Genomic DNA, 139688 nt, shown 5'->3' on the forward strand with positions numbered 1-139688 from the left:
TTTCCTCAGCAAAGGATGAAGCCAGGACCTGAAGAACTGTTTGTGGAGTGAGGAGTAATTGGCTGGGTTTTTTCTTGTTGTTGTTGTTGTTTGTTTGTTTTCGCTGGTGGCTGAGCTTCTTCCCCTGAGAGCTCATTCCCGCCACCTCCTCCACAAATATGCACATTTTGAGTTTATTGTGTTTGACAGGGAATGAGGTTTGGCTTCCTCAGACGCATTTCCTGAAACAGAAGCCCATTTTAAAATTTCCCAATTTAGAGAAAAATGAATTTACAGGCCCTAATAACAAAAGTGTTTGATAACTTACAACTATTTCAAAAGAAATATGACATATTAGATCATAAATTCTATCAGAAACAGAAATATTAAAACAGATGGACCAAGAATTTAAAATTAAGCTAAAAAACAATGCTAGACGAGATTAGGGACACATCACTGATAAGAAAGAAGGACAAAGAAACATAAAAAAGGATCAAACACAAATATTAGGTATAAAATCACAATATCTGAAGTAAAAGACATCTTGAACAGGCTATACAACAAAATGGATATAGTTAAGAAACAAATTAATCAATTGAAAGATCAGACTTGGGGGATTTCCTTGAAGGAGGGAACTAAAGAAAGAAAAATATGTATTTTTTAAAATTTAGCAGTACTTATATCTGGGTAGTAGAAATCCCAGAAAGAGGGAGAAATAAAAATGGGGAGGGGGTAATATCTGAAGGCATAATGATGATTTCCTGGAATTAAAAAAAAAAAAGATGAAGACCCTCAGATCGAAGAGATCATTTAGCGACAAAGATGATAAAGGAAAAGCCACACTTAGACAAATTACAGTACAATTTAGGACCTCAAAGACAAAGAAAAAATCCTAAAAGTTGAGAGAGAAAAGGCAGATTGTATACAAAAGAAAGGAGAAGCAAATTTCTATCAGAATTCAAGAAAACAAAACAACTGGAAGCAAGAAGACAATGGTGTCTTTTCAAATAATTACAGGAAAAGAAATCTGAACTTAGAACAATATGTCCAAACTGTCATCCAAAGATCAGAGCACAATAAAAAAATATTCTCAGAAATACAAAGCATCAGCAGCTGAGATTTTAATGAAAACAGTTTTTGATGAAGTACTAAAATAAGAGATTATTAAAATCCAGGAGAATGAGAAGACAAAATAATACCTAATGTATTTTACCTGATAAAGTTTGTTATCTATAAAATAAATATCTAAGACCAAGAAAAATAAGCAATGTATTTGTAATAACAGAATTAAAAGACTAGAAAATGCCAACATGATGAGTATTAGGGTAGAAGGGGAAACAAAGAGATGTCCAATTGAACCATTGTTCTTCACTTATTACGGTGTCAGTATAAATATCAGCATTTCTTTTTAAATGTAAGAAAGAATTCAAAAGAAACAGAAAATGAGAGTCCATAGAAAAATGTCCATCTATATCCGATTATTCTTCCTTACAGGGACAGAGTAAGGATTCTGTCCCTCTCATTCTTTAAAGTTAGTCCTGTAACTTGCTAGGACAATGTAATGAGCACAAAAGCCACATGTATCACTTCTAGACAAAACCTTTTTATTTTCATTGAGACACTGTCATTTCCTTTTCACTGCTTCAGAAATTGATAAGGCCCATGTTGCAGCTTGGTCAGCCTGGGAACGAGTGGCTATGATGAGCAAAGCCCCACTGTCAAATCTTCTTGGCAGTAAATAAACCCAATGTGCAAATGAGGCCTTGGGAGTTGGTTGTTACTGCCTTATGTAACTGAGCCCCGACTAACAGAGATGTCTGGGTCTGTTTTGAGGTACCCATTTATTTCTATTCTTAAGGGCTGATCTCAGAAAAAAAATGGGATGTGTTACGAGGTCCTCTCCCTGTATGAATCAGGTACCTGAATCAGGTAATCAATTACCTGATTCAGAGACTGCCTGGTGGAATGTTGGACTATATCTAGCAATTATTCAGATGCCTTTTCTAGATGTGAGTAATTCCTGAGCCAAAGGGCACCAATGGATATCTGCCCTTCATAACTAAAGCACAAAGAAATTGAAACAACTAGAAATACAACACTATGTGCTTTGTTTATGAGATGCAACAAGTCTTTGAACGAGTTCCTCTTTGAACAAGTGCCCTCTAGCAGGGGTGCTAAGAGCTAAAGGAGGTAGTGAGCTATCCTTTCCAAAGTGAGAAGGTGCCAAAGGCAAGACAGGATGTATTCTTACGGTCTGCTCGCCAGGTAAGTGCTGAAAGAAATCACCAGGAGATTTTGCTGCTTGTGAGATTACTTGCTGCTAAAAGCAATTGCTTGAAAGTATTACCGGAGATGTCTAGCTGGTGTCTGCATCTCAGACTTTAATGTTCATGTGAATCGCCTGGGAATCCTGTTAAAATTCAGACTAATTCAGTCCATTTGGGACGAAGGTGGAACAAAACTGAATAGTTCTAACAAGCTTCCAAGTAATGCCAAAGCTGCTGTTTCTCCGATTGCACTTTGAGTAGCAAGGAGCTAACATAATTGTTCTCAACCATGGCTGCATATTAGGATCATTTGGAGAACTTTGAAAATGCTGATGTCTGCATACCATCCTTACATGTTTTGATTTAATTGGCTGAGGAGTGGCCCAGGGCCAGGGTCTTTAGGCAATACTAATATGTTGCCAAGGGTCAGAATGACTGAGCTAAAATCTGCGGCTCCTTCTAATGAGCACAGCATCAAGCACACAGCTGGACATCAGTCCCCATTGTTATCCATAGGAGAAGGTAGCGATTCCTAGTACTTTAAAAACAAAAATAATCATTATAATTAGAGGTTAACATTTCCTGAACACTTATTCTATGTCAACAACTCTACAAATTACATTAATTCTCTAATATAATTGTTACAAATGTTATCGGGTAGGTACCATTACTAACCCTATATGTATAGCTGAGGAAATTGGGCTTCAGAGAGGCTATGTAAATTGCCCAAGTTCAAATAGTAACTAAATTAATAATGTGGAGGTAACACCAGGCAATCTAATGCTAGGACCCTTACACTTAGTCACTACACTGCTCGGTGTTTTGTAGTGAAGAAAATAGATAATCATTTTCTCTAGGAAACACCACGGAAACCAGCCCATAAGCTCTGGGTGGGAACTCAAATAAAGACTCTACAGTGAAGCTCTAACTACCAATCAGGTCATTGTGGGAAAGTGAGAAATCTCACACATTGAGCATTTTTTTGATCTACATGTCTATCCTTGTATGGAATATGTGTATTTAGCCTCCCTCCAGATATTTCTACCCCGGCTATTCATCTCTTTCCAGGTGATGTTTCCAGAGGATCTGTTCCTAGTTATTTGGGGAAGACGGTTTGGTTCTGATATACACTTGAGTGAGAGCAGGCTGCAGGGTGCATCTCTGAGGTCACCTTGCCCCTGCCAGTCTTAGGCATCTGGTCACCCTATAGCTTCTCTTAGGCTAGAGCTTCCCAATGAGCTGTGCTGCTGCTGTGGGTGGCAGATGGGCCCTGGTGGGGACAGTGTGGGACAGGAAGGGTGTAACACCCTTCCCTTAAGCAGCACAATGCCCACTGACTGTCCATTGACTTCCAAAGCACCACTGCCCAATACAAGGCTGGCACAGGAAACAGATTTTACCAGGTAACTATTGAAGAATAAATAGAAGAAATTACAACAGTGGGGTGAATAACCTAACATTTGATGCTAAATAGGATTGTTTCTCAGAAGCCAAGGGAAAGGAAAAGGTAAGCACTTCCAGAATGTCTTCTCATAGGCATATCCATTTCTAGTCTTAGGGTCCCCCTCCTTTGCCTCTCTTCAAAAAGATAATCTCCTCTTCAGTTTCACAGAATAAATCCTCTCTCACCACAGGAAAACGTTATTTCCCACCCTAGAATTCTTTTCCTAGGCTGCACTCCCTCTTCTCTTCCTGCTAACCAGGACAATGGGACTCAATATCTATGGCTGCCCCCTTCTCAGAGGCTGGGTTCCTCTTTTGAAAACACATGGGGGCAGGTGGGGCTGCACCTTTGGTGGTCAGATCCAGCCTCTGTCCTCTGCTGGTGGGACTCCAACATATGTTGTTGCCTGCTTCCATGGCCTTGCAGATTCGCTCCTGGTCTCCTGTGGCAGGTAAGGTCCCTGCACTGATATCCCCCTCTCCTTTCCCCTCTCTCTCAGGCACTGAGACACCCCAACATCTCAAAGACAAACAATGCCTTGGAGAGACAGTGTAAACAACAGCGAGACAAAGGAAACCACCTTCCTGGTGGGCTCTTCTACCTGCTAATTACTTACAGGGAGTCATATATAAACATTTCCAAACATGTCATATATAAACATTTCACTGCCCAAATAATGAGATCCTTGTCCACAAAATGATGCCTGGTGGTTTCAGTTCTTTTTTTCCCCACCCTTTCCAGCTTCTCAGCATAATAAGCAATGCCTACAACAGAACTTAACCAAGAGTCTCCTTTTCTGAGACACTGCTGCCCTTCATTAGAAGACAAAGCAATTCTATATCATATGATAACATTGCTTTTTCTGCTAGTACCTTGGTTTTGAGGATGCAGCTCAGAGAAGGAAGGCACATTCAAACTGTCTCTGTACTAGCCTTTTTGGACTAGGGTATACTTCAATTTTACTGTAGCCCTGAGAAGCTGCCTGATTTAAAAAAAGAAAAAAAAAATCAAAGTCTTTAGTATCAGAGAAACAAGGGTTGAAGCTCCCATTTTTTATTTACTAGCTCTGGGACCTTGGACAACATACTTAATCTTTCAATTTTCTTACCCAAAATGAGTTAATAATTTTGCCTTATTAGATATGAGGACTAAATAAAATATGCATACAATTTACCTGGTATATAGTTGATAAACATAAATAATAGTATCCTTCCTTATCCCTTCTAATTTCTGGGATTTTTAAAATATTTATTTTGGGGGTATGCATATGTGGAATTCTGTTTTCTTATGGCAGCATTCTGATACAAAATCAAATCAGACTAAATAATTTGCTGGAATCATCCTATTTAACCCTTACAAGAACCCTATGGAATTGGTGCTAATATAATCCCTATTTCACAGATAAGGGAATTGAGGTTAAGGTGACATGACCCAAGTTATTTCGATGGGATGAGATTTTACCCTTAGAACCTGGTTAAAAGAAAGTGAGGCACAAAGCAAATAACAGCAAAATGGAAAATTACAGGCTGCGTATGGTGGCTCATGCCTGTAATCCCAGCACTTTGGGAGGCCGAGGCAGGAGGACTCCTTGAGCTCAGGAGTTCCAGAACATCCTGGGCACACTCTATTATTAAAAAAAAAAAAAAAAAAAAAAAAAAGGAATGTGGAAGAAAAACAACAATCCTTTTAATCCTGGGCTTCTTAGGACTTGAAACTATATAATTATGATAAAGCTCCCTTAATTAGGCCAAAGCAATAGTTCTGTGTGTGCTCTTTGAATTTTCACAACTGGGATTTAGCCTTTTCCTGTCTGAGAAAAAAACAGGAAAGTGACCTTATAAGAAAACTTGAATTTAACTGAAGTCAGCAGGACACAGGTGGGCTTTGAGATAGTCTACGAACTATTTTGCATGGATATGCTAAATATTTTCTCTTAGTGAGATATATTTGACTTTTTATTAATATCTAAAGTTTTAATATTGGCTTTTTATTTCTAGAAAAACAGAATCTAACTCATTTTAAGTTCTCTTCAGAAAATCTGTTTCATGGCAATTACCTAAGTCCAAGGCAGCTGTTTCCCAGACTCCAGGCAGAGCACTCACCTGATAATAGTGTTCCCACAGAGGATTCCAGTCATCTGCAAAGGCATTGTCAGAAAAACCTCCTCAAATCATGTCAAGATGAAATAATATTAGAAGTGTTGCCTCTGCTGGGTTATCCAAGACAGGCATTTCAGAGGTGATTCCTCACAAATGCTGTTAAAGATCAGTGACATGCTTCCTGAACATACATCTTTTCTGCATCATCCTATTTCTTTATGTGCTTACTAGAGATGACATCTCTTTTATTAAAAAAAGAAGGCTTAGCTGCTTAGCTCACATTTTGCTTTAATAATAGCCCTTGTTTGTTTTCAGTGGGACTCCTTTAAATTTCTCTCTCTCTCTCTCCAACATTAATCTAGAAAAGGACATTTCTCAGCAGAACACACATTAAGGGTCATCCCCATGTGGAGCTGTCAGCAGCTCCACACAGTTTAGCTGATCTATGAGGCTTTAATGCAAAAACACTTACTTTCATTTGTTCCTAACATTAAGCTTTGGAAAAATTCATTAATTAAACTGTATAGAAGAGAGATAGACCTCATTGATTCTTCTGTTTTTTTAATCTGTGAAATGAAGAGAGTAGATGAGATATTTGTATAATTTCTATGGATATTAGAAATTTCTGATAACCCATTATTAGGGAATGTATAAGTTTCCTCTTGCTGCTCTCACAATTTGCCACACACTTAGTGGCTTAAAACAACGCAAGTTTGTTATCCACACTCCTGAAAGTCAGAAGCCCAAAGTGGGTCTTATGAAACTAAAATCAAGGTGTCGGCAAAACTGCATTCATTATTTCTGGAGGCTCTGGGGGAAAATCCACGTTCTCACCTTTTCCAGTTAGTAGAGGCCGTCTGTACTCTGTGACCTGTGGCCCCTTCGTCCATTTATAAGGCCAGCAGTGCAGCATCTTCAAATCTGTATTTCTGATCTCTGCTTTCTGTTTTCACACCTCCTTCTCTGACTGTGCCACTCCTGCTTTCTTCCATCTTAAAAGGACCCTTGTGATTACACTGGGCATACTCAAATAACAGAGATTAACCCTCCCATATCAAGATTCTTAACATTATCACATCTGCAAAGTCGCTTTTGCTATGTAAGGTAACATATTCACAGGCTTCAGAAATTGAGAGGCGGATGTTTTCAGATGCAGATATTTTGGTAGGTTGTTATCCTGCCTACCACAGAAAGGTACTGATTAAATGCCTACAACATTAACTTTCACTTACACAGTCACATAAATATAAGTGTGTGCAAAATATTACATTTAGTGAATGGTTTGGTGTGGCAGGGGATACTCACAGCACAGCCATTTTAGATGACACACGGTTCCAGTAAGGATAGATTCTAAAGAGACCACTTTGTGGAATGGGTTTTCTTAAAGGGTCAGCAAAAGTTAAGCATGAGAGTTGCCCCTTCCCATGGCTGAGAAAAACATCACACGGCATGTGGTGGATCACCAAGTGTGTCTAGAAAACAAAGTGAGTAAATTCATGGATGGCACACCGCTATGCTTATTACAATTCAGAAGTTCCCTCAAGCTTGAAGGTTTTTTCCCTGCTGTTTCACTTGCCAGCAGAGTTGTTCTGTAGATTACACAGTATGTCAACTCACTGAATGCTTTCCACTCACTAGAGCATCTGTGCCTTTAAACATTAAGATATGGAAGAATTTTAGGGATCTTCTAATCCACCTGTGGTGTGTGATAGATGAATAAACAGACACACAAAGCATAATTAACTTGCCCAAAGTCACTCTGGTAGAACCTGAGCTATAACCAGACACTGGAATGATTCCTATTCCAGTGCCCTTGCTGCTATGCCATGTTACCTCTGGCTTTGTTTGCAAATGCTATTGGGACAAGCAAATGAAATAGCAGGTGGTTAAATGTGGATATTAGAGCTTTACATTCATAGCAAATAGATGGGAATTAATGCTAATTTCTGAAATGCATGAGTACCTCTCTTTTATCTAGGAACGATGAAGTCACATTTTGAAATGAAAGGAACACTATATTTTCACACTTAAATTGATATTCCACAAGTCTGATAAGAATCAGAATGAAAGGAAAATTATTTTACCCACCATAGTTGGTAAAATTGTCATTGTTCTCCATTGCTTCTTTTATCCATATTATTTACTTTTTTTCTTTTGATAAAGATTTATCTACTTTGAGTTGGAATAAAATCCAAACTTTCCTTACTTAGAAAGAAAACTATCAGCAGTCTATTGTTTGCCAGAGGAAAATTATAAAGTCTTCAATATTCCTCTCAGAGAAAAATATCAATTTCCTGGGATCTGAGATTATTTTAAGTGTTTTATCTTTACACAACTAAAATGTCCCCAGGCTTCTTCCAACATTAACATTCCAGACCTAAATTTCCTTGGTTTCTTAGCCTCCATCTGCTGCCTAGGACTCCATCGGATCCCCGAGGCCTCCTCTGTCTCCTTGGGTCTTTCTTTAGGGTAGGTCTCAGTTGTGCTGGCTGCCAAATTTGAGCTAGCTCCTCTGCCACAGCCTCCTCGCTGAGGCCTGAGACCTGTTCTTCCCAAAGCAGAAGTGGGGAGATCCCCTCAAACTCCCTTACTCAATTATATCTTGTATTTGGTTATGTAGTCCCCAAAGCAGCACTTGGTTACCCTAAATGTGATAAAAGCCCCCCTGGAAGTGTGTTAGCTTCTTCTAACCCTCTAGCAGGTTCTCTCTTGTCCTGTCAGGTTGAGGAACAGAAATAATTACCCTCTGTCTTGCCAACATGCATATAATCAATGAATATGGATCGATATGCTAGGGAAGAGTGGGGAGTGGGAATAGGCGACTCAGTCTGTCAGGCTCAGCCCTTGACAGCCTCTCTACTTATCTTATTAGCAGAGATAAGTAACTGCCTGCTAATTTATGATCATGATGAGTGATTTTTAAGTGGCAGGAATGAAATGCCCCCCAACAGCTTCCCATTCTATTAACTTCATTATTAACTTATTATTTAGTCAACCTTAGTTTGACTAATGACTGTCAGAAGTAGAAAAACACTGTTAAGAAAAGTGGGGCTGGGCGCCGTGGCTCACGTCTGTAATCCCAGCACTTTGGGAGGCTGAGGCAGGCAGATCACTTGAGTTCAGGAGTTTGAGACCAGTCTAGGAAACATGGCAAAACCCTGTATCTACAAAGAATATAAAAAATTCAGCCAGGCTGGTGGTGCATGCCTATAGTCCCAGCTATTCGGGAGGTTGAGCTGGGAGGATGGCTTGGGCCCAGGAGGCAGAGGTTGCAGTGAGCCAAGATTGTGCCACCACATCCCAGCCTGGGTGACAGAGTGAGACCCTGTCTCAAAAAAAGAAAAAAAAAGTGAGAAACATTAAAGTTATCTAATACTCTTTTTTAAAAAACAAAAAAGATAATTACCTGATTGAAAATACTTTTAAAATAATGAAAATCTAAGCCAAAAATTACCCATTAAATCCTGAATTCAAGACAATGTTTTCATTCTCCCAGGTTGCCATCCAGTTCTTTTTTTAATGCCTCTGTAACATGTTATTAAACATGTAGGGGGTGTAAAAGGAAGACCCTCTGTAGGGTCAAGACATGTTTTGTTAAAATTCTAATTCACGGGTATTTTTTTCCAAAAAGGATTATGAATTTCTTTGGAAACTTTCTTTCTCTCAAATTCTGCCTCCCAAACATAAGAATCATCTAGACTCCTTTCTTTTAATTTTTAAAAATTTTTAAAATATTTTATTTTATTATACTTTAAGTTCTAGGGTACATGTGTACAACATGCAGTTTGAGATTTTTCTCTCTTTTCTTTACCACCCATGTGTAAATAGTTTTCCTCCCAGCCAGGCTCGTGAAGGAGCAGTTTGCAGCCAGGCTGCAGCAGGCTTGCCTATTCTCAGACCCAATGCAGCTTCCCGGAGCCCCTGGCTCCCGTTGGCCATTCAAAGGCTGGCCTTGGTGTAATTTTATGACTGTAAAAGGTGATGTTTCTCCCTGCAGTTTCCTTCACCCTGTCTTCTCAAATTACATGCTGTTTTGAGATTCAGAACATTTCTTCAGCTGCTTCTCTCAGATTTTTTTTCTCTGTGTTCCTCTTATCAAAGCTTTTATCTCTTGCTTCACCAAAGCCTTCATCTCTACGCTGATGTATCTCAGAGGGAGAAGTAAGTGGCTACTTTGGTAATTGATTTATTCGTCTTATATTTTGGAGTTTTTTTGAGATGTAATTTGAGTGTCTCAAACACATTACTTTCTTTCCTTTTTTTTTTTTCTAAGGACAGAGGAGTTTGGAGTTGGGTGGAAAAAGAACAAGAAAGGAAAGATATTCATTTGTCATTATAACTAACACTAAAATAGTTATGAGCATCTACTATATGGCAAGCACTGGTCACAACAATGCATAAGGAAAATACAACTCTTATTCTCCCAGAAGGGACGACCCAAGGTAGGAGACAAGCTGTGGGTGGCAAGGTGGATGTGTGAATACAGTTTAGTCACTGGGAAGGAAGGGATATGTAAGTTGCTTTGAAAATACATGTAGCTCTGGTCTGGGAGCTCTATGTCAGGAACTGTCTGCTCAGTGAGAGTGACTTCCAAGTGGAGACCTGACAGTTGAGTAGGAGTTAGCCTGGCAAAGCCAAGAGGCTTGTTCCAGGGGGAAGAAATAGATCTGAGGTAGGAGACAGCATGAGGAACTCAGGCTCCTGCAAGGAGTACAGTATGGCTGGAGCCCAGACTGTGAGGGAGCAGTGGCAAACAAGGAAGGGTCTCTCAAACAATGTTTGGTAGGTGGGACTTTTTCCTGAGGGAAACTGTCTCTGGTAGGGAGACAGGAAATGTTATAAGCTGGGAAGTGACAAGGTCACTGTGTTATTGTGTGGAGAAAAGATATGGGGTGTGGGAGGCAAAGAAGTAGGAAGCTGTCTTAAATTATCTAGAAATAACAGTGGTGTGACCTGAAGAGGCGGCTGTGGTGTTGGGCAACAGTGAGTATACTGGAGAGGTATTTCAGCAGTAAGACTGACAGGACTGGGTGACTGACTCTGTGTGTAGATAAGAGAGAAAGAGAGGGATTTTCTTGGATGACATGTAGGTTTCTGGCTTCAGATAATAGGTAGACATTAGTGGCTCTCGTTGAGTCAGGGAACACTTGAGGAAGACTGGGTTTTGCTTTCAGTTTGAAGAATGTTGAGGTTTATGTGGAGGCAGGGGATGAGAATGAAAGTGGAGATAAGCCTACAAGGATATGGAGCTCAGGGTTGAAAATACAGATTTGGGAATTGTCAATAACAGTTGGTATAGATCTGTAATTCCTTATCCACAACTCCAAATCTCAAAAGCCCTAAAATCCAAGTGATTTTAAGTTTCATGCAAATGCATTTGAAGCAAAGCTTGATATGAACTAAGTTAAGGTATTTTTAGTCTTTATCCCAATAATATGATTATTTATACCTTTTGTTGTAGGAAGGTTAATGCAATCAGTTATGGGGTGCTGCCCAGATCCTAATGTTAATGTTAGTAATATACAGTAAATGCAATGTTTTAGATTTCTAAAATCCAAAAAGATAATCTAAATTTGAAGCCATTTGTCCTCAAGGGTTTGTGGACTTATATTTGAAATCTGGAGAGCGGGTAAGACCCTGAAGGACAGTCTGTGAAATAATGAGAGTTCTATGATGGATATGATAAATTGTCACTCAGCAGCTGTCTCAAATATCTGTCCTGTTTTACAGAAACTAGAAAGTTAGAAACAACGTTTTTCTCACCAGAAGCTGGTGTTTCAGATGAATTTCCCAAAGCAGATGAATTTCTGCCAGACTTGGAAGATGAAAGTGATACAAAGGTTGTGTTCCTGCAGTTGCTGCTGGTGAGCCCAGCCATGAAGGATGAGGAAGTCTAGATTTGGTAGTAGCATCCTGAACAGGCTGCTTCCTGATCCTGGGAGCTTCCTGATTACCTAGTGGAGGAGGTTATAAATGTCAGCTACAACTTTGTGAACAGTTGCAGAAATAAGGTCCGTGGTAGCTACTTATATACTTTATGATGTATTATGTTAATATACATGAAAGTATTTAAAGGAAGTATATATTTTGTATATGCTTTCCCCTTCTTCCCTTTCTTTTTCCTTTTCTCTTTGATACACAGTATATTATTGATTGACAAATTTATCATTTTGGCCACAGGCACAGGTTGTCCCAATAGTATGTTGACTGAACTAGAAAAGAATTGAGTGTCACCCAATGGTGACTGGATGGGTGCAGTTACTGATGGAACTTTGGGTCTTCTCTTCACAGCGGAAGACGAGATTGCTTTCATAGGTGTGAAACATAGTTTTATCACATTAGGTAGGAGCACATTGCTGTTGCTAGTGGTGTTAAGTGTCAGTAGAAGGATGTGCTGAGTGTTAAGTAGCTGACGGATTATAGCTCCATCTCATGTTAGTCTAGCGTGCTATTCCTTCTTCAGAGGCTGGAACATAAAATGACCTTTCCCATACTCTTGCAACTAGGATTCTGGATATGATTTGGGTTTTACCAATCAGATGCTTTTATGTGAGACTTGGAAAGTAGAAGTAAAGTGGGGAGATTCTAATGTTTCATATGTCATTTCTGTTTTAAGACCAATCTGGAGGTAGTATCTTCGCCACTGGGGCAGCTTCCTGATCTTTTGCAATTTTTATTGTTAGCTTCCTGACTGTGGCAATGAGGGCTTAGTTCTGGAGTCAATAGATGGCACCGTTACAGTTTGACAAATGGCTTCATGAGTGTAAGGGACAGTGTCTCCTTTTATATTTTTGAAGATATTCCTAAAACCTCAACCGTAAGTTTGCTTCTTGAGCTTTCACAGTAGCTCTGTAGGTAATTTAATACCCTGTAGTAAATCCCTCTCTGCTTAAGCTGGCTGGAGAAAATTCTGTTTGCTTCAGTGAATTCTGACTGAAAAAGAAAAATATGCCTAAGGCAAACCCTCAGGAAAAGCTACTTATGATACATGATAAGAACAGAGAACTTGACCAAAATTAATTAGAGTAAGCAGAGATATAGAGAGAAAAAAAATAGTGTAATGTCATGCAAGGCTATGGATAATAAATTAGAAATAACTTCAAACTAGACCACATCATTGAAGATAAGAAAAACTATCACCATTTTCAGAATGAGCAAACAGGGCACAAAATAATTTTTTTGATGTTGTAAATACTTCTAGTGATTATATGGCAAGATGAGGCTATAGATCAACGTGTATATATATACACACACACATACATACACATGTTATATATATATGCTTTAATAGAGATGCACACACAGCAATTCACAAACAGTGAGACATGGATATCATAGAACACATTGTGAGTAAAGAATTCACACTACTTCTACCCTTTACCCAGTAAGAGAAGGTTCTAGCCATCTCCTCCTGAAACTCTTGTTTTCCTTGGTCATGGCATTCTGGTACTGTTGGTACTTGGGCACCAGGTCATTCCTGTTGCTCTCAGCCTCAGTGCACTCATCCATCTCATCCATGCCCTCGCCCATGTACCATTGCAGGGAGGCCTTGCACCTGAACATGACAGTGAGCTGCTCCAAGATTTGTTCAAACAGCTCCTGGATGGCTGTGTTGTTGCTGATGAAGGTGGCAGACATTTGTAGCCCTGGAAGTGGCTACATTTCACATTGTAGGGGGATCCAATGAGCCAAGTAGCTCCTGTACTTATTTTGGATGTTAAGCATTTGCTCGTCCACCTCCCTCATGGACATGCAGTCCCTGAAAATGGCAGCTGCTGCCAGGTAGCAGCCATGGCAGGGGTCACAGGTCACCATCATGTTCTTGGCTTCTTGGTCTGCTGATGACTGTCTAGGGTCAGGGCAGTCTGTGGCTTGGGAATTGGTTTTGCTTAATGGTTTTATCCACACACAAACAAAATTCAAATGTCTTTTGTACTGGGCAAGTAGGCAAAGCCGCTTGTATTTATTTTAGATAACTAAAAGATAATCCCTAAAACACACCTCACTTTCAACATGTTAGAAACACCTCATAGTTACATAGGGGTAGCTAATCTTGAGCATTTCCTTTACATGTTTCAATTATTTCCTCTCTCTTAGAGACACACATCTATTTTTCTTCTCCAATTTTTAATACGAATCTTCAGTGATTTCATTTACCTGCTGGTTTTGTACCATCGAAGTGGCCATTTCATCTTTAGTACCTTCTTCCGGACAGGTTTATAGCTACCACAGCATCCACTTGTATACTCCCAAAATGTCTATGTGTAACTCACAATTTCAAATGTATACTATTATAGTTACCACTTAAGATAAAAGTTATAGCTAGGATTGTGACAGTCACTGTGGAATTTACAGATACTAAGAAGCATATCTTCTACTGTTCCATATTTTAAGCATTTAGAATGCTACCTACCAAGAAGGTACTTGTTACTGATCTGACATCCAGAAACCTCCTATCAGGAGATTCAGCTAGCTTCATGGTCTATCAATGTTTGCTAGTTTATTCTTTACTTTCCCAGGACTTAGCATCATCTTCCAACCTACAAATATGATTATATTGTTTCTCCCCCTTCTCGATTATTTATACAAATGCTTGATGAAAATGACCCTAGATGGAACTGGCAGATTCTGTTGTTTACATGACTACATTTAGAAAAGTACTCATTTGTTCCTTTTATTGCCTGATTAGAATTAGACAACAAGAGTTCATGAATAAAATATCCCAATGCTGATTTTTAAAGAATGCCTTGATTAGGAAAACTATCAAGTTTTTAAAAATGTAAGTATATTACATAGTGTGGATTTCACTTGGTCACATGTTTATTCTTCAAATTTCTGGTATACTAAAATAGGCATCTAGGGAAAATTCCATTGTCAGTCACTTTTTACTTTAGATAAATGAACTAAGATAACATGAAACTCATAGAAACAACTCAAGAACAGAGTGACAGCATAAAAGGTGCTGCTTTGTGGTGGGTACCAACAAATACAATGCCAATGCTATTGACAAATCTTCAGAAAGAAGAATGAATCCAAAATTATACAATTTTACCAAAACAGTAAAAAAGGATTACTCAGAGGCATAGCATATAAAAAAGATATTATTACACAAAAATCTCAATGATAAAATATAATCACTATGCCATTTTGAAACAACCATCTGTTTTGATTTTTGAAACTTTTATAAAAATGAGCCTATAAATATAACACCTTAATGCTCCTGCCTTTCTTGCATATCCTGTTCTGGTTGGCTGGTAGGTTCTGTTGGTATATACTTTGTATTCAGGGGAAGACAAGACAACTTGCAAGGGTAAGAGGAATTTCTTTTTCTGTCATGAATAATTAACTAGGCTATAGGTTTGCATCAGTAGCCCTCTGTTGCTTCCCTCCTGTCTCTCTCATGCATGTGCACACACACACCGACACACATACATTTACACCAACCCTTCACATACACACTCTGCCTGTCATTTGATTCTACAACCCATCTTGCCAATCCTCTTTGAAACTCAATGCAAGTCCTATAATTTGATTTTTCTCTTTTCTTTTAGAAACTGTAATGTCATTTCATTTCTAGAACTTTCCTTCTAATTTGCTCCACTGACTTTTGGAATTTCCTGAGTTCAAGACACTAAGACCATGATTTCTTTACTGTTATTGTTCTACCAGTCAGATGCAGGGTTTTATCCCTATGAGCTAATCATTCTGAAATGTGACACCAATCTGTCCTTGTTAGACATTGTAGGAATTGCTTGGGGAACCTAGGTTCTTTGCATAGGCTGAAATTTTCAGTTAGGGGCACTCTAGTCCCTGCTTTTATGAAAACCTCCTACCAGTTCTCATTTGCCAATGCTAAGAAGAGAGCAAGTCCAAAGTAGTGGGAAAAGAACTTGTATTTTTCAACGGATGCTTGTATTTTTCAATGGATGCTCCTGAGTTGCTACTCAGCCACTCAGGCTGAACTGAATTCCTTTCTCCCCCTGTTTGCCTTTAAACAGTGTGATGCTGACAATGACTCCTTGCCTGAAAATAGAAACTTTCCTCCTGTGTGTGTCCTCCTGGCTGTGTGGCTGTCTAGGACTTTGCAAAATACCTTTGGGTGTGTTTTCTCATGTTATTCTGGGAGCACAGTGAAAGGAACAGGGCAGAGCTTTCAGTCCTCATTTTAAACATAAGAAAACCTCAGTTTTGAAGACATGAATGACCCCTGTAGTGGGTCACATAGCTAGGTAAGTCCTTAAAGTTGGATGAAATCCTGCTGTTTTCTGATTCCTGGCCTGGCCCTGTTTCTTCTTCACCAGTGTTTCCCAAACTTCAATCATCCTAGGCTACCATCTTATTTTACCATGCCTGGCTACCACTTGTTAATAGTTTTAGGTATTTTTAGTATATTCACTTTCTTACCCAAATTAAAAATAATTAAGAACTTTCTATCATTATCATAAGTGGAAAACTAGCACTTCTTTCCCAGTAGAAATAAACTGACTATAAGTACATCAAAACAAAGCAATATTATGAAATTCTAGCTAAATAAGTTGCTTTCATGTTGCCAAGCCAAAGACTCTGAAGCCTAGGCCTACTTTATTATTATTATTATGAAAAAAAGTTATCAAGTGATAGAGATATGTTAAATATATGCTAGCATGAACTGGAGACTCTCCATGAGAATGTTAAATGGATTGAGAGACAGTTGAAAAGAATAAAAGAGCTGAATCACCATATGAATCAATATTTTTAGGCTATGCATGTGTATAGACCCCAAGGTCATCTTACCTATTTCAAGAGGTAGTGTTCTCCAACAACTCTTTGGGAAACATCATTGTATTCTGATTACTCATATACCCCTTCCATTTTTTTTTTCCTTCCGGTGAACTTAAATGCAGACTTCCAAGTGTAGACTTTGAACCTGTCTTCCCTCTTTTCCCCCAGACTGAGTCACCAGTGTGGACTTTGAAGCCAATATCACCGCCTGGGTCCATACGTACCCTACCTGAGTCTCTTCACATTTCTATGCAACTGCAGAGATGGCTCTAATAACAAAAATTTTGATACAATAGTTTCTAAATAGGCATTAAACAAGTAGTCTTTGTGTCTACTTTTAAATTATTTAGCACATTTTTCAACTGCTGGAGGAAATCAAGCAAGACAACAATGTGGTTAGGCATAAATAGGATTCTTTTCAGAAGAATTTCTCCTCTATTTAAAAACTGATGTTTGAGAAAATCGATTTTGTAGCAATTACCAGGTATCTTGCAAGGAAAAATGTAAGACTTTGGAACAAACTAAAAAGACTACTTGGATATCCTTTTAGTGGAATGCTACAGCCTCTGAGAAATTATCTGATTCTGTAAGGGACCCTGCACTTTTCTTTGCCTTTGAGCTATTTTATAATCCTGTAATTTATAGACATCTCATAGCAATGCACATAATTCATGTCTATAAACATTCAAGCAAATTTTGTCTGGTGGAGAAAGCCACTTTTGGGTCCATTTGTAAATTCATTTCAACATTCCCTTACTATATATATACAAATGATTCTTTGATTTCTCCTTTGAACAAGGCTACAACAATGGCCTGATTTCCTCATTAACTAATGAATTAAAATCTTTGATATGTGTTTATTTTATATCTGTAAGAAAATCATGATTGTATTACTCTCTTTAAAAGTTTCTCTTTTAGCTCTCCACTAGAGACATTTAAAATAGAAGTTTAATTTTTTTTAAAGACTTTTTACTGGTGTGGGTATTTTTCCATTTTATACCACAATAATTTGAAAATACAAGTGCTAGTATCAACTTAATACCACTATAATTATTACTGTGATTAAACACACCCACACACGCATACACATACAAACTCTAATCTGCTGAGGAACAAAAAGATAAGATAAAAATTTCCTTAATTATAATAGTTTATCTGATTGTGTTTTTTGAGGAACATAGTGGCTGAAGTGATTCCCTATATATATATATCTGGCTTTGATATTTTGTATAAACCTACCCAGAGTCAACTATGTTCCAATGGTATCACATGTGATGATATTTAGTAGTGAGGACCACTTAAGGCCAATTGTGAGATGGTGAAGTTTAACCTTCACACATCTTGTCTTTATGCAGCATCTGCTGTTACCTCCTCTGTTCTATCTCTAAGCAGACTCCTTTTCCTTTTTTATTTTGGAGTGACTTCTTTCAGGCCATTATCTATCTACCTAGGAAATGTGGAAATCAGGAAGAGTTTGGACTTTTAAATATTTGGACTTGGTTCAAATTTCTGCTATGTCACTGATGATATGACCTGGGTAAGTTAATACACATTCTGACTTCTAATTTCCTCAACTTTGAGAAAGAGATAGCACCATCAGAAGACTGTGGGTTTTTTAAAATTTTATTTTAAGTTCTGGGATACATGTGCAGAACATGCGGGTTTGTTACATAGGTATACATGTGCCATGGTGGTTTGCTGCACCTATCAACCTGACATCTAGGTTTTAAGCCCTGCATGCATTAGGTATTTGCCCTAATGCTCTCCCTTCCCTTGACCCCTACCCCATGAAGGACCCCAGTATGTGATGTTCCCCTCCCCGTGTCCATGTGTTTTCATTGTTCAACTCTCACTTATGAGTGAGAACATGCGGTGTTTGGTTTTCTGTTCCTTTGTTAGTTTGCTGAGAATGATGGTTTCCAGCTTCATCCGTGTCCCTGCAAAGGACATGAACTCATCCCTTTTTTATGGCTGCATAGTATTCTGTGGTGTATATGTGCCACATTTTCTGTATCCAGTCTATCATCGATGGGCATTTGGATTGGTTATAAATAGTGTTGCAATAAGCACACGTGTGCATGTGTCTTTAAAGTAGAATGATTTATACATCTTTGGGTATATAACCAGTAATGGGATTGCTGGGTCAAATGACATTTCTGGTTCTAGATCCTTGAAGAATCGCTACACTGTTTTCCACAATGGTTGAACTAATTTAGACTCCCACCAATGGTGTAAAAGCGTTCCTATTTCTCCACATCCTCGCCAGCATCTGTTGTTTCCTGACGTTTTAATAATCACCATTCTAACTAGCATGAGATGATATTGCATTATGGTTTTGATTTGCATTTCTCTAATGACCAGTGATGCTGAACTTTTTTTCATATATTTGTTGGCTGCATAAATGTCTTCCTTTGAGAAGTGTCTGTTCATATCATTTGCTCACTTTTTGATGGGCAGTTGTTTGTTTCTGGTAAATTTGTTTAAGTTCTTTGTAGATTCTGGATATTAGACCTTTGTAAGATGGGTAGATTGCAAAATTTTTCTCTCGTTCTGTAGGTTGCCTGTTGACTCTGATGATAGTTTCTTTTGCTGTGCAGAAGCTCTTTAGTTTAATTAGATCCCATTTGTCAATTTTGGCTTTTGTTGCCATTGCTTTTGGTGTTTTAGACATGAAGTCTTTGCCCATGCCTATGTCCTGAATGGTATTGCCCAGGTTTTCTTCTAAGATTTTGACGGGCCTAGGCCTTATGTTTAAGTCTTTGATACATCTTGAGTTGATTTTTTTATATGGTGTAAGGAAGGAGTCCAGTTTCAGTTTTCTGCATATGGCTAGCCAGTTTTCTCAACACCATTTATTAAATAGGGAATCCTTTCCCCATTGCTTGTTTGTGTCAGGTTTGTCAAAGATCAGATGGTTGTAGATGTGTGGTGTTACTTCTGAGGTCTCTGTTCTGTTCCATTTGTCTATATATCTGTTTTGGTACCAGTACCATGGTGTTTTGGTTACTGTAGCCTTGTAGTATAGTTTGAAGTCCGGCAACGTGATGCCTCTAGTTTTGTTCTTCTTGTCCAGAAATGTCTTGGCTATATGGGCTCTTTTTTGGTTCCATATGAAGTTTAAAGTAGTTTTTTCTAATTCTGTGAAGAAAGTCATTGGTAGCTTGATGGAGATAGCACTGAATCTATAAATTACCTTGGGCAGTATGGCCATTTTCACAATATTGATTCTTCCTATCCATGAGCATGGAACGTTTTTCCATTTGTTTGTGTCCTCTCTTACTTCTTTGAGCAGTGGTTTGTGTTGTCCTTGAAGAGGTCCTTCACATCCCTTGTAAGTTGTATTCCTAGGTATTTTATTCTTAGTAGCAGTTGTGAATGGGAGTTCACTCATGATTTGGCTCTCTGTCTATTATTGGTGTAAAGGAATGCTTGTGATTTTTGCACATTGATTTTGGATCCTGAGGCTTTGCTGAAGTTGCTTGCCAGCTTCAGGAGTTTTGGGGCTGAGATGATGGGGTTTTCGAAGTATACAATCATGTCATCTGCAAACAGAGACAATTTGACTTCCTCTCTTCTTATCTGAATACCCTTTATTTCTTTCTCTCTTGCCTGATTGCCCTGGCTAGAACTTCCAATACTATGTCAAATAGCAGTGGTGACAGAGGGCATCCTTGTCTTGTGCCAGTTTTCAAAGGGAATGCTTCTGGTTTTTGCCCATTCAGTGTGATATTGACTGGGTTTGTCATAAATAGCTCTTACTATTTTGAGATACATTCCATTGATACCTAGTTTATTGAGAGTTTTTTAGCACGAAGGGGTGTTGAATTTTATTGAAGGCTTTTTCTGCATCCGTTGAGATAATCATGTGGCTTTTTCTTTGGTTGTGTTTATGTGATGGATTACATTTATTGATTTGCATATGTTTAACCAGCCTTGCATCTCAGGGATGAAGCCGACTTGATCATGACGGATAAGCTTTTTGAAGTGCTGTTAGACTCGGTTTGCCAGTAATTTATTGAGGATTTTCACATTGATGTTCACCAGGGATATTGGCCTGAAATTTTCTTTTTTGTTGTGTCTCTGCCAAGTTTTGGTATCAGGATGATGCTGGCCTCATAAAATGAGTTAGGGAGGATTCCCTCTTTTCCTATTGTTTGGAATAGTTTCAGAAGGAATGGTACCAGCTCTTCTTTGTACATCTGTTAGAATTCGGCTGTGAATCTGTCTTGTTCTGGACTTTTTTTGGTTAGTAGGCTATTAATTACTGCCTCAGTTTCACAGCTTATTATTGGTTTATTCAGGCACTTCTTCCTGGTTTAGACTTGGGAGGGTGTATGTGTCCAGGAATTTATCCATTTCTTCTAGATTTTCTAGTTTATTTGCATAGAGGTATTTATAGTATTCTCTGATGGTAGTTTGTATTTCTGTGGGATCAGTGGTGATATCCCCTATATCATTTTTTATTGTACCCATTTGATTCTTCTCTCTTTTTTCTTTATTAGTCTGGCTAGTGGTCTACCTATTGTGTTGATCTTTTCAAAAAGCCAGCTTCTGGAGTCATTAATTTTTTGAAGGGCTTTTCATGTCTCTTTCTCCTTCAGTTCTGCTCTGACATTAGTTATTTCTTGTCTTCTGCTAGATTTTGAATGTGTTTGCTGTTGCTTCTCTAGTTTTTTTAATTTTGACTTTAGAGTGTCAATTTTAGATTTTTCCTGCTCTCTCTTGTGGGCATTTAGCGCTATAAATTTCCCTCTGAACACTGTTTTAGTTGTGTCTCAGAGATTCTGGTACATTGTGTCTTTGTTCTCATTGGTTTCAAAGAACATCTTTATTTCTGCCTTCATTTCGTTATTTACCCAGTAGTCATTCAGGAGCAGGTTTTTCAGTTTCCATGTAGTTGTGTGGTTTTGAGTGAGTTTCTTAAGCCTGAGTTCTAATTTGATTGCACTGTGGTCTGAGAGACTGTTATGATTTCATACAAAGAACTCAAACAAATTTACAAGAAACAAACAAACAACCCCATCAAAAAGTGAGCAAAGGATATGAACACACACTTCTCAAAAGAAGACATTTATACAGCCAACTGACCCATGAAAAAATGCTCATCATCACTCACCATCAGAGAAACGCAAATCAAAACCACAATGAGATACCATCTCACACCAGTTAGAATGGCAATCGTTAAAAACTCAGGAAACAACAGGTGCTGGAGAAGATGTGGAGAAATAGGAACACTTTTACACTGTTGGTGGGACGGTAAACTAGTTCAACCATTGTGGAAAACAGTGTGGCGATTCCTCAAAGATCTAGAACTAGAAATACTATTTGACCCAGCCATCCCATTGCTGGGTATATACCCAAAGGATTATAAATTATGCTGCTATAAAGACACATGCACACGTATGTTTATTGTGGCACTATTCACAATAGCAAAGACTTGGAATCAACCCAAATGTCCATCAGTGACAGACTGGATTAAGAAAATGTGGCACATATACACCATGGAATACTATGCAGCCACAAAAAAGGACGAGTTCGTTTCCTTTGTAGGGACATGGATACAGCTGGAAACCATCATTCTCAGCAAACTATCGCAAGAAGAGAAAACCAAACACTGCATGTTCTCACTCGTAGGTGGGAATTGAACAATGAGATCACTTGGACACAGGAAGGGGAACATCACACACCAGGGCCTATTGTGGGGAGGGGGAAGGGATAGCATTAGGAGATATACCTAATGTAAATGATGAATTAATGGGTGCAGCACACCAACATGGCACATGTATATATATGTAACAAAACTGCACATTGTGCACATGTACTCTAGAACTTAAAGTATAATAATAATAATAATAATAATAATAATAATAATAATAATACAAAAAGACAGATGGAATTATATCAAGCTAAAATGCTTCTGCACAGCAAAGGAAACAATTAAAAGAGGGAAGAGGCAACCTGAAGAATGGGGGAAAATATTTGCAAGCTATTTATTGACAAGAAATTAATAGCCAGAATATACAAGGAAGTAAAATAACAGAAAAAAAAATCCAATTTAAAAACTGGGCAAATGAGCTAAGTAGACATTTTCCAAAAGACATACAAATGTCTAACAGGTATATGAAAATTTTCAACATCAATAATCACTAGGGAAATACAAATGAAAGCCACAATGAGATCATCTCACCCCAGTTAGAATAGCTATTATCAAAAAGACAAAAACAAACAAACAAAAAATGCTAGTGAAGATGCAGAGAAAAGAGGACATTTATACACTGTTGGTAGGAAAGTAACTTAGTACAGCCACCATGGAAAGCAGCATAAAGATTCCTCAAAAAACTAAAAATAGAACTACCATATGATCCATTAATTCCAGTACTGGATACACGTTTAAAGGACAGGAGATCAGTGTATTGAAGCAATATCTTCACTCTCATTTAGTGCAGCATTATTCACAGTAGCAAAAATATGAAATCAACCTAAGTATTCATTAACAGACAAATTTATATATAAAAAATACAGTATAGAGAGCATGGCAGATGGGAGTCAGGACTAGATTGCAGCTCCCACTCAGATGGACAGAGCAGCATGTGGAGGCTTGCATCATGAACTTTTGCTCCAGAATGACTGTAAGAATAAATCAGGAAAACAGAGATAACCCACAGACCCTCTGAAGAAGGCAGATTGCTCCTACAGGACCCGAGACACTCCAAATATGGTGAGTGTCCAAACTGTGGAAGTGAGAAAGGGGGATCATCTGCCTCCAAACACACATTCTCACTGGGGAACCTGAAGGTCTAGATCATGGGAGAAGCTTCTGACCTTACTTGGAGCTGAGTCATTTTAGAGAACCAAGTAAAACACAGAGGTAGAAGACGCAGTGGGAAAAGCCCTGTAGTCTTGCCAGCAAGCCATTTCCCCCTTGCTTCACAGAGGTCCTTGGGGTGGGCTGCCTGAGGTACTGGGCAAAGGTGACAGGAAGAAGGAAACTGCCAGCTGAACTGTTACAACTTGAACTGATCAAGAAGTATCCTGGCCAGAACTCATGGGGAGGACGTGAATCTGGTATATAGACTTCACAAGTGAGGGAAGCATGAAAGCCCTATTTGCTTTTGCAGCTGAGAGGCAGGTAGCCTGGGGCAAGTTCTCAGTCCTGCTCCCCCACTGCCTAAAGACTCAGTACTGTTGGAGGTGATATGGTAAGAGTGAGACCAGCCCTCTAGGTTGTGTGGGAGCTGGGTGACACCTGTGACTGGTGACTTTCCCCCACTTCCCTCACAACCTGCATGACACAGCAAAGGCAGCCATAATTCTCCAAGGAACATAACTCCATTGACCTGGGAATCTCACCCCCAACCCCAATAGCAGTCACAGCAAGACCCACCAAAGGAGAGTCTAAGCTCAGGCATGCCTAGCCCTGCCCCTACCTAGTGGTCCACCTGGTAGCTGAAGACAAAGGTCTTATACTCTTGGGAGTAACAGCACCCCACCCATCACCTGCTCCTCCCCACACTACCACAGCAGATGCTCTCTGGAAAGCACCAACTCTGGGCAGGAGGCCAACCAGCACAAAAATAGTACATTAAACAACCAAAGCAGAGAACCCTCACAGAGTCCATTTCACCCAAATGCCACTTTCTGCGGAAGAGATGCTGGTGAGAGACTCAGACAGTTCACATCATAGGACTCTGTGCAGACCACCACCAGTACCAGCCCGGAGCCAAGTAGACTTCCTGGGTGGCTAGACCCAGCAGAGAGACAACAATCACTGCTGCAGCTCAGCTCACAGGAAGCCACATCCCTAGGAAAAGCAAGGGAGTACTACATCAAGGGAATACCCTGTGAGGCAAAAGAATCTGAACATCAGCCTTCAGCCCTAGACTTTCCCTGTGACAGAGCCTACCCAAATGAGAAAGAACCAGAAAACCAACTCTGGTAATATGACAAAACAAGGCTCTTTAATACACCCAAAAAATCACACTAGCTCACCAGCCATGGATTCAAACAAAGAAGAAATCCCTGATTTACCTAAAAAAAAAAAAAAAATTCAAGAGGTTAGTTATTAAGCTAATCAGGGAGGAACCAGAGAAAGGTGAAGCCCAATGCAAGACAATCCAAAAAACAATACAAGAAGTTAAGAGAGAAATATTCACGGAAATAGTATAAACATAAAAAAGTCAAAACTTCAGGAAAAAATGGATGCACTTATAGAAATGAAAAGCTTCTGGAAAGTCTCAGCAGTACAATAAATCAAGTAGAAGAAAGAATTTCAGAGCTCAAATATAAGATTTTCTAATTAACCCAATCCAACAAAGACAAAGAAAAAAGAATAAGAAAATATGAACAAAGACCCCAAGAAGTCTGGGATTATGCTAAACAACCAAATCTAAGAATAATTGGTGTTCCTGAGGAAGAAGAGAAATCTAAAAGCTCCTTGGAAAACATATTTGGGGAAATAATTGAGGAAAACTTCCCTGGCCTTGCTAGAGACCTAGACATCCAAATACAAGAAGCTCAAAGAACACCTGGGAAATTCATCACAAAAAGATCTTCACCTAGGCATACTGTCATCAGGTTAACTGAATTTAAGGTGAAGGAAAGACTCTTAAGAGATGTGAGGCAAAAGGACCAGGTAACTCATAAAGGAAAACCTAACAGATTAACAGCAGATTTCTAAGCAGAAACCATATAAGCTGGAAGGGATCGGGGTGCTATCTTCAGCCTCCTCAAACAAAATAATGATCAACCAAGAATTTTGTATCCAGCAAAATTAAGCTTCATAAAGGAAGGAAAGATAGAGTCTTTTTCAGACAAATGAATGCTGAGAGAATTCACCACTGCCAAGCCAGCACTACAAGAACTGCTAAAAGGAGCTCTGAATCTTGAAACAAATCCTAGAAACACATCAAAACAGAACCTCTTTAAAGCATTAATCTCACAGGACCTATACAACAAAAATGTATTTTAAAAAGGCCAGAAAACCACATTACACAGGTAACAAATAGCACAATGAATGGAATGATACCTCACATCTCAATACTAACATTGAAGATAAATGGCCTAAATGTTCCACTTAAAAGATACAGAATTGTAGAACAGATAAGAATTTACCAATTCTTACCTCACAAGTCCTAACATATGAGGATTCACATGAACTTAAGGTGAAGGGGTGGAAAAAGACATCCCATGCAAATAGACACCAAAAGCAAGCAGGAGTAGCCATTCTTACATCAGACAAAAAAAAAAAAAAACAAACAAACAAACAAACTTTAAAGCCACAGCAATTAAAAGGATGAAAAGAGACATTATATAACGATAAAAGGCCTTGTTCAACAGGAAACTATCACAATCCTAAATATATATCCATCTAACACTGGAACTCCCGAATTCATAAAACAATTACCAGTAAACCTAAGAAATGAGATAGAGAGCAACACAGTATTAGTGGAGGACTTCAATACTCCACTGACAGCATTAGACAAGGCGTCAAGACAGAAAGTAAACAAGGAAACATTGGATTTAAAATACACCCTGGAACAAATGGACTTAACAGATATTTACAGAATATTCTACCCAACAAGTGAAGAACATACATTCTATTAATCAGCACATGGAACTTCCTCCCAGATAGACCATATGATAGACCATAAAACGAGCCTCAGTAAATTTAAGAAAATTGAAATTGTTACCAAGTACTGTCCCAGACCACAGTGGACTAAAACTGAAAATCAACTCCAAAAGCAATCTTCAAAACCATGCAAATACACGAAAATTAAATAACCTATTCTTGAATGAGCAATGGGTAAAAATGAAATCGAGATTGAAATTTAAACATTCTTCAAACTGAATGACAGTAGTGATATAACCTATGAAAGCCTCTAGGATACAGCAAAGGCAGTGCTAAGAGGAAAGTTCATAGCCTTAAATGCCTACACCAAAAAGTCTAAAACTAACAAACAGATAATCTAAGGTCACACCTCAAGGAACTATTAAAACAAAAACAAAACCCAAACCCAACAGAAGAAAGGAAATAACCAAGATTAGAGCATAACTAAAAGAAATTGAAACCAGAAAAAAGCAATACAAAAGATAAAAATGAAACAAAAATCTGGTTCTTTGAAAAGATAAATAAAATTGATAGATCATTAGCAAGATTAACCAAGAGAAGATGAGAGAAAATCCAAATAAGTTCATTAGGAAACAAAACTAAAGATATAACAACTGACACCACAGAAATACAAAAGATCATTCAAGGCTACTATGAACAGTTTAGATGTATAAACTACAAAACCAAGAGGATATGGAAAAATTCTTGGAAAGATACAACTTCCCTAGCTTTAATCAAGAATTAGATACCCTGAACATACCAATAACAAGCAGTGAGATTGAAACCATAATAAAAAAATTACCAATAAAAATGGTCCAGGACCAGAGGGATTCACAGCAGAATTCTACCAGACATTAAAAGAAGAATTGGTACCAATCGTATTGACACTATTCCACAAGTTAGAAAAAGAAGAAATCCTCACCAATCCATTTTATGAAGCCAGTATCACCCTAATACCCAAACCAGGAAAGGACATTTTCAAAGAAGAAAACTACAGAGCAATATCCCTGATGAACATAGATGCAAAAATTCATAACAAAATACCAGCTAACCGAATCCAGCAACATATCAAAAATTGATCCACCAGCAAAAATCATACAAGGGACACACCTGAATGTAATAAAAGCCATCTATGACAAACCCACAAGCAACATAATACTAAATGGGGAAAAGTTAAAAAGCATTCCCTCTCACAACTAGAACAGGACAAGGATGCCAACTCTCACCAGTTCTCAACATAGTACTGGAAGTCCTAGCCAGAGCAATTAGACAAGAGAAAGAAATAAAGGTCATCCAGATTTGTAGAGGAAGTGAAACTGTTGCTGTTTGCTGATGATGTGATTATTTGCCTCAAAAACCCTAAAGACTCCTCCAGAAAGCTCCTAGAACTGATCAAAGAATTCAGCAAAGTTTCTGGATACAAAATTAAAGTACACTAATTAGTAGCTCTTCTATACACCAACAGCAACCAAGCTGAGAATCAAATCATGCACTAAACCCCTTTTACAATAGTGGCAAATAAAATAAAATACTTAGGAACATACCTAACCACAGAGGCAAAAGTCCTCTACGAGGAAAACTATAAAATGCTGCTGAAAGAAATGATAAATGACCGAAACAAATGGAAATACATTCCATGCTCATGGATGGGTAGAATCCAATATTGTGAAAATGACTGTATTGAAATAAACAATCTACAAATTCAATGTAATTCCCATCCAAATACCAACATCATTCTTCACAGAACTAGAAAAAAAAATCCTAAAATTCATATGGAACCAGAAAAGAGTCCATATAGCCAAAGCAAGGCTAATCACAAAGAATAAATCTGGAGGCACCACACTACCTGATTTCAAACTATACTATAAGGCCAGCATAACCAAAACAGCATGGTACTGGTATAAAAGTAGGCACATAGACCATCGGAACAGAATTAAGAACCCAGAAATAAAATCAAATACTTACAGCCAACTGATCTTTGACAAAGCAAACAAAAACATAAAGTGAGAAAAGGACACCCTCTTCAACAAATAGTGCTGGAATAATTGGCAAGCCACACGTAGATGAATAAAACTGGGTCCCCATCTCTCATCTTATACAAAAATCAACTGAAGATGGATCAAGGACTTAAGTCTAAGACCTGAAACTATAAAACTTCTAGAAGGTAACATTGGAAAAACTCTTCTAGATATCAACGTAGGCAAGTATTTCATGAACAAGAATGCGAAAGCAAATAAAAACAGAGAAATAGCTGGGACATAATTAAACTAAAGAGCTTTTGCTTGGCTAAAGGAACTGTCAACAAAGTAAACAGACAACTCACAGAGTGAGAGAAAATCTTCACAATCAAAACATTTAACAAAAAACTAATATCCAGAATCTACCACAAACAAATTAGCAAGAAAAAAAAAAAAAAAAACAATTCCATGAAAAAGTGGGCTAAGGACATGAACAGAAAATACTCAAAAGAAGATATACAAATGGCCAACAAGTATACAAAAAAATGCTCAACATCACTAATTATAAGGAAAATGCAAATCAAAACCACAGTGCAATACCATCTTACTACTGCAAGAATGACCATAACCAGAAAATGAAAAAATAATAGAAGTTGGCATGGATGCGGTGAACAGAGAACACTTTTACACTGCTGGAGGGAATGTAAACTAGCACAACCACTATGGAAAACAATGTGGAAATTCCTTAAAGAACTAAAAGTAGAAATACCATTTGATCTAGCAATCCCACTACTGGGTATCTACCCAGAGGAAAAGAAAAGACACTTGCACACACGTGTTTATAGCAGCACAATTTGCAACTGCAAATGTGGAACCAACCCACAAGGTCCATTTCACCTCATTGCCACCTGACTGGAACAGGTGCTGGTATCTACAGCTTAGAGACCCATAGACTGTTTATATCACAAGTGTCTGTGCGGACAACACCCAGTACCAGCCTGGAGCTGGATAGACCTGCTGGGTAGCTTGACATAGAAAAGAGATAACAATCACTGCAGCTCAGCTCTCAGAAAGCCACATCTCTAGGAAAAGAAGGAGAGTACAACATCAAGGGAACACCCCGTGGGACAAAAGAATCTGAACCGCAGCCTTCATCCCTAGACCTTCCCTGTGATAGAGCCTACCCAAACGAGAGGAAATCAGAAAAACCAACTCTGGTAATATGCCAAAACAGGGCTCTTTGACACCCCCAAACATTCACACTAGCTCACCAGCAATGGATCCAAACCAAGAAGAAATCCTGATTTACCTAAAAAGAATTCAGGAGGTTAGTTATTAAGCTAATCAGGGAGACACCAGAGAAAGGCAAAGCCCAATGCAAGAAAATCCAAAAAACAATACCAGAAGAGAAGGGAGAAACATTCAAGGAAATAGACAACATAAAAAAAAAAAAAAACAGTAAAAAATTCAGGAAACATTGGACACACATATAGAAATGCAAAATGCTCTGGAAAATCTCAGCAATAGAATTGAACAAGTAGAAGAAACAACATCACAGCACAAAGACAAGGTCTTTGAAAAAACTCAATCCAACAGAGACAAAGAAAAGAAAACATAGAAAATATGAACAAAGCTTCCAAAAAGTCTGGGATTATAAATGACCAAACCTAACAATAATCAGTGTTTCTGAGGAAGAAGAGAAATCTAAAAGCTTGGAAAACATATTTGGGGGAATAATTGAGAGACGCTCCCCTGGATTTGCTAAAGACCTAGACATCCAAATACAAGAAGCACAAAGAACACCTGGGAAATTCATTACAAAAAGATCATCACCTAGGCACATTGTCATCAGGTTAACTAAAGTTAAGATGAAGAAAAGAATCTTAAGAGATGTGAGGCAAAAGCACCAGGTAACCTATAGAGGAAAACCTATCAGATTACCAGCAGGTTTCTTAGCAGAAACCTTACAAGCTAGAAGGGACTGGGGCACTATCTTCCGCCTCTTCAAACACAACAATTATCAGCTAAGAATTTTGTATCCAGTAAAACTAAGCATCATATATGAAGGAAAGATACAGTCTTTTTTCAGAAAACCAAATGCTGAGAGAATTCGCCACTACCAAGCCACCACTATAAGAACTGCTAAAAGGAGCTCTAAATCTTGAAAAGAATCTCAGAAACACATGAAAACAGCCTCCTCAAATTATCAAACAGGATCTATAAAACAAAAATACAATTTAAAAAGCAAAAACAAAAAACAAAAATCCAAGATACACAGGCAACAAATAGCATGATGAATACAATGGTACCACACATCTCAACACTAACTGAATATAAACGGCCTAAAGACTCCACTTAAAAGATACATAATTGCAGAATGGATAAGAATTTACCAATCAACTATCTTCTGCCTTCAAGAGACTTACCTAACACATAAGAACACACATAAACTTAAAATAAAGGGATGGAAAAAGGTATTTTATGCAAATGGACACCAAAAGCAAGCAGAGTGGCTATTCTTACATCAGACAAAACAAACTTTAAAGCAACAACAGTAAAGAAAAAGAGGAACCTTATATAATGGTAAAAGCCTTGTCCAACAGAAAAATACCACAATCCTAAATACATATGCACCTAACACTGGGGCTCTCAAATTTATAAAACAATTACTATTAGACCTGAGAAATGGGATAGACAACAACACAATAATGGTGGGGAACTTCAATACTCCACTGACAGCACTAGACAGGCCACCAAGACAGAAAACAAAGAAACAATAGATTCTAATTATACCTTGGAAGAAACGGACTTAACAGATATATGCAGAACATTTCATCCAACAACCACAGAATACACATTCTATTCAACAGTGCATGGAACATTCTCTAAGATAGGTCATAAAATGAGCCTCAATAAATTTAAGAAAATTAAAATTATATCAAGTACTCTGTAAGACCACAGTGGAATAAAACTGGAAATCAACTCCAAAAGAAACCTTCAAATTCATGCAAATACATGGAAATTAAATAACCTGCTCCTGAATAAGCACTGGGTCAAAAACAAAATCAAGATAGAAATTAAAAAATTCTTTGAAATGCATGACAATAATGAAACAACCTATTAAAAACCTCTGAGATACAGCAAAGGCTGTACAAAGAGGAAAGTTCATAGCCCTAAATGCCTACATCAAACAGACTGAAAGAGCACTAACTGACATTCTAAGGTCACACTTCAAGAACTAAAGAAACAAAAACAAACAAAACCCAAACTCAGTAGAATAAAGGAAATAACTAAGATCAGAGCAGAACTAAATGAAACTGAAACAGCAACAACAAAAAATATAAAAGATAAATGAAACCAAAAGCTGGTTCTTTGAAGAGACAAATAAAATTGATAGACCATTAGCAAGATTAACCAGGACAAAAAAGAGAAAATCCAAATAATCTCATTAAGAAACTAAATGGGAGATATTACAACGGACACCACTGAAATACAAACGACATTCAAGGCTACTATGAACAGCTTTGTGCCCATAAACTAGAAAGCCTAGAAGAGATAGGTAAATTCCTGGAAAAATACAACCCTTCCAGCTTAAATCAGGAAGAATTAGACACCCTGAACAGATCAATAATAAGCCTCGAGAATGAAATGTAATAAAAAAAATTACCCACAAACAAAAGTCCAGGACCAGATGAATTTACAGCAGAATTCTAACAGACGTTCAAAGAAGAATTGGTACCAATCCTTTTAACACTATTCCACAAGAAAAAGAAAGAGGAAACTGTCCCTCATTCATTCTATGAAGTCAGCATCACCCTAATACCAAAACCGAGAAAGGACATAACCAAAAAAGAAAACTACAGACCAATATCCCTGATAAACATAGATGCAAACATCCATAACAAAATACTAGTTAACTGAATCCAACAACATATCAAAAAGATAACACACCATGATCACGTGGGTTGCATACCAGGGATGCAGGGATAGTTTAACATATAAAAGTCAACAAACGTGATACACCATATAAACAGAATTAAAAACAAAAATCACATGATCATCTCAATAGATGCAGAAAAAGCATTTGACAAAAATCCAGCATTCTTTATGATTAAAACTCTCAGCAAATTCAGCATACAAGGGACACACCTGAATGTAATAAAAGCCATCTATGAGAAACCCACAGCCAACATAACACTAAATGGGGAAAAGTTGAAAGCATTCTCTCTGACAACTGGGACAAGACAAGGATGCCCACTCTCACCACTCCTCTTCAACATAGTACTGGAAGTCCTAGCCAGAGTAATTAGACACGAGAAAGAAAGAAAGGTCATCCAAATTTGTAAAGAGGAAGTCAAACTTGCTGTTTGCTGAGGATGTGATTGTTTACCTCAAAGACTCCTACAGAAACCTCCTAGAACTGATGAAATTTAGCAAAGTTTCTGGATACAAGATTAATGTACACAAATCAGTACCTTTTCAATCCACCAACAGTAACCAATCAGAGAATCAAATAAAAAACCACTTTTACAAGAGCTGCAAAAAATAAAAATAAAATACTTAGGAACATATCTAACCAAGGAAGCAAAAGACCTCTACAAGGAAAACTACAAAACACTGCAGAAAGAAATCATAGATGACACAAACAAATAGAAACGCATCCCATGCTCATGGATAGGTAGAATCAATATTGTGAAAATGACCATACTGCCAAAAGCAAGCTACAAATTCAATATAATAACCATCAAAATACTACCATCATTCTTTGCAATATGAGAAAAAACAATCCTAAAAGGTATATGGAACCAAAAAAGGGCCTGCATAGCCAAAGCAATATGAGGCAAAAAGAATAAATCTGGAGGCATCACACTACCTGATTTGAAACTATACTATAAGACCATAGTCACCAAAACAGCATGGTACTGGTATAAAAATAGGCACATAAAGGCCAGGTGTGGTGGCTTGTGCCTGTAATCCCAGCACTTTGGGAGTCCGAGGCAGGTGGATCACCTGAGGTCAGGAGTTCAAGACTAGCCTGACCAATATGGTGAAACCCCGTCTCTACTAAAATTACAAAAAATAGCTGGGTGGCGTGGTGTGCAGCTGTAGTCCCAGCTACTCAGGAGGCTGAGGCAGGAGAATCGCTTGAAGCCAAGAGGTGGAGTTGGCAGTGAGCGGAGATCTCACTACTGCACTCGAGCCTGGGCAACAAGTGAGACTCCATCTCAAAAAAAAAAAGGAAAGACATATAGACCCCTGGAACAGAATAGACAATAGAGAACCCAGAAATAAACACAAATACTTACAGTCAACTGATCTTCGACAAAGCAGACAAAAACATAAATTGGGGAAAGGACACCCTTTTCAACAAATGGTGCTGGGATAACTGGCTAGTCACATGTAGGAGAATGAAACTGGATCCTCATCTCTCACCTGATACAAAAATCAACTCAAGACCCATCAAGAACTTAAATCCAAGACCTGAAACTATAAAAATTCTAGAAGATAATACTGGAAAGCCCCTTCTAGACATTGGCTTAGGCAAGGATTTCATGACCAAGAACCCAAAGCACATGCAATAAAAACAAAGATAAATAGCTAGGACTTAATTAAACTACAGAGCTTTTGCAAGGCAATAGGAATAGTCAGCAGAGTAAGCAGACCCACAGAGTGAGAGAAAATCTTCACAATCTATACATTTGACAAAAAACTAATATCCAGAATCTACAACAAAGTCAAACAAATCAGTAAGAAAAAAAATTCCATGAAAAAGTGGGCTAAGGACATGAATAGGCAATTCTCAAAAGAAGATATACAAATGGCCAACAAACATATGAAAAAATGCTCAATATCACTAATGATCAGGGATAGGCAAATGAAAACTACAATGCAATACCATCCTACTTCTGCAAGAATGGCCATAATAAAAAAACAGTAGATGTTGGCGTGGATGCGGTGATCAGGGAACTCTTCTATACTGCTGGTGGGAAAATATAAACTAGCACAGCCTCTATGGAAAACAATGTGGAGATTCCTTAAAGAACCAAAAGTAGAACTACCATTTGATCCAGCAATCCCACTACTGGGTATCTACCCAGAGGAAAATAAATCATTATACAAAAAGGATACTTGCACACACATGTTTGTAGCAGCACAATTCGCAATTGCAAAATTGTGGAACCAACCCAAATGCCCATCAATCAACGAGTGGATAAAGAAACTGAATACATACATACATATATATCCATCCACACACACATAATGGAATACTACTCAGCCATTTAAAAAATGAATTAATGGCATTTGCAGTGACCTGGATGAAATTGGAGACTATTATTCTAAGTGAAGTAACTCAGGAATGAAAAAAACCAAACATTGTATATTCTCACTGGTATGTGGGAGCTAAGCTATGAGGACACAAAGGCATAGGAATGATACAATGGACTTTGGGGACTTTGGTGCACTGTATACTGCTCGGGTGATGGATGCACCAAAATCTCACAAATCACCACTAAAGAACTTACTCATGTAACCACATACCACCTGTACCCCAATAACCTATGGAAAAACAAAATTTTTTAAAGACAAAAAAAGAAAAGTAATAAAATAAAGAAAGTAAGACATATAGCATACAGGGAAAGAAGATTCTGTTTATATTATACATAATTTGAGTTCCTAAAAAGAGAAAAAATAAAATTAGAAAGAATACTGTATTTAAAAGTATACTTGAAATCTTTTCTAACACACACACATATACTCACAGACACACACCATTACAGTTACATGTTGAAAGTACCCTTGTGTCCACTAAATACCTGATAATGATCCAGAAGTTCATTGCTGATTCATATTGTAGTAAAACAATGGGGTCTCAAAGACAAAAATAATTCTCTGGCTTCCAAGCAAATAGATGAAGTCTCTTAGAAAAGAAAGAAAAGTAGGTTGCTGTAAGAATGCTTTTCAACAGCAACATACTAAAGGAGGCAAAAGGTTTGTATTAAAGCTGTTATTTGTCCCCTGCAAACCTCATGTTGAAATTTGATCCCTGATGTTGAAGGTGGGACCTTAAGGCAGGTGTTTGGGTCATGGGAATGAATTTCTCATAAATAGATTAATGCCCCTCCTCAGGAATAATTTTTCACTCTATTAGCTTCTGAGAGAGCTGAATATTAAAAAGAGGGTGATACCTCCCTCCTTCTTGTCTTGCTTCCTCTCACCATGTGATCTCTGCATGTGCTTGCACCTTCCCCCATGACTGGAAGCACCCTGAGGCCCTCCCTAGAAGCAAATGTACAATCTTGCACTTTTTCAGACGTCAGAATTGTGAGCCCTATGAACCTTTTTATCTTTATAAATTACCTAGTCTCCAGTATTCCTTTATAGCAACAGTGAGCAGACTAAGACAAAGGCCATAGAAAAGCATGCAAAAATTCAAGGATATATTTCATCTACATCCTTGTAGATGTGGGAATTTCTACATCTTCCTGAGGAATCAACTAGAAGATGAACTTCATCATAGCTGATCAGGGGACCTTCTAATGAACAGAAAACTACTAATGAGAATTTAGATTAAAACAAATGTGGAATAAAAGCTTATCAATGTATGCTTTAAAAACTAAAAAATGAAAGGAGAAGGGAAAGAAAAGGAGAAGACAAAATTAGCTCATGGATTGGTGCACAAATAATAGACAGTAGTTAAAAGATTTTTTTAATGCTAATAAATGTAATAATAAAAGCCTAAGTAAAGAAAAAGGAAGGCTAGGGAATTATTTAAAAGTATTAGGCTAAAATTCATTAGTACAAAAATATGCACATTTAAACCAAAATATTCAAAATAGAATAAACAAAACAGACTGTTCAATGAAAGACACATGGGAAATACAACATAAGATAATTGAAAAAATAGAGATTAAAAATATTGGTCATATTTATAAAAGCAAATGGATTCAATTTACTTATTAAAATAAATAAAGTCAGCTTAAAAGCAAAACAACTCTATGCCACATACAGGCAATACACTGAAAATGAAGTTATTCAGAAACTCTAAAAGTAAATGGGTAGAAAGTGTACCGGTCAAATGCAAATGAGAGTAGAGTTTAAGTTTATAGTCTTGAAATCTAGGCAGAAGTCAGCCAAATCATTAATAAAGAAAAAGGAGGATCTTTACAATGGAGATATAAAGTTATAAATATCTATGAACTATTTAATGCAGACACAATCTACATAAAGCAGAAACTTTCAAAAGGAATAGACAGAAAAAATCTAAAAGGTAGAGATTGTACCATACTACTCTTGGTCCAAAGAGAGGTCAAATGGACAATACTAGGTAAGGATATAGAAGATCTAACAAATAATGAACAAAGGAGGTCCTATGAGTGTATATATATAAAATTTTGAATAATAAGAGAATAAAGCCTTCTTTTTCTAGTGCACATGGGCTACTTAAAAACTTTACCGGCTGGGCGCGGGGGCTCAAGCCTGTAATCCCAGCACTTTGGGAGGCCAAGACGGGCGGATCACGAGGTCAGGAGATCGCGACCATCCTGGCTAACACGGTGAAACCCCGTCTCTACTAAAAACACACAAAAAACTAGCCGGGCGTGGTGCCAGGCGCCTGTAGTCCCAGCTACACGGGAGGCTGAGGCAGGAGAATGGGGGGAACCCAGGAGGCGGAGCTAGCAGTGAGCTAAGATCCCACCACTGCGCTCCAGCCTGGGGACAGAGCGAGACTCCGTCTCAAGGAAAAAAAAAAAAAAAAGAAAGAAAGAAAAAAACCTTACCATGTGTTAGGTCCAAAAGAAAACCTTGATAAGTTCCTGTGGTAGGCAGAATGACTCCCAAAAGCTGTCTATGCCATGATTCCCCAGATCCTGTGAATATATTACGTGACAAAAGGCACTTTGCAGATATAAATAAGGTTATAAACCTTAAAATAGGGAGATTATTTGGAATTATCTGGGTGTGCCCAATCTAATCACATGAACTCTTAAAAACAGAGAACTTTCTACAGGTAAAGTTAAGGAGATGAGGCAGAAGTTGAATTCAGAGAGATTCAAATCCTAAGAGAGACTTGCCTTGTTATTGCTGGAAGGAGTCACATGGAAAGAAAATATGAGGAGGAATGGCTTTTAGTCTCTAGCCACCAATGACATGGGGACCTCAGTCGTATAACCACATGGAACTGAATTCTGTCCCCAACCTAAATGAGCTTGGAACCAGATTCTCCCCCAGAACATCCATCTAAAAGCCCAGGCCAGCTGATGTCTTAATTTCAGGCTGGTGAGACCTCAAGCAGAGAACTCGCCAAGCTCATCTTAACTTATGACCTACAGAACTGTAATAAAATTAATTTGTCTTATTTTAAGATGTTAATTTTGTGTTAATTTGTTATGGCAGTAACAGGAAAACAATAAAATTCCAAAAAGCAGAAGTTATAAACAACAGTGTATGATCACAAAGTACAATATGATTAGGTTGATGCAAAAATAATTGTGGTTTTTGTCATTGAAAGTAATGGCAAATCCTCAATTACTTTTGCACCAACCTATTATTAATAAAACAAAAAAAATTGTGGGGTCAAAAGGCAAACACATCCCAAACTACAGAATTTCTAAAAGTTAAAATAAGAATTTGACATATCTGAATCCTTAAAGGACTAAAAAGAAAATCTAAAGCCTCCAATAGTTATGCCAGTAAAACCAAGAATAAAACATTTAACTCATAAAAGTAAAAAAGAATATCAGAATAAACCAAACACATAAAACAATATATAATAAATCTTATTCTCTGAAAAAATTACAATGGAAATTAATCTTTAGTTTTTTTAATCAAGTAAAAATGAAAAAAACAAATAAATACACAAAGAAATTAAAGGAGGAAATAACCATTGAAAAAAATCACTAATTTCCTAACAAACAATTTGCACAACTCTTAGTGAATACATTTGACAACCTAAGAAAGCGGGAAATTTCCTAGAAAAATATAATGTATCCAAAATTGACCCCTCTAGAGATAGAAAGTCTAAAAGGCCAATTTTCATAGAAAATTAGAAAGTGATAAAATTATGAAAGAGTTATCATATTAGTCTGTTCTCACAGTGCTAATAAAGACATACCCAAAATATGCACATTTAAACCAAAATATTTAACATAGAATAAACAAAACAGAGTATTCAATGAAAGACACACAGGAAATACAACATAAGATAATTGAAAAAAAGACATTAAAAATATTGGTCATATTTATAAATGCAATTGGATTCAATTTACCTATTAAAATAAATAAGGTTAGCTTAAAAGCAAAACAACTCTATTCCACGTACAGATAATACACTGAAAATGAAATTACCCAAGACTGGCTAATTTATAAAGGAAAGAGGTTTAACAGACTTACAGTTCCACATGGCTGGGAAGGCCTCACAATCATGGCAGAAGGCAAATGAGAAGCAAAGGCACATCTTACATGGCAATAGGCAAGAGAGCATGTGCAGGTGAACTCCCATTTAAAAACCTATCAGATCTTGTGAGACTTATTCACTACCACTAGAATAGTATGGGAAAAACTGCCATCATGATTCAATTATCTCCACCCGGCCCTGCCCTTGACATGTGGAGATTATTACCATTCAAGGTGAAATTTGGGTGCGGACACAGCCAAACCATATCAGCTATTCTCCACCCCTACCAAAAGCAACAGGCCCATGTGGTTTTATCAAAGAATTACACTATATCTTTAAGGACCACATAGATCAAATGCAAATCACACTTTTCAAATAAAATAAAAGCAAATGTCCAAATTATTTTTATAAGAAAAGTTTAACTTTGACACTTAACCCTGATAAAGCCTTTTCCTCAAATATTAGTGAAAACTCCTAAAATAGAAGGTTGGCAAACAGAATCCACTAGAACATTAAACAATCATGAACGAAGTAGGTTGTCTTTCATTCTGCAATAATTTTTCAATATTATGAAAAGTATTAATAAAATCAATTATATAATTACATCAAAGGAAAAAGTTTTAAGATATGAAAATGACATTAAACCAAATTTAATATTTATTCCTGATACATTAGTGAACTAAGAGTCAATGGATAATGCCAGATTCTCACTTAATGTGGGAAAATCAGAAGCATTCCTACTAAAGCCAGGAACAAGACACCATCTCACTACCTTAATTTTTTTTTTTTATGATTGGTTGTGAACATGCTTAGAATATATTTGTTTAAATTTTCTAGTTAAAAGTGTTTTGTAGGCAGGAACCCTAGCCTCCAGCCTGAGGAAAAAGTCATAAACACATTTTAGAATATCTGTTTATTTGTACATAAAATGTACATTGTTCCCAAGATATACTACATGTTATGTTACCTATTAGGAATAAAATGGTAAATTAGATACAACCCAATCCTAGATGGCAGAGCCCTTCTGCCTTCATATAAATATTAGAGGCCTACATTTTCCTAAGTCAGAAGTTCTCAGGCTTGGAGACACATTAGAATCACCTGGGGAGCTCTTAACAACACTGCTCAGGCCCCACCTGCAGACATTCTGAGTTAATTAAAAGTGATTCAGGTGGCGCTAATATGTAGCCACAGCCTGAATGCTTGTGTCGAGAAAAAGGAATGGCTGAGCTGGGATGGAAGCTGGTCAATGATCTTAAAAGCGGATGGCTTGCCCTAGCAGGTACCAAGTCATAAAGCCTCTGTGATTAAAACGGTGGATATAGACACATGAAAAGATAAAGAGACATCAGAGTAAAGGGCAAGGCCAAGAAGTAGACCCAAGTACATATGAAATAGACCCAGGTACAAAGCAATTTAAACACTGCAAAGTATTGCATAAGAAACTATGGTAGACATACACAGAAGCATACAATGTCATTGAATGCTGAAGATGGAGATGATGTTTGGTGATTGGGTACTTGATAAAGGTGAGCTTTTTAATTAGTGAGTTTGGGACAAGTGGTAGCTTTTGAGAAAAAGAAAAAGTTACACTATTGATTAAATCTCAAATTAATCAGATATCTAAACATTAAAAATGAAATCATACAAGTATCAGAATAATGCATGGGTAAATCTATTTCTTGGATATGAAGAGTCTTTCTAATATGACTCAAAATTGTAAACATACAAAGAAAAGGTAATAAATTATTTTAATCAAGTTCCGTATACTTGGCTTCAAAACAGTTTAGCAACTTGCCTTAAAATACAGTCATTTTCAATGTGAGCCATGGTTTTTCCTTTTCTCCTACTCTTTTTTTTTTTCTACAAATTGCAAATACTTGGGCTTTGTTAAAATATCTCTATATTTAGAAATGAGTTAAAAATCAACCGATTAGGACATTTGTAGATAAGCAATAACAGTCATTCTATATTGAAATGTTTTCTTTTTGCAAAGAATCATTGTGTTTTATAGTTACCATGATGTTTCAATTCAAATGAATACAATCCTTAAGGAAAGCATGATTACAAAAAGACTTTTATTCTTTTACTTCAATCTTCAACTTAACATTTAACATATATTTTAGAATTAAAGTTTAACACAAATATCACACCTCTCATTGAGAAGCGATACCTTTAATGAGTAGGCATGAAAATGCAGAAAATGCCTGACTCCCTCTTTACAGGGTAGATATGAAGATGAAAATAATAGTGCATATGAAAGAAACTGAAACATTATATAAAATATTGGATAAGATACTGTGATAGACATACACAGAATCTAGAAATGTTAATAAATGCTGATGACTGTGTTCCAAAATACCTTCAGAGAATCCAGACATGTTTTATAACTTAAAGTGATAGATATATATTTTAATAAAAATATATTTATGTCTATAAAGCCAAGAAGTTAATAGTGTCATTTTCTCAGTGTAATTATAAATACTTACATTTTATAATATCAGCTACTTTGTAAAACTAAGCAAAATATTAAGCTAATAATGCCATATTGTCAGGGCAATTATAAATACATTTGATAATATTAGCTACTTGTAAAATTAAGCAAAAAATATAAAATTATGATAAAAACATGCTATTGTGCAAATATTTTCCACTGTATTATTTCAGTCCACACAAATTAGCATTCTCTAAGGAAGAATGGGAACTTGCTAACTTAAAATGATGATGGTTTGTTTAGGATTTAGAAGCAGGGCAATGAGCATTATACAAAAAGTGATGTGTTATGTGTTCCCATTGTCCTTCCAGTGGTGTAGGAGCTCAATAATTAACCACAGACAGTGGATAATGATCTAAAAGGGAAATTTGGTATCTAGAATATAAAGCTTATTGGGGTGGGTTAGGCATTATAAATAGCACAATCTCCAATAGGCCTGATTTCATAAGCTTTGGATCCCATTGTGGCTAAACAGTAGACTGGAACTGGCATCTTCAAAGCCAACAAAGCATTCATTCACAGCTCAAACAGGAGAATTTACTCCCTGATTTTTTTAATGAAACAAGGTAAATTTTGAGCTGCTTTCTTAATATAAGCTCCATTTTCTAAGTTATTGTTTTATTTAACACAAACCTACCCTGTTAAGTATAGCCAGAAAGAGAAGAGTGAAGGGAGAGAAAGCAGATCCACTAGGGAATGGTGGGGCTCCAGGTCACATGCTCTTTTGGAAAGGTCCCCAGAAATTCTGGCATCTGCGTTGACTCAGACTCTTGTTAACACTTGTATTGTACACATTAAAAAGGAGGAAACCTTTAAAACACTAACAGGAGGGGTCAGTTGCTTATGTCGCCCAGAATACATGGTGCTGTCATGCCTGCCCTTCTTCCTTCTCCGGGCAGATATAGCTGGAGGAGCTGCTTAGAGTCATCCTCCTGCTGTGAAGATCTGTCATTTTCTCAGATGTGCTATCAACAGTGTCTTGCCACTAAATCTGCTGAGATAGTCACTGGTCCATGAGAGACAAAGCTTGTCACCAGTTAACTAGAGCACTTTGGTTGCAAGATGTCACCAAGTGGTTCCATGAACACTTAGGTCCTAACCCCCAGATCCAGGAAAATTTGGACTTCTTTTGAGTGATGCAGAAATGCAGGCCCACTAAGATTGTGGGGCTTTAGCCAGTATTTCTTTCCCTTGGGGGACACTGGCCAATATTCATCATCAAAAGAGCCATCTCTGCCCTGAGCTTGCCAACCACAGAAAACTCTAAGAAGAATAGGCTTCTGCAATTTCATGGCTCATCTGTAGGTCTCTTCCCAGACTGTAAAAGACCTAACCATTAAACACAAATTCAAAAAAGCAAACTAACAAACCAATCATGTAGCCAAACAAATGCAAACACTGGATATAGTTTTCACGATGAATGGATGAATCCCATGTGCTATTTGGTATTCAAGGAACCTAAAGGAATGTATTTATAGTCTATTTCCTGATACAGGAGAGTGATAGCATATGACACCCGCAGATTATTAAATTGCATCACTGTCATCCTGGATGTCCCCTGAGTTGAGTGGCTGTTATAACACAACTCTCACTCAGAAATAATTCTGGCAATATGTTTTCCTGCAAGAAGCAAGACTTATTTCTTCTACTTCTGAATGCAAGATTTGGGACTTTAATTATCAAATGAGTATCCCTGGTTCAAATGTCTATACATAATAAAGTCAGAAGGGAGTTTTTAAGCTGAGACTTTGTGAAAATTTATTTAGGAAGCATTTCTATAGCTTCCTAAATAAATTTAAGGAATTTAAATACATAAGGGATTTTTCTAGATTATATTTACAAGTATGAGTTCATTTAATCCTCATAACACCTTTTTGAGAGAAAGTTTTTTTTTTAATTTAATGTTTTATTAGTACGTGGTAGCATTTTTTGATGTGCATACATATTCATAGTTCTAAAGCTATCCTTACGGCTTTTTTTATTATTATACTTTAAGTTCTAGGGTACATGTGCACATGTACAGGTTTGTTACATATGTATACACGTGCCATGTTGGTTTGCTGCTCCCATTAACTTATCATTTACATTAGGCATATCTCCTAATACTATCCCTCCCCCAGTCCCCCACCTCATGACAGGCCCCGGTGTGTGATGTTCCCCGCCCTGTGTCCAAGTGTTCTCATTGTTCAATTCCCTCCCACGAGTGAGAACATGCGGTGTTTGGTTTTCTGTCCTTGCGATAGTTGGCTTAGAATGATGGTTTCCAGCTTCACCTATGTCCCTGCAAAGGACATGAACACATCATTTTTTATGGCTGCATAGTATTCCATGGTGTGCATGTGCTACATTTTCTTAATCCAGTCTATCATTGATGGACATTTGGGTTGGTTCCAAGTCTTTGCTATTGCAAATATTGTGGCACTATTCATGAGAGAAAGTATTTTTATGGTCTCACTTTACAGAGGAAGAAACTGCATCCAAGTTTCCCCAGTGAGAGGATGGCAGAGACAGGATGCAAACCCTGGGCATCTGAGTCAGTTGTAGAAAGACACCTCTGGCATGAATTTATTGCATCTCACTCTAAATATAATCTTTGATGAGAATTACATACATTTAATCATGCACATGATTTTCTAAGATGTGCTATCAACAGTGTCTTGTCACTAAACCTGCTACGACAGTCACTGGACCATGAGAGACAAAGCTTGTCACCAGTTAACCAGAGCACTTTGGTTGCAAGATGTCACCGGGTGGTTCCATGAACCCTTAGGTCCTAACCCCAAGATCCAAGTGAATTTGGGCTTCTTCTGAGTGATGTAGAAATACAGGCCCATACAGAAGATAATTCAGTGGGTGTAAATCACATCTACCTCCTTCATATTAAAGAATGGGTGATAGCCTTTAGCCAGCGTGGCTAAAATCTCTTCTCTGTACAATGCATTGGTTGCTTCTCACCTTAGAGTTTCTAATACAGATTGTAGAAAATGTCTGTGCCTTTCCTTATTGTTTCAGATTTGGTCTTCAAGCATCATGCAATAAACTTCTTCAGAAAAGATTGCTTTCTTCCAAAACACTGCATGAAATTCTGGCTGCCTGCCTTGCTCACTAATGTCAGGAACTCTGTACACTCAAATCTGAATACCTTGTGTCTGCCTGCTATTTCGTGGCTGTGGTCTTTCTGCAATCATCAGATTGTTCTGTGCTAATAGGCAAAACACTCCCTTTGGTGGAAGAACTATGTGCTTTTCAGACTGAATTGGAAACTGATTTTCCATTCTATGGCACTGGCATTTTCTGGAAAATGGAGCACTAGTAACTGCGTTTGTAGCAGTACCTCAGAAGTGGCCCTGAGGGAGAATGTCTGTTTAAACTAGTGATGTATAGGCTACACTATCATGGAAATAAAAGTAATTATGTGTTACCATCATCCTAAACCAACTCAGGGGAGTAATACAGGCTTAATATGTTTAAAATCTGCATGAATACATGCACCATTCTAAGGAGAATGTGCTTCCCCCTGTGGCTGTCTTGACAAAACATCTGCTCAATCTCTTGCTCCATGTATTCTGCAATTATTTATTGGTTTGCACCATTTTTATAGTTCTTCTCATAGTATGAGAATCCATAGAACAAGCATTATGGATTTAACACTATCACCTCCCAAATTCAGGTCACAAAGCTGATTCTCTGCATTGGTTATACATCTGTAGTCTGATTAGCTGTCATTAGCAGATAGATTAGACTGACTGATTATTTTGTTATAAAAATTATCATTTAATTCAACAAAACTATTACTTAAAGCAAAGGAGTCATTATTTATTATACATTAGGGGCTCTCCAACTTAATTACCCTTTAGAGTCATCTGGGGAGCTTTCACCATCTCTGATGCCCATGCTACATTCAAATTAGTTACATCGCTGTCTCACAGGTTGAGATTCAGATATCACACTTGTTATAGTTCCCCCCGACAATTCCAACATGGAGCTGAATTTGGGAACTACTGATTTACAGGGAGATTTTTAAAATGATCCCATTATTATAAGAGGACATAATAGGGAGTATTTGTTTTGTTGTTCTACACTGGCTCTATTACTATGCCTTCTTTTATCTGCAATATCTGCATTTTATCGGCATTTTATGAATATAACCTCATTTAATCCTCACTATGACCCTATTGTTTTGTCTACGTTATAGTTGATGAAAATAAGGGGCAAAAATTAACTTGTCTAAAATTGCCTATATTGTAAGTAACAGAGTCATGATTTTTGCTGACAGTATGGCTCTTAACTCCTATGCTATTCTGACTTCTATTAAATTTTCATATTGTTAAATAGAGTAGCTGTAGTAGCAGCAGCAGCAGCAGGGATTCACAGAGCACTTACTACACTTACTATGAATGAGCCACACTTCTAAGTGCCTTACAGGGAGGACAATATGAAACTTCCTGAATAAATACCAACTCTTATTAATAACTGCTTAATTTGCTTCTACATTCTATTGTGCTCTCAGAATAAAGCTCTTTTCCTCTCTCCTGTGGCTGCACTGCCATGGAATTAGAGATTGGTCCCCCATGTTTCTTCCCTGTGTTGCTCCATTCCTTCCTCACGTTCACTGCCTTCCCGACATTCCTCATTTACCCCCCCTCAGCTTTCTTGACACTCAATTTCCACAAAGATACAAACTGCTCATGGACCCACAAGACCCGGGGAAGAGAGCTTGCCTTCTTCTGGTGTGCCGTAGGAGGAAGAGAGGGTTCTCCTAGCCACATGCCCTGAGAAGGGCGACCTCTGATTGCTCCCTACTTGGAATCTATTGCCACTCTGCCTTGTCATGACCACCTGGGTTCCCTCACAGGAAACCCTTCTGAGGTTCTGCAGCTGGACCCACTTAACTGCTGCTGGTGCCAGTGGAGTCCAGTGTGGGACCAGGGACCACTCCTGAACTACAAGAGACACTAAAGAGTCACTCAGTACAAAGTGGGTGTATACACACTCATTGATCACAGTAGGACCTTTAGCCCACTCTCAAATAGATTGTTGATTTATTTCTGTGGCCACACTCTATATCTTAGTTTTAATAATTGTGTCTCTGTTTTTTTCTTCATTCTCACCTTCACATACATGCCTCTGAACAGGCCCTGACCTAATGACCTTGTCCTAGTCCCTTAAGCCCTGCTAGGGTCTGTTGTCCAAGCCCCTAGCCTGGACTGGCCACCTGCCACAGATCTCCTTGACACCCAGTGCCTAGTCTTGTCCTATGCCTATGACCAGGTGCTCTGATTCCATTTGCCAGTCTCTCAGGGTGTTTTTCACATCACTACTTACTGTTGAGACTTGTCCTGTGACCCTCTCTATTCTGGGGTTCTGGTATATTTCTGGTTATGGGTCTTTTCTAACATGACCCATCCCAAGTGCCATTTGAGCCTGAGGTTTGGCAGCCTTCTCTCCACTGGTGCTGGTGTTTGTGATAAATTATTTATATCCACATGGAAGTTTGTTTATTGCTGAGCTATGTCATAGGCTTCTAGCAGTTTTCCCCACCAGTCTCAGGATGGCTGGCACAGACTGCTCCTTCATTAAAGGGGCCAGGTTGCTTTTAGTGAAAACATTTAAAAATTATATTCAAACATGACAAATCTGTAAGCAGGTATACAATATTCCTTAGATCATCAATGGGCATCACCCCTTCCTACACACCCCACTTCCCTCATCAATCTCCATGATGGGTGACAGCCTCCAGCCTAGGCCCATCCTTCCCTGTAATCCTGTGCACCCCTCCTCATAGTGCTCACCTGTCAAGTTCAATACCCATTCAGCAAACATTCTGCATGCTGTGGCTGCATATTAGTGCCACCTGGAACCTTTTTAATTAAATTAGAATATCTGCAGATGGGGCCTCAGCATTGGTGGTGTTAAGAGCTCCCCGGGTGATTCCAATGTGTCTCCAAGCCTGAGAACTTCTGACTTAGGAAAATTAGGCCTCAGTCTTTTATACGAAGTTGAAAAGGCTCTGCTACCCAGGATTAAGTTGCATCTAATTTATCATTTTATTCTTAATATACAACATAGCATGTGGCATTTCTTGGGAACAATGTGTATTTGATGAATAAGTAAATAGATATCCTAAAATGTGTTTATGACTTTTCCCTGAGGCTGGAAGCTAGGATTTCTGTCCACTAAACCTAATTGGCTGAAAGTTAAAAACAAATACATTCCAAGCATGTTCACATCCAATTATAAAAATTTTAAAGTTTGACATTCTTGACACCTCTACTTTTGAAAACTTGCAAAATTTTCTCCATTTATATATATCTTTATTACAGGAAAAATAGAAAACACATAACCAAAACAAAGAAACTAAAAAATATTTGTACTTATACCATCCAGAAGTAAACTGATGTTAATCCTTTACTGTCGCTTCATTTACTATGCATATGTATTCTTGAATAAATTACATTGAATCATCATCTTATTCACTCAGCAATATATCATATGAAATCTTATTAACCTTATTAATACATAACTTGTAGACAAGTCAGCTAACCATTAGGGAGGTGAAAATTTAAATTCAAAATCCCATAAAAGGACTCTGATATGGTTTGACTGTATCCCCACCCAAATCTCATCTTGAATTCCCGTGTTGTGAGAGGAGCCCAGTGGGAGGTAATTGAACTGCGGGAGCAGGCCTTTCCTGTGCTGTTCTCGTGATAGTGAGTAAGTCTCACGAGGCCTGATGGTTATAAAAAGGGGAGTTTCCCTGCACAAGCTCTCTTCTCTTGTCTGCTGCCATGTGAGATGTGCCTTTCACCTTCTACCATAATTGTGAGGCCTCCCCAGCCATGTGGAACTATAAGTCTAATTAACCTCTTTCTTTTGTAAATTGCCCAGTCTCAGGTATGTCTTTATCAGCAGCATGAAAAGGAACTAATACAGATTCTAAGAAGACCTTTCTAAAATTCAGCTACAGTATCTCTTTTGTGCTTCATTAGTGATTGAATCCTTAAATAATATTTGTGTTTGAAAGAACAAACCTTAAGGCCTGTGAAATAAAGTTATTCCCCAGTAGAGAATAGGGAGGGTGCAAAAGCAAGAATTTTAATGAAAATGAAAACATTGCTTAGGAGTTTTGGGTGTTAAAATCATAACATTCTTTTAAACTTATGATTGCCTTTTGCTTCTGGCAAAAGAAATCATAATAGCTAATTTTCATCAACAACAGGTATCCCATTGTTCCATTAGTCCAGCTATACTTAAAAATATGTAGCTACTTTGGCAAAATTCCTTACTAAAAACTTGTCTTGATAATCTCCCTCCCTTTACTAAGTCATTTTAGAAGTCTACTAGAGCCGGCCTCAAATTCACTGTTTAAAATCCCCACTTTCCTTCTTGAGGAAATTGAGAGTTTATCCATGTCTAGTCTTCACTGTTTTTCTTGGACATCTGATTTCCAAAAGATTTTTGGCGATGATTATTCAGACACGTTGGTTAAATTCTCTTCATGCTTTACTTACACAGTCTGTTGCTGATCTCCATGCAGAGTTGAAGGGATTCACTTGAACATTGAAACAACACAACTGAGCCCCTTAGCTTTCATGATGAATTCACTCACTGGCAGACACATCATGTCCAGAGCACATGGATCTCTGTTTAATCAACAATAGCGATGATCCCATTTATCTCAACTTAGAGCCGTCTGCCATATGGCTCCTGTCCAAAGCCTGACAGAGATAATTGATATTCAGAGCTGGTAGTTTATGAAATATGAAGGGTTATCATTTGCTAAGTTTCCTCCGATCAGGTCAGATCACTAGAAAGCAAGATACTATACCTGCATTATCTTATTCTGGCTCTCTGTAGAAATCACTTTATAAACTATGACTTGAATTATGCCTTCAGCTTGCATCAAGTTTGCTATTAGGAATGGCTATTAGCAACTATACTTTGCTTGTCATGAAGTTTACAGAAAGCCCATGGTTATTAAAGACACCATCCATTATGTATTTCAGTATTTCTTATATGAAGACTAATGTGGTAAATTTTTCTCAGAGGTCAAAGTCCGAAGAAAGTTGTTCTCTTTTGACAGTATACTTCCTTTCTTTTTTAGGTTATGAGGATTTCAATTCTCCCTTATATTTTTCTTTTGGCCCTGACTCCATAGGTATCAGAAGCTGATAGCTAAGTCTTCTAATCCATTAGTTTAGTGTCCCATAATCTAGGTTTGCTGATATAATTATCTGCCTAGCTTTTGTCATTACCAACCTCCTGTCTCCTTCTTCTCCCTGTCCTTCTTTTTGTTCCATCCTCATGGTTTATATTTTCCTCATTGGTAGTAAAGACAGTATGGGGTTGAGAGTATGATTGCCTGGAATTTTGAGAAACAAACTACCAGTTTTTAGCTGTGTGACCTTGAGCAAGTTTCATTATATTATCTGTGCCTCACTTTTTCATTTTTCAAAGAGGCTAATAAAAGCACCTACCTCATATGATCGTTATGAAAATTAAATGAAACAATGCAGACAAAGTATTGTTTAAAAGATTATTTTTGCATTTTTTCTTTTTAAAAATTGTGGTAAAATGCACATAACATAAACAGGGTATACTGTACATTTACCATATTAACCATTTAAGAACTGTACATTGTTGTGTAGCCAATCTCCAAAACCCTTTTCATCTTGCAAAGTGAAAACTTTATATCCCTTAAACAACCACTCTCTATTCTACTCTCTTCCCAGGCTTTGAGAACCACCATTCCCTATGCTTGACTACACTAGATACCTCGTATAAGTGAAACTTAGAGTATTTGTCCTTTTGTGACTGGCTTATTTCACTTAGCATAATGCCCTCAAGGTTCATCCATATTATAGCATATGTTAAACTCTCCTTCCTTTGAAAGGCTGAATATTATTTCATGGTATGTGTATACCACATTTTGTTTATCCGTTAATCTGTCGATGGACACTTGGGTTGCTTTCACCTTTTGCCTGTTGTGAATAATGTAGCCATAAACATGGGTGTAAAAATGTCTCTTCTAGACCTGTCTCTTCTAGACCATGTTCTCAATTACTCTGGGTACCCAGAAGTAGAATTGCTGAATCATATAATAATTCTATTTCTATTTTTTTGAGGAACCACCATGCTATTTTCTATAATGGTGCTATCAGTTTACATTCCAACCAACAGTGTACAGTGGTTCTCTTTTCTTCACATCCTTGCCAACACTTGCTATCTTTTGTCTTTTTGATAATACCCATCTTAACAGGTATGAGGTGACATCTCATTCTGGTTTTGATTTGCATGTCCTTAATAATGAAAAATGGCCTCTTTTTGCATGCTTGTTGCCCACTTATTTGGAGAAATATCTGTTCAAGTCATTTGCCTATCTTTTAAGGGGATTGTTGTTGCTCTTGTTAAATGGTAAGTTATTTTTATATTCTGGATATTAATGCCTTATTAGATATGTGATTTGCAAAATTTTTTCCATTCCATGGATTTCCTTTTCACTCTGTTGTTTGTGTTCTTTGAGGCATAGAAGTTTTAAATTTTGGTGCGATCCAGATTATCTATTTTCACTTTTGTTGCCTGTACTTTTAGTGTAATATCCAAGAAAGTATTGTCATATCCAATGTCATGAAGGTTTTCCACTATGTTTTCTTCCAAGAGTCTTATAGTTTTAGCTCTTATGTTTAGGTCTTTGATTAACTTTGAAGTAATTTTTGTATGGGTAAGGTAAAGGTTCAAATTCATTATTTTACATACTAATATCTGGTTTTCCCAGCACCATTTGTTGAAAGACTGTCCTTTCCCCATCAAGTGGTCTTGGTACCCTTGCCAGAAACCATTTGGCCATGTATGTGAGAGTTTATTTCTGGGCTCTCCATTTGATTCCATTGGTCTACATGTCTATCTTTATGCCAGCACCATGCTGTTTGATTACTATAGAAATGTTATAAGTTTTAAAACTAGGAAATGTGAGATCTCCAATGTTATTCTTCTTCAAGATTGTTTTGGATATCTTTTCACCCAAGCAAATAAAAAAAACTGTTTTGGTCATTCAGGGTCCCTTGAGATTCCATATAAATTTAGCATAGGTTATTCTATTTCTGCAAAACATATAGTTGGGATTTCGATAGGTATTATATTAAATGTGTAGATTACTTTGGGTGGTATTGACATCTTAGCAACATTATGTTTTCCAATCTATGAATACTGAATGTCTTTCCATTTATTTGTGTATTTTTAAATTTCTTTCAGCAACATTTTGTAGTTTCCAGTGTACAAGTTTTTCTCCTCTTTGGTAAAGTATATTCCTAAGTATTTTATTGTTTCTGATACTATTGCAAATGAAATTGTTTTCTTAATTTCCTTTTCAGGTTTCTCTTGTCAGTGTATAGAAATGCAACTTATTTGTGTGTGTTGATTTTGTATCCTGTAACTTTGCTGGATTTGCTTACGAGTTCTAGCAGTTTTCTATGCAATCTTTAGGTGAAATTATTTTTTAAACATAAGTTACCTCCAGTCTTTTCCTAAGGTAATTAACATGGATAAAAATACCCAATATATACAATTACATAATCTCTCTCATTCTCTCTCTTTTGCTGAAAGCACTTTTCACAAAAAAATCAATTTATTCTGGGCTTCCTGAAATTACTCTTTTTAGATATTTTTGTATCTGTTCATATACATAAATAAACATATATATACACACACACATATATATGTATGTATACACACACACATCCATCATATAATTAAAAAAATTCCTGCTTTGTAGCAGAGTTCAGAATATTGATTCTATGCAAACTTGTAGCATACCATGGCTACTACTCTTGCTTTTTAAAATTTCTCATTGAGATACTCTGCTACTATGGTGTCAGCAATTTTAAAACTCTTCAGTCCTCTTTATTCAGCTTCCATTTTAGAAACAATAACCAAGAGATCTTACAATCTTTTCTAAATATCATTAACTTGGTTTCTTGCAGCTTAGAATCCCTATCTGACAATATGTAGTATGTTCTACATCATCTCCCTCAGAGTTGGCAGTTTCTCAAGCTTCTGTCACTTCTACCTTACTATCAACCCTTTGCTCACTGGGCAGAATTAAGAACAGAAAACCAAGTCTCCCAGAAGCTTTTTCCTTCTGAAAGACAAAATTCTCAGGAAGGTGAGGAAGATACCACATGCTCTGCTTTTAGACTACTTGTACCTTTAGCAAACATCTAGCGAACTCCCCATCTCTGACAATTTGGTAATCTTTTCTAAGGAAAGTTTGATTATCACAACATCTCACTGACAAGATAAAGTACAGGCAGTCTTTTAAAATTACTAGTTGCTCAGTTCCCACCTATGAGTGAGAACATGTGGTGTTTGGTTTTCTGTTCTTGCGATAGTTTGCTGAGAATGATGGTTTCCAGCTGCATCCATGTCCCTACAAAGGACATAAACTCATCCTTTTTTTGGCTGCATAGTATTCCATGGTGTATATGTGCCACATTTTCTTAATCCAGTCTGTCACTGATGGACACAATGAGATCACTTGGACTCGGGAAGGGGAACATCACACACCAGGGCCTATTATGGGGAGGGGGGAGGGGTTGCATTGGGAGTTATACCTGATGTAAATGACGAGTTGATGGGTGCTGATGAGTTAATGGGTGCAGCACACCAACATGGCACAAGTATACATATGTAACAAACTTGCACATTATGCACATGTACCCTAGAACTTAAAGTATACTAACAATAATAAAAAATAAAAATAAATAAACAAATAAATAATAAAATAAAGAGAATTGGAAGAGAGAAATCAGATAACTCATTCAAGAAATTTTGCCATAAAGGAGAACAGAAATTGGGAGAGGAGTGGCTGGAGGGAGAAGTGGGACCAAGAGAAGTTTTTGTTGGTGGTGGTGGTTGCTTTTTTTTTTTTTTGAGATGGGTGAAATTACAGCATGTCTCTATGCCAATGGAAGTGATTCAGAAGAGGGAAAAATGATGATACAGAAGAAAGGAAGGATAATTAATTCCTATTGCTTAAATAGGATTTGGGAACTGGCCTAGAACTTTGCCACTGGGTGAAATGGTTTCTGTGGAGAAATTTTTTATTTTGACGTAGACAAATTACAAATGCCTAATAATGCAATTCATCTATTGTTTTATAGTTGTAGATTATCTTTATTGATGTGCACTGTAGTCTTTTATATATTTTAAAGCTTATGTCTAATATTACTAAGTTTAAATCAGTTATTTTTTGTGACTAGGCCATAGCAAATAAACATTTTATAGTATGTGATTATTGTCTTTAGTTGGAATAGTTAATGCTATTTGATTAAATGGATTTTTGAAAGCTTTACTGAAATACAATTGACATGTAATAAACTGTACAATTGGATGAAAAAAAAAATTACTAGTTGCCTCTCCTTTTGTATTTATCCAGATACTTTCTTCCATGTTCCTGTCTTTGAGGGTAGAGAGTTCTTTGGCGATTCTTCTTCACCCTGTGATTTTATTTATTTTGGAAAATAGACCCTCTATCACTATTGTTTTCTAGTCATGAGAATTGCCAGTAAGCATCAGAAGCCAATCCTGCCTTTATGGCTTGCTTTATCCCTATCTCTAACATAATCGTTTCTACTTCCATGCCTTTGGAGAGGCTACTCACTCTGTGAGATAAGTGACCTTTCTCTTTTTCAATTTATCTTTCCTTTTAGGCTTGATTCACACTCCACATTCCCCACACAGCATGTATGGATTTGCCTTTGCTTGAATTTCCAGAACATGTTCTTTCTGTGTCTGGATGTGGCACTTGTCACCTTATTTTGAGCTACGAATATTTCTGTCCATCCAGCCCCTCCAACAAGATGGGGTTGGCAAACTGCTGCTGCAAAGGGTCACAGAGTAAATATTTGCTGCTTTGAAAACCATACAATCTCTCTCACAAATATGCAACTCTGCCATAGTAGTGTGAAAGCAGCCAAGGATGATATGTAAATGAATGAGCATGTTGTGTTCCAGTAAAATATTTTTATTTTTATAGGCACTGAAAGTTGAATTTCATACAATTTTATGTGCCATGAAATACATTCTCTTTATGATTTTTAAAAATGATTTGAAAATGTGAAAACTATTCCTTGCCCATGAGCTATACAAAAACAGATAGTGAACCATGTTTGGCCCAGGCTGTAGTTTTTTGACCCTAAACTAGATAATAAGCTCCCCAAAGGCTGAGCTGAGCTGTGTTGTGTGCCCTTGTAGGAGTTACCCCTTAAGACTGGGTCTGTTTCTTCACCATACTACTCTTAATGATGAACATAGTGCTTGGCATACAGCAGACATCCAAAAATGTTATTGAACAGAGGCATAAATACTCATTTACTTATCTGGTTTTTAAACAATAAGCAGGTAGTTCAGGAAATGGTCATGAGGAGTTTCTAGGGGGAGCAGGAAAGGTCAGGAGTACTGGCAGTGTCTTGTGAGATTAGCCTTGGGCTACCTTAGTAGGGATATTTTCACTTGGTAGAGAATTGGGTGAGTGAGATGTGGGTGGTTGAGATAAAGTGGGTTGGGAGGTTGAAGAGATGAGGGTTGAAGAGGTGTAGAGAAGTCTTGAAAATGAAGTCTAGTGCTATATTATTAGAGGGAGGAAGACCCAAAAGAGTTTAAAACTTTAAAGGCAAATGTCATTTTTTTGTACACTTAGCTCCAATCAAACTAGCTTCAATCATGCATTATTTCAAAAAACAATTCTCAAAATCTGGATTCAAAAGCTTTTCAAATATCCTAGGGAGCCACTATGAGAGTTTGTCTTTGCTTTTCACACTTCCCTGCTTCCCCTATACTCCTTTTTTTTGTTTGTTTGTTTGTTTTTGTTTTTTTTTTTTTTTTGAGACGGAGTCTCACTCTGTCCCCCGGGCTGGAGTGCAGTGGCCGGATCTCAGCTCACTGCAAGCTCTGCCTCCCGGGTTTACGCCATTCTCCTGCCTCAGCCTCCCGAGTAGCTGGGACTACAGGCGCCCGTCACCTCGCCCGGCTAGTTTTTTGTATTTTTTAGTAGAGACGGGGTTTCACCATGTTAGCCAGGATGGTCTCGATCTCCTGACCTCGTGATCCACCCGTCTCGGCCTCCCAAAGTGCTGGGATTACAGGCTTGAGCCACCGCGCCCGGCCGTCCCCCTATACTCCTTTACTTGTTTTGAAGAGTGCTGAGTAGAACTGGGAAAGATGAACACTATTGCTGTCTGCAGTAATGTATGTCTACATAAAGCACAAGGAATTAAATATAGTCATATCAGACCTGCTCTGGCCCTAAGAAAGCCCTGAGATTTCTTCTCTGGGTCACCTGAGGCTGGAATCAGCCTGAAGCTATGCTGCTGACCTTCTTTGATCCCAACACTATGGACCAGGGAGAGGCAGGGCATGTCTTCTATCTATGTGGTTCCTATGTCATTCGAGAGCCATTCTCTATGACCCAAACTTTCAGTCCCTAGTCCAGAGAATTGGAGTCATAGATGTGAACCATTGCTCCTACAATGGGTTATGATTGGACATCTTCCCTTAGGTTTCCTTCAACAGTTACAATATGAACACATCCTTTTCAAATGCCCTTGGAGCATATACCGAAATAGATAATACCCTTGGCCATAAAACAAACCTCAACAAATTTAAAAGAATGCAATTATACAGAAAATGCTCTCTGACCAAAAGGGAGTCAAACTAGAAAACAGAAAAATAGCAGAAAAATGTTCAAGCACTTGGAAACTAAATAAGACATTTCTAAATAATCCATTGGTCAAAAAAGACATTTAAAAGGAAATTAAAGAGTACATTGAGCTGAATGAAAATGTAAATATAACACATAAAACATGTGGGACACAGTTAAACCAGTGCTGAGAGGGAAATTTATGGCACTGAATGCTTACATTAGGAAAGAGAAGGAGGGCGGAGCAAGATGGCCGAATAGGAACAGCTTCAGTTTCCATCTCCCAGCGCGAGCGACACAGAAGACCGGCGATTTCTGCATTTTCAACTGAGGTACTGGGGTCATCTCACTCGGGAGTGCCGGACAATCGGTGCTGGTCAGCTGCTGCAGCCCGACCAGCGAGAGCTGAAGCAGGGCGAGGCATCGCCTCACCTGGGAAGCGCGAGGGGGAAGGGAGTCCCTTTTCCTAGCCAGGGGAACTGAGACACACAACACCTGGAAAATCGGGTAACTCCCACCCCAATACTGCGCTGTAACACCGGCACACCGGAGATTGTATCCCACACCTGGCCGGGAGGGTCCCACGCCCACGGAGCCTCTCTCCTTGCTAACACAGCAGTCTGCGGCAATCTAACCGCAAGGCAGCAGCGAGGCTGGGGGAGGGGCGCCCGCCATCGCTGAGGCTTAAGTAGGTAACTAAAGCCGCTGGGAAGCTGGAACTGGGTGGAGCTCACAGCAGCTCAAGGAAACCTGCCTGTCTCTGTAGACTGCGCCTCTGGGGACAGGGCTCAGCTAAAGGAGTAGAAGCCTGTGAAACGCGAACGACTCTGTCTGACAGCTTTGAAGAGAGCAGTGGATCTCCCAACACGGAGGTTGAGATCTGAGAAGGGGCAGTCTGCCTGCTCAAGTGGGTCACTGGCCCCTGAGTAGCCTAACTGGGAGACATCCCCCACTAGGGGCAGTCTGACACCCCACACCTCACAGGGTGGAGTACACCCCTGAGAGGAAGCTTCCAAAGCAAGAATCGGACAGGTGCACTCGCTGTTCAGCAATATTCTATCTTCTGCAACCTCTGCTGCTGATACCCAGGCAAACAGGGTCTGGAGTGGACCTCAAGCAATCTCCAACATACCTATAGCTGAGGGTCCTGACAGTCAGAAGGAAACCTATCAAACAGGAAGGACACCTACATCAAAACCCCATCAGTACGTCACCATCATCAAAGACCAGTGACAGATAAAACCACAAAGATGGGGAAAAAGCAGGGCAGAAAAGCTGGAAATTCAAAAAATAAGAGCGCATCTCCTCCTGCAAAGGAGCACAGCCCATCGCCAGCAACGGATCAAAGCTGGTCAGAGAATGATTTTGATGAGATGAGAGAAGAAGGCTTCAGTCCATCAAACCTCTCAGAGCTAAAGGAGGAATTACGTACCCAGCGCAAAGAAACTAAAAATCTTGAAAAAAAAGTGGAAGAATTGACAGCTAGACTAATTAATGCAGAGAAGGTCATAAACGAAATGACAGAGGTGAAAACCATGACACGAGAAATACGTGACAAATGCACAAGCTTCAGTAACCGACTCGATCAACTGGAAGAAAGAGTATCAGCGATTGAGGATCAAATGAACGAAAGGAAGCGAGAAGAGAAACCAAAAGAAAAAAGAAGAAAAAGAAATGAACAAAGCCTGCAAGAAGTATGGGATTATGTCAAAAGACCAAATCTACATCTGATTGGGGTGCCTGAAAGTGAGGGGGAAAATGGAACCAAATTGGAAAACACTCTACAGGATATCATCCAGGAGAACTTCCCCAACCTAGCAGGCCAGGCCAACATTCAAATTCAGGAAATACAGAGAACGCCACAAAGATACTCCTCCAGAAGAGCAACTCCAAGACACATAATTGCCAGATTCACCAAAGTTGAAATGAAGGAAAAAATCTTAAGGGCAGCCAGAGAGAAAGGTCGGGTTACCCACAAAGGGAAGCCCATCAGACTGACAGCAGATCTCTCGGCAGAAACTCTACAAGCCAGAAGAGAGTGGGGGCCAATATTCAACGTTCTTAAAGAAAAGAATTTTAAACCCAGAATTTCATATCCAGCCAAACTAAGTTTCATAAGTGAAGGAGAAATAAAATTCTTTACAGATAAGCAAATGCTTAGAGATTTTGTCACCACCAGGCCTGCCTTACAAGAGACCCTGAAGGAAGCCCTAAACATGGAAAGGAATAACCGGTACCAGCCACTGCAAAAACATGCCAAAATGTAAAGACCATCGAGCCTAGGAAGAAACTGCATCAACTAATGAGCAAAATAACCAGTTAATATCATAATGGCAGGATCAAGATCACACATAACAATATTAACCTTAAATGTAAATGGACTAAATGCTCCAATTAAAAGACACAGACTGGCAAACTGGATAAAGAGTCAAGACCCATCAGTCTGCTGTCTTCAGGAGACCCATCTCACATGCAGAGACATACATAGGCTCAAAATAAAAGGATGGAGGAAGATCTACCAAGCAAATGGAGAACAAAAAAAAGCAGGGGTTGCAATCCTAGTCTCTGATAAAACAGACTTTAAACCATCAAAGATCAAAAGAGACAAAGAAGGCCATTACATAATGGTAAAGGGATCAATCCAACAGGAAGAGCTAACTATCCTAAATATATATGCACCTAATACAGGAGCACCCAGATTCATAAAGCAAGTCCTTAGAGACTTAAAAAGAGACTTAGACTCCCATACAATAATAATGGGAGACTTCAACACTCCACTGTCAACATTAGACAGATCAACGAGACAGAAAGTTAACAAGGATATCCAGGAATTGAACTCATCTCTGCACCAAGCGGACCTAATAGACATCTATAGAACTCTCCACCCCAAGTCAACAGAATATACATTCTTCTCAGCACCACATCACACTTATTCCAAAATTGACCACATAATTGGAAGTAAAGCACTCCTCAGCAAATGTAAAAGAACAGAAATTATAACAAACTGTCTCTCTGACCACAGTGCAATCAAACTAGAACTCAGGACTAAGAAATTCAATCAAAACCGCTCAACTACATGGAAACTGAACAACCTGCTCCTGAATGACTACTGGGTACATAACGAAATGAAAGCAGAAATAAAGATGTTCTTTGAATCCAATGAGAACAAAGATACAACATACCAGAATCTCTGGGACACATTTAAAGCAGTATGTAGAGGGAAATTTATAGCACTAAGTGCCCACAAGAGAAAGCAGGAAAGATCTAAAATTGACACTCTAACATCACAATTAAAAGAACTAGAGAGGCAAGAGCAAACACATTCAAAAGCTAGCAGAAAGCAAGAAATAACTAAGATCAGAGCAGAACTGAAGGAGATAGAGACACAAAAAACCCTCCAAAAAATCAATGAATCCAGGAGTTGGTTTTTTGAAAAGATCAACAAAATTGACAGACCGCTAGCAAGATTAATAAAGAAGAAAAGAGAGAGGAATCAAATAGACGCAATAAAAAATGATAAAGGGGATATCACCACCGACCCCACAGAAATACAAACTACCATCAGAGAATACTATAAACACCTCTACGCAAATCAACTAGAAAATCTAGAAGAAATGGATAATTTCCTGGACACGTACACTCTTCCAAGACTAAACCAGGAAGAAGTTGAATCCCTGAATAGACCAATAGCAGCCTCTGAAATTGAGGCAACAATTAATAGCCTGCCCACCAAAAAAAGCCCAGGACCAGATGGATTCACAGCTGAATTCTACCAGAGGTACAAGGAGGAGCTGGTACCATTCCTTCTGAAACTATTCCAATCAATAGAAAAAGAGGGAATCCTCCCTAACTCATTTTATGAGGCCAGCATCATCCTGATACCAAAGCCTGGCAGAGACACAACAAAAAAAGAGAATTTTAGACCAATCTCCCTGATGAACATCGATGCAAAAATCCTCAATAAAATACTGGCAAACCGGATTCAGCAGCACATCAAAAAGCTTATCCACCATGATCAAGTGGGCTTCATCCCTGGGATGCAAGGCTGGTTCAACATTCGCAAGTCAATCAACGTAATCCAGCATATCAACAGAACCAAAGACAAGAACCACATGATTATCTCAATAGATGCAGAAAAGGCTTTTGACAAAATTCAACAGCCCTTCATGCTAAAAACGCTCAACAAATTCGGTATTGATGGAACGTACCTCAAAATAATAAGAGCTATTTATGACAAACCCACAGCTAATATCATACTGAATGGGCAAAAACTGGAAAAGTTCCCTTTGAAAACTGGCACAAGACAGGGATGCCCTCTCTCACCACTCCTATTCAACATAGTGTTGGAAGTTCTGGCTAGGGCAATCAGGCAAGAGAAAGAAATCAAGGGTATTCAGTTAGGAAAAGAGGAAGTCAAATTGTCCCTGTTTGCAGATGACATGATTGTGTATTTAGAAAACCCCATCGTCTCAGCCCAAAATCTTCTTAAGCTGATAAGCAACTTCAGCAAAGTCTCAGGATACAAAATTAATGTGCAAAAATCACAAGCATTCTTATACACCAGTAACAGACAAGCAGAGAGCCAAATCAGGAATGAACTTCCATTCACAATTGCTTCAAAGAGAATCAAATACCTAGGAATCCAACTTACAAGGGATGTAAAGGACCTCTTCAAGGAGAACTACAAACCACTGCTCAGTGAAATCAAAGAGGACACAAACAAATGGAAGAACATACCATGCTCATGGATAGGCAGAATCAATATTGTGAAAATGGCCATACTGCCCAAGGTAATTTATAGATTCAATGCCATCCCCATCAAGCTACCAATGAGTTTCTTCACCGAATTGGAAAAAACTGCTTTAAAGTTCATATGGAACCAAAAAAGAGCCCGTATTGCCAAGACAATCCTAAGTCAAAAGGACAAAGCCGGAGGCGTCACGCTACCTGACTTCAAACTATACTACAAGGCTACAGTAACCAAAACAGCATGGTACTGGTACCAAAACAGAGATATAGACCAATGGAACAGAACGGAGCCTTCAGAAATAATGCCACACATCTACAACCATCTGATATTTGACAAACCTGAGAAAAACAAGAAATGGGGAGAGGATTCCCTATTTAATAAATGGTGCTGGGAAAATTGGCTAGCCATAAGTAGAAAGCTGAAACTGGATCCTTTCCTTACTCCTTATACGAAGATTAATTCAAGATGGATTAGAGACTTAAATGTTAGACCTAATACCATCAAAACCCTAGAAGAAAATCTAGGTAGTACCATTCAGGACATAGGCATGGGCAAGGACTTCATGTCTAAAACACCAAAAGCAACGGCAGCAAAAGCCAAAATTGACAAATGGGATCTCATTAAACTAAAGAGCTTCTGCACAGCAAAAGAAACTACCATCAGAGTGAACAGGCAACCTACAGAATGGGAGAAAATTTTTGCAATCTACTCATCTGACAAAGGGCTAATTTCCAGACTCTACAAAGAACTCAAACAAATATACAAGAAAAAAACAAACAACCCCATCCAAAAGTGGGGAAAGGATATGAACAGACATTTCTCAAAAGAAGACATTCATACAGCCAACAGACACATGAAAAAATGCTCATCATCACTGGCCATCAGAGAAATGCAAATCAAAACCACAATGAGATACCATCTCACACCAGTTAGAATGGCAATCATTAAAAAATCAGGAAACAACAGGTGTTGGAGAGGATGTGGAGAAATAGGAACACTTTTACACTGTTGGTGGGATTGTAAACTAGTTCAACCATTATGGAAAACAGTATGGCGATTCCTCAAGGATCTAGAACTAGATGTACCATATGACCCAGCCATCCCACTACTGGGTATATACCCAAAGGATTATAAATTATGCTACTACAAAGACACATGCACACGTATGTTTATTGCGGCACTATTCACAATAGCAAAGACTTGGAATCAACCCAAATGTCCATCAGTGACAGACTGGATTAAGAAAATGTGGCACATATACACCATGGAATACTATGCAGCCATAAAAAAGGATGAGTTTGCGTCCTTTGTAGGGACATGGATGCAGCTGGAAACCATCATTCTTAGCAAACTATCACAAGAAGAGAAAACCAAACACCGCATGTTCTCACTCATAGGTGGGAACTGAACAATGAGATCACTTGGACTCGGGAAGGGGAACATCACACACTGGGGCCTATCATGGGGAGGGGGGAGGGGGGAGGGATTGCATTGGGGAGTTATACCTGATATAAATGATGAATTGATGGGTGCTGACGAGTTGATGGGTGCAGCACACCAACATGGCACATGTATACATATGTAACCTGCACGTTATGCACATGTACCCTAGAACTTAAAGTATAATAAAAAAAAAAAAAAAAAAAGGAAAGAGAAAAGATTCCAAGTAAATAATTAAAGTTTCTACCTCAAGAAACTAGAAAACGAGTAGCAAAATAAAATGAAAGCAAGTAGAAGGAAGAAAATAATAAGGATAAGAGCATGAAAATCAAGAGATGAAATTCAGAGAAAATAATAGAGAAAATCTGTGAAGCTAAGAATTGTTTCTTTGTAAATAGCAATAAAATAGCCAAACCTCTAACTAGATTGACAAAAGAGAGAGAGAAGGCAGAAATTCTAAAATCAGGAATGAGACGGGATATCCTTCAGCCATACAAAGGATATTAAGAGAATACTATTAACAACTCTACACACATAAATTCAGAAGGAATTTATCAATTCTTAAAAAAACTCACCCGATATGGAATAGATAATTTGAATATTACTAAACTATTAACAAAATTAAATCCATCATTTAGGAACACCTTTAAAGGAATTCTTAGAATACTACCAAACTTTTAAAGAAGAATTAATACCATTTCTAAACAGTCTTTTCCAGAAAATAGAAAAGGAGAGAATGCTCCCAATTCATTCTATGATGCTATTATTACCTGAATGCCAAAACCAGGATAAAAAATACAAAAAGAAAAAAAATTACAGACCAATAGCCCTCATGAAGATAGACATAAAATTCTTTAAAATCCTAACTAATAGAATTTAACAATGAACAATGTATATAAAGAATTACACACCATGACTAAAATGGGGTTTACTTAAAATATTCAAGACTGATTCAATATTCAAAAGCCAATCAATGTAATCCACCATTTTAACAGGCTGAAGAAAAAAATCACATGATAGTATTAATTGATGCAGAAAATCATTTGGCAAAATTTAACACCATTGATAGAATCTCTCCACAAGTTGAGAGTAGAGAGTAACCTTCTCAAGTTGATAAAGAACATCTGCAACCAGCATTATACTTAATGGTGAAAGAAGGCTGAATACATCCTTATAAGATTGAGCACAAGACAAGGATCTCTATTCTCCATCACCATTTAACATAGTAAACTGTATTCTCCAACCATTGAGCTAAGGCAAAAAAATAAAAAAAATTAAAAAACCTAAACAAACAACTAAAGCAGGAAATAAAGAGCATACAGATCAGAAAGGAAGAAATAAAACTGTCTTTCTTCTCAGATAATGTGATTGTCTATATAGAAAAGTCCAAGAAATCTACCAAAAAAAAAACCCTCTGTATTAGTCCATTTTCACACTGTTGATAAAGACATACCCAAGACTGGGCAATTTACAAAAGAAAGAGGTTTATTGCACTTACAGTCCCACATGGCTGGGGACACCTCACAATCATGGTGGAAGGCAAGGAGGAGCAAGTCACATCTTACATGGATGGCAGCAGGCAAAGAGAGAGCTTGTGCAGAGAAACTGCTGTTTTTAAAACCATCGGATCTCACAAGACCCATTCACTATCGTAAGAACGGCACAGGAAAGACCCACCCCATGATTCAATCATCTCCCACTGGGTCCCTCCTACAACACATGGGAATTATGGGAGCTACAAGATGAGATTTGGGTGGGGACACAGAGCCAAACCATATCAACCTCCTAATAAAATTAAGTAAATTCATCAACATTGGAGGAATCAAGATCAACATACAAAATCAATTGGATTTCTGCATACTAGTAATGAACACATGGAACCAAAAATGAAAAATTCAATACAGTAAGTACCATGTACAAACGTCCCCCCAAAATGAAATACTTACGTGCAAATCTAAAAATATGCACAGGACCTACATGCTGAAACTGTAAAATGCCTTTGAAATAAATCGCAGATCTAAATATATGGAAAGACATTCTAGTCATGGATTGAAAAACTCAACCTAGTAAATTTGTCAATTCCTATCAAAATCCCAGCAAGGTTTTTTGTAGACATAGACAAGTTGATTGTAAAATGTATATGAATAAGCACAGGTCTGAGAATAGTTACAATAATTTTGAAAAATAAGAATGAAGTAAGAGAAATTGCTCTACTTGATTTCAAAACTTATTATACAGCTACAGTAGTCAAGAATGTGGAGGATAGATAGACATATAGATCAATTCAACAGAATAGAGAGCCCAAAACATAAAATATAAAACTGTAACAGTTTTAGAAACATACCTAAGAGAAAGTTTTTGAGAAATAGGCTTTGGTGAAGTTGTTAGACTGAACACTAAAAGCTATCTATAAAAGAAAACATTGGTAAATACGACTTCACTAAAACTAAAAGCTGTTCTGTAAGAAGATAAATAACAAGCTACAGACTGGAAGAAAATATTTGCAAACCATTTACTGACAAAGGAATTGTACGTACAATATAAAAAGAACTTTCAACAGCAAATAAACTAAACAATACAATTAGAAATTGACAAAACACATGGAAAGACGTTTCACCAAAGAAGATACAAGGATGGCAAATAAGCACATGAGAGGTTCAATATTACTTGCCATTAGGGAAATGTAAATTAAGGTCCTAAAGAGTTATCACTACACATCTATTAGAACAGCTTAAAAAAAATAGTGACAAAACCAAATGCTGGCAAGGATGTGGAGAAACGTAACTCGTCATGCATTGATGGTAGAAATGGAGAATTGTACAGGCACTCTGAAAAGTAGTCAATCTCTTTAAAAATTCAATATACACATTACAGATTCAATGATCAAAACCTTTTGGCATTTCCTATAGAAAGGAAAATTGTTCACACAAAAACCAGTACATGATTCTTTATAGCAGCTTTATTTGTAACAGCTCAAAATGGTAATCAAACAAAATGTCCTACAAGAGGTGGATGGTTAAATAAACGGTGATATGTAGCCTCAGCAATAAAAAGAAACAGCCATTAATACATACAACTTGGATGGATTTAAAGGGTATTAGGCTAAGCGAAGGAAATTCAATATCAAAAGGAAGCATATTGTATGGTTTCCCTTATATAATGTTCTGACAAAAGTTGAGAGAGAACAGATTAGTAGTTGTGAGGGGTTAGAGATGGTGGAGGGAGGGGCTTGGTGTGAGTATAAAAAGCATCAAGGAGATTTTTGTGGTGATAGAAGAGTTTGTATCCTGATGGCTACAGGAATCTACACTTGAGATAAAAATATGCAAACACTGTACCTGTGTCAAATTCCTGGTTTTGTATTGTTCCGTAGTTAACTAAGATGTAACGAATGGAGGAAACTGGGTGAAGGGCGGGTACACAGGATCTTTCTGTATTATCTTTGCAATTTCCCACGTTCTATATTTTAACTATCTTAATTATTTTTCAATACAGAAAATAATTTAAAATAAACCTTATTTGCCTTGGGTAGTTGTGGCTCCCATTATTTTTCAAGAGGAGAAACTTGAAACTGTGGAATCCCGCAATACTCAGTTTCACATATAAGCATGACCTGACTGGGGCCATGCCCTGAGAAAGGCGCTGGGCGGCAGTAAGGTGGGGAGCCAGGGAAGTCTTCCCTCGCCCTAAGGGTGCGGGGAAGCGGCGTTGGCGCCACTGAAGCTGGGTGGGAGGGGGGCGTCACCGAGTTCAGCCCCACCCTCCGCCGCTTCCCTACCGGGTCCGGCGTCCGCATCGCATGGCCAGAAGGCGGGGAGCGAGAGGCGCTGGGACCCTCACATGGCGTTCCAGCACCCCGTACCGTCGCGGCGCCTCGCCTTAGGGAAGAGCAAGGGAAGAACTTTATTTGAACCGCGAATATTTTTTGGCCACTGAGATTGAGTTTCCCAGTGCTTTGGCTTCCTGCCTCTTTATCGTGGATTTGATCCCTGAGCTGCTCGCCTTTCTCTAACCTCCCGCGGTGCAGCCGAGAGCCCTCCCGCGCGCCTGAGTCCAGAGCAGAGGAAGGGAGGCGGCCTCCTCCTGGTTCCCCCGAAGCCCTCCCTGCGCCGCGGGTGGCCAGGAAGTAGCGGGCGGTGGCCCCGCGTCCCGGGAGCGTACAGCAATGCAGGCGCTCAACATCACCCCGGAGCAGTTCTCCCGGCTGCTGCGGGACCACAACCTGACGCGGGAGCAGTTCATCGCTCTGTACCGGCTGCGACCGCTCGTCTACACCCCAGAGCTACCTGGGCGCGCCAAGCTGGCCCTCGTGCTCACCGGCGTGCTCATCTTCGCCCTGGCGCTCTTTGGCAATGCTCTGGTGTTCTACGTGGTGACCCGCAGCAAGGCCATGCGCACCGTCACCAATATCTTTATCTGCTCCTTGGCGCTCAGTGACCTGCTCATCACCTTCTTCTGCATCCCCGTCACCATGCTCCAGAACATTTCCGACAACTGGCTTGGGGGTAAGAGTCGCGCCCCGCTCCTTCTCCGTTAACCCTCTGCCTTTCAGGCAGATTTTTAACTTTGGTTTGTTTAATTATTTGAAATATTTTTTATCTTACTTTTAGTAAGAAAACCAGGGGAGACAAATCTGGTAATTACAGAAAAGGGAGCTGAAATAAGTGGCGAGGGGTGCGACTCCCTACCTCACCGCTCGGGACCTTTCCCAAGCCTTTCCCCAATGTATGTCTCTATGCCACAAGGAGGAAGCGCTGGACAGAAATCACAGGCGGCAAAAAAAACTTACATCCAAGTGAACACAGGTGGCGAAGTTCTAAGAAAGAGCAAACCAAAGTTAAAAATCTCATTTCCTCATTCCCCCAGCCTCCACCCTCACTTCCCAGTGGCTTGCAGACAGCTTCTTGTACCTATGAACATAAAACAAATATAATTAATGTGCAGTAAAAATATACTGAACTTATCCTTTAAAAAACTGTATTAAGTGTCATGCAGGAAGAAGGAACACAGAAAACTGATGCCCTCCTGTCTATTAAAAAATGAGAGATGACATTCTCCTCCTTCCGTATAATGTTTATAGGAACAAAAATGACAGAAGAGAGATGGAGTCACTGAGTTGGGAACAGTGTGTGGAGGTTGGCAAAAAAGATATACTGTTTCTGCAGATGATCCAACCGTTCCAAAAACACAGCTGGAGAATGCCCTGGTGTAAATCCATCAGCAGTAGTGTTGTGTTCTCACCAGTGCTTATGGTGCACCGTGGGCCTCTGCATTTTCCCGGTTGGGTGTATTCTTGTGGCCACATCAAAATGGTTAGAAATGTAAGAGAAATAGATCATTATGCCTTCAATCTCTGCTATTTCTATACCATTACTAATTCTCTTAAAGTCATGGTGTTTCATCCTACCATTACCAATTTGAGATCGTGAGCATTGCTTTTTTCCCGATTAGCTTAAACTGAGTTTGCTGTTAGTGAGTCAGAATGTTAAAGTCTTTGATTCTTATCAATCTACAATGTAAGTATTTTCAAAAAAGCATTAAACATTGAGTACAGAGCATTGACTTGAAAGTAATACGCAATGTGGAAAGTAAGACATTGATTTATGAATTAGAGACTTTCTTATGCACACTGATGCAGTAATTATATTTGGGCATTTTAAAGTTGCTCTGTGCAACTAACTCCATAAAATTAGTGGGGTGTTTTTTGATCATCATACAGAACTTGTGTTTTGGGGGAAAAGCATGTGAGTTTTCATTTCTAAATGTTTGTGAAAGCAGATTTATGAAGCTTATTTGTACTGGGGATGATTATAGCTCCATTTGTAAAGGTGAAAATAATTATGCAAAGTGGGATTTTATGGTGGGGATCAAAAGACCTGGATTACTATTTTGGCCGTAATACATATTAATTTTGCATGTCTGAGTCTCAATTTTTCAGTAAAATATTAGGGATTAGAGATGTTTGAAAGTGCAGTGAGTCCAGTCAGGCGCGGTCGCTCACGCCTGTAATCCCAACGCTTTGGGAGGCCAAGGCGGGTGGATCACGAGGTCAGGATATCAAGACCATCCTGGCTAACACGGTGAAACTCCATCTCTACCAAAAATACAAGCAACAAAAAAAAATTAACCGGGTATGGTGGCACGCTTCTGTAGTCCCAGCTACTTGGGAGGTTGAGGCAGGAGAATTTTTGAACCCAGGAGGCAGAGGTTGCAGTGAGCCGAGATCGTGCCACTGCACTCCAGACTGGGTGACAGAGCAAGACTCCATCTCAAAAAAAAAAAAAAGAAGGAAAGAAAGTGCAGTGAGTCAGATCTTGAGCTCCTGTTCATATTGGGGAATGATGGCCGAGAAAGGCCGTCCATCCTCAGGGCTTATTTGGGAACTGCCAAGGTTTTTCTCAAGTTTTCTTTTCTCCCTGCTTCTTACTTCATGGAGAACATTTCACTTTAGCTTCTAAATACTGAAGGAGAGTAATACATTGCTCATTTATTTTTACATGGTTAGTGTGAGAATAAAGTGTGTTAGTAAAAGTGCTTTGAAAAATGTTGGTCATGCCATGAAAGTATAAGGTATTGATTCTATTAAGGGGTGTTTAATTGGGGGTGGCCTATGTTTATCTGGGACAAGATTTATAGAGTAAATAATAATCTTATAAATCGAGTAAATAATACCAAAATTGAAGTGCGAGGGAGAGGTGAGAGCCTGTAGAGGGGTTAGAGATAAATATGAAAACAGAATTAGCTTGTGCATTATAGAACAGGATAATCATTGCAAAATTTCCTTGATAAATTAACAAAAGAAAAGTTCAAGAAAATGTAATCTAAGAGCCAAAAATTAATTCACAATTTATTATTTTACAAAGCTATTGAGGATGTCCTATCTGGCAAAGTATTCTACCTTGAGAGTACAAAAGTGAGTCAAGTCTATCTGTGCCCTTCAGGACCTCAGAGAATAGGAGATGGCCCCAAAATTAGCAATAAGAGGATTTGATAGAAAGAGGATCCACTCTGCTCTAGGAGCACAGAATAATCAGGAAGGCTTCCTCAAGGATGTGATGTTCAAGCTAGGTCTTGAAGAATAATTCAGAGAATAATTTAGACTGTTTCCAGCAGAGGATGGAGTGTGTTCTAGGAACAGGGGTCAGTGCCAAGTTGGAGGCAAGAAAGAAGATGGTGTATTCCAAGAATACCATGCAAGGCATTGCAAGAATGCACAGTTTATATGTGGGGAATGGCAGGAAATGAGACAGAAAAGTAGTGCAACTGGGGAGGAAAGTATATATATATATAAAAACCTAAAATATGAATACCCCTCAGATTCCTTCAGGGGTGAGGTAGGAAACAGAAACAAAGAAATGAAGATCACCAGGAAACAACAGCGATGAAAGAAAGACTGTCTCCTCTAAAGGGGGCAGGATTGCAGCATGCTGGAGTGGTGCCCTGGATTGTCACATCTTCTTTTGTCCTTGTTCTTGCTTCCCCACCTCTCCTTCCGAAAAGCTGGCAATACAGATTTTTATGATGCTGACTTCTAAGTCAAATCCAAAAGTAAAATGCAATCGAGTAAAAGAAAGCATCTTTATGGCTCGGTCACAGATAATTCATGGACTTCCAGTTTGTGACATCTCTACATTGCCTGTCTCTCAAATATTTCCGATAATGGTAAGGCTGGGAATGACTGTTTTATTTTTTTTTTTAGTCCATTCCTCTTTCTTTCTGGGGACCAGCAGCACTTATTGAGTCAAAACCTGCATTTTAACAAGGTTCTCAGTTGTTTCACATGCACATTAAAGTTTGATAAGCACTAGAGAAGTCAGCTCAGGTCTTTACAAGGAAAAAAAAAGTTTGTTAAGCACTACTTGAAGTAAGTAATGGTTCTTAGACCTGGCTACACAGAGATAACAGGCTTTTGAAGATGGACTGCATCAGCCCCAGCCCAAACCAGTTACACTTGTCTCCAGCCACACTGCCTTACAGAGCCCAGTGTGCACAACTCTACTCAGGTCCCCTTTCAGGGACTTCATGTTGTTACCTTAAAATTGGTTGTGGCAGGAGTATTCACATCATGGAAATCAGCACTTACTAGTTAGGCCTGTTTATAAAAAAGTGAAAAAAAAAAATCACAAACGAACAGAAATCAAACTGTTGTTTTCCAGCACACCACTGAGCAAAGACATTGAGTTTTCTTTTGTACACTGCTGGGGACCATGAATAATAGGTGAGGCAAAGTATAGCCACAAACATGTTTTTACATGAATTACACTGAAGTTGGAAAGAGATACAGCTGATCCACAGCATCTAAGTGTGCCCAGCATGGAGGCAAGCTGACATTCAATTCCTTTCATCCACCTTGCATTGCCATCATTCCCTTATCGTCTTACCTTCCGTCTACCAGTTGACTCACTCTCTACTCTCCAGGACTCCTTCCAACATGGAGCTAGCAGGAGTGGGGATTCTATGTCCCCAAGTATTATAAACAACATATGCTTATGAGTTTTTTAAATTACTTATATGAGGGTGGAGTTGTGCTGCCATGGCCCTTTCCTTTAGGAAAGTTTTGTCTCTGTTCTCTTCTCTGATTTCCTTGGCTAGACTGCAGCAGTGGATTTGCACATTGCCTCCTTAGGGCCACCAAATTTACCTATTCTTATCTGCAGCTTGTTCCTCCTCATTTTGTTTTGTTTTGTTTTGTTTTTTCCTCTTTTTTATTTTTTTCTTCACAATGTCCAAATGCTCCTCCAAATTCACTCACTGAACATGTTCTGTTTCTTCCAGCTAAATGTAGAACAATTGAGTTTGCTTGTGACCAGTGCTACAGAATACCACTCTCTTCTCTAAGTTTCCATGAACTAGTCTTTGTCTTTCTTTGTTTCCTTTATGTCTCTATCTCTGTATTTTCTGCCTTTTGAGGGTTCTCAATCTTTCTCTTATTTTGCAAGTAAGTGTCCACTGAAGCTTAGCATGCAATCTCTTTTCTTTCATCATCAATTTCTGCATAGAGGTTATAGTCACGACTCTCACTTCTTTGCTGATGATTCTGCAATCGGTATCTAATCAATATCATAAGCCATGGTCTTTCACCTGATCTGAAGACTTGGCACTCACACATGAATATCTTGCCAACATCCATCATTCTCTCATGGTATCTTGTTCCTCTGCCCAACGTCTAAAGTATTATTAATGACACTATGAGTCATTCTTGTATTCAGCATTTCCTAGGTATTTCCTGTGTGCACTGGGATATTGCAGGTATTGAGAAAGCTGTGTTTCTGTGGAAAAGCCAAGTTTCCATTAGACTAAGAAGGGGAGGAAGCATTCACAGAAGTGATGGAGAATGCAGGGGGTTTTGTAGATGTCAGGGTTCCAGAGCACGCAGTGCAAGTAATGAGGAGTAGGGAGCTTGAATCAGATTAGGGGATGTTCACAGTCTGATGGGTTTGAGTCCAAAGTTGAGGGATGGACTGGGAGAGAATGGGACTCGTGGTAGCTGAGGTAAATGAAAACTTAAGGCATAGGAATACTAATTCTGAACACTTCCCAGAAGGAGATAGAAAATCAGTTCTAATGCTAGCCTGCTTTATGACTGTAAGCATTAATAAGATGAGATGGGGAGTGTTTGGGGTGTGCCTGGAGTAGTGGCCTTGCTAGGATCCTGCTGGACTCTGTATCCACTTTCGTCCTGCTGTGGATGCAGGCACAGCCCGGGGGAGAATGGTCTCCCCAGGTGCACACACAGTTCTGCAGCTTTCTCCCAAATCCTTTTGTGGGCAGTGAAAAGAATTTTCTAGCAGTGGCTGGCAAAATGACTAAAAGCAATTTCAAAAAAAAGGAGTTTGAAATATATTCTAAGTAATGGCAGCATCGCTGGGGGAAGTACACTTTCATGCACCTTTACTACTTTTGAAGAGTATTAGGGTAAGAAAATACAGAAAATTAATTTTCTCAGCAGTTGATATGAGAATTTCTCTTAGAGTGGTCATGCTCAATCTTGGCAACATGTAGGAATCATCTGGGAGTTTTTTAAAGCACAGATGCCTGGTTCCTACCCCTGGAGATTCCGATTTAATTGGTCTGATTATAATAATTGGTATGGAGTTTTCAAAAGTTCCTCAAGTTAGAAAAGTTATAATTTGCAGCCAAAGTTGAAAGCCACTGATGTAGTGTAAATGCTGACAGCACCAGGAGTTCCCCAAGTTAAAAAAGTTATAATTTGCAGCCAAGATTTATAGCCATTGATGTAGTGTAAATGCTGACAGCTCCAGTACTCAGGCTGATATGAAGATTAAAGAAATAATAGACGTATTTTTTTTTTAAAAAAGTGCAGTGCCTACCCCATGTACCAGCTCAATATAGCTATTATGTATTTAAAAAATAGCAATGGCAGTCAGAATGCTTAGAAAATGCAAAAGCAGATTATATTAACTGGAGTCCAACAAGGAGCTCAGAGGCAATTCTTCCATTTTCTGTAGCCTATTGCATCTTTACTAAAGCCGCTGACGTTTTTAGAGTCTTTCAAGATGAATTTGGAAAGAAGTCAAAAATGGTGAAAAGTTTGGAATATAAGCCATACAAAGAAATACAAGAAGAATTATTCTCTTGCCTGGAGAATAGAACTTTAGTTATAAATTAGCACACCTCACCACAAAGGTTTTTCAGTCTATTTTGCCCAGGGCCACAGTAGCAGATGTGGGCGGGTAATAGAATGGTAGGAGGCGAAGTTCCAAGCTTCATTATAACAGGTCCTGTCTCTCTTTTTAAGAGTTAGAGTTTTGCATATGATTTTATATGAAAAATGAACGGATGTAACTGGAAGGAAAGGAGGGAAAGAAAGAAAGCACTCGCTATACACAACATGAAATGTTAGGGTGTGTTTTTAGAGATTGAGAGCTGATACATTGTGAAATGAATTAAAGGAGGTTGTTGAACTTCATTTAGTGAAAAGATCTTAATTTTGAGGGCCAATTTAGAACAGAGAGCTTAACCTGGAACTTCTTCAGTCCCATTTTATTATTCAATCAGTGACTAGAAAACATCAGTTACATTTGTTATAGAATTTTTTTTCTATGATGTTTCAGAAATTTTAGAGTGCCTGGGGAAATTTACATATGGTAAGATTGGTGTAAAATCAACAGTATTGCGGGGCTTAAAAAGTCAACAGAAATGATAAAAGCTGTTGATGAAGAACTTCCTTATTTAAAATAAGGAAGTATTTAAAAAAGATGTAAATTAAACAGAGGCCCAACAGCAACAGTAGTTTGGAAGTAAGGTCAGGAATTATGCTGTGGACCAGCCTCTGGTTGATCTTTCCTAAAATCAACTATGTGCACACTTTGAGAAGAAAAGATACTGTAGGTCACTAAATTTTCTTGGTAGGTGGGAGAGTGGCAGTAACAGCAATGGGATTTATGTAAAAGATTCTCTCCACTTAGGACAAGAACAGTTTATATTTAAAATAGTGACAGGAAAGGATTTAGCAGTAAGAAAGTTTTAAACATTTCACTATGCACTTAGGAGGCATAAAATGAATGCCCTTTTTAGTTTGCTTTTCTAAAACATAACTATTCTTTGACAAGTGGTTGATTTATTAGGATTCTTGTTTATAGGGAGAGAAGCCCAACTTAAACTACCTTAAGAAAAAAAGGGGAATATTCTACTTCTGCAACTGAAAAGCTCAAAGTTAGGGCTGGTTTTAGGCATAAATGGATTAAAGTCTTCAACAATGACCGTCTTCCCCCTCTGTGGCCAGATTCACTTCCCTCTGTGTTGTGGTTTCATTCTTGAGCTGTCTTTTGCCCAAGTGTGTAAGTTGACCCCAGGAGCTATAAGCTTACATTTTCTTTAAAACTCCCTGTCTCAACCCAAGGGTCCATTGATGGACAAATGGATATACAAAATATGCTGTGTATACACATAGTGGAATATTACTCAGCCATGAAAGGGAAGGAAGTTCTGATACTACAACGTGGATGAACTTTGAAAGCATTATGCTCAGTGAAATAAGCCGGACACAAAAGGACAAATATTCTGTGATTCTATTTATGTGAACTATTTAGAATAGGCAAAGTCATAGAAACAGAAAAGATACTAGTGTTACCAGGGGGTATGGGGAGGGCAGAGTGGGAAGTTATTGCTTAATCCTTAAATTTCTGTTTGGGGTTATGAAAAAGTTTTTGAAACAGATAGTGGTGATCATTGCATGAGACTGTGAATGTGATTAATGCCACTGAATCATACACTTAAAAATGGCTAAAATCCTAAATTTTATGTTATATATATTTTACCACAATAAAAAATTCTGGAATAAAAAATAAAACTTTTTATCTCAGGAAATAAGAGAGAGAACTTCCTGGTAGCTGCAGAAAATTCTGGAAGGATTCTAGCCAGTTTGGCCTTGCTGTCTTACTCGTAGAACTAATCATGCACCTCAGGGAGTGCCATCGTCACTCCTATTCAAAGACCTGGAGATACCTCCTACAGCAGGGAGAAAAGCCTATTGAGGAGCCACTGTGAGGCAGTTTCTTATCCCTGTCTTGTGGGAGACTGACTTTCTCTCATCTGTCTCCCGTTTGGTTTCAGTTGAGTGTAAGACTTCCCACCCTGCTCCCACTTAAGGTTCAGCTGCAGTCTTTTGTATAAATCTGTACAATTGCTTGGCTGTGGTTTAAGGGTTGCTCCTCCCCAGCAGAGCAACCCATTGCCCATGCTGTCAGTCATCTTGCTCTTCAAGGCTCAGTGTCTTCCTGTGTTGATCTGGCCTTTGACGTCTGTGCAAGTAATAAACTTCCTGAATCCATTGATGCTCATTGTCTCCTTACTAACTGAATCCATGGAGGTGTGACAAGCTAACAACTGCAGTAGTGACACTTGGGACCCTGTTAGCCACCAAGCTCCTTGGAAAGGCTTGTCTGCTTAGCACGAAGTTCTTCCGTAGGAAGGTACTCAGGGTAGATAGATATGTTTAGCAGAGTCGGCCATTTATGTCTATTGGAGTGAGTCAACTTCCAGGGACTAAAGCTCCCTGATCATATGTGTCCCCATAAGGCTAAACCCTGCACTAGGTTTCTCAGGATCAAGCTGAACCAGAGTTCTGAATAGCCCTTCCTTGTCTGCCTTTCCTGCCTTGGGATGAAGTGCTGGGATCTCCCTCTGCTGTTCCCATCTCATTTATTATATATACTCCCCAGTGGACCAACTTCCAGGCTGCCAATTCCTTCTAGTAGTGGACATATGCCTTCTCCCTCTGCTAAGGAATTATTGAAAGGTCAGTGAATGGGGTTTCTAGAAGTTGGTATTGGCAGTTCCCTCTCAGTCTGTGCCTTTAAGAAAAATTCAGCAGAAGCTATACTATTTGTTTGCTTTTATGTCTTAAAACTAAAGATTCTTAACGATGAATTCTGAAGTAATCAAGTAAGTGCTTATTGTTTTTATCTGTCTTTGAAAAACTAAATTAGTCCCACCTGTAGCTTGGTTTTGGAGAAATACATTTACTGTCGTATCAGAGAGATTGTAGGCTATTCAGGGTAATAGAAATCTTCAAAGACAGCATGTTCTTACATCCCAGGAGAAATAGAAGGATAGAGAAACAGTTTGATGCTGTGAAAATAAACATGGATTGTGGAATCAAACAATATTGAGTTCTAATCCTGTTCCACCCTTAATCAGTGTTTGTATTAACTAGATTATAAATTCCATGGCCTGTCATTAAAGCTTCCCCTATTAGAAGACCAAGGAGAGAAGTTATAAAATAATGTTTGATGCTGCCCCCCAGTGGTTGATGTGGCTGCAGAAAATATGACAAAGATAAAGGTTTTAGATCAAGCTTTATTTTAACAAAAATATTAATGCATATCTAGTTCTTCTTATTTCCCACTTGATTTCTCTATGAAGCATATAGCATTTACATATTTTCATTTATGCAATCTCATTTTAAAGCCCCCTTTAATACATGTATGAAAATATGTTAACGTTTTTAAACAATTTCCTGTGGAATTGAGATGCATTTAAAATCTGCAAACGTCAGGCAGTGTTGCCTAGTGAGTCCTGGAGACCTTCGAAGTCGCCGTTGCTCTCACCATGGCTGGGTCCAGACTGCGCCAAGCCTCTGGAGGACGTGGGTCCTCAGAACCTTTTTACTGCCGGACTCCGGGCCACAGGCAGTCCCGCGGCAGCAGGATAACAGAACCTCTGGATGGACTCTTCCTGGGAAGCTTTGCTAGTTTGCAGCAGCTGGACCATGTTCCTCATTAACGTCTGTCTGTCAGCTTAGTCATCACATCATTTCACCATGGTAACAGGGACTTAGTCAGAATTCTATATAGAAAAACACCTGGATCCCAGACTTTCAATGGCTTCAAGACAACCAGGAGTGCCTGCTCTTGAGGCTAGTGGGCCTCTAGGCAAGATGTCCCTGCCCTTCGGGATATACCCCTGGGCACTCAGCTTTGATAATACTCTCAAGGACCCTGCACCCATTACTCCTCCTCCATCAGACATGGGCAGCGTCCCTTGGAAACCAATAATTCCAGAGCGCAAGTATCAGCTCCTCGCCAAGGTGGAGGAAGGAGAGGCCACTCTACCCTCCCCTGCCATGACCCTGTCATCGGCCATTGACAGTGTGGACAAGGTCCCAGCGGTGAAAGCTAAAGCTACTCATGTCATCATGAGTTCTCTGATCACAAAACAGACTCAGGAAAGCATTCAGCATTTTGGGCAACAGGCAGGACTGAGAGATACTGGCTACCCACTCCACCAGGGCCTCACCACTGAAGAGACCAGGTACCTTAGGGTGGCATAAGCACTCCACAAACTAAAGCTACAGAGTGGAGAGATAACAAAAGAAGAGAGGCAGCCTGCATCAGCCCAGTCCACCCCAGGCACCACTCCTCACTCTTCACCTAAGCAGAGACCCAGGGGCTGGTTCACTTCTGGTTCTTCCACAGCCTTACCTGGCCCAAATCCTAGCAACATGGACTCTGGAAGTGGGGATAAGGACAGCAACTTGTCAGATAAGTGGAGCCTCTTTGGACCGAGATCATTTCAGAAGTATGATTCTGGAAGTTTTGCCACCCAGGCCTACTGAGGAGCCCAGAAACCCTCTCCAATGGAACTGATCCGTGCCCAGGCCAACCGAATGGCTGAAGATCCAGCAGCCTTGAAGCTGCCCAAGATGGACATCCCAATGATGAAAGGGAAGAAACAGCCACCACGGGCCCATAATCTCAAACCCTGTGACTTGAATGCGCTCACACTCACTGGCTTCTAGAGCCCTTTCCAGGGATTCTGGTAAAGAAGGTTTCTTGCACCCCACTCTCCTTTTACCTTGGCTTTCATATAGGAAAGGTATATTTAAAAACTTAATCAGATGGTCACGGTGGCTCACGCCTGTAATCCCAGCACTTTGGGAGGCTAAGTTAGGTGGATCACCTGAGGTCAGGAGTTCGAGACCAGCCTGGCCAACATGGTGAAACCCCCATCTCTACTAAAAATACAAAAATTAGCCAGGCGTGATGGTAGGTGCCTGTAGTCCCAGCTACTTGGGAGGCTGAGGCAGGAGAATTGCCTGAACCGAAGAGGCAGAGGTTGCAGTGAGCCGAGAACATGCCATTACACTCCAGCCTGGGCGACAGAGCAAGACTCCGTCTCTAAATAAATAAATAAATAAAGTAAAAAACCTGTTAAATTGAGGCTAGAGCTGGAGACATAATTGGCTTTTGAGAAACATTAGTACAAAGCTTGCTCTTGTTGTGTGGAGGAAGCCATTTTGTACTGCTTTAAAGTTAGACTAAGTATTCTCAGCAGTGGTGTATGGGGACCTCATTACCTATTTTTTCATCATTTACTCTAGGTAAGAACTTCGATCACTGCTTACTAGGTAAAGAATGTTTGTGCTGTTCCAAAACCCAGGCTTCTTGATTCCTTTACCACTATCCATGTGAGCACTGACAAATCATGGCATAGAGGTGCTCACTGACTCACTGAGACGACTCTGGCCCTGTTGATGGCTGATGCTGTGCTCCAGTCCTATCAGTTAGGGGCCCCAAGATTTGTTTGGGACCTGGGTACAGGTTAAAGCCAGACTTGGCAGGGACCCCTGCTTCTAGGCTGAACCTTGAGTCTCCCTGCTTTTTGGTAGACCTAATGGATCACTGTCCTGCAGCCAGTTCTTCATGTGGGGCCTCTTAGGCCAGTGCCAGGGGAGGCATCTCCTCGTTCTATGCCACAGAACAAACACTAGCCTAGCAGAGCCTTTCTTGCACTTTAAAGTGAGATTAATTTACCTCCAATTTGGTTAAAAGCTTCCTAAGCGAGAAAATTCGGTCTACTGGTTTGGTATAGGTAAATGGACTTAAACTTTTTTAAAGTAAAGGAGATGGTAGGTACAGTTAGATTATAGTCTTGAGGTTTATGTGAAGCCAGTAGTGTTAGCTTATTTTGATTTCCTTGTTCAGGTCAGGGCCTGGAACGTCTGTGGTGGGAGGTGAATGAATTCAAAATTTTCTGTATGAAAGCATTTTTCACCAAAGTAAGCCTCATGCCTTTATGCAACACATAACCTTACTGAGGGAGGGAAGTAGGGAAACCACATTTTTATTTCTCCTCACTGTGTACAAGTTCAGTTATTGTCTTGAACACGGTCTCAAATACCCATTTTTTGTTTTGGATAGTACCTTGTCTGTATAAGAAGCTGGCCTTTCCACAGAGGGGCCCTGGAGTCTGAAATTATGAGAATTAATTTATTTGTGTCTTCTATTATGATCTCTTGTTTTGACAATAAAAATCCTTACTACTTTCTCCAAAAAAAAAATATAAATAAATAAAAGAATCTGCAAACATTGTAGTTTGGCAAACATAGTGTTTGACTGTGGTATAATTATTTAATTTCTCTTTGCTTTGGTGTTCTAATATGTAAACTTAGGAAACCTTATTCCCACTTTACAGTGTTGCTATGACAATGAATGACCCGAGGTGTCAAAAGGACCAGGCACCTAGAGGGTATGCAAAGAAAGGAAGCTATAATTGTTGTTTACATATTCAAAATTCTGCTACTTAAAGTGTTAGCTACATTTGTGTGTAGAATAGTTTTATATACAATAAGGATGTTAGAGAATTTTTTAAAAACTTGTTGCACTGTTAGTAATATATCAAATATATTTGGTATGCACTTTTACAAAGCACCTGTAAAAACCAGGTCCCTTATAGCTTATTTATGATAAAATACAATAAAGTAGTTATTTCACATAAGTACAATTTACATGAAAAGAATTACTTTTATGCTCAAACTATGAAGATTCAGACTAATCATTTGTACTCAGAAAACAGAAAAGAGTGCTGCTTTCGTTTGTTTCAGAAGCAATAATACATTTCTAGAGGAAGAAAAAGTGGTGGTAAAAAAATATTGTTGGGACTGAAGCTGATTTTGTAGTTCCTTTCAAGGCTCATGTGTCTTTCCAGGCCACCCAGACCATAGGCACAACTTTGCAACACCAATGTTCCTAGGAAGCGGTCCCACTGACCTATGCCTCTGTCTTGTAATTTAAGACAACTTTTCTCAACCCCTGTGTGCATAACTCCCTATCCCACCCCAACGGAACCTCCCTTGATTATGAACATGTGCAACCAGTTATATTGCTGACATTCTTGCTGTTTAGTTCATAGCCCGAAAATGTACATGACAGCACCTCAATTTGGACACTAGGGTGAGAGTGACTGTGAAACAATGATGTCAGGTGTATGAATATTGTCTTTTGACTTTCCTGTGATGCTGGCGCAGGCTTGCTGAGATGTGAGCAATCCTGGGCACTACCACCTTGCTGTGCACTGCAAAGAAGTGGAAATAATAATACGAAAATGGATATCAAAGTCTTAACATAGAGCTTACTATGTGCCAAATATAATATTATAATATTATCCTCATTTTACAGATGAGAAAATGGAGGATCAGCAAGGTGTTCATGTATTAATTAGCTATTCTGCATAACAAACCACAAAAAATTTAGGGAATTAAACGATCATTCATGATTCTATGGGTCAATTTCAGGTTGGCTCATCTGGATAGTTCTTCTGCTAGTCTCATCTTGTTCACTCTCAGTGCTACATCTATCTGGTGACTTCATGGGGGCTCATTGTTTTACCTCAGCAAGGGACAGGCCATCTCTGTCCCACATGGTTTCCTCTTTCAGTAGGATACCCAGAATTCTTTATGTGGAGGCACCGTATTTCAAAAGAGAGAGAGAGTAGAAGCATCAGAATCTCTCAAGACCTAGGATTGAAAGTCACACAAACGTTACTTCTGTGTTAAAGCAGGTCACATCACTGACCCAGATTCAAAGAATAGGGAAACAGATTCCTCCACTTGATGTGACAAGTGGCAAAATCATGTTTTAGAGAGCTTGCAGAAAGTCATGGAATTTGTAGCCTTTAAAAAAAATCATACTTTTTCATAGTAAGTAAAATGCCCAAGCTCATATAGACTGGACATACTAGTGCCAGGTTTTGACCCAACCAGTCTGCTTCAGTGTTGGGTTTTTAACCACAGTGGTTATATTGACAGGGGAAGAATTTCACTTTCTGCAGTGAATTATGCTTCACCACCTGCTTCGGCCCTGTTTGTGCAGTGGTGCCTTTAGCAGTTCTACCCCTCGAACTCAGGTACTAGTTTGAGACCTGGAAGACAAATTTCTGTAGTGAAAATTTGCTATGATCTTTTCCTCATAGACCTTTGTGAAAATGAACTCTTGTACACTGACTATAAGTCACCCTGCCCACAAGTCTACTAATGCAGAGGCCCCAATACACATACATATTCATAGAAGTCTGTATTGGCTCCAGTGTAAAGGTAACCATGAAGCTATTCTACAGATGAAACTACACGCTTGGTTAAAAAAAAAGAATATTTACTGTAATATCTACAAACAATAAAGGATTTATTCTTGTGAGGAGGAATTTTACTGGATCAGAATCTAAGTGTCAATATGAACCTGATCCAAACAGTGATTTATGGGAAAGAGACACTGGTTACATTGTGTGTGTGTGTGTGTGTGTGTGTGTGTATTTTTTTTTTTTTTTTTGAGGCGGAGTCTCGCTCTGTCACCCAGACTGGAGTACAGTGGTGTGATCTCGGCTCACCGCAACTTCTGCCTCCTAGGTTCAAGTGATACTCCTGCCTCAGCCTCCTGAGTAGCTGTGATTGCAGGTGTGCACCACCACGCCCAGCTAATTTTTTCTATCTTTAGTAGAGACAGGGTTTCACCATGTTGGCCAGGCTGGTCTTGAACTCCTGACCTCGTAATCTGCCCACCTTGGCCTCCCAAAGTGCTGGGATTACAGGAATGAGCCACTGCACCCGGCCTAGTTTTGGCTCCTTCTTTAAGAAATCTCTGGAGGATGCAAAATGTGCTAGGCTTGCATGGACTCCAGAGAGGTTAAATTGTTTCTTTTACATTTATCCATGAAAGCCTGAAGTTTTTGAAAGAACAGCTCTCCATGATATATTTACAAGTTTATTTCAATAACAATAATGAGTATTTCATGTCAGATAAGTATGGTTAGTTATCTAAATTGGATTTGCTTTTATCCTTGGCAGACTTCTTTTTAAATGGTCTTTCTTGTAGTGTCTAGATTCTTTTATTTTTCATGTGGAAGTCCAGTTGTTTCAGTGCCATTTGTTGAAAAGGCAATCTTTTCTCCATTTTATTGTCTTTGCTCCTTTGTCAAAGATTAATTTACTATATTTATGTGATTGCTGAGCTCTCTATTCTATTCTGTTGATCTATTCATCTGTTCTTTCCTCAATACCACACTATCTTGATTAACGTAGCTTTAAAATAAGTCTGAAGTTGGGTAGTGTCAGCCTTCCAACTTTATTTTTCTTTTTCAATTTTGTGTTAGTTATTCTTGGTCTTTTCCCTCTCCCTATAAACTTTAGAATCAGTTTGTTGATGTGCACAAAATAACTTGCTGGGATTTTGCCTTTCTTACGTAAACATGCCAAAGAAAGACTTTATAGTGAAAGCAGCTGCATACATGTGTCTTCTCTCCCCGCTTTTCCTCCTCTTCCTGGATAAGGGTACATAGAAAAAAACGCTTTTTACAAAGAAAGAGAACTAAAAGAAAACCACCCATATTGTTCAATTATGGTCAGAAAAATTGTGATTTACAGATGTTACTGACAGATAGGGAGCTGACTCTGTGAGAATGGGATTTCCTTATCTTTCATTTAAAAACCTGAAGAAAATCTCTAACAAAAATCGTTAGGTGAGAGGCTTATGAGCCAGTATTATATACTGAGCTATTTGGGCTCTGCGTGGCTTTCGCACATCTTTCAACATGTTTTAGCTCTGGGTAGCAGCAATATAGAATATTGCAGAAAATTGCAGTTACTGTTTTTTAAAAAGTTCCTTATATGGAGGTAAATGAAAAGTGGTTGTTTCACTGGCAACTGGAAGATATCTTATTTTAAAATAAATAGTACTGGTTCTTTGTAATTTGAAAAGGGAACAGGAGCAGTGTTGGGAGTGGGCAAAGGAAGGAAGAGGCCGCACCTTTTACTAAATGGTTTTGCTTCCAGCACTATATGTCATTAGGTCAAGTTGTCATACTACAAACTTGTGGCCTAGTTACCTAGTGAAAAAATAGTTTAGTCTGGGAAATATTGTTCCTTAGGAGCAACAGGAAGTCTTCAATCTATTGTGAACTTTTCTTGCCATTTGAAGTCTGGTCCATGGACACGCAGCATCAGCGTCACCTGGAAACTTTTTCAGAATAATCTCAGGCCTCATCACAGACCTACTGAATCAAAATCTGCATTTTAACAAAATTCTCCAAGTGGTCCATGTGTTCAATGGAGTTTGAGACCCAGTGGCCTAAAATATATCATTGCTGTGTTCCACTTTTGCTTCTGAGGAACACGGGATAGATTATTTTTGCCAGTGGTGGTAGGTCACCACTGAGCACTTTTTATTAGCAAATAGACTGTGGCTGCATATCTCTCTCTGATTACCTATAATATGATAGGAGTAGTTGCTACAGTAATCAGGACCCTATGCTATTAAAGTTTAACTTCCACATCATCATTATACAAGGAGGGTGCAGAATGTAATATGCTATCACTTTTACTTGTCTGCTTTATTTATTGAAGACTGGATCCATCTGATTCAAACAGAATGAGTGAAAATTTCCTCAAAGTAAATATGGTCTTTGTGAAACTATTTACCCTTGTTTTCAGAAATTACAAATTTCTCTAATTATAATTAAGGAAATTGAGTGCTTTTTCTCCTTTCAGTAGCATGTGGCTGGATTTTCAGAGTTAAATCTGTGAGACATTATTGTAACAGTACATTCTTCTGAATAGATTTTCATAGCATTTTTTTCATTTGTTCATTTCATCCTTCACTTACTCATTTAACTAACATTTATTAAATGCCTAATACGTGCTAGGCACTATGTTGACCTAGGGATGCAAGGGTGAACAGCACACAGTGTATGTTGTGGAAGGTTCTTGGGGAGAGACAACAAGCTTTTTGGAAAATGGGAATAGTTTTGTATGCCTTGAGTTTGGCATTCAGAGGGGATGTGGTGAGAAATGAAGTTGGAAAGAAAGGGAAAATGCGGATTCTGAAGAGCTTTCTAGTGCTGTGTTAAGGAGTTTGAGCTTCATTTTGGAGCAAAGGCAACACTACTGAGGCAATGAATTTCAAAGTAGGAGTTGCAACCCGTGAATGAGTCATGAAGTCATTTGGTGAGTCAGTATTAGCGGTTTTACAAAATGGAAATACAGTAGAATACAAAATATCAAAGAGCATTTCTGTAGTAAAAATTTTGGGTAAGTCTGTGTGATGATCATGGTCAAAACCACTACTATCAGGGGAGTCAGGCTACCCAGGGGAACCAGGCGAGCACAGTTGACCTAAAAAACATTAAACCCATCAGAACTCAGCAGTACCATAATCCTGGTCCTTCAAAATGATAATGCTTTGTTCTAGCCAACTCTCAGAATTGTGATACTAAACTGGAAGAATCGATGTTTGCAATTTATAAGGAACACAACTAATTGAAAAAATGATTTACCTGTGGTTAGCTTCTAAGAAAGTACTAAGTTTTTTATCCATCTTGTAATGTCGGTATGTGGGTGAGCCTATGATAAAGGCAAACCGTTTTATATCAGTTTATACTAAAAGGTGTAAGTGATGACTGAGCAGAAAATCACTATCATCTTATATATGATTTCTGCCTAGGGCTACATAGCTCTCTGACTGTTTTTGTTACTGCACTAAACACAGTTGCCGAAAGCAAATTTGTCAGGTACTCATTGTGTATAATAAATTTTGATTTTGGACTGTGTTATGTGCAGAGATTACTAACTCATAATAGAGGAACTCCATTGCTCAAAAAATGTTTGAAAAATGTTACCCCAGTAAGATATGAAAAAAAATGGTGTTTAGAAAAATGACTGGGAAAGGAGCAGGGTCACATGCAAGTTACAGAGATGAGATATGGAAAAGAAGGAAAATTGTGATAATAAACTGTATTAGTCAGGGTTCCCTAGAGGGACAGAACTAATAGGATATATACACACACACACACACACACACACACATATATATACACACACACACACTCCTATATATATACTCCCATATATATACACACACATACACACACGCACTCCTATATATACGTATATACTCCCATATATATATATGAGTTTACTAAGTATTAACTTACACAATCACAAGGTCTCACAATAGGCTGTCTGCAAGCTTGAGGAGTAAGGAGAGCCAGTCCGAGTCTCAAAACTGAAGGACTTGGAGTCCAATGTTCGAGGGCAGGAAGCATCCAGCACGGGAGAAAGATGCAGACTGGGAGACTGGGCCAGTCTTGCCTTTTCACATTTTTCTGCCTGCTTTATATTCACTGGCAGCTGATTAGATGGTGCCCACCAGATTAAGGGTGTGTCTGCCTTTCCCAGCCCACTGACTTAAATGTTAATCCCCTTTGCAACACCCTCACAAACACACCCAGGATCAATACTTTGCATCCTTTGATCCAATCAAGTTGACAGTATTAACCATCACATCAGCTGTTTTCCAAACCTAAATGTATGTACAGGTAGAGAATAGAGTTCTATTAATCTGGCAGGTAATGAAGTAATTTAAAAGAGATCACACTGATGCTTCCAAACCATTGTAACACCCTGAATACTTACTTCTTTTGTAAGGCCTGTTCTCTGCACTAATTATAGACAACCTGGGATTTGGGGGATGCATTTCCATAGGGGTTACAAACACAGACTCTGGAGCCAGACTATTTGTCTTCCTCCCTTACTGGATATACAAATGACCCTGGACAGGTTACTTTATTCCCCATTTATTCCTCGTACAAGTGGAAATAATAATGCCACCTATCTTTTAGTGTTGCTGAGAGAGTCTATGAGTTGATGGTGTTAATGCTTATGAGATCAGTACCTAGCACATGGTAACTGCTCAGGAAATGTTCCTAGAGTGAAATTAGTTTTATAACTTAGAACATTGTGATCAGTATGGCTCAGCCATGACCAAGGACATTTCTGGCAAGCTTATGTCATAAACAAGGACAAAAGAAGAGATAGAGCAGGAAAGAGTAGAGGCAATGTCATGCTGTGGCAAAACACCACAAGCTTATGAGAGCAGTGCAGGGAAAGAGATGAAAGATGAGTCATTTATAAAACACAAACTTCCCTTCCCAACTATTCTGTCAAGAATAAAGAAAATGATTCAGTATCCTGAGACTTTGCTGAAGTTGCTTATCAGCTTAAGGAGATTTTGGGCTGAGACAATGGGGTTTTCTAACTATACAATCATGTCATCTGCAAACAGGGACAATTTGACTTCTTCTTTTCCTAACTGAATACACTTGATTTCTTTCTCTTGCCTGATTGCCCTAGCCAGAAATTCCAACATTATGTTGAATAGGAGTGGTGAGAGAGGGCATCCCTATCTTGTGCCAGTTTTCAAAGGTAATGCTTCCAGTTTTTGCCCATTCAGTATGATATTGGCTGGGGGTTTGTCATAAATAGCTCTTATTATTTTGAGATGCATTCCATCAATACCGAATTTATTGAGCGTTTTTAGCATGAAGGGCTGTTGAATTTTGTCAAAGGCCTTTTCTGCATCTATTGAGATAATCATGTGGGTTTTGTCTTTGGTTCTGTTTATATGCTGGATTATGTTTATTGATTTGCGTATGTTGAACCAGCCTTGCATCCCAGGAATGAAGCCGACTTGATCATGGTGGATAAGCTTTTTGATGTGCTGCTGGATCTGGTTTGCCAGTATTTTATTGAGGATTTTTGCATCGATGTTCATCAAGAATATTGGTCTAAAATTCTCTGTTTTTGTTGTATCTCTGTCAGGCTTTGGTATCAGGATGATGTTGGCCTCATAAAATGAGTTAGGGAGGATTCCAAAATCACAAGCATTCTTATACACCAGTAACAGACAAACAGAGAGCCAAATCATGAAGGAACTCCCATTCACAATAGCTTCAAAGAGAATAAAATACCTAGGAATCCAACTTACAAGGGATGTAAAGGACCTCTTCAAGGAGAGCTACAAACCACTGCTCAGTGAAATAGAAGAGGACACAAACAAATGGAAGAAAATACCATGCTCATGGATAGGAAGAATCAATATTGTGAAAATGGCCAAACTGCCCAAGGTAATTTACAGATTCAATGCCATCCCCATTAAGCTAGCAATGACTTTCTTCACAGAATTGGAAAAAACTGCTTTAAAGTTCATATGGAACCAAAAAAGAGCCCTCATTGCCAAGACAATCCTAAGCCAAAAGAACAAAGCTGGAGGCATCATGCTACCTGACTTCAAACTATATTACAAGGCTACAGTAACCAAAACAGCATGGTACTGGTACCAAAACAGAGATTTAGACCAATGGAACAGAATAGAGCCCTCAGAAATAATACCACACATCTACAGCCATCTGATCTTTGACAAACCTGACAAAAACAAGAAATGGGGAGAGGATTCCCTATTTAATAAATGGTGCTGGGAAATTTGACTAGCCATAAGTAGAAAGCTGAAACTGGATCCTTTTCTTACTCCTTATATGAAAATTAATTCAAGGCAGATTAGAGACTTAAATATTAGACCTAAAACCATAAAAACCCTAGAAGAAAACCTAGGGAATACCATTCAGGACATAGGCATGAAAGCAATGTTAACAAAAGCCAAAATTGACAAATGGGATCTAAGTAAACTAAAGAGCTTCTGCACAGCAAAAGAAACTACCATCAGAGTGAACAGGCAACCTACAGAATGGGAGAAAATTTTTGTAATCTACTCATCTGACCAAGGGCTAATATCCAGAACCTATAAAGAACTCAATCAAATTTACAAGAAAAAAAACAAACAACCCTATCAAAAAGTGGGCAAAGGATATGAACAGACACTTCTCAAAAGAAGACATTTATACAGCCAACAGACATATGAAAAAATGCTCATCATCACTCGCTGTCAGAGAAATGCAAATCAAAACCACAATGAGATACCATCTCACACCAGTTAGAATGGCAATCATTAAAAACTCAGGAAACAACAGGTGCTGGAGAGGATGTGGAGAAATAGGAACACTTTTACACTGTTGGTGGGACTGTAAACTAGTTCAACCATTGAGGAAAACAGTGTGGCGATACCTCAAGGATCTAGAACTAGAAATACCATTTGACCCAGCCATCCCATTACTGGGGATATACCCAAAGGATCATAAGTCATGCTGCTCTAAAGACACATGCACACGTACATTTATTGTGGCACTATTCACAATAGCAATGACTTGGAATCAACCCAAATGTCTATCAGTGACAGACTGGATTAAGAAAATGTGGCACATATACAGCATGGAATACTATGTGGCCATAAAAAAGGATGAGTTCGTGTCCTTTGTAGGGACATGGATGTAGCTGGAAACCATCATTCTCAGCAAACTATCTCAAGAATAGAAAACCAAATACCGCATGTTCTCACTCATAGGTGGGAATTGAACAATGAGATCACTTGGACACAGGAAGGGGAACATCACATACCGGGTCCTATTGTGTGGAGGGGGGAGGGAGGGATAGCATTAGGAGATAATACCTAATGTAAATGATGAGTTAATGGGTGCAGCACACCAACATGGCACATATATACATATGTAACAAACATGCACGTTGTGCACATGTACCCTAGAACTTAAAGTTTAAAAAAAAAAAAAAAGAAAATGATTCAGAAACAAAGAAATAATAGAGGAGAAAACCAAAAATAAATAAACAAAATAAGTATACAAGTTGGAATTCTTTTCAGTTATCGTTTATTTGAACTTCAGATAGCCAATGGCATGCTTGTGCTAGTTTGTACCAGCCCATGAGAGCTGATTGTGTACATCTCTTCTGAACTCCACATTCACTGATATTGTGTTGGTAGTTTTGAAATTGGCTCTGGCAGGAGTATTTACATCAGAAAATTAGCAAACATTACAAAGTAAGGTCTTCCTTTTTAACTTGGAGAGCTGCTTATTAACATTTACCAGTTTACCAGTGTAGGTATCTCTTATAATGCAGACAATAAGCAATAAACAACATTCTAGGTATTACCTACTATTATTACTTTAAGGCATGGTTTTCTTCTGTCATCTCACAATCAACTTTAACACAGCTTTTTGCTTTTTAAAAAAGTATTTTGATTGTATTCAAAGAGAATTGCTTTAAATACTACTTTGTAATTTTATGGTTATCTGTGAGATATTGTTTCATGTCTAATCTCCTTCTAGGAAGAGGAAGTGGGAGAGTATATATGTTGCACAGCCTGTATTTAAAGAGCCTGGAGTAGTGTATGACCCATAGGTGAGTGAATGAACAAATATGTGAATGAAAGAGAAGATAGAATATATAATAAATCTGAGTGAAAGACAAAGAATATCCTCTCCCCCTGAAGCCCTTTAACCTCTTCAGTTGGAAGCAGTGTTAGAAATGTAGACCTTGAAGTGAGGGCTGTCTCTCAAATCCATTCTCTGGCCCAGTGGTTCTTGAGCTTTGCTGTCTATTTAAATCACCTGGGAACTTTAAAAAGACCAAGTCCCCAAGCATACCCTAAAATTCACAATCTTGCAGAGTGGATCTAAGTATCAACTTCTTTTAAAGCTCCCTGGTTATTCCGACATATAGCTAAGTCAAGAACCAGTGCTTTCTAGGGCTGGAATCTGGCACTAGGTCTTAGAATTCCCCATGTAGGGGAAGAGAGTTGAATTGGGAGGGAATCTGAATATCTGCCTTTGAGTAACTGCTGGAAATGTAACTGGTAGTTACTGTTTGGATCAGCAGATAGGGACTGGTCTGAATTCCTGGTTAATGGTTTTAATTTTTTTTTTTTTTTTTTACCTTATCTCTCTTGCAGAAATATTTGACTGCCTTCTTTCTCTCTCTCCTTTTCACTCCCCACTTACTTGACTATTCTTGCTTTTATGCTCTCTCTTAGAATCTCAGGTCCATGGCATTTAATTAATAACATGCTACTGTTATCATATGGGCAATGATCCTCTCTTGTCTGCCAAGGAAGGCAGACAACCTCTAGAAACTAGAAAAGACAAGGAAATGAATTCTCCCCTAGAGCCTCTAGAAAGAACACAGCCCTATTGACCCATTTCAAACCTCTGACCTCCACAATTGTAACATATAGATTTGTGTTGTTTTAAGTCACTAAGATTGTGGTACTTTGTTACAGCACCAGTGGGAAACTAATACAAACACCCTGTGCATTAGCATAGAGTAACTCTTTATTTAGGCCTTGTTTGATATTATGCCTTGCTAATGGAAACCTGGTATGATCAAGGTATTGGGTGGGCATATTCTTCAAGAAAGAATAGGACCACCTCTCAGCCCTTGTGGAGCCAAGCAGGAGGATTCAGAGACCCTGGACAAGACCCAATACTATGCTGGCTTCAGGTGTGACCCAGCATAGTGCCAGCTCTGCAGGCCATGGGAGTGCTTGCATCACTTCTTCCCTAGTTCCAGGCAGCTCATAATGGAGACTATCCTTTTGATTGGGAGAAAGAGAGAGAGGAGAGCTAGAGATTTTTTCTGGTAGCTCAGGGATTCTTCATTATCTTACCCAATTCCATCAAAGTAGTGTATCTAGGAGTCCGCAGTACTCTTGGGTTGCCCCCTAATGCTGATTAAGTTTTTTTTAAGTGCTGATTTTTACGTTTTTTTTTTTTTTTAATTTCTTAAAACAAATGAAAACAGAAACAGAACATACCAAAACCTATGGAATATATCAAAAGCAGTGTTAAGAGAGAAATTTAAAATAATGAAATCCTATATCAGAAAAGCAGAAAATATTCAAATAAACAATCTAATAATGTATCTCAAAGACCTGGAAGAGCAAAAGTAAACCAAACCCCAAATTAGTAGAAGGTAGGAATAACAAAGATCAGAGCAGAAATGAATGAAATTGAGACTTTTAAAAAACACAAAAGATCAATGAAAAATTGTTTTCTTGAACAGATAAACAAAATCAACTAGACTTTATTCTGACTGAGAAAAGGAGAGTGACTCAAATAAAACAAGAGACAAAAAGGGAGACATTACAACTGATACAACAGAAATTCAGATGATCATTAGAGACTGTTATGAGCAACTGTATGACAATAAATTAGAAATCCTAGAAGAAATGGATAAATTTCTAGACACCTATAACCTACGAAGATAGAACCATGAAGAAATCCAAAAGCCAAATAGACCAGCAATAAATAATGAGATAAAAAGCAGTAATAAAAAGTCTTTCATCAAAGTCCAGGACCTGATGGCTTTACTGCTGAATTCTACCAAACACTTAAAGAAGAACTAATATTAATTCTACTCAAATTGTTCCAAAAAAAATCAAAGAGGAAGGAATGCTTCCAGACTCATACCACAAGGTCAGTATAACCCCAAAACCAAAACCAGACAAAGACACAATGAAAAAAGAAAAACTACAGGCCAATATCCCTGATTAGCATAAATGCAAAAAACTCTAACAAAATACTAGAAAACCAAATTCAACAACACATTAAAAAGATGATTCATTATGATCATGTGGGATCATTATTTCTGGGATGCAAGGATAGTTCAACATATGTAAATCAATCAATGGTGTATATCATATCAACACTATGGAGGACAAAAACCTTATGATCATTTCAATAGATACCAAAAAAGCATTTGATAAAATGCAACATTCTTTCATAATAAAATCCCTCAAAAAATTGGACATAGAAGGAACATATTCAACATGACAGAAACCGTGTATGACACACTCACAACAAGTATCATACCGAATGGGGAAACCGAAAGCCTTTTCTCTAAGATCTGAAACATGACAAGGATGCTCACTTTCACCTCTTTTTTTCAACATAGAAATAGAAGTACTAGACAGAGCAATTAGACAAGAGAAAGAAATAGATGATATCCAAAGTGAAAAGGAAAAAGTCAAATTATCCTTGTTTGCAGATGATATGATCTGAAATTTTAAAAATATCTAAAGACTCCACCAAAAAACTATCAGAAGTGATTAACAAATTCAGTAAAACTGCAGGATACAAAATTAACATACAAAAATCAGTAGCATTTCTTTATGCCACCAGCAAACAATCTGAAAAAGAAATCAAGAAAGTAATCCCATTTACAGTAGCTATAAATAAAATAAAATACCTAGGAATAAACACAACCAAAGAAGTGAAAGATTTCTACAATGAAAACTATAAAACATTGGTGAAAGAAACTGAAGCAAACGCACACAAAAAATGGAAAATATGCCATGTTTATGGGTTGGAAGAATCAATATTATTAAGTGTTCATACTGCCTAAAGCAATCTACAAATTAAATGCAATCCTTCTCACAATATCAATGGCATTCTTCACAGAAATAGAAAAAACAATCCTAAAATTTATGTGGAACCACAAAAGATCCAGAATAGCCAAAGCCATCCCAAGCAAAAAGAACAAAGGTGGAGAAACCACATTATCTGACTTTAAATTATACTGCAGAACTATAGGAATCAAATAGCAAGGTGTTAGCATGAAAAACAGACACATAAAACAATTGAACTGAATGAAGAACCCAGCAATAAATTCATGTATTTGCAGTCAACTTATTTTTGACAAAGATACCAAGAACATATACTAGGGAAAGGACAGTCTCTTCAATAAGTGATGCTGGAAAACTAGTTATCAATATGCAGAAGAATGAAACTAGATCCCTATCTCTCGCCATCATACATCAATCAAAAATGGATTAAAAACATAAATCTAAGACCTAAAAGTGTAAAATAGCTAGAAGAAAACATTGGGTAAACACTCCAGAACATTGATCTGGGCAAAAATTTCTTGAGTAAAACCTCAAAAGCACAGGCAACCAAAGCAAGAATGGACAAATGGGATCACATCAAGCTAAAAACCTTGTGCACAGCAAAGAAAACAATCAACAAAGTGAAGACATAACCTACAGAATGGGAAGAAATATTTGCAAAATACCCATCTGACAAAGTATTAAAAGCTAGAATATAGAAGGAGCTCAAACAATTTAACAGGAAATAATCTGATTTAAAATGGGCAAAAGATCCGAATAGATATTTCTCAAAAGAAGATAGACAAGTGGCCAACAGTTATAAGAAAAAAATGCTCAACATCACTAACATTGGAGAACTACAAATGAAAACCACAATGTGATAGCATCTTACCCCAGTTAAGATGGCTTTCATCCAAAAGATAGGCAATACTGAATGCTGGGATGGGGAGAGAGCAGAAAACTCATACACTGTTGGCAGAAATGTAAATTAACATAGCTACTATGTAAAACAGTGTGGAGGTTCTTCACAAAACTAACAATAAAATTACCATACAATCCAGCAGTCCCACTGCTGGGTATACATCCAAAAGAAAGGAAATCAATATATTGAAGAGGTAGCTGCATTCCCATGTTTATTGCAGCACTCTTCACAATAGCCAAGATATGGAATCAACCTAAATATCCATTGATGGATGAATTGATAAAGAATATGTGGTACATGCACACAATGGAATATTATTCAGCCATAAAAGGAAATGAAGTTCTGTTATTCACAATGGCATAGATGGAACTGGAGGACATTGTGTTGAGTGAAATATGGCAGGCACAGAAAGACAAATATCACATGTTCTCACTCATATGTGGGAACTGAAAAGAAAAATGAACTTTTGGAGATAGAGTAGAATGATAGTTACCAGAGGAAGGGTAATGTGAAAGGGTAATAAAGAGGGAATGGTTAGTGGATATAAAAACACAAATAGAATGAATAGAATGTCGTATTTGTTAGCACAATAGGGTGACTATGTTTAACAATAATTTATTGTGTATTTTAAAATAACTACAGGAGTGGAATTGGAATGTTCCTAACACAAAGAAGTGATGAATGCTTGAGGTGATGTATACCCCAGTGATCATGATTTGATCATTACATATTGTATGCCTGTATCAAAACATCACATGTACCTGATAAATATGTGTAACCATTATGTGTTCACAATAACTAAAAATAACTTTAAAAAACTAGGCCAGTGTGTTAAGTTCAATTCCCCTTGTCAATGATGATTTTTTAAATGGGCATGTAATCCATTCTGGCTATAAAGTCTGAGGTTTTCCTTACTTTTGTGAAGGGTTTGAGAAAGTATATTCTTTGTTTTCCACTTTTTGTCTTTGAATCTTGTTTGAGATGCAGTGCTTGGAGATACTACAGTCATCTTGTTTACCAAAGTGACAATCATAAGGACAAAGCAAACCACACTGAGGAGGACAAAGAAATCCAGTGGAGAGAACTTGGAACTGTAGTGAAGTCATTCAGCTGTGGCATTTATGACCCTGTTATTGCCCTACCTCTGAAATTATTTTTATGTTAGATAATACATTTCCCTTGTTTAAACCAGTTGAATTGAATTTTTAACTCATAATCCAAAACGTTCTAATGAATGTATAGAACAAATATGTGTAAAGAAAACAAAAAATATTTATTCCAACAGCCAGAGAGAATTATGATGATCACATCAGTGCATTACATTTAGTTATTTAAATTTTTCCCACATACATTTTTAGCAAAATAGAAACCTTTTAGTGTTTGTATATGTCTGTACATGAATATATTGTTTACTGTTTAATTTCATTTTTGGTTGCATTGTTAAATATCTTTTGAAAGATTATTAATGATTGAATGATTTGCATTATATTGGCATATCCCAATTTATTTAACCATTCTGCTTTTTTTTTTCTTTTTACATTAGTTTATACTAACTTGGAGTTATATCTTTGGTGGACAACTGAGTACATAAATTACATAAGTACTCCTAGTATTTTATTAAGCATTTCTGAGGAAGTTCACTTTATAGTGTGCTTTGTTGCCTGATTACCTTCACATTCAAGAAATTCTTTCTAATGCCTAAAGTTTTTCCATTTCTTTCCTAGTATACAAAAATATTCCTTCCATTATTACTTCACAATGGGTTATTTTAACATGAACATAATGAAACCCCATTATTTCTGATTTCTGCTTTACTGTCCTTATGTTTAACCCAGGCTCATTTTATTCTATTACTTGAAAATCTAATTTTTGTCATTAGTGGAAAGTTTAAGCAACTCAGTTACCTTTCTGAGGTTGTATTTGTAGCTATTAAAATAATGAAAATTAGAAGAAAAATACCAGTATAGACATAATTGTATACTGGAGAACTTGTTTTTAATGCAAATATACATGCAAACAATTCTTATAAAGTAATTGAAGGAAGCACTCTGAAGGGAACTACAGAATTCATATGAGCTGTGACTCCACAAAGTAAAACCTAAAAGTTTGAAATTTGTGAGACGTACAGTATCAAGACCCACTCATCCTAAGTCAAAGCTTTCCAGGGGACAGCTTCTACCTGTACACAGAGCAGCCGGTGGTCTTTCATGCTGTCCCATTCTCAAACATGTAAGGACAACCAAGGATTGTCAGACAGTTGAGGAAAGCTTTCTTTCCTTCTTTCTTTTATTGTACCTGTGCAGGATGTGCAGGTTTGTTACATAGGTAAAGGTATGCCATGGTGGTTTGCTGCACAGATCAACCTATCACCTAGAAATTAAGCCCAAGAATAAAGGAGAATAAAACAAATGAATAAATGAAACCTGAAAGAAATGGTTAATCATAGAAGGGAATTTGGAAATAAACTCTAATTAGTATTTTTATACATACAGATGTATCAAGAAGAATGTCTCCTCATTTGACATTTTCCCAGTGGAATTAGTATTGGCTTGTAAGTCTCAGACTTCTGCAATGAATATATCACTCAACAGCAACCTTCTAGCTGATATTTATATAAGAAAAATTTATGTTCCTAAACTCAATAATTTAATATTCTAAGCAAAATGATATATAGGAAAAATATCAAGCTACCTTCCAAAAATAAAATACCTTCCAAATACATCAAAATCACAAGTAGGTGTTTTGAAAAGCATGCCTAGTGTTCACAGAGGGATGCATGTGCCGAATGTTGACACTAAGAGAGGCATCAAATCATTTTATTCAGTGTAAACCATGCTTTCCCATTGTTACTCTTGCAAAGAAGATTTGTTTTGAGAAGAGATTGAAAAAGATATTGATGAATTCTTTAAATGTAATGCTGAGTAATCAAGTACTAAACTTGTTCAGAATGTCAATCTGGAATAGTTGATCATAGTGATAACAGGGAGAGCCTTCAATCAAACCACCAGACACTGCTCGCTGAAAATAATATGGGGACTAAACAAACACAGTGATAAATATTATCCTGGAACTTGGTGGACTGTAAGTGCCTAACTCTTATAACACTGTGCAAAAAAATCTGTGAACATAAACTTGAAGAGAGTTAATTAAAGCTTGATTTTGTAGTTTTTCATCCTAAAATGACACTTGCATCCCCTGAAGATCCATTCATCATTTGTAAGTCCTTACCCCAGAATGAAAATGGCAAAGAATCTCTGCCTGTTTCTTGCATGAAATTGCCCTTTTGTCATCCAGCTCACCTATGATGTCACTTTCTATAGGCCTTGACAATGACTACATTTTAACCATCCTATCCTTTCCACTTGCTTGAAGTTTCCAGTTTGCTTTTTTCTTCAGGAGTAACGGGTCATCCCAGGTAATTGCCCTATTTTCATTGTAAATTTTACCTGCATTTTTCTAATGCATTTATAAATTGCTGTGTGCTGATTGCTATGCCTTATTGGAAAAAAATATTTATGATGTACCATGAAAAGTGGGCATGTTATTGATACAGAGTAGCATGCATACAAACAATCTGATAACCATTCTAATTGTTTTGCAATCAGGGACCAATATTTTAAGATATTATATTTTAAATGCTGGCTTTCCTATGTTTTAGTTATACTTAATGAAATCTGTTAGAAGTTTAATTTGGCCTTTTAAACAAAAGGAAATAGGTGACCAGGGCACATTTCCACATAAACTGTCTCATCTTCAGGAATGGGTTTCTGATATTAAATTGGGGGTATGTGTCTGGATTTAAGATGAGACTGACTTCATAAATCAAGAACAAGCTTCTTTGAAAAGAAATATTTTAAGAGCAAGAAAAGCTTTTGAAAGTAAAAATATTGCTGAAATTATACATAAATTAGAAGGGTTAGAAGACAAAAACAAGAACGTCTCCATAATGTGGAGCAAATAGGCAAATCTATATCTATATATAAAAGATATAAACATAGGAGAATCAATTCAGGAATTCCAATAGCTGATCAATAGGAGTTATTTCTTAAAGACACAAAGAAAAGCACAGAGATAAAGGACTGAGAGTTGCCAAATGTAAAAGGTACACACAGGGCTATGGAAAAAGAGTAAAAAAAAATGACACATGTTTCAACACATCCCCATAACAGTTCAGACTTCTAGTTACAAAGAGATCAATAAAATCTTCCAAATAGTAACCAGGATATTGATAAGGGAGCAGAAATCAAGCTGACAATATAGACAGGTTAGCACCAACAGTGGATGCTAAAAGTCAATAAAGTAAGGTCTTCAACTTTCTAAAGGCAGATGATGTTGAATTTAAGTCAAACTACAGCCATTTTAAGATATATAAGAATGTAAAGAACTTACTTTCCTTATTATTTTGAAGAAATTACTTGAAAAATATTATACAAAATATGGGTAAAATACAAGAAATGAAAAACCATGAAATTAAAAAAACCAGAGAAGAAATCGATTGAAAATGAATTTAATGATGACAGCTGTAGAGCAGTCATTAAAAACAAAACAAAGCAAAACAGAGACTGCAGTCATCAAAATTGGAAATCAGTGGTCTTCTAGAAAGAAGTATTAAAATAACAAACAGTGGAATTGATTCCAAGCAGTATATGTGTGATGTTAAAAGTTGAGATGTAATAGTAAAAATGATAATGATGATGATAATAATAAGAATAGCTAATGCATTTTCACATAGTACTAGACACTGGCCTAAACACAATAGGCTTGTTTTCTCATTTAATCCTTCAAGAGTCCTATGAGGGAAGTACTATTATTATTTTTACATTTTATAGATAAGAAAACCCAAGACACAGTGAAGTAAGATAATTTGCCTTAGGTCACAGCAAGTGATGGACCCATGATTCAAGCTCAGACAGCCCAATTCTAGAGCCTATACTCTAAACTACTGTACTGTGGTGAAGAAGATATATGCTTCCTCTTCCAACTAGAAAAAAGAAACACAACCCAGAACTCTAGGAAAAATTAAATAAACAAAAATACTCTATAAAAAAGTTGCATCCATATAAAAAGCCGATTAAAATACGGTATGCTTTAGAGTAATAAATATATTCACAAGGATCTTGACTATAAAGTCACTAAAAGGGAGATATGTTTAAAACATACACATTGGCTTTATAGTTAATATTAGTCATAGTAATTAAAATGCTGTTTATGGTTTTAATCTTTTATAATTACAAAGTAGGCCAAGGGAAGAATACTTAATATGGCTGTAGAACAGAATGAAAAGCTATCAGTCTTGATAGAGTAAATGTAAAGGTATAGATAAAAGACATTTGGAGAAAGAAGAATGCAAAAATAGGAGGAGAGAGGTGCAGAGATGAGGTATCATCTCACAAGTGGGGGACAAGATAAACTGTTGGAAGCTAATAGACTAATGAAGAGGGTGTTAATATATTACTTTAAAAGTCAAAGTAGAAGAAACTACATGCTAGAATTTAAGAAATACGTCCCCTAAAACCTTTCCGAATAAGTTACTGAAGACAGTGTTATAACTGTAAGAAAATTAGAAGCTGTGGAAGAAGCAACAGTGGGAAATGACAAAAGTGAACCAATAGCCCATCTACCCAAGAAGGCAATCTATATATCATCTGGAATCAATAAATCAAAAGAAAAGCTGTATAAGGCAATTTATTTAGAGATGGTAGTGCCCCCAACAGTAGAATTAAAAACAAATGGTTGTTGGGAAATAGGCAGACACTTATTCTTTTTTATTGTAGCCCTTCTGATTTTAAACCAAATGCTCATAATTCTTTGATAAAAATTTTTTAATGTAAGAGATAAAAAAATTGAATTTGTAATTAAAAAGCTCTCAAGAAAGAAGTTTCCAAGCCCAAGTGCTTTCACTGGAAATTTTGCCATTTAAAAAAGAGTTAATACCAATTTTAGACAAACTCTTCCAGAAAACAGAATTGGAAGAAATGGTTCCCAACTTACTTTATGAGGCCTTCATTGCCCTGACACTTAAACCAGAGAAAGAAAGTTCAATAGAAAGAAAGCTGCAAACCAATAGCTCTTATGAACTTTGGCACACAAAATATCAATATAATGCCAGACAGAATCCAACAATGTATAAAAAAGATTATACATCATGATGAAGTAGGATTTATTCCAGGTATGCAAGGCTGGCTCAAATTCCAAACTCAGTGTAATCTACCATATCCATCAAGCTAAAGAAGAAAAATCACATGATTACACCAATTAACAAAGAAAAACACTTGACAAATTTCAACACTCATCCATGATAAAAATTCTCAGCAAGTTAGTAATAGAGAGGAGATTTCTCAATTTGATAACAGCATTACAAGAAACCTACAGCTAACATCATATTTTACGGTGAAAGACTGAATGTTTTTCTTCTAAGATTGAGAACAAGGCAAAGATGTCTGCTTCTCACCACTCTTATGCAAAATTGCACTCAAAGTAGAAGCCACTAAGAGAAAGAAGGACAATAAGTAAGACATATGCAGATTGGAAAGGAAGAAACAAAAGTATCTATATTTGCAGATGACATTATTTTCTATGTAGAAAAGTCCAAAGAATCTACAAAAACATAAGCGAGTTCAGCAAGGTCACAGCATATAAGATAAAGACACAATCATATTTCTATAGATTAATGATACAAGAAGGGGGCAGGGAAGTGCTGGGAAGGGAAAGACATGGTCCCTGGCTAGAGCTCCGCCCCCAGGTTTGTGCCTATGGACCTAGGTGAGGACAGGCATTTCTGTTTTTGTGCCCAAATATTACATTTCCCAAGACCACCCTGACCTGCCACGCCCTCATCCTGTGCCTATAAAAACCCTGAGACCCTGGTGGGCACAGACACAAACAGCTGGACATCAAAAGGAACACGCTAGTGGAAGAAGACACAAGCAGCTGGAAGTTGAAAGGAGCGCACCAGCCTAAGAGCACACCGCTATGCACCAGCAGATGCCAGCAGGCAACCAGCCGGCAAAACAACCGCAGAGTTTGGCGGGGCAGTCAGATGACAGCCCATGACTCAACTCCATGGGAAAACCACCTTCCCACTCCTTCCCTCTCCATCCCCGTTCGGGCCTCCCCATCCACTTCACCGAGAGCTATCACTCAGTAAAAATCCTTGCACTCATTCTCCAAGCCCACAGGTGATCCAGTTCTTCCGGTATACCAAGGCAAGAATCCCGGGATACAGAAAGCCCTCTGTCCTTGCGATAAGGCAGAGAATCTAATTGAGCTGACTAACACAAGCTGCCTACAAAGGGCAAAACTAAAAGAGCACCTTGTAGCACATGCCCAGCAGGGCTTCAGGAGCTGTAAACATTTATCCCTAGACACTGTCATGGGGTCGGAGCCCCATGACCTGCCCATCTGCCTGCTCCCTCCATGGGTTTTGATAGGTATATAAAATAATCAAGATGACGTGGTGTTGGTGGAGGAATAGACGTAGATCAATGGTACAGAATAGAGGACCCAGAAATAGATCTACATCATGTAATCCGCTGATTTTTTGACAAAGGTGCCATTCAGTGGAGAAAGGATAGCCTGCTCAACAAATAGTATTGGAGCAAATGCACACTTATAGGCCAAAACAAACAAAACCTTAAAGTAAATCTCATGCCTTATGCAACATTTTACTCAAAATGTATTATGTAGACTTAAATGTAAATGTAACACTGTAAAACTTTTTTTTAATGAGAAAAGTTTAGGACTAGACACAGAGTTCTCAGAATTTTTAACTGACACTAAAATCACAGTGCATAAGAGGAACAATTGATGAATTGAACCTCATCAGAATTAAACACTTTTGCTCTATGAAAGCCCGTGTGAAGAGATAAAATGACTAGCTACAGACTGAGAGAAAATATTTAAAAAGCACCTATCTGAAAAAGGACCAGTGTCTACAATATGCAAAGAACTCTCAAAACTCAACAGTAAAAAGGCAGTCTAGTCAGAAAATAGAGAAAAGATATGAAGAAACATTTCATTAAAGAGGATATAAAGATACAGATAAGCACATGAGACGATGTTCAGCATTATTAGCCATCAGGGAAATGCAAATGAAAACCACTGCGATTTATTACTACACAGCTATCAGAATGGTGAAAATAAAAATAGAGACAACACCAAATGCTGGTGAGAATGTAGAGAAACTGAATCAATTATACATTACCAGCAAGAATGTAAGATGATACTACTCTGGAAAAGAGTTTGGTAGTTTCTTCTAAAACAATATATGATTACCATGCAACTCAGAAATTACATGCTTGAGACATGAAAATCACCCAAACCTGTACACAAACAGTTGCTTTATTTGTAAGTCAAAAACTGGAATCAACCCAGATGTCCTCCTGTGAATGAATGGTTAAACCAACTGTGGTACATACATAGAGTGGGGTAAGTGTCCCTCTCAGGGCCAATAGGGCAGCCTCTGTCTCCTTTTATGAATCCAGAAAGAATCCTAGAGAAAAAGTGGCTCATCTTCTTCACCTGTAAGTTTCCCACTGCAGTCTCTTTACTCCTCTTTCTTTTGGCACCTGGCAGCCATAGGACTTTTCTCCATTTCCCTTCACTCAGCAGAAGCTGAGGCTCCTTCAGCCTCTTCTCTTGTCTTCCACTTTTCCCTGAGCCAGGTTTTCCTTCCTCTGGATAAAATTTTTCCCTCTCTCCTGTTATACAGATAAAAGTGTTAGTGGAAAGTTTCTAAGTCACAGGAAAATCACTTGGAGTGCTTTGTAATGGTATTATGCATAATAGGAATAATTACTGGGAGGGCTGAGATTTTAGAAGAGGCCAACCGTACATCTATTTTAAAAATATTTAGCAATTAAGGTTCTCATCTTTAGTCTTTACAGTTTAAATCAGCAGAATATTCCAGTGTATATCGGATGAGTCTACTTTGGAGTCTTATAAAATATTCCTTAAAATTGCAGATGCTTTAGATGCTGGGACCCCAGCAAATTATGCTATATACAGTTGGAGCTGCTTTAGTTGATGCAGGGCTGAGCTTGGAGCCCTCTCTGCCTCTTCACATTTGGCCTGCCCCTCTCTATAGGCAACTCCTACAGCACCATGTAGAAATACAGTGCTCCCTGGAACAGTGATGGAGCCACGAGCCTGGATCTTCTCTGGAAGGGCTTTCCAGTTGAAGAAGTCCATAGGTCTGTTCTTGTGTAGTTCTCAGCCACACTTGTACAACAGTTCTAATCTTGACTATATTTAACTTGTTTCCTACTCTTCTACAACAGGATGTGGTTGAGGGGAATGAAATAGGATTCAAGATTTGGTAAATTTGCTCATTAGAAGCTGCTTAACTATGCAACACATTAGATGCAACTAGAAACCTACAGGTTGTATTGGGACAAGGATGCATAGACTGTTTGAATATGATTTATTTGGTACATGAAATTAAGGTAATTATATGCCAGATTGTTTTATAATCTGTTAGACCATTATTTTAAATAGCGGTTGCATCAAGTGACCTTTCCTTTATAAACTGCAATGTGTCTATTCACCTGTTTTTCAACAACCTTGGAACAAATTATTCACAGAGTAGTTCTTATCATTAGATACTTTCATGCAATTATACCTCATTATATCATTTTCTAAATTAATGTTTTTAATCTTCTCTACAGTTAAAGACTGTTTTTTTTATTCTGTCCTTTCCATTCAGATCCTTTTTAAAGTCACTGTTACACACTAAAGTGGATACAAACACTGCCCAAACTGTTTTCAATTTTCAAGCATCATGTTTAGAAATAATGTAGTCTTGCTTCTCTTTGAATTGAGACTTGCTCTGTGTGGTGGTGGCTGAGTGGATAGAAGAGTGAACACCATTCTCAGTGAGAGCAAAAGGTTCATGTTTTGCGCAATAAAGTTGTATAAATGAGTTAAAGTTGGAAATTGAAGGCAGTAGATATTAAACCAAAACAATTGTTCCTAATCCAGCAGGCAAAATAAAATGATTGTAGCCTCTATCCCAAGAGTCAGACATAGTAGAAATGGAAGCAGCAGTGGAGGCAAACTGTAGTAGTAGGATTGAGGACTGTCTAATCTTAGAGTTAACAGTACATACAGAGAGAACATAGCCCATAGTACGCTACATTTTAAAACACCTACCTTCCAGAGAATAAGGTAGCAAAAGAGAAGTATATCAAATAATTCTACTTCGTTGCAAGCAACAGTTGATAGCTAAGTAACTCAAGAGAAGGGAATGTATTGGAAGGATGTTGAAGGCTCACAGGATCAGCGTGAAGCTAAACGAATGGCTCTACAACAGAAAGCGACCAAGGGAGCTCAGAGTTCAGTAGCCATAACTCAGCAGTGACCTATTAGCACTTATGATCTGGTGAGCAGGTGACCACACCACCCCAAACCTCTCTTCCATCTGCATTTAACCTTTCAACACTAAAAAGGATCTCGCCTACTACTGCTTTGTCTTCCTAAGTAGGAGCTCTTACCTAACCTGCCCACAGTGGGGGAGAGTGAATATTCTAACAAGAAATCGTGTTGCCATTTGGAGAAGTGAGGTGGATGCTGGAATATCAAAATATGAGAAATACCCATTTCAGGCTGACTTTAAGAAGCACAACTTTGATATTAACATCTGATTGTCCTGTAAGGATAAAAAAGGACATCCCAAGTAAACAGTGTCCTTTGCAGGGAATGTAGGATTATCCCAGTTTAAAATTACCATGTTTATGGGAAGAAATTTCACAAGACACATTCTTACAAATAATTTAGACCCATACAATTCACACTGGGAAAGATAAAAGGTAGAATAAGCTGACTGAAGAGCTAACAAAGAGATTACCAGAACAAGAAGCTGAAAAAGAAAGGGAGGTTTGATGATAGTCAGGCTTAATGAAGGGCAGAGAAAAACCAGAACTCTTCAATGTTTATTTTGTTTTAGTCTTCTAGACCTTGAAAAGTGCTCTCTCAATTAAAAAGGGCAAATGTTTAGAATGAAAATAAATACCCAAGATAAGTAAGTAGATAGCAAAAGAGCATGTACCTATTTTTAAAAGAACTCAAACCTACATCCTAGATAAATTACATGACAGAACATTGAAGAAACTTGGAAATGTGATCAAGGAAACACTCAGTAATTTCTTAGAGAGCTGGTTGGAGAAATGTCAGAAGTAATGAATAGGGCAAATGCTGTTCCGAATTTATTAAAACGGTAAAATGACAGATTATGCTACAGCTTGGTGTGAAATTCACAGGTGGGTTATTAAACAGATGATTTATGAGCAGATAGACAAGAAAACTGCCACATAGCTTGGGCATAAGATAAGTGAGGGTGACGTAACGGAAGGAACTGGAGTCAGACAACCTGGACTCATTCTGTCAATAAATATATGTGCGGACATGAGCACATCATTTAACTTCTTTAAACTGCAGTGTCTTTCTCTGGGAAATGAGGTTATTAGATTAGGTATTCCTTAATGGTCAGTTTATCCACAAAGAACACGTCATCCCCAAGTGTATCGTATTTACCTTAATTCTTTTAATAGGGCTGCCCAATGATAAAAGAGCTGCCATTTATTAAAGAATGTATCCAGTATTAGGCGTTTCTGTCACGTTATGAAATACATCAGTCCTATGACAGATGGGTGTTTTTTTTTTAATTATACTGTAAGTTCTAGGGTACATGTGCATAATGTGCAGGTTTGTTACATATGTATACTTCCGCCATGTTGGTGTGCTGCACCCATCAACTCGTCAGCACCAGATGGGTGTTATTAATCCCTTTTTTCAAATGATGAAATTGAAGCTCAGAGTGGCTAAGAGATCAGATAAAGCAGAATCAGAGTGTATCCTGATATCAATGAATCAATTGACAGACATCCTGTGCTATAATACACAAACTGAATATATTTGGGATGGATAACACTATAATGAGATAACACTACAATGAATGCAGCAAAAATTCTCTTTTGTTTGGATAGCAGTATTTAAAATATATTGCCTTTCAACCAAATTGTGTATAAAATGTTTAAAAGTACAAGGTTCTTCTCAATAGAAAAAGTTCAGATTAAGTTTGCAAGAAAAGAGATAAAACCTAGAATAAATATGCAGATTAATAATTTATACCCATATTCATGTATTCAAGTATCACATCCAAACCAGCATTTGAGGTAAACTGATTTATTCACAGTATAGTAACTATTCAAACACAGTGGAATTTATTAACATTGAAAGTAAATTCCCACGGTTGGCATCTAAACCATCTTTCTAAACAAAAGAGGGCCTTAAAGTTGAACAGGATTTTGTCTTGGGAAACTGTAACAAGGAATAGAAGTGAGTGGGATTGGTTCTTGGGTTGCCATTTGGAGCCCCCAAAAAGGATTGGGAAGGGAGTATCTAGAGTGATATCTAAGTACGTTTTTCCCCTTAGGCATAGGATAGGAGGTAAGGGAGTCTTGGGTTAACAAAATTTCTGTTAAAGTGATCCAGTTCGTTTCAAGTTGATTTCAAGTTCAACAGAAGCCAATCATTTGAAAAGTCCAGCACAGAAGGCTGATGTAAGCATCAGTTTCAGTCACAGAAGAGGGTGTTCAGCCTTGGGGAGCCAATACAGTCCCACAGTTTCTGTCTTGGCCAAGCCATATCCTGAACATTGGTGAGTTCCCTTCTGCCTGGTGCATGGCCATGGTCCATGGGGATTCCCTTCTCCATTCACCTTTTAAAGCTCTGAAAAGCATAGCAAATGAGAAACAGCTGAGACAACTAGGAAAGACAGGAGTGACACAAAGGCTTCTGTCAAATACATGTGGAGCCACTGTTTGGAAAGCATGGTTGGTTCTGAGACTCTGAGAACAAAGCTAGAAATGAGTGGAGTTTAAAAGCACTTTTTCTAATTAGCGCCTCTCTAAAATAGAATGGGATGCCTTTAGGAGTGACGAGCCTCCTACTCATTTGTTCTTTTCAATTCAGTGAATATTTATTAATGGCCTACCGTATTGCCATTCTTAAAGCTGGGAATACATCAGTGAAAAAAATAGACAAAAATTATTGCTCGGGCATTATCTATATTTTAGTAGGGGTAAATAAATAATAAAACAATAAAATAATAAAAATAAAAAAGAAATTAGCAGCACATATATTATATATCAGTATGTTAACATGTGAAAGAGTTATGGGAAAAAAAGTAGAATACAAGAGATGAGGAATGAGAGGAGATAGGGAATGGGACAGGCTCAATTACAAATATGATTGTTAGAGTAGGTCAGCCTCATTGAGAAGGTGACAGTATTAGTCAGGGCTCTACAGAGAAACAGAACCAATAAGATATTTGGAGATATTTAGGAGAGATTAATTATGAGGGATTGGCTCACTCAATTGCAGACACTAGGAAGTTCCATGACCCACTATTTGCCACCTAGATGCCCAGGAAAGCCAGTGGTGGAGATCCAGTTCAAGCTTGCAGGCCCAAGAGCCTGGGGAACTGTGTGTGTAGGTCCCAGTCTGAGTCAGAAGGTGTGTGTGGGAACCAGGAGCATTGATGTCAAAGGGCAGGGGAAGGTGCACGTTCCAGTTTCAGCAGAGAGCAAATTCACTCTTCCTGTGCCTTTGTGTTCTATTCACGCCTTCAGTGGATTGGATGCTGCCCAACCACACTGGGAAGGGAGGATCTTCTCCACTCATTTCTGATTCAAATGCTCATCTCTTCTGGAAACACCCTCGCAGGCATACCCAGAAGTACATTTTGCTATCTGTCTGGGTATTCCTTAAGCCAGGCAACTGGACACATAGAGTTAGCCATCACAGTGACATTTGAGCAGACTTCAGGGAAGGATGTGGGGGAGTGATCTCAGGGAAGAGCATTCCAAGGAGCTGGAAAAGCCATGCAAAGACCTGAAGCAGGGCTATGAAAGTAAGGAGACCTCTCATGGAGTATTCCTTCTCTGAAATGCTTGAGACCAGAGGTGTTTGAGATTTCAGATTTTTTGGAATGTTGAAATATTTGTATAGACATAATAAGATATCTTGGCAATAAGACCGAAGTCTACACATGAAATTCATTTACGCTTCTTATATACCTTACACACATAGCCTTAAGGTAGTTGTGTACAATATATTAAATAATTTTGTGTGTTTTGACTGTGACTTGTCACATGAGGGAAGATGTGGAATTTTCTACTTATGGCATCATATCAGCACTCAAAAAAGCTTTGGGTTTTAGAGCATTTCAGATTTTGGGATTAGAGATGCTCAACCTGTGTTTAAGCAGAGCTCAGCAGAGCATTTCAGAGAGAAGTTGAAGAAAGAATTTCTGCTTTTGGTATAAACTAGGACTAGATGACCTCTGATGAGTCTTCCAACTTCATATTCCCTGAGTTTATGATTCTCTGGTAGCTGAGAATCAAGAATTTGGTAGCAGCCAGTAGCATGGGTTCAAGACCAGAGGTGCCAGACCAAGACTCACAAATCCAGATGGTAAAGAGGCCAGGCAGAGAGTATAAACATTTTAAAAGATTGACAAATATTTTAAACTATTATGTAAACCAAATAAAGCATGTTTTCAAGCCAAATCTTGCCTAGTGGCTACCAGTTTGAGACCGTTGCATTAGAGAAAGTAAAATCAGTTTGGAGTGTAATGGTGTAATACATATATAAAGTCTTAGACAGAGAGCCAAAGGAGAATAAATGATAAAAGAAGAAATATGGGAGTCTTTGATTAGAACCATTCCTTTGTTGTGATTTGACAGGAAGCCAAAAGAAAACAGAGAGTCAAAGATTACTCTGTAGTGTAGAGCCCAGGCGGCCAGTTCACAATGATTTTGCTCTTCCCCAAGCAAAGGTCATGTTGCTTTTTTTCCGCTGTTTCTGTGGCTAGATACGGATTTGTCCTCTCGTTGTCTTATTATACATAATTGCATAGCATTTAGGAACGTAGAATTCAGTTAGAGGGAGAAAGATAAGCCAATGCAACATTTTTCAATTATTTTGTGTCTACAGTGTAATTACAGTTATCAAACTTTTTGGCAGAGGCTCAGAATGAACTGATTGTGATAATTACAAAGACACAGATGAAACCTCTATTCTTTTTGTTTTGATGTATGATTTGTCCTATTTCCTTGCTGCAGGTGCTTTCATTTGCAAGATGGTGCCATTTGTCCAGTCTACCGCTGTTGTGACAGAAATCCTCACTATGACCTGTATTGCTGTGGAAAGGCACCAGGGACTTGTGCATCCTTTTAAAATGAAGTGGCAATACACCAACCGAAGGGCTTTCACAATGCTAGGTGAGGCCACTGGATGTGCCAATGGCAGTGTGAGTGACATTTTTCATTACAGAATAAAGAGAACCATATTTTTAAAACAGAAGAGTAGCTTCTTATCTAACTTGTAGGCATTGGAATATAATTTGAGAGTTTCAGTGCTTTCCCTGTTGCCTCCACCTCCACATCATCTCTCTTTTAGGTTAACCTCAGCACTGAAAATGTATCATTTTGGATATACTTTTTCAGTTTACGTCTTTAATGTTTGAGCACTACGTTCGGCTAATCTAAGACAACCTATCAGTGGCAATGCCACATTAACGTCCATTAGATTGAGAACTGTCATCTTTTTTTTTTGGTTTAGAGACAGAGTGTCAACTACATTGCCCAGGCTGGTCTCAAATATCTGGGCTGAAGTGATCCTCCTGCCTCAGCCTCCCAAAGTGCTGTGATTACAGGCATGAGCCACTACGCCCAGCTGGGAATTATCAACTTGAGATAAGAAGACTCTAAGTTAAGCTAACAAGGGCAGGTCAATTTTTTTTTTCTTTTTTAGGCAGGGTCTCATTCTGTAGCCCAGGCTGGAGTGCAGTAGTGTGATCACAACTCACTGCAGCCTCAGCCACCCAAGCTCAAATGATCTTCCCACCTCAGCCTCCCAAGTAGCTGGGACCACAGGTTCTCACCACCACACGCAGCTAATTTTTTTATTTTTGGTAGGAACGGGGTCTCTCTATGTTTCCCAGGCTGGTCTTGAACTCCTGGGCTCAAGCCATTCCCCCCCAGCCTCTCCTTGTACTCCTTGGCCTCCCAAAGTACTAGGATTACAGGTGTAAGCCACTGCACCTGGCCAGGCAGGTTGATAATGATAGGGAGCAGGAAATGTGTTTTTAGAAAAGTGGAGAACAGAGGTGCTGCCCTTGTGATGAGTACACAAGGGTAGAAAGTGACAGGGTACAGGAGAACAGTGGGTTCTGAGTGCTGGGGATGCCTGGCAAAGGCACATTCCACCCACTTCATACTTTTGCTTTAGGCGTTTCTGGATCATCAGCTTGCTGTAATTGGTCCTGAGTCAGCAAGTCACAATGAACACATACCTCATAGTAAATGGTAAATTTGAAGCAATGCCCTAAGGTCTAACACAGTAAAGTGGAAGCATTTCTCTATTCAGTAATTATAATTGAGCCATTTAAAACCTTAATGTACTTCACAGTGGTTTGAATTTAATATAGCAAATAACCAGAGGTGTAGCAAGCAACTAATGTGATAATCGAATAAAGCAATTTTTACTAATATCTCACTTGAGAAGAATGAGTAAACATTTATTTCTGCTGTAAGAATTTAGCCAGTATCGGGCTGTGGAATTACAGAAAGAACCCCTGCAGGCTTTGCAATGCCAAAGTCATCTTAAATAGCTTGAAAATAACAGCTAAATCATTAGGGGAGAAAGGTGTTAGTTTTAGTTAGTTTTAATTTCATGTCATATCTTTCCTACTAAGAATTCAGAGATTTCTGGGCTTTTAATAATTGATATCCTTCCAACATCATAACACCTGAAAACAGCATGTGGGGATGGAAAGTGAGTAAGGAAAGGATTACATGGAGGAGGGGAGTTATTTCAAGGAAAGAGAACTGGTGAGAGTGACAACATCTCAAAGCATAGTTGATAATAGGCAGTCAAGGGAGTTCCTACTCAAAAGAGATATAGGAAACAAGAAGGTTTAAAAATCAACTAGACTCATCTCACCCTGGGGGCTTTTGTGAACTGTTGTCTAACGTCTCCTGTAGCTCTGTCACACTGTGACCCAGCCTTGTCAGTCACTGTTTGTCTGTCACGTCCCATTCCTCCTTCCAGCTGAGATTGCCTAGACCTAGACAGAGGATGTCCAATCTTTTGGCTTCCCTGGGCCATATTGGAAGAAGGAGAATTGTCTTGTGCTACACATAAAATACACTAACACTAACAATAGCTGATGACTTTAAAAATATATCACAAAAAATCTCATAATATTTTTAAAAAGTTTACAAATTTGTGTTGGGCCACATTCAAAGCCTTCCTAGGCCACATGCAGATTGGACAAGCTTGGCCTAGATCCTCCAGGCTTTCTTGCCCAGATGTGGTCACTGTGTCAGTATTGTTCATCTAACTGTAGCCCTTCTATCTCAGAACCGTCCAGGAAGGTAGGCAATGAGCTATACAAATTAGACTCAGTTCCTCCAGAATTTGTACTAAAGTCCAGAAAAATGATTGGACATAAGATAACTATATGTGATTAAAATAGAACAGATATGTATGGTAATAGGGAGACAGAAAAGAGAAAGAGAGAGTGAGAAATAGAGACAGCCAGACAGACAGACCTGTGAGTCCTACAGCTACCAGGTATCATTGGATCATGATGAATTTTTATAGGCAGCACCAGATTATGTGTTTCTTTATAATAAACCCCAATTATGGCTTAATTGAGTCATTGAAACCCAAAGCAATAAACTGTGTTCTTGCCGGGCACGGTGGCTCACGCCTGTAATCCCAGCACTTTGGGAGGCGGAGGTGGGCGGATCACCTGAGGTTGGGAGTTCAAGACCAGCCTGACCAACATGGAGAAACTCCGTCTCCACTAAAAATACAAAATTGGCCGGGCATGGTGGCACATGCCTATAATCCCAGCTACTAGAGAGGCTGAAGCAGGAGAATCGCTTGAACCTGGGAGGCGGAGGTTGCGGTGAGCCGTGATCATGCCATTGCACTCCAGCCTGGGCAAACAAGAGTGAAACTCTGCCTAAAAAAATAAAAATAAATAAATAAATAAACTGTGTTCTTAACATTCCACCCAATGTAGAAAGAACAAACAGAGTTCGAGCTGGAAACTTTTCCCCCAAATCAAAGTTGGAGCTCTTGGTTCTGTCCTTTTCCATGTTTGTTAAAACACATGGGTTGAAATTGTTGTTGGTAGTTAATCACTTTTTTTCTTTTCTAAGAGTACATAATTAAAGCAATTCCTCTCAACAAGTTTGTGGAAGACAGGAAATTTGGAAAGAGCATTCTGGTTTCTGAAGTTATCAGTGTTTGTTTTCTAAATAAGAAAATAATGCCCATGTGATGGTGCTTAAGATAAATGTACATTTGATTTTAAAAAGAGGTGATAGAGAGTGGTCCATGCCATGTTTAAAAGTTATTCATCCATTCCGCAAACATGGATCAGCCCCTACAGAGGGCCAGGAATTTTCCTAGGACTCTTGTTTGAGGAAACACAAAAATAAATGTTATTGTGTTTGCTTTCAAGGAATTTGTAGGGAATTGAGAAGTCAGTAAGGGCAACCAAGACACTGCACTAGAGGGCGTGTAGAGACAACAGGGAATTAGTAGTCAGTTTATTTGGAAATAGCAGTGGCCTTCAAAGGTTCCCCAGAGAATGTGATTTCTGAGTCAAGTCCTGGAAAATGAGTCCACAGATAGACACTGGGAATAGGGTGGCCAGGGAGTGGCGCAGTGCATTCTGGGATACAGGAACTGAAACCAGTGCTGCAGACTCCTCAGTAGAGGACTGCAGTGTGAATAGCATGGACTGAAATGAAAGAAGAGAGACAGGCAATTGAGATGGTAGAGAACCTCATGGGCCATACTAAGGAAACTGGGTTTTATCTTGTAGGCAATGGAACACTATTAAACATTTAAAACTTGTTTTAGGGAGTTTATTCCAGCAGCAGTTTTGAGGATGGTGAAAGAGTGGAAACATGAACCTCGGGGGAAACCATGGCACTACCCTAGGGCAGAGAACAGCTGCCCTCTTATAGGGAATCTTGATGGTTAGATAATTATGCATGGATGTGTCATACTCTGATGACTTTAACACTTTTACAGGTGTGGTCTGGCTGGTGGCAGTCATCGTAGGATCACCCATGTGGCACGTGCAACAACTTGAGGTAGACTCCAGCTGAGATGGATAATCATATTATTGAACTATTTTCTCACCCCTCTTAATTGTAATTATTTTCCTTCCTGCATGAGCAATACAGCAAATTTGTATGACCTCAGCTATTTCACTGGAGGTCTTTCAAGTGGAATAAAATGATTTTTTAAGGTTCATTTTCTCTGTTTTACCTAGCTCTTCCTGATATATTGTTAGGACTCTAATGCTTAAAATACAATTTTCAAAAAATACACAGGTCAGTTTCTACATTTTCCTGCAAGCTGAGCATGCTTTTCCCAGTGTCCCCAAATGTTTTGTTACATTTTAAGAGTTGAATGATTGCTCTAAGTTTTGCTTTTATTTTTAAGTCACGTAAAAAACTTGTAATAAATTATCTACTTAGTTAACTCTCATAAGTCTTTTCTTACCTGCCACCTATTCATTGACACATTGAAATTCTAACTGGAAACATGTCAGGAGATCATCTTATTCAGCCTCTCTCCTTTCCCCACACCTTTGTCAGACAGGCCCAGCCATGCATTGGGATTCACAGGAAGGAGAGCGCTGAGTTGGTTTCAGACAGCCCAGCCTGTCTGTTAGGGTGAACTTTAACATGTCTTGCATAGGTGATCTACCCAGGTAGCGGTTTTCAAAGACACTAGGGGGTTGCTCACATACCCTCTAAGATAAGTTTTAAATGATTTATCCCTTTGTACCCTTTAAAATAGAGATAGGCAAATGTGAAACTTTACGGTCCATGTCATGTCATCCTCAAGGATAACAAATGAGCCTAAGATAAGAGAACATTCAAAAAGTAGCCTGATTTTTTTTCGTGTAACTAATTTATTGAACGACCTGGACTCCACAGTTGAGAGCAGAAAATAATTTTATTTTTTCCCTTGCTAGCTGTAAAAATGCATCTAAGGACTTTTTTAGTCCTCTGGGTGAAATATGGATGAAAAAATCTTGAGCAACTCTTCCAGTCAGATAATAAAATTTCTCTGGTCACTTTCACTCACAAGAATAGTGTGAGTTTTGTTATTAAACTGTCCTGTCCAGGAATACAATTACATAAATCCATACTCTTATTTAATCAATTTGCAATTTTTCCCTTCCCTCAGTGTGAATAGTTTTCAGGCCTAGAAATGTGAAGGAGTTATGGTCAGCTTCTTCTGTTTCTTCTCCTTGTATTTCTTTTTCTCTCCCCTGCCCCACTTCTCTCCCCGCCCCCCCATACCATTGGCTGCCTCTCTCTTGTCAGAAGCTGATGAGGAAAACAGGGAGAGGAAGGGGGCAGATGTCACCGGAATCAGTGCCCTCTAGGTGTGATGGTATTGCCTGTGACTGATTACTTGCTTCAGGACTTCTCAAAGATAACCGCACTGAGACCTCTAGCCAGATGGCAAGGGATCATCCCAGCTCTTGTCTGTGGACGCTGCCCTTATCTCCAGCGGGAAGCCCAGACTGGTGAAGCCCTTTCATAATGACTCAGTTCTAAATCGTGTGGTCCATTTCTAGCCCATAGAAAACAAACAGGTGTATCCATTTTTAAATAAAATAAAAGCATTTTATTTTATTTAATATAGAAAAATTATTTTTATATGTTTAAAAATACTCTAAGTATTTTTTAAATATATAATTAATTGTATTTGTAGAAAATGCGTGTCATGTCATTGTCAAAGCCAGTCCTCACTGTCAAACCGATCAGTCCAGTCAAAATTACTCCTTGTCAGGAAAATATCTGATTAACCAAATGTCTTAATATGCATCCCGTGGCCACCATCTCACTCCTAAATTCCTTTAGGACAAGCAAAGACTTCCTGAGGGCATATGCTCAGATGGTTTTATGGAAAATTTCAGGTCTTCACTCTTCAATTTCAGATTTTCTATTCCCAAACATACACTTCTCGAAAATTCTACTGCCTAATATCGTCCTGAGCTTGCAGGGACTCTGAACTTATGACAGGGCTGATACAAATCTCCCTGCCTTCAGCATTTCTCACTCGCTCTCTGCTTCACTTGTACTGAGCTGTCTCTCATGAGTGATGTATTTGTCAATTTTCAGGTGATAGAAGCAATGAGATGGTTAAGGTTGTCATTGCTCCTGCCTCCTTACTGTATGAAAAATGTGAATTCACAACTTCTCAACACCTGTCAAATACCTTTTTTTCTCTGCCAGGCTTTACCCTGAATAGAAATATATTTAAGAGAGAGAATAGCACAAAGCCCTGCCATGCGTTTGTGATGCCTTGACCAATGTGGCTTCACTGACATCGGTCATTGAATTATCTCTCGTTTTGGTGCCCCACGGTAAGATTCAGTTTGGGTGAGAGATGTGACTTCGGTAAGTTGGGAGAAGGGTGCTTATGAAGGAGGAAATGGGAATGTAGACCCAGCGTGACACTTCAAACTTGGGGACGATATTAGGCAGTGGAATTTTAGAGAAGTGTGTGTTTAGAAATAGAAGATCTGAAATTTTCCATAAAACCGTCTGAGCATGCCCTCAGGAAGTCTTTGCTGAAGTCCATAGTCAGGACTTTGCCGAAGTCAGGAAGTCCGTAGTCCCTAGGGATATGTGAACCTGATCCAACACGCCCAGTCCAGCATGCTCTTAGATGTGTCAGTCCATGCCCCCCCCGGTCACAGGCCTTTGCAGGCTTTGCTTCTATGGAGTCAGAATGAATTTTGTTTTAACATCCTATTTCCAGAGAGTTTGAATCTTGAGATTATTTTTCAGTGAGTGTTATTCCTAGTTGCGTTTGTAAGTAACACCTAGGTCAGAACTTGAATTTTCTTACCTTTGATGAGTAACCAAAAAGTTACTTTCCCCCATTCAATTCATGTTGAAGACTGGTGATAAAATTTGCTGGGACTGTAGGCAGAAATATATCTGAGACCCAAGTATTCAGCTCCACAGTGACTAAAATGACAATAGTTTTGATAAATTCTCTCATTTTTATTCCTATTACCCAAAAAAGTAACTTTTGAATATGCTTTAAATATTTAGTTTGTTCTTGAACTAGCCCTTAAAGCACTCTCTATTATTTATAAATGTTATTAATAATACTTTTGAGCTTATAAGATGAGTCTACCAGAAATAGTATGAATAAACCAGCAGGTACAATCTGAATATTTGTATATTTGCAATAGTTTGAATTCCAATTTCTCATTCATCTCAGAATAAAAGCTGCCAGTTGCCTCTTTAATATCTTTCCAAGCAATCTGATCATTGCAATATATGAAGTAGCAGTAACAAATTACGGCTTTCAGTACCTTTCAACTGAAAGATGTCTCATGCCTTTCAAAAATCTATCTCAACAATTCAAGAAGCAAAATAATTTAATATTAAACTACCTAGCATGTATTTTATATTGCAAATATTGCAAAATATTTTTCGATATATACTTTGGCAAGTGTAGTGCTGTTTCAGTCAACTGAAAACTTGTGACTAGTGGAAATAGAAGTTGCAAAGATAATAAATGAAAGTAAACAGGCTATGGACCTGAATTCCATTTAGAATATAAAAGATGGTTTAAAACTCTTAAGAACTTAAGCAGTGAAGTGGAAAAACTATGCTTCACAACAAAAGAACAATGAAAAATATATCTCATTTGAAATACATGCTGGGGACAAATTTGAAAGAACTTAAAAAATGTTGTGTTGCAATAATACTTGGCTGATTTCTTTCTTTTGATGCTGACTATTGGTTCTTTTAATGAATTTTTCTTGTTATAAAGATCAAATATGACTTCCTTTATGAAAAGGAACACATCTGCTGCTTAGAAGAGTGGACCAGCCCTGTGCACCAGAAGATCTATACCACCTTCATCCTTGTCATCCTCTTCCTCCTGCCTCTTATGGTGATGCTTATTCTGTACAGTAAAATTGGTTATGAACTTTGGATAAAGAAAAGAGTTGGGGATGGTTCAGTGCTTCAAACTATTCATGGAAAAGAAATGTCCAAAATAGCCAGGTCTGTTTAATGAAATATTCGCCTCTTTAAAACATTTTAAATTAATTGTGCTGGAAGGGATGGTTGCCAGGGCTCTGAGAACCTCTAGGTAATTTAGTCTAAGCATCCTTTGTAATTCAAATTTGAGGCATGGACTGACTTTAAACTCTTGAAGTTTTACATGGGGCGTTAAGAAACAACAAGATTACCAGCTCGCAAATCAACTGGGAAGTTACAGCTGTAAGTAGAAACTGACTTGGAATTTAGAACATATATGATGTGGTAGGAAGACAGTGGGCTGGTGTCAGAACCCTGTGGTCCTATGGGTACTCTCTCTATCACTCACAAGCCACAAGATATAAATCAGTCTCACTCCCAAGGCTCTGCTTCCCTCATATGTACAAGGAGCATAATAACATCCATCCTTACTTAATCTCACCCAAAGATGATGTTAAAAGACAAGAGATTGATCTGTATGAAAATCCTTTGGAAACTGAAGCATGCTATTGATTTTAAATTATTATTATTTATTTATTTTTACCTAAGGGCTTTGCTTTCTGAATTTACTCATTAATAGAAATTTTGAAACATGACTTACTGCTATGATACTTGTAGTCCACATCATTTATTTAATAATCTACACTGAATGACTATCAGAAACAAAGCAAAAAAGCCTTAAATGGAGGAGTCTGGTGATTTGGTGGGATTTTATCATCTCTCCAAGTGTGCTCTAGTGCTCAGTTTGAATTAAAAAACCCTTCCTCTCAATGTACAGGGGCCCCTAGACTGTTCAGCACCTTGGGACCTATCGTTAAGTTGGTTCCTCCCACTTCCTTGAAAGAAAAAGCTGCCATGTTGAAATAAGAGATAATGGACCAGGCACAGTGGCTCATGCCCGTAATCCCAGCAATTTGGGGGGACCAAGGTGGGTGGATCACTTGAGGTCAAGAGTTCGAGACCAGCCTGGCCAACATGGTGAAACTCTGTCTCTACTAAAAATACAAAAATTAGCCAGATGTGGTGATGGGTGCCTGTAATCCCAGCTACTTGGGAGGCTGAGGCAGGAGAACTGCTTGAACCTCATAGACGGAGGTTGCAGTGAGCCGAGATCACACCACTGCACTCTAGTCTGGGTGACAGAGCAAGACTCCATCTCAAATAATAATAATAATAAGAGATAATGATTATGAGTTTTTATAAACTTAAAGCACCATGCATATGTGTAGAGCTCTTGAAGATGTAAATCCTCTTTACAGAAGTCATGGAGAAAATTAGTTTGAAGCCCTGATTAATCATATTGTTAAGATACATCAGGCCGGGTGTGGGGGCTCACACCTGGAATCCCAGCACTTTGGGAGGCTGAGGTTGGAGGATTGTTTGAGCCCAGGAGTTTGAGACCAGCCTCGGCCACAAAGTGAGACCCTGTCTCTACAAAAAATTTAAAAATTAGCTGGGTGTAGTGGCATGCACCTGTGGTCCCAGCTCCATGGGAGGCTGAGGTGGGAGGATCACTTGAGCCCAGGTTGAGGTTTCAGTGAGCCATGATTGCACCACTCCTTTACAGCCTGGGCAAAAGAGTAAGAACCTGTCTCAAAAAAAAAAAAAAAAAAAAAAAAACAAGATATATCATATAGATATTCATTTTAATTGTATCCCTGGAGCTTCCCATGTTTCATAATTTTTTTTTTTTTTTTTGGTAGAGATGGGGTTTTGCCATGTTGTCTAGGCTGGTGTTAATCTCCTGGACTCACACAATTCACCTGTCTTGTCCACCCAAAGAGCTGGGATTACAGGCATGAGTCACTGCACCTGGCCCATATTTTATAAATATTGATATTTTACTGCCACAGGCATGAATGCTCTTTAATATAAAGTGGGTGAGAGCTTTATATTGAAGTAACAGAAGTTAGACTTCCTAAATTCACATCCAAGATACAGTCTTTACTAGTCATCCAACTTCACAAATTTATTAACCTTCTGTGTGTCTCGATTTCTGCATCTATCAAATGACTTATTGGGAAAATTAATAACATCATCCATTTCATGCATCTAGCAGAGTGCCAGATCCATAATGAGCAGACATTCAAAGAACACTTATGATATGGAAAATATTAAGATGAGGGTAATATCAACAGGAAAAGATGATAATCAGCTCATAAATAACCTATCATAAACTTAATTTAAAAATTATGTTTGAGTGAACTAGGCTCAGACTTTAATAGCTTTGCAATCAAGCTGGCACATTTGCCAAAGAGAAGTTAACTAATACAATGTTTGCTTGTGGGTTTAGGAAGAAGAAACGCGCTGTCGTTATGATGGTGACAGTGGTGGCTCTCTTTGCTGTGTGCTGGGCACCATTCCATGTTGTCCATATGATGATTGAATACGGTGAGTGCTTGTCATTCTCATTTGATAGACATTCTCATTCATTTCCTGTGAGAACAGACAATGAATCTTTGAAATGTGCTGCTGTTCACTTGGATAATCAAATACCTAATATTTCATGTTTCTTTCACGTCTTCAAGATCACATGGTCATTATGTGGTAGGTCATTATGTATGACTATGACTAAATCTTTACTAATTATAGAAGACAAAAGCTTTGAGATTCCTCTCCCGTGTTACTCCTTCTGTTCTCCTTAAGCTATTTAAACGTTGGGAAAGGAGTGACATCCTATGAGCATTTCCCATTTAGAACCCTGACTTGAATACTTAGACCTGCAGTATATTCTCTCTGATAACCCAGGACTTATCATGGTTCTCAGTATGATTTTGTTTCTGTAAGGCAAGTGAACATTTGAAGTGTTACTGCTGCTTCCAGTTTACATGAAGCTTGGAGTTATCAAGCTGCAATGCTATAAGCCCCCTACTATTTGCTGGACACCAGGCTATGCTTGTAAGCCTAGATTTTCTAAGTGAAGACTCATCACAAAGGTTATTTTTATTCAGATACCAGATACCTCTCCCAAAACGATCTTGAGAACTTTTCACACCTTTAGATACTTGTACAAGTGTAAATCTTTGACAGATGACAAACAGAAGTTTTACGTTATGCTCCTTAAAATAAATATACATTCTAAAAGATTACTTTATTTCAGGTAATTTTGAAAAGGAATATGATGATGTCACAATCAAGATGATTTTTGCTATCGTGCAAATTATTGGATTTTCCAACTCCATCTGTAATCCCATTGTCTATGCATTTATGAATGAAAACTTCAAAAAAAATGTTTTGTCTGCAGTTTGTTATTGCATAGTAAACAAAACCTTCTCTCCAGCACAAAGGCATGGAAATTCAGGAATTACCATGACGCAGAAGAAAGCAAAGTTTTCCTTCAGAGAGAATCCAGTGGAGGAAACCAAAGGAGAAACATTCAGTGATGGCAACATTGAAGTCAAATTGTGTGAACAGACAAAGGAGATAAAAAAGCTCAAACGACATCTTGCTCTCTTTAGGTCTGAACTGGCTGAGAATTCTACCTTAGACAGTGGGCATTAATTATAACAATATCTTCATAATTAATGCCCTTCAGATTGTAACCCAAAGAGAAAATTATTTTGAGCAAAGGTCAAATACTTTTTTTATTCTTAAGATGATGACAAGAAAACAAATCACGTTTCCATTAAAAAATGACACGAGGCTGGTCCAAGTGCAGTGATGTTTACAACCAACTGATCACAACCACTCAACAGATTTCTGTGTTTCTTCTCACTTCCACTGCTTCACTTGACTAGCCTTAAAAAAATGACATGGAAGGCCAGGCATGGTATCTCACGCCTGTAATCCCAGCACTTTGGGAGGCCGAGGCTGATGGATCACAAGGTCAGGAGATCAAAACCATCCTGGCTAACACGGTGAAACCTCGTCTCTACTAAAATACAAAAAATTAGCCGGGCGTGGTGGTGGGCGCCTGTATTCCCAGCTACTGGGGAGGCTGAGGTGGGAGAATGGAGTGAACGTGGGAGGCAGAGCTTGCAGTGAGCCAAGATTGCACCACTGCGCTCCAACCTGGGCAAAAAAGCGAGACTCCCCATCTCAAAAAAATTTTTTTGAAAAATTCGTGAACCGTACTTTTAATATTATTTCAGTGGATTTTTAAAAATCTTGTACAGAAATCGTGTTCTTAGCTAACAGTTTTTCTCCCACACAGGTTTTCTCCCACTGTAATGTGACTATGTATTGCTAGACTGAATAAGAAAATAACTTAAAATAATATCTTCTTCCTTGAAAATTAAGTTAATAGTTCAAAGCTATAATGTGATTTTTATTGCACTGTTGAAATTAGGTAATACAGTCTCTTGCACATGAGGTCTGTGCCACAATCATAAAGTTAAAGCAAAGGGAGAAGCAGCCAAGTGACGGATGAATGAGACTTAGAGGAAGTTGCCTGTACCGGAGCTTTGTATGGTTCTGCCAGTTACCTTGCTGCCTTGCTGTATGACTGGCAGGTCACATCGCCTTTTTAAGCCTTCATGTTTTCCTCTGTAAACTGGAGATGATACCTGCTCCACTTCACGGAGTTGCTGCCAGAACAAAATGAGACATGAGCAGACAAGCCCTTTGTACTCTAAACAGCCTCAAGCTCTGATGCATAAGCTCCCTATGTCTCACATCTCCCCTTTTGTGTTCTCTTTTCCTTTCTGAGACCCTCCCCGACCCCTGCCCAACTTTCCCCTCATGCCTGTGTTGTAACTGGTTTCTCTAATCAAAAGAAGAAAGTTTGGGGAACCTCATTTCTGTGATATATTTAGACAAAACTATCTCATATGGTTATCTTTTTAAGCCCCTTATTTTCACTGATGGGATTTCTTATATAAAAGGAATTTTCTGTGTAGTTAGTAGATGAGGGTGTGAATCAACTCCAAGCCCATGAAATTGTACTGTGCCCAAGGCTGACCCTCAAGAACTGGGTCAAGAAGAGCAATAGAGTTCCCCACCCATATTCCTTACCCCAACCTCCCTTAAGTGCAATCCTTGTCTCTTCAATCTTCTCTCTGGTTCCCGGATGTCATGGATACAGAGGCCACCATCACAGCACCCTGTCATTTTCCTTTCAACAGCTAAGATTCCCAAAGTCCAGCATCAACCTCACAGCCAAAGTGTTTATTCCATTTCCAGTTTTCCAGCACTTATTCTCCCAGCTAGGTAACAGGAAGAGAAGCTTAAGAGCTTATAGGACATTTTACGGGTAAAAGCTTTAAGATTTGGTAACCAAGGAACTAACTGTTGGGATCTTCAAGATACAGACATTTAATTTTATATGTGTCAGTGAAGCATGCATGAAAAAGACAAAGATGAAACAATGTACAGTATTATGAAAAACTGTCAATATGACACTGCAAAATTCACAAAGAGAAAAGAGAGAGACTGATTATTTAGTTTTTACTGAAGTGGACTAATTATGGGTTATTTATATAAACTGCCTGTCATATCTAGTTACCCTATGGCAAAACAATGATTATCATTAAACATTAAGCCATTAAAAATGAATTGGATTCACTGATTTTGGTTATCCTTACTCAGTTGGTAAGTATTCATATAATTCTTTCTACATTTGGTGTATACATGTCTAAATATGACTTAATGAAAAACAGATAAATCTGCACTGTTATTGACCATGTAATTATTAAGGTTAGAAGTTTCTTGTAATTCCTAAATATTTAGATATAAGGTAATAATGCAAATATTTACTGTAAAATTTCCAGACATCTTATGAAAGCCTTTAAAAAAAAAAAAAATTTGCTCACATTGCATTAAAGCTGTTTTAGAAACAGTAGCAGTAATAGCATACCTTTTTTGTCGTTTAAACATACAATCCCTTTGCTCTGTTATGAAGCTTCAAAAGGTAAATGTGGTCCAATCTGTTCCTGAAAATGCCCTACTATTAGCCAAAGAAGCTGTGAGTCTCATCTGGACGTTGAGTCCGGACACTGATATAACACAGCCTGTGAGTCCATAGAGAGTTCACCCTGGATTTGCAAAATGAACCTGACTACTGCCTTTTGTTCTCTTTTCTCTGACTTCACAGTCCCTTGAGTCTTTATTCCCTTTGTCTTCTACTCAGCCATCTGCTTTTTTCACCTTTTGTCTCTGCCACAGACTGCCTGACACTCATTTTATCCATCTGGTTTTCCTTTACCTGGTGCTTGGAGTGAAAATTGAAAAGGTTTTGTTGGATCCAGGAGGTAGGGTTGGGAGTGGTACCGAAAACTAGCTTTTCATCTATTAGCATTTAGGTAAAACATTTGTGAAAGCAGTAAAAAATATGTTTCACTGCTCAGACCTCTAAGCCTTTTATTTCATTATGGATCACTGTGCCAAAAAGAGATCAGTATCTTTTCTCCACTCTATAAATAGATATGACCTTCTGAGGAATATTTATAGTTCATGTCCCTTTTGATTATACTATGAAGGATACGTCCTTTTTTTTTTGCCATAGTTTGGTATGGTTCAGAACACCAGTGTTATACATACTAGTTTGATTAAAGATTAATTACTAGTCCCAAGACCATTTTAAAAATAGAAACCCAGTTTCAGGCCCTATACTATGTTACTTGAAGGCTTACAATAAATTAAAATAACAAAATGTGTCATTGGCCTAAGGATAGATATTTAGCTAAATGCAAAATAATAAACATACCAGAAGAAAAGGCACAAATATATAATCAACTTGTTTTGGCTGAGGTAGCAGCATAATTCAATGGGGAAAATGACAACCTTAAAACAAAAGGTTCTGGAACAATTGGATATTCAAGGACCAAAAATAGGACTTTGATTCTTATACTACATACAAAAATTAACTCATAATGCACAGTATACTTAAACATAAGAGCTAAATCTGTAAAACCTCTAGAATAAAATATAGAAGAAAATCCTGGTACCCTAAATTAGGCAAAGATTTCATAAGACACTAAAAGCAGGAAGCATAAAAGGATATTGATAAAATTAACTTTGTCAAAATGAATAGCTTCTGCTATTTGAAAGGTAATGCTATAAAAATGAAAGGGCAAACCACAGATTATAAGAAAATATGTGCAAAACACATCTGGTAAAGACCACATATCCATTATTTATAAAGAATTCTCACAACTCAGTAATAAACTTGGCAAATTATTTCAACAAACATTTTCCCTAAAAAGAAACAAAAATCAATAAGCATATGAAAAGCTGCTCAACATCAATAGTCACTACAAATGGCAAAACAAAACAACAGTAAGATGGCGCTACACACTCCCTAGAATAATTGAAGTTAAAAAGTGTTGGCAAGGACATTGAGCAACTGGAATTCCCATGGCTGGTGGGAATTTAAAGTGACGCAGTTATTTGGGAAACAATTGGCTGATAAATTGAACAGTTGTTCTACAACCCAGAAATTCCATTCCTGGCCGGGCATGGTGGCTCAAGCCTGTAATCCCAGCACTTTGGGAGGCCAAGGTGGGTGGATCACAAGATCAGGAGATCAAAACCATCCTGGCCAACATGGTAAAACCCCGTCCCTACTAAAAATACAAAAATTAGCCAGGCGTGGTGGTGGGCACCTGTAGTCCCATCTACTCTGGAGTTGAGGCAGGAGAATCACTTGAACTTGGGAGGCGGAGGTTGCAGTGAGCCAAGACTGCGCCACTGCACTCCAGCCTGGCGACAGAGCGAGACTCTTTAAAAAAAAAAAAAAAAAAAATCAATTCCTGGATATTTTCTCAAGAGGAATTAAAACATATGAATATTCATAGCAGCTTAATTCATAATCACTAAAAACTGAAAAACTGGAAACAATCCAAATGTCTATCAGCCAGTGAATGGATAAACAAATTGTGGAAAAGCAATCCAATTGAATATGATTTACCAACAAAAAAGAATTAATTGTTGATACATGGGACAACAAGGATCAACTTCAAAAGTATTCTGCTGAGTGAAAGAAGCCAGCCAAAAAAGACTATATGCTCTATGATTTCATTTACATGAAATTCCAGAGAAGACAAAGCTGCAGGAATGAAAACCGGGGAGGGGTTGCCATGGGCTAGTAGTTAAGTTTAGCCAATTGAATGCAAGAGAGAGACTTTTTTGGATGACAGAAATGTATTATCTCTTAATTTTAGTAATGGTTACTTGGGTTTAGACATTTGTCCAATTGATTAAACTGCATTCATTAAAATGATGAATTTATTGTATACAAGTTATAGTTTGATTTTTTAAAGTACATTTCATGAAGGAATTTCATTTCGCAATATAAAAATGCCAACTCTTCATACTGATTCCTTGACCCGAAGAAGAAGAGTATTTATAGTAGGAAAAGCCTAGTGGAAGCTTTTAAAATTGCCCTACCCACCACCACCACTTAAGAGAGTAAATTAAAAATAATATTTTGGCCCTGGGTGAACAACAGAGATTGGTGCTGTACTCAGAGATTTAAATGATACTGCATATATACCCATCATATCTTCATTTGATTCACTAATATGATAGATTCTGAGATTTAAATGATACTGCATATATACCCATCATATCTTCATTTGATTGACTAATATGATAGATTCCTGCAAAACCTAAATGGATTGTAATACATGATATAGACTGCCACAAACAAGTAGTAGCCCCAAGTGCTGTGCTGTGCTGAATGTGGTATCTTTATGGGAACAGATTACCACAGCGTCTAGTACACTGTATGTAGCTATTCATCAGGCCAATGCTTTGTTTTCAATGTCTGTTAAGAAGGAGAATAAGCAGGAATCTTCTACATTCACATGGAATAAACAACAATGTATATTCTATTGTCTTAACAAAAATTATGTTTATCTGTCTGTTCCTTTACAAGATAGTCCAGAGGGACATGAAGTGTCTGGATATTCCACAGAAGATCATATTGGTCCTCTCTGACATTATACTACTTGTATCTCATACTATGAAAAAAAATATATAGAGAGAGTGTATGTGTATATATCTATATATAGTGTATATATATGTGTGTATATATATGTATGTCTGTGTGCATGTACACACACACTCTTGCTACATGGACTCTCTGCTATTGGGAAACATGTACCCCAGAAAGTGGGAGATAACAGTGATAAAACTTACAGATTTAGAGGCTGCCACATTGGTGAAATTTTTAGAGGTCTTTCAAAGAAAATTACAGATTTTTGTACCTTGAATTTCCTACCACTAACAAAGAAGTACAATTCTTGGGAGGCCTCTTTGTATTTGATACTCTTTTCTAGAGAGCCGTGTTTTGATCATTTTCTTGGTGAAATGGTAGGCTGCTAGATATGAGTGTGTCCTAGAGCTAGAAAGAGCTCTGCAGCAGGTTAGGTAGTAACCAAAGAAACTGTCATTCGAACCATATGAATTAGAAGATCCAATAATTTAGGCTGTAGTAGGAGAAAAGCCTGTTGCTTGGATCATATGATCCATAAAATTCCATAGTACTAAGGTACCTGTGTTAGATAAAGATGCAATGCGGAGCCTCTAATGGGTCCCAGTTAAGAAGTTATAGTGCTTATTGCTGTATTTCTGAAGCAAGTGCATGCTATTTGCAGCAAATTATTTATCATCAAAAGGTCGTGCATGAAATGCTACTGGCCCCTGTAGAGACCAACTGAGTTACTATTCAGTGACTATGTGGCCAAAATTTCTTACGATGTGTTGGGTACTGTCATACCCAACAAGTGTTAAGCATGGGCAGTCTCAGAAATAATTAATTCATAATAAAATGGAAATAGTACGTCCAGAATCACACAGATCAGGAGGGCACAGATAAACTGCACAGACAGGTGGCACATAGCTCCACATCACTCAGCACTCCTGCACCTGTGGTCCCATGTTTGCCTGGATTGTCAATTACTGAGAGAGGTGTATTAGAGTCTTCCACTATGCCTTATATTGGCTTGTTTCTCCTTTTAAAGATGCCAGCTTTTGCTGGAGTGTTAAGGCTATGTTATCAGGTACATGTACACATAGGATTCTCAGATCTTCCTTTATGATTGGCCATTTTATCATTATGAATTGTTCTTTCTTATCTTTTAGCAATGGGGAAGTTTTCAAAGAATGCATTATCAAAAGTCCTCTAAATGTGTTGAATAAATTGCTGAAAACTATGTGTTCTGTTTTTCATAATAGAAACAATAATTCAACAACAGGAAAAATTCTGAGTGACTGCCAGTAGAGGAGTAACCAAATAAATGATATTACATTCTCATATGATCTGTATTTTCAAGGAATGTTTATTGCCACGTGTGGCAGGTGAAGTCTTGCTAATAAAAGGTGAAAACTACACATTCAGAAAGTTACCCCTAATGCTTAACCTGGTCTACTCCACGCCCATATAGTCTATAAAAATAAAATTCCTTTATCACTCCATAAAGAGTTATTTTTACATTCTCAGCTTGCCAAAGTAGGCTTATGATGACTTTCTGCTTTACTGCCCTAAAGTTTAACCTGAAGCCATTTAATTCAATTATCTGTAAGACTAGCATGCTCTTTAAATACAATGTTTAAAAAGTTATTGCTATTAATAGAGTAAAAAAGCAGTTCACCTACTTTTCAAATGCCGTATTTGTCAGTTTTATGGAGAGTACAGGGGTCCTTTACATGTTAAAAAACAAACACTATACCCATCCATTAAAAAGTGTAAACTGATAGTATGTTGTTCTCATTGACTCATTCAACAGATATTTTTGGAGCTCCTGCTGCGTGTCAGACCTAGACAGCCTCTTTCCAACTCCAGATCAAGAAAATTCTTTCTACTCTGAACTAGGACAGATTTAAAAGGGTTAACTGGCAAAAGTTATAAAAAACAGGTAATTCATAGCTTTAAAAACCGACATGGCCTCAGTGGCTTAAATCTCAGGCCCCTTTCTGCCTTTGGTCACAGAAATTTTTGTTTTCTAGAACTGAGATTATGATGTATCTAAAAAAGAAAAAAATTAAAAGCAAATGAAATAAGATGACAAAAAATGACCCTATTTGAATCATCAGAATTACCAGAGGACAGAAGTAAATAAATTCCCGTGTTCTGAGTCCTATGGCTTCTGTCACTACAACAGAATCCTTGGCTGCTGCCATGTTTACAAAACCATTAAGAAAACTTTACATAGAAATAAACTATTTTTAAAATTAATAGTTAATGAACTGGCAAAGGTGATTTTTTAAATGAGGGAGTTTCAAGGAAAAGGAACATCTGAGAAGCATCCAGTTATATCTCTTGTCTGTAAGGAGGAGGCATTTCAAGTGTAACAGATGTTCTCTAAACTCCAACAGCCTGAGTGACTTCAAAAATAATTAAGGAATGATTTCTTACTTAAAATAGCAGGCTATGTAAACATATTTATTTCTCCTCCCTACTGAGATCCTATCAAAATGATATTAAAGGAATAGCAAATGTACAGACCCACAAACATGATGAAAAAGAGAGGATAGCCACAGTGAATACGAATTTTCAATAAATAGCCTGATAAAACCTAGATGTTGATTATAGCATTGAAATCATGAAGAAAAACAGAGAAAGTCACAGGTTCTGCCCAGAGCAGACCACAGTAGTGGAAGAATTAATTAATGATACGTCTCCGGAAGAGTTAGACATCATGGTCTATTCCATCATCTGCCATAAATAGAATGGCTACCCGGAAGGTGTTTATTCCTCACAGCTTAACATTCCCACCCCAAACATACACATACATTTATTCTTGAAGGAAATTAAACGAGTCTGGGGAGATATTGGCAGACACCTCGGTGTTCTGGAACACTGTAGTGCCCAAGTGTGATGACCAGATTCACAATAACCCTAAATCAAAGCCAGCCACTCGCCATCCTATGTACAGAGTTTTTGGTCAGCTTCACATTTCTGCACTCTTAAAGGATCATTGATATTTTAGAAAACCCTGAAAAATGAAAGAAAAAAACTAAGATAAAGAGACAGAAAACTAACTAGAATAATCAAATAATTCAAGGTGACAAAAAATTAGAAAGGAATTGTTTGGTATTCTTATAGAGATTTAATAAGATATTCTCTTTATAAAACCATAAATAAAGCATGCTACAAAAAGGAAGAATTGGATTAATAAAGCTTTTGGAAATTGAAAATAGATTGTTGAAATTAAAAATAGATTATTTACTCATCCTAATGGCCCATATGTTTAATGGAAGCCTTCACAAAACTTTCTTCAAAAGTGTTTTCTAATGTATGCTTACATGACAAACCTCTTGAGGCTATGTTTATCGTTCACGGTGCTGTCCAGAAACAGACAACACATTAAAACTGAGTAATTTGAAGAGAGATAAATAAAGGGACTCCTTACAAGGGCTTGAGCAGGATACAGAAAAACAAAAGGATTAGTGTACCTAGCTGCTAATAACAACAAAGCACCCTTTCCACCCCTGGGCCTGAAGGGGAGGCAAGAAGAAGATGGAAAAGAAAGAAAAGGGGGAGGAGGAAGAGAAAAAAAGAGAGACAGAGAGAGAGAGAGTTGTATGGAAAGAACTGCCTGTAAGCACTATTGTCCTGGGTAGAAGAATGCCACCAGCCTTTCTTGCCCCTCATGGAGAGTGTCATAAACATACATATGCTGACCTAACTCCTTCCTCCCTCTGATCTGCTAGCAGTCTTCATTCCTCAAACACAAGCAAAAGACAAAGGTGCTCCTTGATTCAGACATAGAGCACAGTAGTGCAGAATGGGTGGACAAACAGAAAATATCCAGTGCATGTGTGCCTGATCATATGTTAATTATGGTTAGTTATGCCCTCACATTTCCATGGTGGTTTAGTTGAATATAAAAGTATAAGTTTTCAACCTGGGTGACAGAGCGAGACTCTGTCTCCAAAAAAAAAAAAAAAAAAAAAAAAAAAGAAGTTTAAGTTTTAAGTTTATTTCCTTCAATACATCTAAATCTGTGATGTTTTGTCTTTTTGATACCAACATGCCTATTTAGAGTTCTGATGTCAGTCTGAGATATCTTCTTTCTCTTTGATATCTTTTAAAACTTGCTGTTTGTCTTAGATTCTACATTTTTTTCTGATTTATTTATTTTTAAATGATAAATAATAATTGTGTATATTTATGGGGTAAGATGTATACTTTGTAGAAAGATTAAATAAAGCTGATTAACATATCCATCACCTCACCAATTTATTTTTGGTGGTAAGAATGTTAAAAATCTATTTTTAAAGCAAATTTGAAATACTGTAGTCCTTCCTTATCCATGGGGGATACATTCCAAGGCTCCCAGTGGATTCCTAAAACCATAGATAGTACCAAACCCTATATATATATCATGCTTTTTCTTACATATATATATATGTACCTATGATGAAGCTTAATTTATAAATTAGGCAGAGCAAGAGATTAAAAACTATTCATAAAACAAAACAATTATAAATAAATGTATGCATACATTTAAATAGAACAATTTCAAACTCATGAATTCTTTTCATCTGGTTGTTTTCTTTAATGTTTTCAGACCACAGTAACTGAAACTGGAAGGCAAAATAACAGACAAGGGGGGATTACTGTATTCAGTACATTATTATTAACTATTGTCACCATGCGGTGCAATAAATCATAAAAACTTATTCCTTTTGTGTAACTGAGATTTTCTACCCTTTGATTAACATTTTCATTTCCTCATCACTCTCCCTCTTCACCAGCCTTTGGTAACCCCCTTTCACTCTGTTTCTATGACATCAACTTTTTAGATACCACATATAAGTAAAATCATGCAGCATTTATCTTTCTGTGCCTGGCTTATTTCACTTAGCACAATGTTCTCCAGTCCCATCTATGTTGTTGTGAATGACAAAATGTCCTTTTAAAAGGTTGTATAGTATTCCATTGCACATATATATACACACTATTTTTATTTTATCCATTTCTCTGTTGATGGACACTTAGGTTGCTTCTGTATCTTAACTATTGTGAATATAATGCTGAAATGAATTTGGAAGTGCAGATGTCTCATCAACATACTGGACATATTCCATTCCCAATAGTAAGATTGCTGGATTATATGATAGTTCTTTTAATTTTCTTAGGAACCGCCATACTATTTTCCAAAATGGCTGTACTAATTTACATTCCCACCAACAGTGTATAAGGGTTCCCTTTTCTCCACATCCTCACCAATACTTTTGTCTTTTGATAATAGTCATTCTGACATTCTCACTGTAGTTTTAATTTGCATTTCCCTGATGATTAAAGATGTTGAGAATTTTTTAGTATATCTGCTGACCATTTGTATCCTATCTTTTGAAAAATGTCTGTTCAAATTCTTTGACCATTTTTAATCAAGTTGTTTGTTTTCTTACTATTGAGTTGTATCCAATATATATTTTTTACTAGCCTCTTATCAAATGTATGGTTTATAAATGTATTCTCCCAATCTGTGGGTTGTCTCTTCACTGTTAATTGTTTCCTTTACTCTGCAGAAGCGTCTTAGCTTGATGCAATCCCATTTGTCGACATTTGCTTTTGCTGCCTGTGCTTTTAGAGTCCTATCCAAGGAATCATTGCCTCTTCAGCTGAGCTAAGCCCAGGAAAAAAAAAAAAAAAAAAGAGGCCGGGCGCGGTGGCTCAAGCCTGTAATCCCAGCACTTTGGGAGGCCGAGGCGGGCGGATCACGAGGTCAGGAGATCAAGACCATCCTGGCTAACATAGTGAAACCCCGTCTCTACTAAAAAATACAAAAAACTAGCCGGGCGAGGTGGCGGGTGCCTGTAGTCCCAGCTATTCGGGAGGCTGAGGCAGGAGAATGGCGTGAACCCAGGAGGCGGAGCTTGCAGTGAGCTGAGATCCGGCCACTGCACTCCAGCCTGGGCGACAGAGCGAGACTCCGTCTCAGGAAAAAAAAAAAAAAAAAAAAAAAAAGAAGAAAAAAGAAATATTGCCCAGATATACCGTGGAGCTTTTCCCCTGTTTTCTTCTAGTAGCTTTACAGTTTCGTATCTTACACTGAAGTCTTTTATCCACTTTGAGTTGGTTTATGTATATGGTGTGAGATAAGGGACCAATTTCATTCTTCTGCATATGGATATTCAGTTTTCCCAGCACCATTTATTCAAGAGATTGTCTTTTTCTTATTATGTGCTCTTGGCACATTTGTTGAAAATCAGTTGACAGTAAATATGTCAATTATCTGTGCTTTCTATCCTGTCACATTGGTCAATGTGTTTATTTTTATGCCAGTACCATGCTATTTTGATTATGGTAGTTTATAATATATTTTGAAATTAAGGAGTGTGATGCCTGCAACTTAGTTCTTTTTGCTCAAGATTACTTTGGATATTCTGAGTTTTTTCTGAGTCCATACAAATTTTAGAATTGTGTTTTGTATTTCTATGGAAAATGACATTGGCTTTTTGAAAGAAATTGTATTGAATCTTCAGATACTATAAAATCTTACTAACGTGTTTAGGTGTTGTTGGTCTTTTGGCCCCTTTGGTACTCTGTAAGAACTCGTAGTCTGAGATTTCTGATTTTTATTTTTGGAAAATTTTTACCATTTATTCAGATATTTTTTCCCTCTGATTATTTTAATTTTTTTTCTGGAATTTTAATTAAACAGGCTTGATATTTTCTCCATTTTACTTAGTTTTTCATTAATTTTTTTTATCCTTTTAAATGTTTTTCTGAGAAAGCTTCTTTTTTACTTTATTACTTTTTTGTTTTATTTTGTGTTTGTATGTATGGGTATAGATTATGAAATCAAAAATGCTGGAGAATTTTAATTTTCTCTCTTCTGGGAGAGTTTTGAAATATAATATTCTTGCTCAGTAATTTGGTTTTTGTTTTTGTTTTTGGTTTTTGTATCCACTCTGTCTTTTCATCCCAATTTATAATAGTTTCATTTAAAGTTTTGTATTATTTATACCAAAACCATTCGGTTTTTTGGTGTAACTTTCAGTTTCCTCTTCATGTCACTGGAATCCTCCTTAAAATGTCTTGGAAGATATTTATTATGTTTCTTTTAAAATTTTAAAAGACAATTAACACTAGGAAGGAAAGAATAAGTGTAAAAGAGAGTTGTAAATATTTCCATGAATACTTAGAGAAGATCCTGGAACAGTCAAGAAGATAATAAGGAAATGATAAATTTGAAGGATTTAGATCAGTTGTGGAGTTGGAATGATCTGGGGAAGAAAGAACATTCCCAGTAAGGAAAATAGTGTAAAAAAGATTTCTGGAGGTAGTAAGGAGTATTTTATAGAAATTCAAATAAGATTGTTTTAAGTGACATCATCTACTGTGAGTAAGGATAGTATTCAGAAAGTTAGGTTGTTCTAGAAATGGTCCAGAACAGGCAACTATGGGAAATGTGTCAATAAAGGATGATTGAGAGATTTTCTGAGTGGACAGTTGGGCCAGATTAAATTAAGATTTCACAAGTTAGTGGTCAACCAAGGTATGTGATCTTAATAACATTTTCTAACAATACCAAAGAGTAAATGGGCTTGTCTGGGAAATATAGTCAGCAGAGAAGGCGAACACAAAAAGAACACTGAAATAAGAGGTGCTGTCCAGAAAATGTGACAGCTGTTCTGTTTTTAATAATGGGAAAATGATGAGAAAACAGGAGAAGCTAGATAGTCGGGAAGATAAGAACGAATATGGACAGGAATGAGTAAGTATGATGGGTTAATCTATGTTGTAAGGCACAGATAATAGGACTGGACACAGTAGGAGGTAAGTATGAGATGTAACACAGAACACATTGGTAGGGCAGACTTTTGCAAATAGAGGAGATTGAGGGGCGCCTGATATCACTGTCCCAGTTGAAAATTTGGTGTGGCTGGGCCTCTAGACACCATCTTACCCTCATCACCCCTGACAGAGGAGAGGAAGATGTTTTTCACTCTTGGGACTCCGGGCCTTGCTGTTAATAAGGTCCTCTGAGAATGTAAACTCACTGGGGCTTTCAAAATACAGGAGGAGAAATGTTAGATCCTGAGATTGCTCAAGAACTGATTAAAGCTTTGTGTTTCCATGGCTATAGATAACATCCTTGTCCTCAGTGCATCTTTCATAAATACATGACTATGTCAAAAGAGGGGTAGGGTAAAAATATATAGCTGAATCACTTCAAGATGTTACTATTTATTGGAGAGAGAAAAGCAAGTAAAAATACATATTTTTATGTTTCATACGTCATATTCCTATGTGAAGGACACAACAACATTGCCTGTGTTTCTTCCTGAAGAGCTTGGCCTGAATTGACTTCTCACAAAATTCCTAAGGCTCTTTTTACTGGTTAGTTCTGCTCTGTCTTCTGTTGTTATCTTGTTAGTTTTTGTGTCCTCCTATAGCATGTGTATATACAGACAGATTTCTGTCTGTATATGAGTGGTGGATAGGCTACTGACCTTATGTTGCCTACTCTGCATACCAGAATCTGAATAACCATAAATATAGGAATACATGAGTATATGTGGCAGCGTTTTTTAGAAATTCATCATATTTTCATTAGTTGACAGTAACCTTATCCATTGTGGGTAAAGAAACAAGATTCTGTGCTGTGCCTTGTTGCTGTTGGTTCACTGTCTTGTCCACTGAAGCTTCCTATTCTGATTCTGAGGCCCTTGTTAGTAGGTCTTGGGGTTTGTTTTATCTTTTTTGTTCTAAATATTGAGTTCCATATTTTAATGCCCTGTCTTAACACTGCCACCTGGACCACCGAAAGGCTATTGGATATGCCACAGTTCGTTTCTCTTATCTGACTGCACTATTTCGGCATGCTTTTCTGTAGATATCAGACCTTCAATGCCTTTCAGCAATAATTGGAAGGCATTAAAGGTCTGTAGTGGGCAATTGAGGTTTGTTATTTTGTAACATACTGATAATGTCTATCCTTTTTATGGTAAAAAATTTCCTTCTGAAAATCACCCTTTCCCCAAATTAGACCATAGTGTTTGACTAGAAGTGTCCCTGCTCCCAGCTCCAGGAATCTTCCATGATTAGTGTAAGACATAGTGATTAGTCTAGGGTTAAATACATGGCCCAATTCTGGCCAACGAAAATTAGTCTCAGGATGTTTTTGCCACCTTTGGGATAGAAAAGTTTTCACCTTCCTGCTGGACTCAGGTAAGTGTTGATGCAGCCATCTTATGAATACCGCCAACTGATGACAACAGTAAGGATTCTACTGACAAAGTGAGGCACAGCAGGGAGAAAAAGCAAGCTGATCCTAGATCAAGGTTCACTACAGGAACATTGAAATTCCCAAGAGATCCCAAGAGATCCCAAAAAGCCAACTGAATATATTGGTAAAAGCATCAAATATTTTCCTTGCCAATGGCTTAGGAAAATGCTATTTAATTATTTTATGCTCAATATTGAGTGAGTTGCGTTTATGTCTTACCTTGACAACTAATCTTTGAGGGAAAAGAGTACAGGTATATTCATATATGCCTATGAGAGACAGAGATACAAAACAGCACAGTGCTTGTACACCATAGTGGTACAACATTTGTTGATTTGAATTGATATGTATCCTAATTTTTTCCACAAGGGTCACTGAGTTTATCCTCATTCTGTATTTATAAATAATGTGAGTCATATAGCTCAGTGGAAATACAGCAGCTCTAAAGTCCATGCAATACTTACAAAAGCTTTGTTAAAGAATGTTGTGTAGGAAAACAAGATATATATGTGCAGGATCACATATACATAAACTGTGATCTTGAATCATTGCTTTTGAGAACTTTATAATAAGTTCTCCACTTGTCTAAAATTTTATATCTCTTTATCATGAAGTTCTTGAAAATTTGGATGGAAGGCCTCCATTAGTGAAACATTTGTAGTGAGAGTGGGAAGATGGAAAAGGAGATTGACAAAAGGTCTGGGTTAGAGTATGAACGCTATTGTCCAACATGGTGTGTGGGAAACACTGAAGAATGAAGAAGCCCTAATTAATTCATTGGTTATCACCAAGGCTTTATCCAGGGATGATAATTATTTGGGCACTTATTCCAAGAAGGCAGAACTTGCTAATCTGGGTGGAAGGATGTTCACAATGGCCTGGAATACTTTTCCTGTGCCCCTCCCATTCCCTATTCAGTCAGTCATTCCTGGAGTAGTGGATATAACACTGGCTAAGGTCATATCCTCTGTTCATGTTCCCACCTCTGTCGCTTATTTGCTGAATTGGCTAGGGCAAGTCACTGCATCTATTTGAATCTTACATTTTTTATGTATAGAATGAGGTTATAATATAAAGGTTCAATAAGATGGTGGTGGTTAAATATTTAAAACTTAAAACTCAAAGAAGTAAAGCACACTCTATCATTTTATTTGACTTTAATGACATTTAAAAATTAATACAAGTAAATCTAACCATAGAGTGCCCTTTGTACCAGGATGGTGGGAAGTTTTTAAACATGGAATCACTCGTTACTCCTGCTGCCAGTATCTATTTATATCTTGCTGTTATGAAAATGTATACCTCATACAGGTTTGATTTAAATGTCTTCTTAATTAGAATTAGATTTTCCCAGGAACATCAAATATTTTTTAAAAGACAGATTAGACACACAATTAAATAAAGATAAAAGAGGCAAATTATAAACTTTCTTTTGACTAAAAGAATTGAAAGTTGGGCTACATTTTTGTAGATTTTTAAGAATTCTTCAGAACTTCCTATATATAATATCATGCCATCTGTGGATAGTTTTACTTCCTCCTTTCCAATCTGGATGATTTTTATTTATTTTTCTTGTCTAATTGTCCTGGCTAGACCTGTAGCACAATGTTGAATAGAAGTGGTAAGAATGAACAACTTGTCTTGTTTCTGACCTTGGAGGAAAGCTTTCAGTCTTTTACCACTATGTGTCATATTTGCTGTGGGTTTTTCATAAATGTCTTTTATCAGGTTGGATACATTCCCTTATATTTCTATAACATCTATTGAGATGTTCATGTGGCTTTTGTCCTTTATTTAATTAATATGTATTACATTGGTTAAGTTTCATGTGTTGTACGAATCTTGCATTCCTAGGATAAATCCCATTTGGTCTTGTTATACAATCCTTGTATGCTGCTGGATTCAGTTTTCTGGTATTGTGTTGAAGATGTTTGCATCTGTATTCATAAGGAATATTGGTCTGTAGTTTCATTTTTTTGTGATATTTTTGTCTGGCTTTGATGCCAGAGTAATACTGGCCTCACAAATTGCATTATTTAGTAGTATTCACCCATGATGTCATCTGGGCCTGAGCTTTTTTGTGGAACTTTTGTGATATCTACTCAGATTTTTTATTTCTTCTTGAGCTAGTTTCAGTAGCTTGTGTCTTTCTAGGAATTTGTTAATTCCATCTAAGTTATCTGACTTGTTGTATGCTATACACAATTATTTATAGTATTCCCTCATTATGCTTTATTTATTTATTTATCTCTGCAAATTCAGAGTAATGGCCATTCTACTACATAGACATATAGAACTAAATGCAGTAATATTTTCTTCCGTTTCTCAGCAATAGGCAAGAGTCTACTCAGACATTCAAAGCACATGATTGTTGATTTTATACTGGATCTCTGAAAATGGGATACAATTCTTCCTCAAACAATTTTGCTCTATCATCCTGCATTAGTTAGGGTTCAGTTTGCTTCAACAGGACACATAAACTGTAGCCCAGTGTGTTCTAGCAAAACAGGCTTTTTAAAAAATTATTCCAGCTAGTTAGTATCCAACACTGATGGGTGGGAAATTGAAAGCCAATCCCCACTGCGGGCTCCAGGACCAGATCACTTCTGCCATGATCCATGCCAGGAGAATGGATATCCCATGTTCCACTGTTCAACACTGGAGAATGAGGAAGCCAGCCCTGGGACCTCTCCTACAGTTACCATGGAAAAGCCAAATGCTTTCCATGCCGGTTTTGTTTGTTTGTTTGTTTGTGTGTGTGTGTGTTTTTTTTTTTTAGATGAATCTCACTCTGTTGCCCAGGCTGGAGCGCAGTGGGGCAATCTCAGCTCACTGCAACCTCCACCTCCCGTTTCAAGTGATTCTCCTGCCTCAGCTTCCCAAGTAGCTGGGATTGCAGGCACCCACCACCACACTCAGCAAATTTTTGCATTTTTAGTAGAGATGGGTTTTCACCATGTTGGTCAGGCTGGTCTTGAACTTCTGACCTCAAATGATCTGCCCACCTAGGTCTCCCAAAGTGCTGGGATTACAGGCATGAGCCACTGTGCCCGGCCTCCAAGACTGTCTTTACCAGCAGAATCCAGGTTTTTACCCACCCTAGTTTTATTCATTTCAAGACAATACTGCTTGAGCACACTCAGATTTACTAATTTTAAAATTAAAATTTGTTTTAGTCACTATGACTTGAGCCACTTAGAAATGTAAACGAACTTTGAGAGTAATTTTCTTTTTGGATGAAAACATTTGACTCTGAGACATTTAAAATACGTTTCTTACTTATTTCAACTTTTACGTTTTTAGAGACTTTCTATTATATTCTTCTTCATAGAACTCATGTTATATGACTGCTAGTATTTGGATGTTTTGATCTTCAACTTAAAAATCACTTCAACTCCCTCACTACACCATCACTGCATATTTCTGAGATAAAAAGTACTAATGCTTTCCAAGCATTTGAAAGAATATCTACATTTAAAATGTCTGTTACTATAGTGATATTATATTATAAAAATAAATATTTATTTGAAGACAAAAAGAAAAGAAATACACTATACGACAAAGGGGAAAAAACTATAATCTTTACTTAAATCAGTGGGTTAGACAGCCAACTTGAGAACCCTGACTGAAGGGTAATTTCCAACAATTGTGCATTTTTCTCTTTTGACTTAAATCCATTTGTATTATGGTGCAAAATAAAAAGTTCTTAGATTTGAAAAAAATACTCTGTGCTGAGACTTCCAGAACACAACTATGTAAATCGTTTTCTTGTTCTCTTCATTCTACCTGAATACCTACTCTATATTCATTGCCCATTCTTTTCTGGAATATATTTGTCTCTAGCTTAATCCACCTCATTGTGTCTCAGGTTTATCTTAATAAAATCTCTTTGCAGTTTTCATTTTTTATTGCAAACGTTTTTTGGAGTATAATATACATAGAGAAAAGTGTACAAATTATAAACATAGAACTGAAACAATGAAAGGAGTTTTAGCACTTTTTTATACTGATGCCAAGGTTGGCTTTATTATATCAACTACACCTCATATTTTCATACTTTATATATCATTGAAAATAATTATCAAAAAGCGTATTTTTTTATTTTTTAAATTATACTTTAAGTTCTAGGGTACATGTGCACAACATGCAGTTTTGTTACATATGTATACATGTGCCATGTTGGTGTGCTGCACCCATTAACTCGTCATTTACATTAGGTATATCTCCTAATGCTATCCCTCCCCCATACCCCCTCCCCACAATAGGGAGTGGTGTGTGATGTTCCCCTTCCTGTGTCCAAATGATCTCATTGTTCATTTCCCACCTATGAGTCAGACGAGGTGGTATTTGGTTTTCTGTTCTTGCAATAGTTTGCTGAGAATGATGGTTTCCAGCTGTATCCATGTCCCCACAAAGGACATGAACTCATCCTTTTTTATGGCTGTATAGTATTCCATGGTGTATATGTGCCACATTTTCTTAATCCAGTCTATCATGGATGGACTTTTGGGTTGATTCCAAGTCTTTGCTATTGTGAATAGTGCCACAATAAACATACGTGTGCATGTGTCTTTAGAGCAGCATGACTTATAATCCTTTGGGTATATCCCCAGTAATGGGATGGCTGGGTCAAATGGTATTTCTAGTTCTAGATCCTTGAGGAATTGCCACACTGTTTTCCACAATGGTTGAACTAGTTTATAGTCCCATCAACAATGTAAAAGTGTTCCTATTTCTCCACATCCTCTTCAGCACCTGTTGTTTCCTGATTTTTTAATGATTGCCATTCTAACTGGTGTGAGATGGTATCTCAATGTGGTTTTGATTTGCATTTCTCTGATGGCAAGTGATGATGAGCATTTTTTCATGTGTCTGTTGGCTGTATGAATGTCTTCTTTTGAGAAGTGTCTGTTCATATCCTTTGCCCACTTTTTGATGGAGTTGTTTGTTTTTTTCTTGTAAATTTGATTGAGTTGGTTATGGATATTAGCCCTTTGTCAGATGAATAGATTGCAAATATTTTCTCCCATTCTGTAGGTTGCCTGTTCACTCTGATGGTAGTTTCTTTTGCTGTGCAGAAGCTCTTTAGTTTAGTTAGATCCCATTTGCCAATTTTGGCTTTTGTTGCTGTTGCTTTTGGTGTTTTAGACATGAAGTCCTTGCCCATGCCTATGTCCTGAATAGTATTGCCTAGATTTTCTTCTAGCGTTTTTATGGTTTTAGGTCTAACATTTAAGTCTTTAATCCATCTTGAATTGATTTTCATCTAAGGAGTAAGGAAAGGATCCAGTTTCAGCTTTCTACTTACGGCTAGCCAATTTTCCCAGCACCATTTATTAAATAGGGAATCCTTTCCCCATTTCTTGTTTTTGTCAGGTTTGTCAAAGATCAGATGGCTGTAGATGTGTGGTATTATTTCTGAGGGCTCTGTTCTGCACCATTGGTCTATATCTCTGTTTTGGTACCAGTACCATGCTGTTTTGGTTACTGTAGCCTTGTAGTATAGTTTGAAGTCAGATAGCTTGATGCCTCCAGCTTTGTTCTTTGGCTTAGGATTGTCTTGGCAATGTGGGGTCTTTTTTGGTTTCATATGAACTTTAAAGCCGTTTTTTCCCATTTTGTGAAGAAGGTCATTGGTAGTTTAATGGGGATGGCATTGGATCTATAAATTACCTTGGGCGATATGACCATTTTCACAATATTAATCCTTCCTATCCATGAGCATGGTATGTTCTTCCATTTGTTTGTATCCTCTTCTATTTCACTGAGCAGTGGTTTGTAG

At 38.0% G+C, this 139688-nt stretch overlaps 1 protein-coding gene and 1 pseudogene across 1 annotated transcript; both read left to right on the plus strand.

Moving 5' to 3' along the window:
* The first annotated feature begins 65654 nt into the window (after positions 1–65654).
* On the plus strand, positions 65655–120517 carry QRFPR (pyroglutamylated RFamide peptide receptor). The gene is made up of 6 exons (XM_023217621.1): positions 65655–66395; positions 107790–107948; positions 111784–111845; positions 115570–115805; positions 118075–118172; positions 118882–120517. Exons 1-6 carry the CDS (start codon positions 66056–66058, stop codon positions 119280–119282), a joined length of 1296 nt encoding a protein of 431 aa, XP_023073389.1. The 5' UTR covers positions 65655–66055; the 3' UTR covers positions 119283–120517.
* LOC111546289 lies at positions 76235–77152 on the plus strand (annotated as a pseudogene).
* Positions 120518–139688: the final 19171 nt, after the last annotated feature.

Source organism: Piliocolobus tephrosceles, chromosome 3, assembly GCF_002776525.5.
Source record: "Piliocolobus tephrosceles isolate RC106 chromosome 3, ASM277652v3, whole genome shotgun sequence".
Lineage (NCBI taxonomy): Eukaryota > Metazoa > Chordata > Mammalia > Primates > Cercopithecidae > Piliocolobus > Piliocolobus tephrosceles.

Bases quoted from the DNA above. Each gene is read 5' to 3' on its own strand.
- QRFPR (XM_023217621.1), top strand. From the start codon at position 66,056: ATGCAGGCGCTCAACATCACCCCGGAGCAGTTCTCCCGGCTGCTGCGG. The intron at 111,846-115,569 runs GTAGACTCCAGC...CTTGTTATAAAG, and splicing joins GGCACGTGCAACAACTTGAG to ATCAAATATGACTTCCTTTA. The intron at 115,806-118,074 runs GTCTGTTTAATG...TTGTGGGTTTAG, and splicing joins GAAATGTCCAAAATAGCCAG to GAAGAAGAAACGCGCTGTCG.